At 42.3% G+C, this 144,179-nt stretch overlaps 3 protein-coding genes across 11 annotated transcripts in view; 1 reads left to right on the top strand and 2 right to left on the bottom strand.

Annotated features, from left to right (window-relative positions):
* CCRL2 (C-C motif chemokine receptor like 2) overlaps positions 1-4,219 on the top strand; it is an 8,670-nt gene extending 4,451 nt beyond the window's left edge. The window contains exons 2-4 of the mRNA XM_059664297.1: positions 1,505-1,625; positions 2,547-2,624; positions 3,132-4,219. Coding sequence (XP_059520280.1) covers positions 3,139-4,170 — 1,032 coding nt within the window. The 5' untranslated portion in view covers positions 1,505-1,625; positions 2,547-2,624; positions 3,132-3,138 and the 3' untranslated portion in view covers positions 4,171-4,219. The remainder of the gene's footprint in view (positions 1-1,504; positions 1,626-2,546; positions 2,625-3,131) is intronic.
* An 11,555-nt stretch (positions 4,220-15,774) lies between these two features.
* Positions 15,775-38,321, bottom strand: LTF (lactotransferrin). Its single transcript, XM_059664296.1, has 17 exons — positions 38,184-38,321; positions 34,924-35,087; positions 34,130-34,238; positions 33,643-33,825; positions 33,220-33,367; positions 32,209-32,264; positions 30,247-30,425; positions 29,635-29,809; positions 28,613-28,767; positions 27,154-27,244; positions 24,642-24,689; positions 23,601-23,756; positions 22,923-23,064; positions 21,146-21,213; positions 18,873-19,057; positions 17,301-17,490; positions 15,775-16,008 (listed from the first exon to the last, which is right to left on the bottom strand). Exons 1-17 carry the CDS (start codon positions 38,224-38,226, stop codon positions 15,974-15,976), a joined length of 2,127 nt encoding a protein of 708 aa, XP_059520279.1. The 5' UTR covers positions 38,227-38,321; the 3' UTR covers positions 15,775-15,973.
* Positions 38,322-51,020: 12,699 nt separating this feature from the next.
* Positions 51,021-142,009, bottom strand: GOLGA4 (golgin A4). 9 transcript variants are annotated; one of them, XM_059664243.1, is made up of 26 exons: positions 141,631-142,008; positions 133,376-133,465; positions 126,758-126,856; positions 121,757-121,822; positions 116,898-117,212; positions 113,143-113,190; positions 110,815-110,871; positions 106,343-106,441; positions 105,863-105,992; positions 104,758-104,945; positions 104,386-104,469; positions 102,221-102,368; positions 89,084-89,262; positions 87,713-87,841; positions 86,345-86,500; positions 79,421-83,661; positions 78,785-78,906; positions 78,266-78,396; positions 73,363-73,476; positions 71,085-71,105; positions 70,836-70,904; positions 67,728-67,803; positions 63,000-63,103; positions 58,061-58,147; positions 55,157-55,219; positions 51,021-51,679 (listed from the first exon to the last, which is right to left on the bottom strand). In XM_059664243.1, the coding sequence occupies exons 1-25, from the start codon at positions 141,700-141,702 to the stop codon at positions 55,190-55,192; spliced, it is 6,855 nt and encodes a 2,284-aa protein (XP_059520226.1). In that variant the 5' UTR covers positions 141,703-142,008; the 3' UTR covers positions 51,021-51,679; positions 55,157-55,189. The 9 variants fall into 9 exon arrangements, 8 of the variants coding, with proteins under 8 accessions (XP_059520226.1, XP_059520227.1, XP_059520228.1 ...); XM_059664244.1 differs by lacking the exon at positions 55,157-55,219; XM_059664245.1 differs by lacking the exon at positions 104,386-104,469.
* Between the last annotated feature and the right edge of the window lie 2,170 nt (positions 142,010-144,179).

The raw sequence follows: 144,179 nt of genomic DNA, 5'->3' as shown, positions 1-144,179 counted from the left end.
TGCAGGATGGTCTTAGGCGACCCCTGTGAAAGGGTCGTTCGACCGCCAAAGGGGCTGCGACCCACAGGTTGAGAGCCGCTGCTCTAAGCAGTAGAGGGAAGAATCTCCTCTGGGAATCCAAAACCTGTGCCTCATGCAAATGTGAGGTTCCATTCTACAATACCCTCAGCTCAGGAGACCACAAAAGCAGACCAAGAAAACTCATCTCAGGCCATTGATGCCCCTAGTGCTTCCGGCTCAAACAAATGCAAAACTGCCCCCAGAAGGGAGTGCCACACAAAGCTGATGCAGAGAAAATAATCCCCAATAAATTTGAACTCACATGGAGACTGCAAATATCCAAGGAAATGGATCACCAGGAGAGACAGTGGGTAGGCTTCACAAACCACAAATAAACCCTGACTGGTGTGATTAAATCATGATTTGATTAAAAATTTTACAAGGAATCAAGATCCTTAAAAAGGAGAGCAAAATATTATTAGCAGAACCCACTCAATGTAGACAAGGGTCTATTCCATTCTTGTGGGTTTGTCGTATTGCCCTAAGTCAGCACTTGGTCTTAGAATATGAAAAGCCCTAAAAACCCTTCTGGATATGGGAGTTTTTACTCAGTGGGTATTTTTTCCTTTTTTCCTTAGAAACGTCTCTGGAAGCTAGTTGAGACAGGAGACGGTAAGCTAGTGATGGATCTTGTACTCGTGGCTCAATGGTGTTAACCAGCTGGTCTTAGAAACACATACTCCAAGAAAGAATGGAGGGGAGGAGTGGGTTGGTTTAACCGGGGCTTCCAGGAAGGTCAGGGAACGGACCAGGGGATAAGCAGAATGCTAGGAATCAAGCCAAAACAAAATAATACTGAAAGCGAAGGCCCTGCTAATTCCAGGAAGTGAGGGTGATCCTGAATATACACAACAGTGGTTTTTCTTGGGAAACTTTCAATTTCACATAATCCCGTGACACGTTCGAGGTGCCTGCCTGCAATTTCCCTCCACTTAAACCGCATCATGTGCAGGGCGTGTACTCACTGGGTTTTTCAAGTCTCAGCGTTGGACTTGACTCTCATCCCCGGGCCTGCGATCGACCAGTGGGCATCCGGCAATAGAGTATCAAGAGCCGCCATCACCTTCTCACTCCAGGTTCTGGGGAGGTGGGGGGCAGGTGGGGGGCTGGTGTGCCTCCAAATAGCCCTGCCACAGGAGGTGGAGCCCCTGGAGGAAGGGTGGCCTCTGCTGGTCCCAGGGCCACAGCCAGCACCACTGGACAGAGCTTCCCAGGCCACAGTGACCCTCACTCATAGAGCCCATGGTGGGGGGCGGGGGGGGCGGGGGGACTGGCTGGGAAACGGTCACAGCCCCGGTTCCCACCAGCACCAGCCTTTGCTCAGGGAGGAGCAGCCTGTGTCGCCCTTTGAGTTAAATTTAATGCTGGATCACATGTTCGTCTGGGTCCTTCTTGTGTTTGTTTTTCCTTCCTTTAAATGCTTTCCTTATTTCTATTTTAACAGGCCCACGTTCTGGATCGAATGCTACCCCGAACCCCTCTGTGGCGTTAACAGGATGCCATCTGACCAGCAGCATACATGCTAACCAATCCACAAGGAGGGTCCCCCCGGAGGCCAGTCACAGGTGCAAAGACTGGAGCTGGGAGTTCAGACAGAATGCTCAGTCCTGTCAAGTTCCTCTTCCCAGTTCAGTTTTCTTCCCAACCCTCCCCGTCCTCCCTCCGCCCCAACCGCCCACCACCTTCGCCCACCGCTCCAAATTTGGGCTCTTGTCTCAGCTTCCTCTCTCTGGCCTCAAATCCTGCCTCGTCCCTGCCTTGTCTGGGGTTGAACTTGTCACCCTCACATTCTCTGCCTCCATGTCCTCACCGTGGAATGTTCCTGCGCTGGGTTCTCCCTCCAGGAGCAGGGTCAGCTCCTAACAGCTTGCCTGACCCCTCGGTTCCCATGGAGTGGGGCTGTCGGTGCTCACGGCAGCCCCACGATCCCTGCACTGACACCACACATCTGCACCCCCTTCCCAAGGGATATATCCCTGTGGCTGCCACTTCCAGGGAAATCCTCTCTTAAGACCCCATCCCTCAGCCAAAAGTGACAAGAAACACCCAGCACGGTCCCTGGGGTCCTCACTACAAGTTCTGGGAGCCCCGGGTGGATTCCAGGTGTGGGCTCTGCAGATGCTAAGGAGCCACTGCAGGTGGCCATCGGGCCCCTGGGTCTGCAAGTGCCACTGTGACACTTGGCTGCAGCTGGTCCCTGCTCAGTGACACATGTCAGACGGGCCTTCCTAACCCTCCCTCCGTATCGCCGACCAGCAGCCAAACCCAGTTCCCTTATCTGGGGCAGCCAGGAGGCCCGGGAAATCAGAGGCGGGTCCAGGGGGAGGTGGAGGACTCGACAACTTCCTGGTTTCCCCCGGAGGCTGCGACACAGCCTGGGGGGTCGGGGGGAGCGTTCACGGGGCTTTATTTCAGTTAATCCCGGAGCCCCGGGACTGGGGGGCAGAGCTATCAGGGACACACGGTGGCTTCTCTCACCCCTAAAGGTCAGGACCGCCTACTGGGCTGGAAGGAAGCCGGTGTCTCCCGTCCCAGGCCCGTCCCAGCAGCTTGGCCGGCCGGGGGTAAGTCATCTGTGTATTTCACCAGCAAGGCCATGTGGGGCGGAGGATGCTTTCGCTTTTGCAGACATTTGCTCCTGTCCTTCGAGAGCAGAACTCGGAGCTCCCAGCCTGTCACAGGAAGCTGCCGGGGGTGAGCCAGCTTCCCAGACAGGGAGGAACGAGGACCCACGCCGATCCCGCCACCCTGGCTCTGGGTTCTCTCGCGTGGGAGCTCCTCTCTCTTTCCTACATATTGCCTTCAGGCGGGCTCCTGTTTCTACCCAGAGAATGAATGAAGTTCTTAGAAGCCGTGTCCCGCTTACCTGAGTTCGCCCGGGGTGTCAGCGTCGGGTGCAGCAGCCCAGGCGGGAAGGAGGGACGGGTCAAGAAATGTCTGTTTTCACTCTCTGAGCCGCAGTCGTCCTCTGGCCCCCGGCGTGCTGCCTGGGCCCTCACCTGTTTGCTGTTTCCTCCAGGGCCGTGCAGCTGGCTGCAATAACATCATCTCTCCTTTCTCTGTGCGGGCAGCCGGGCGATGGCTAATTACACCGACGAGGATTATGACGTCCTCATCGACCCTCTGTTTGACAACGAGACTCTCATAAAAGACAGCGCCGAGCCATGCCCCCCGTACGACCCCACCGTCCTCTCGGCCCAGCTGCTGCCTCAGCTCTACACCGCCGTGTCCCTGCTGGGCCTCCTGGACAACATCTTGGCGGTGTTTATCCTGGTCAAATGCCAAAGGCTCCGACACGCGGAACACATCTACCTCCTAAACTTGGCCGTGTCTAATCTGTGTTTCTCGCTCACCTTGCCGTTCCGGGCCCACGCTGCCTCCCACGGGGGGACCCTGGGCCATCCCACGTGTACCGTTCTGGTGGCACTGTCCTCCGTGGGCCTGCACAGCGAGGTATTATTCAACGCCCTCCTGACCCTGCAGAGCTACCTGGTGTGTTTCCACGCGAGAAGCTTGTCCCCAGCGGCCAGGAGGAGGGCCTGTGGCATCCTCGCCAGTGCCCTGGCCTGGCTGGTGGCCGCTCTGCTGGCGCTGCCCGAGGTCCTGCAGTGCACGGCTCAGGGGGACAGCCGGGGGTCCAGGTGCCCCTGCAGCAGGCCTCACTTCCTGCCGGGCCAGGGGACGGGCTGGCAGCCCTTTCTGACCTTGAAGGTGAACGTGGCGGGCCTTCTGGTCCCACTGCTGGTTTTTATCGTTTGCCTTGTGCGACTGGGGAAAACGCTCAGGAAGTCTGACCTTTCCCAGCTGGTTTTCGCCATCATGGTTGTTTTCCTTCTGATGTGGGGACCCTACAATGTGGTGCTGTTCCTGTCTGCGTTCAAGGACGCCTTCTCGCTGCGGGACTGTGGGAGCCGCTACCACCTGGACAGGAGCTTCCAGGTGACAGCCATCATCGCCAGCACCCACTGCTGCGTGAACCCGCTCCTCTACGCGCTCCTCGACAAGGCGTGTCGGAGGTGCCTCTGCTCTCGCTGCTGTCCACTTCCGCCCACCGAGGACCCTGCACAAGATACGCCATGGGAAGAGCATGACCACTCCACTCAACTGTAAGCCGGCTTCCATCAAGCTGGACAAATAAACATCGCTTTTGTTTCCTGGATGCCTGGTTTTGTATATGTTTTGGCTATGGATGAACTGTGCGCTCCCCCCCCACCCCTACCCCAACCCCAATTTATATGTTGAAGCCCTAAACCTGTTATTTGGGCATAGGGGCATTGGGAGGTCATTAGGGTTAGATGAGGTTATGAGGGTGGGGCCCTCGAGATGGGATTAGTGCCCTCAGAGGAAGAGACACCAGAGAGCTTCCTCATTGTTTTACAGGTGTGTCTATGAAATCCACACAGTTGAGAAAGGGGGGAAGTGAGCATTGGATTTGTCTCAGGTGCTGAGCTAGGCTCCTTATGAGCGTAAGCTCCTTCATACCTCACTTCCCAGCCATGGTGTGGGTGGAATTAGTCTCATTTCTCTGAGGAGGAAATGGAGGCTCAGAAATATCTCTAAGATCACACAGCTACAGAGTGGCCGGGCTGGGAAACAAACCTCGGTGTCATTTGCTCCAGAGCCCGTGCCGTGTCCAGCGTGCCAAACTCCCAAATACTGGGCAAGAAAACACACGAGATGAACACGTACTTTCAAAACCAATTGGACTGAATTTCAAATGTGAAGCAACCTGTTTATACAGAAGCCATTTTTTAGACACATTTTCTTGCAAATCATTGAAAGAATGGCTAGCTGGAGGCGCTGGGTAGAGGTGAAGGGACACGTTCTGTGGGAATTCCCTAGGTTTTCTTGGCTGCTCCAGACATCGCCAACCTGTGAGCCTCCCATGTTTCTACTGCTTCTTTCTACTTTCACAATAGTACATGTATGATTCGGTTTAGAAATGTTTAGCACAGTGTAGGTTTTGTCCTTTTCAGTGAAACAAATACCTCAGGCCTCACCAGCCTGTGACTAACACATCAGAAGTGTTTGCCTGGGGAAACCCAGTGCCTGTGTTTCTGTTACGTGGCCCAAGTAGAGATGACAGAGGAAATGCAGACGCCCATGGACTACAACCTTTCACCTCCACCACTGAGGAGGGAGGAAGAGCAGGTGACACTTGGGGAGACCCCATAGGAACACAGTTTATAGCAAGCACTGGCTCTTCCACATCGTAGTGGGGGGCTATGGATGAACTTTGCCCCCCCATTTATATGTTAAAGCCCTAACCCCCAATGTGATGTTATTTGAACGTGGGGACTTTAAGAGGTCAGTAGGGTTAGATGAGTTAATGTGGGTGGGGCCCTTGAGATGGGATTTGTGCCCTCATAGGAAGAGATACCAAAAAGCTGCCATATTCTCTCTCCCCACCATGTGAGGACACAGTGAGAAGGTGGATATCTGCAAGCCAGGAAGAGTACTCTCACCAGAACCCGCCCATCCCGACATCCTGACCTTGGACTTCCCAGCCTCCAGGCCTGTGAGAGATCAATTTCTATTGTTTAAGCCCACGCAGTCCATGGTATTCTGCATGGCAGCCCAAGCAGACTGGGACAAGGTTCCTCCAGAATGAAATTAAATCGCAAATAAAAACACCATGAGATGTCAAAAGGGAGACCTTGGAACAAAGTGTCCCAGCAGATGTAAAAGAGGGTTATGATGCTGAAGAAGAGGAGAAGGAAAGGGACAGAGACAGTTCCACTAATTTAGACAAGTGGGTCTGGACTCTCCACCCACTTCTACCACATGCAGGAGAGAATTCAGAGAAAATGACATCATTTGCAGATGTTTGCAGGTGCAGCGATGAACTCAGAGAATAAAACCTGTCGGAATTTTCAGAATGAAAACATAGAGTGTACAGAGAATAAGGATGTACACTCTTACAGTGACTGAGGGTGAAATGGTTACTAAAAATCAATGCAATAGCCCACACACATAAATAGTGAGAATGTTAAAAATTCAGTGAGGTCTTCCTCCCATGTCAGACAGTTACCCTAAAGGTTAAAAGAACACATGGCCCTAGCCGGTTTAGCTCGGTGGATAGAGCGTTGGACTGCAGACCAAAGGGTCCCTGGTTCGATGCTGGTCAAGGGCACGTACCTTGGTTGCAGGCTCCTCCCTGGGCCGGGGCCAGGTCAGGGCAGGTGCAGGAGGCAACCAACCAATGTGTTTCTCTCACATTGATGTTTCTCTCTCTCTTCCACTCTCTCTAAAAATCAGTGGGAAAATATCCTCAGGTAAGGATTAACCCAAACAAATAAAAATAAAACAATAACACATGCTTCTCTACAAGCTACCGCATTAGAAAGCTAGCAACCAGTGAAAAGGGAAGGTGGCTAATGTATTCAGGATAAGCTGGCAGTGTTTCTGTTCTGACTATAAATTATTTCCTAATGCAAAAAAGTTCCTACCAGCTCCAGGTCATTCTGACTTGGGAGAATAATTGAAATCTCATGAACAACCCTCTATTCAACTCAATTCTATTTGTGGGCACAAATGGAACACATTTGAAAACAGGCAACAGGATTACTATTGTGAACAAAAAAGCAGTAACATTTGAAGTTGAAAAAAAAATAAGACTGCCCAGTTAAATTTTAATTTCCATTTCACAACAAATAATCTTGTCTTTTCCTTTTTTTTTTCCAAATGTGACGCAGGGACTGCTCACCCTTCCCTGGCCGGAGGCTCCCACCCGCAGCCTGAACTTCAGTAGAGCTTTCACCTCTACAAAGTGCCTCCTCAGACATCTCATCGGCACCACAGACCAGACTTTCAGAGAAAACCGAGGGTCATCGGCCTCATTTTAGAAAAGTGGAAACTGAGGCTTCAGTGGCACAGCTGCCGCGTCACAGTCCGGGCTTGTCACTCTCTGACATCAGTGCTCTTTCCTCTCCTGCCCCCCCCCCCGCCCCCCGTACTTCCTCACGTGTCTGCAGGGCCCCGTGAGTTCTGGGATGTCACCGCACTGGATTTTTCACAATAAGTTACAAATCCAGAGGATTGGGGGAAGGCGGGTCCGCAGCTGCCCATTTATAGACCCTGAGAAAAACAAACTTCTCCAAAGCACTGTCTCTGGCACATCTAACAGAAGAACATCTTTGATCCAAATGTTAGGCTCTGAGCCCCTTGATGTTGCCCTGGGGGTTGGCCTTTAGCTACTTCCTGGGAGGCCATGCTCAGGAGGGGCTGGGAAAGGGTGTGTGTGTCTTCCTGTGGGACTTAACAGAAGCCATCTGGCCTCCCCGAGCCTCCGACAACTGGGGTAAGGCCCGGCCCTCTCAAGGCTGCTGGCAATTGGATGGTCATTGGAGATTTACCTCGGGTCTGTCTCACGGTGGGTCCAGAGGGTCCCCGAAGCCATCCAATAGCTATGTCCCCAGTCGCAGGACAAACACACTCAGCAATGGACAGAATCCCTGCATTGATTCTCTGTGGAGTGAGGGAGCCATGGGGGGAAAGGCCAACTGGAAGCCATTGGAACTGCTCTTCCTGATAAAATGCTAAACAAACACGACCGCATGTGCAGAGGAATTCCCGCAAGGACTGGGAAGATGCAGGAGGGCACCCCATCCAAATGGCGGAGTTGGTTTGTGCAGGGCCAGATGGGTCTTGGAGAATGCCCAGGGACCACTGTGAACTTAACCAGGCGGGGACTGAGTTGCAGGGCCCTTTCAGCTGTGGTTTCATTGCTGGGCCAAATCGGCATTTCACCCCTGGACCTGGCGTGCAGTCAACTGTTTTCTTCTTCTTCTCCACCTCCCCTCCCTCCACCCTCAATCCTGTCAGTAAAGACCATCAGAAGCTGTTTGTTTCCAGATGGCAAGGCCAGTAACACACCCGCACGGGAGAGCACTCTTTGCCTCAGACCCCACCAAATGCCTGCCTGCACATGGGAGGGCTGGGCGCTCCCGGACCAGGTCAAGGCCCTTCCCAGCAGTTGCTGTAGGAGCTGCCCACATGCTGTGTCTCTGAGCTGGAGAACCAACTAGCCAGCACCTCACAGACCTGCTCGCGCCCTCTCCTCACGGTTTTTTTGTTTTTACCACAGGTACTCATAAGTCAAACATGGTGTTGTTTTCGATGGTTTTAAAGGTTATATAAATAGTCTCATTCTCATACTGCAAGTACTTCTGTTACCAGCTCCTTTTGCATGGCACCAGGCTGTAAGCAAAGTAAGTTTCTGAATGGCCAAGCGAGGAAAGCCATGTAACTAGGCTGAATTAATGGAATTATGTTTGACTGAAGCAATTTTTTAAAATGTGTCCAGAGAAGAAAAACTCATTTAGTCTGTTAAGCTTTCCACTGATGACAGTTGCTTAAAGAGCTGAGGACATTGGGAATAATACCAATAGTCAGTTTTTAAAAATGATGCAAATGATTTTGAGGGGTTTTCCTTTGGCTTTTGATGGGTCGACAGATGTTACAGCTGCTGTCAACTGAGTCAATGGTGAGTTTGAAGTGAGTGAAGAATTAGCCTCCATAAACAGTCTGCAGGAAGTAACTACAGGCAAAAATATTTTCTAAGAAAATACTAATTCAGAACAATCCAAAGTGAAGTCTGCAAAGATGTTGTTACAAGTGATCGTGGTTAAAATATGTGTTAAGCAGAACAGAGCTTAGGTGGACACATTTACAAAGCTTTTGCAAATGGAAGGTATTTATTTAAAGTCTGTGATTTTTCACTCTCAGCAAGGTGGGAGTAGAAGGATCATACCTCAACATAATAAAAGCCATATATGATAGGCCCACAGCCAACATCATACTCAACGGACAAAAACTAACACCATTTCCCCTAAGAACAGGAACAAGACAGGGATGCCCCCTCTCACCACTCCTGTTCAACATAGTACTGGAAGTGTTAGCCATTGCAATTCGGCAAGAAGAAGAAATAAAAGGCATCCAAATTGGAAAAGAGGAAGTAAAACTGTCCTTATTTGCAGACGACATGATATTATACATACAAAACCCTAGAGATTCCATCAAAAAGCTATTAGACTTAATACATGAATTTGGCAATGTAGCAGGATACAAAATTAACCCCAAGAAATCTGAGGCATTTCTATACACCAATAGTGAACTTTCAGAAAGAGAGATTATAAAAACAATCCCGTTTACCATCGCACCAAAAAAATTAAGCTACCTAGGAATAAACTTAACTAAAGAGGTAAAAGGCCTCTACTCAGAAAACTACAGGACGTTGAAAAAAGACATAGAGGAAGACATAAACAGATGGAAGAACATACCGTGTTCATGGATTGGTAGAATCAACATCATTAAAATGTCCATACTACCCAAAGCAATCTATAAATTCAACGCACTTCCCATTAAAATACCAACAGCATACTTCAGAGATCTAGAACGAACTTTCCAAAAATTCATCTGGAATAAAAAAAGACCCCGAATAGCTGCAGCAATCCTGAAAAAGAACAAAGTAGGTGGGATCTCAATACCAGATATCAAGTTGTATTACAAAGCCACTGTTCTCAAAACTGCCTGGTACTGGCACAAGAATAGGCATATAGATCAATGGAATAGAATAGACAGCCCAGAAATCGGCCCGAACCAATATGCTCAATTAATATTTGACAAAGGAGGCAAGAACATACAATGGAGCCAAGATAGTCTCTTCAATAAATGGTGTTGGGAAAATTGGACAGATATATGCAAGAAAATGAAACTAGACCACCAACTTACACCATACACAAAAATAAACTCAAAATGGATAAAGGACTTAAATGTACGACAGGAAACCATAAAAATTCTAGAAGGATTCAAAGGCAACAAAATCTCAGACATATGCCGAAGCAATTTCTTCACTGATACAGCTCCTAGGGCACTTGAAACTAAAGAAAAAATGAACAAATGGGACTACATCAAAATAAAAAGCTTCTGCACAGCAAAAGAAACCATCAACAAAACAACGAGAAAACCCACTGTGTGGGAAAACATATTTGCCAATGACATATCTGATAAGGGCCTAATCTCCAAAATTTATAGGGAACTCATACAACTTAACAAAAGGAAGATAAACAATCCAATCAAAAAATGGGCACAGGACCTAAATAGACACCTTTCAAAAGAGGACATTCAGAAAGCCAAGAGACATATGAAAACATGCTCAAAGTCACTAATCATCCGAGAGATGCAAATCAAAACAGCAATGAGGTACCATCTCACACCGGTCAGACTGGCTATCATCAACAAATCAACAAACGACAAGTGCTGGAGAGGATGTGGAGAAAAAGGAACACTTGTGCACTGCTGGTGGGAATGCAGACTGGTGCAGCCACTATGGAAGACAGTATGGAGTTTCCTCAAAAAACTGAAAATGGAACTCCCATTTGACCCTGTGATCCCACTTCTAGGAATATATCCCAAGAAACCAGAAACACCAATCAGAAAGGATATATGCACCCCTATGTTCATAGCAACACAATTCACCATAGCTAAGATCTGGAAACAGCCTAAGTGCCCATCAGTAGATGAATGGATTAGAAAACTGTGGTACATCTACACGATGGAATACTATGCTGCTCTAAAAAGGAAGGAACTCTTACCATTTGCAACGTCATGGATGGAACTGGAGAGCATTATGCTAAGTGAAATAAGCCAGTCAATAAAGGAAAAATACCACATGATCTCACTCATTCATGGACAATAGAGACCATTATAAACTTTTGAACAATAATAGATACAGAAGCAGAGCTGCCTCAAACAGATTGTCAAACTGCAGCGGGAAGGCCGGGGAGGGTTGGGGGGCAGGAGGTAGGGGGGTAAGAGATCAACTAAAGGACTTGTATGCATGCATATAAGCATAACCAATGGACATAAGACACTGGGGGATAGGGGAGACTAGGGGACTGTCTAGGGCGGGGGGATAAAATGGATACATACGTAATACCCTTTGTAATACTTTAAGCAATAAAAAAATAAATAAATAAATAAATAAATAAATAAAAATAAAATAAAGTCAAAAAAAATAAAAAAAATAAAGTCTGTGATTTTTCATTTGTGGTACTTTGTGGAAAGTATGTTAATTCATTGTGTGCATTAAACCACTAGTATCAACATGAACTTCATTGGCTCTCAAGGACTTAACCACCATCAGTTCTGTGGATTTCTTTTTCCAGAAGTAAAAATTTAATATCCTGCCCTGACTGGTTTGGCTCAGTGGATAGAGTGTTGGCCTGCGGACTGAAGGGTCCTGGGTTCGATTCCAGTCAAGGGCATGTACCTGGGTTGCGGGCACATCCCCAGTGGGGGGTGTGCAGGAGGCAGCTGGTTGATGTTTCTCCCTCATCGATGTTTCTAACTCTCTATCCCTCTCCCTTCCTCTCAGTAAAAAAATCAATAAAATATATTTTTAAAAAATTTTATATCCTGACTTACCCCACCATACAGCAGTCTGGTGACTTAGCACTAGGAAGCCATTTTATGATGATATTTAGAGGTCAAGGCCAGGATTGACATTTTTTTGAACAAGGACTGTCCTTATCTACCTTGCAGGACACTGAATGGCTCTGAAAATTAGATTTTTCTGTGAAATGGATTCTGTTTCTTAATCAACTCAACCCAGGATAACAAGGCAAAAATCGCACTTACGTGTGAAACAGATACGGCATTAAAGTGACTTGACGACTAATGCTTGAATCACAAGAAATGTCAGGCCACACTTCCGGTACAATAAAAGTTCAGAGCTCAAACTACTGGCCCGGGGTTTTGCAGAACTCAGTGCAAGGCCAATGGAGATTGCCATAACTCAGAGTCAGTCTGTGCACCTGAAGCGCATCCATCTAGTCTCCAGTTGGAAGCGGTGTGCCATCAAATGGCCTGGCAGCTCAAAGGCAAACATCGAGAGAGAAGGGTCTAATGCAAGGCAGTAAATTTCTTCCAGGTGGTAAACATGCACAATTAAAATCATATGCTTGCAGACTGATAGCAGTATTGGGCAGCACCTATCAGAAATGACATCTTCAAGAATGAAATGTGTACAATTTCACCACAGATCAGCATTAATTGATGAACATTTGCAATCTATTTTAATAATCTATTTTAATAATAAGGAATACTCATTTTGAACCCCAATTAAGCAAAATTTTACCCTCCAAAGAAGACTTTCATTTTTCTCATTAGTTGACCTGTATTACCAAAAATAAACAATTAAAAAAATTGTACCCAGATCATGAGTCTACACTAATACTTCCCATGGCAGTTCAGCCTTGCTTTCCCCATTACATATTTCCATCTCCCTTCCTTCTCTCAGTTACTCCAGGTCCCAGAAACATCAACACATTTACTCACGTTCTCAATCCTGCACACACATCAGAGGCTTCAGAATTGTTATGCCCATACCACTGGGAGTTCCCATGAGACAGGTGGAAAAGTGATGAGGACATGTACCCAAACTCGTCCTGGAGACGTGGCCTGGAGTCGGGGCATGACGTCATTGCTGGGCCAGGGAGAGTTTCTGGTGATACAAGGTAAAGCCATGGCCCAGCCGGTGCGGCTCAGTGGGTGAGTGTTGATCTATGACACATGCCTGAGTGGACGGCTTGATTCCCACTGTGGGGCGTGCGGGAGGCAGCCAATCAATGATTCTCTCATCATTGATGTTTCTATTTCTCTCTCCCTCTCCCTTCCTCTCTGAAATCAATAATATAGATATAGATATAGATATAGATATAGATATAGATATAGATATAGATATAGATATAGATATAGATATGGATATGGATATGGATATGGATATGGATATGGATATGGATATGGATATGGATATGGATATGGATATGGATATGGATATGGATATAGATATGGATATAGATTTTTTTTAAAATATAAAGCTGTGGCCTGACTGGAGGATGTCTGAGATGAACTGTGAATGACTCCCCAGGGGGGCCCTGTGGTGGAAGCTGCTGCATGGTGCTCTGTATGGGGAAGTAGCATCAATACGAGAGAAGTTGTGAAATATGCAGAAGTCATTGGGAGAGGGAAGGAGGGGTTGGGGCTACCCTGTTGCTGGTCAGTGTTGTGTCTCTGTGGTAGCCGTGCAGCTGTGCAGGTCGAACCCTGCCAACAGCATCCAGATGAGTGAGGGGCACACAGTGGCCGAAATCCAACCCACACGGCTCCCCCGGCCGCCATCCCTGGAAGGAGCTGTACATACCCCAGGAAAGGGGCACCTCCCTTGGACTTTGCCCAGGGGCCCTCTGTGGCCGGGCAGGGCTGTCCTCTGACTGCTCTCGGACCAGCCACCATGAAGGGCTTTGCAGCCGCTTCTCCTAACACCTTTCCCCTGCACCACCGCCCTGCCCCGTCCTGCCTGGGCGTCCTGTGTGGGAGTCTCAGTGGGTCGGTTTGTCTGAAGACTCTTGACCTCTATGGAAGGTCAATTCCACCTCAGGGAAGATGAGGAAGGTGGACTTCCTCTGACCAAGTCAGACGCAGAAAAGAGGAGGTGCCGCTACACCATCTGAGGCTTTCTTCTCAGTTCTGTACAGCAGGGCTAGGCCACCATCCCAGGAGGCGGAGGTGGCGAGAAGAAGGGCAGTGCGGGAGAGGCTCGTCCTGCCTGTGTTTGCTTCTGCTTGTCCATGTCCCTTGGAGCAAAGCCTGCTGGGACAAGAGTGGTCTCACCCTGAAGGTCATATTCGCTTTGCCTGGTCTTCCTCGCCGCCCCCCCCCCCCCCCAATCCCGACCCCCTGCCCCCTGGTAGTAGAGGATAGAGGAGAAAACACTGGAGCAGACCAGGAAATGACCCCATGCGGCTCTCTCCCAACTCAGTGAGGAGGAAACAGAAAGTTAAGGCTGTTTATTGGATTTTGGTTTTGTTTATTTCTGTACTTTGCAGTTAAAGCAGCACAACCAGGCTCGAGAAAATTCAACATCTTAGACAAAGGGCCTGGAGCAGAACATTGGCCCGAGAGCACTTCATTCTGGGATTCTGAGGCCTAAGGGCCAACAACCAGGAGGTCAGATTACATTCCTGAGTCTGTGGGACGTCCTCCCCACGGGGACAGTGGGGGGAGGCAGAATCTCCCCGGAACCACTCCTGGCAGAGGGAGTTGCAGGGGGAAGGCCTAGATGGTCTGGTGCATCCTATGGCCCTGCCTGGGCAGAGAAGGGAGACGGGAGCAGACTGCGTGGAATGCAGGCACGAGCTCCCCTTGAAGTCGGTAAGGAACTTGGGGTTGAAGATGCGAGAGCGCAGCCTGCACTCAGTTCAGCATGAGAAGGAAAGACTGCAGGGCCGAGGGTCTGGTGGGGGGTCAGGGGTTTGAACTGCGTGGCCTGGACAGGGAGGGCCCGAGAAAGAAGCATCTGAGTGGCTTGAGGGCTCTGCACCCGCATCTCCAACCTTCGCAGGAGCATGAACTGGACTGAGAGCTGTCACTGTGGATGTGGTGTCTAGTACCCCCCCCCCCCACCCCGGCCCCCAGGCTATGACATAGATCTCAGCAGCCTTTCAGAGCGACCCTTCTCCTGCTAAGACCAAGCCCACACGCTGGGCCCTGCAATGACTGGAAACTTTCACTGCTGCCCCGGGGAAGCTGAAGCTGAAGAAATGCGCTTTGCCCTTCTTCTCCATCTCTCCCTGCCTTACCCAAGAGTCTCCATGTCCTCTAACCTTCTCCTTTAAAATTCAAATAACAACCCCCAGCATCCATCACCTGCGCTGCCCAAGGCTCAGGGTCCTCCTTGAAATCCCATGGGCTCAGCCTCCCCTCCCCCAGGATGGCTCACGACCACCTCCCAGCTGCTGCCCCGTACTGATCACTACCTCCCTTTCCTTGCTCTCTCCGTCCGCCTCCCGCCATGCAAACGCTGCCCTGGACGCCTGTCTGAGGGTGGCTGACCTGGTGACTAACCTGAGGGAGCAGCTCCCTGGGCCCCGCTGGACCCCACGCCCCCAGTGAGGGGACTCTGACTCTGGGCATTTGTACCCAAAACCCAAACATTTGGTTCTCCCCTAATTCCCTTCTGTGGCATCAAGACAGTGTGTCAGAAACTAAACTCTGGAGAAGAAAATCATGGAGGACACACTTGCAGGACTCCCCAAAATGCAGACAAGGAGGTGAGATAGGAGGAGGCACGGAAGCCGAGGGAACAGGGTTTCAAGAAGGAGCGGGTGGGTGGCCCAGCCCGCGTGGCTCAGAGTTGATCGTTGACCTATGAACCATGAGATCACAGTTCAGTTCCCAGCAGAGCACATGCCCAGGTTTCGGGCTCGATCCCCAGTAGGGGGCGTGCAGAAAGCAGCCAATCAATGATTCTCTCTCATCATTGATGTTCCTATCTCTCTCTCCCTCTTCCTTCCTCTCTGAAATCAATAAAAATATGTTTTAAAAAAGAAAGAAGAAGGAGCGGGTGGTCAGCAGGATCAGAAACAGTGAAGCGCTCAGAGGGGAGATGGAAAGGCTCCTAGGCTGGGCTGGGGGGCAGGGGAGTCCTTTTCCGGAACCAGGCAGGAGAATGAACAGGTTAAAATAGAAGCACAGTGAGGTGACGAGAAAAGGCAGGAGCACCCCCCACCCACCCCACTGAAGACACTGAAGGCGGCCGCTCAGACCAGTGTGAAGAGGTTGGCTGGGGAAAGGTTCAGCTAGGCAGGTGTTGGGTCAGACAAAGATTTCAGCATAAAATTCTAAAAAAGATGAACGATGCTTAATAAGGAATGAAAATCAACAGCATTTCTGGTTTTATTTCTTGCGAGGATGACAGCAGGGAATTGTGCAAACAGGTGTGACTAGCACACTGCCCGGGGGAAGGGAGAAGAGGCCCCGGGGGCCTGGGGATGTAGGGGGGGGGGGGGGCGCGGGGCGGGTGCCAGCGAGGGCCGAGGCTCCCTGTGGGACTGGGCCATCTTCTTGGGTTTTACCTCCTCAGGAAGGCACAGGCTTCCAGAAGTGCTGTGGGCACAAAAAAGCAGGAGATTCAGACACTGATTTCTTTTGTAATCAAGACATCAATCAAGGAGGATACTAAAACAGAGGCTTTCTTCCGCCCTTTTCCCACCACCGTTAGTCATGCTTGCTCTGCTCACATTTCCCCACGGCCCACGGCAGCACATGGCAGCGGTGGCCTCCCAGCCTGGGCCATTCCCTGCTCTGGCCTGAGTGACATGACCCCCACCCAGCTTGTCTCTCACCGACATTGATGGTTCCCAGACTGCAGGAATGTGCATCCTCTGTGTGCAGATTGTGCAATAGAGTGCACTGCTCATTCACGCATTCACTCACACATGAGCCACCGTGCTAAGTGCCGAGGGTTCAGCCTGGACAGGCCGGCCCTGCCCTCGGGGGGTGCAGTCTATGCCACCGTGAGCTGGCTGCTCGCATGACCGGCCCTCCCACTGGGTTTCTCCGAATGTTGCCTACAAACACGGGCAGCACAGTTCAGTTCCCCGAGACCTCGGCTGAGCGAGAGCAGGGCTCTCCTCCTTGGCACCCAATTTGCAGCCGGGACTTCTGTTGTGAGGGCTGTTCTATGCTCTTTAGTAGCATCCCTGGCTTCTACCCACAGGTACCAGCAGCGCCCTCTAAGTTATGAGAATCAAAAATATCTCCAGGTATTGCCAAGTGGCCCCTCAAGGGCAAAATCTCTCGAGTTGAGAGCCACTAATACGGAGATTCTTGGTCCTACACCCCACCCGTGGACCACCGCCCCTCCCCCATCGGATGCCTCTGACTCTGGATGACCTGGGGCCACAGAATCTCAGAATCATCGTCCGGAGCCTCACAGTGCTCTGCGGTGTCTTCTTAATGTTTTTAAAGGATTGAATTGTTGTCAGTACATATTTCTGGCTAAAATGCTATTTTGAGCATTCATATTCTCTATAGTTGGTATTTGGGGTAACTGTCTAGACACCGGAATTTGCCCTTTTTCAATACATATGTGTCTATATACATACACATATACATACATACACACACATTTCATTTTACTGAATAAAATGGTCAGTTTCTAAAAACTGCATGGCCGTCACTATCAGAATGATAAAATTCAGCATATTATCTCCTGCTTTATTTTAGTCTTCATTTCTTTCACCTCGTCAATGAGATTGTAACTTGCTGAGGCATAGAGGCATTCCGTTGCCTTAACATTTTTATAACCATCTTGCCTCCAAGGGTCCTGCTTGGCCCGCCAACCTTGAACTTCCCCCATGGTGGTTTCTGGGAGATGCCACTGACAGTCCACTTACGGGAGGTGGAGCATTGCCTCAGATTCCCAACGGCCGTGACGTACTCTGCTCCCAAATATTTCTCATACGTCGTTTTGCCTTGGAGGTTGGCCAGACACTCGGTGTTGTCATTGAAAAGAAGGTTTTTGGTTTCCGACTGGAACAAGCAAAACGTGCCTGGGCAGTCACGTCCATTTCTTCCAAACTTAGCCTGTGTCAAAGGGCAGACAGCACGTGAGGAGCAGAGGACAGCAGGTGAGTATCTGCATTGGGGAGATCAAGGACACCCTTCCCGCCAGGATCAGCCCTGGGACAAACATGGACAAAAGGAGCTCAGTTCTGGACTCGTTCCCTGCCCCACGTCCTCCTGCTACCCAGGCCCCAGGTGGCAGACCCACCCAGGGCAGCTCCCAGGCCTTCGACCTCTCAGATCTCACCCCCTGCCACCTCTCCTTCCTTCCTAATCTGTGACTAAGTGACAGCTGAGGGTTTGGGGGATCTGCCCCAAATGTCGGTCCCCAGCAGCCTTCTAACTGGCCAGCTCTCCCGGAGAGGCAGTCTGCACTGGACATCATCTGCCCCCCACAGGCCATTGCCTTGGCAGGGCACTTGGCCTCCCTGGGCCACAGTTCCTCCTCCACGCCCAGACCTCCCACAGGGCTGAGCATGCTGGGGAGGCGAGGGGGACACTGAGCACCTCATCAACAGCAGACCTCTTACCAGCACCTGAGCGGGCGCCACCATGAGGGCTCCATAATGCCTCTTATTATGCCTATGGGTACCATTTCAGGGCCCCTATCTTTAAAGTGCACCTGGAGATGCGATGGGTTTTTTGTTTGTTTGTTTGTTTGTTTGTTTGTTTGTTTGTTTGTTTGTTTGTTTTTATAGAGGAAGGGAGAGGGAGAGGGAGATAGAAACATCAACAATGAGAGAGAATAATTGATTGGCTGCCTCCTGCACACCTCCCACTGGGGATCGAGCCTGCAACCTGGCCATGGGCCCCGACCTGGAATCAAACCATGACCTCCTGGTTCATAGGTCAACACTCAACCACTGAGCCACACCGGCTGAGCATGATGTTTTAATACAAAACTAGGAGTTCTAATAGAGATGGCAGACTGTAAGGAAGTGGTAGGATTTCCTTCACACCACTCTCAGAGACTGCCTCAAGGCTACCGAAGTTCTGGGTGAGCTGCTTTTGGAGATGACAAATGCAGTGGCCTTGTCTAGACATTGCTCAGTTGGCCCAGACTTGGGGAGCGTTGAGTAAGCCACTCTACCTAGTTGTGGGAGGAAGGCTCAGCCACCGTCTTTGCCTGAAGAACTAAGAAGGGACTGAGCCGGGCTGGCAGTGAGCTCAAGGCCAGGGGCAGGAGACTGGGGGCAGAAGTTAGGTCAGTCCTAGAAATCCCGGGACAGTTCTCACTGAGACTCTGGGCAGCCCCGTGGCCTGAAGCAAATACTCTCACCAGCTTCAGGCAGGGGGACTGGAGAGAAAGGCTTGGCATGGGCTGGTTGACCCAGCTCTGCAGTTGCCCCACCTGACAGAGCCCATGCAACCGAGAGAGGGCAGAGGGCCCTGGTAGTGCATACCTGCTGGTCGAGCAGCACCTGCTCCAGGTGCTCCACCTTATCTCTCCGAGATACCACAGCATGATTTGGGGCCTTGGCCAGGTAGCAGCTCTTAGCCTCAGTCACAGGCTTCCGGGTGCCGTTGAGGCACAAGAGCTCGAAGTCCTCCAGCCTCAAATCCTTAGCCCAATCCTCAGTGCCCTTTCCTGGGGAAAGAAGAAGGTGGCATCAGTCCAAGGGGCCTTCTGGGTGGGTGTCACCACCCACTGGCCTCTTGAAATGCACCCACTGGACTTGTGATGATGTGAAGGGGAGAGAAGAAAGCGTTGTCAAACACGTATTAATGCTGTGTCCATGCAATGAAATAGAAGTCAGCCATGAAAAGGAGGGAAGTACTGATACACATCAATACATGCATGAACCTTGAAAGTAGCCAGTCACAAAAGGCCACATATTATAGGATGAAATTTATGTGAAATGTCCAGAATAGGCCAATCTAGGGAGACAGAATGTGGACAGGTGCTGCCAGCTCTGAGAGAGAGGTGAGGGGAAGTGACTGCACTGGAGACCACTGAACTGTCCACTCTGAACGGGTGGGTTTATAGTATGTGAATTGTATGTCAAAAAAGCTGTTAAATGTTTTTAAATATTGTTTATTGATTTTAGAAAGGAAGGGGAGGGAGAGAGAGATAAAAACATAAATGATGAGAGAGAATCATCAATTGGCTGCCTCCTGCATGTCCCCTACTGGGAATCGAGCCTGCAACCGGGCATGTGCCCTGACTGGGAATTGAACCATGATCTGCTGGTTCATAGGTCAACACTCAGCCACCGAACCATGCCGGCCAGACAAAGCTGTTAATTTATTTATTTATTTATTTAGTTTCTAAGAAGAAAACCCTCTATCTGTGCCATATTTCCCAGTGAGTTCCAGAAAAAGAATAGCTGGTTTATGTTCAAGAACAAATTGTTTCCTCTTTCCTTTCATATTCAAATGCTCTTAGTGTAGCCTGAGAAAAGAAGGAATGTCTAAGGGTTTCTCAAATATATGGTCAGTCCCAATAAAATACAGTTGTAAAATCCTACAGAAGTTTAAAATTAAACCTGACATCTGATCCCTGGAGACCACTTAGATGAATGGTTCATAAATTCTAAATGGAATCGTATGCATGTCTGTGTGCATGCAAGTGCGGGTTCATGTTCAGGCCTCTGCTACTCTCCTGCCATCCCCCCTCAAGAAAACACTCCATCCATTCTCTTGTCTTTGTCCATTTGCTATTGGGTCATTCTAAGTTTACATGTCTGGCCTTGACCCCTCTCCCAAGCGATGTGAGGAGGAAGGAGCGGCTGTGACTGTTGTTGTCTTCGAAGGAGGAGGGCAGAAAGCTGGGGCTGTTCTTTCTCAGGGGACGAAATGGGAAGGCACCTGCTGAGCAGGAGGGGTGGGGAAGCTGAGTGGGACTGAGGAGAGGGGTGCACTCTGGAGTCTCGAATTTGGTCATTACGCTTTTCATCTAGAGATCAGGAGAGTGATTATTCAACGTCATCTGATAGACTATCCTCTGGCATCTGCATCTGCCTGTGATTTTGTCCCCATTTACTCCCAAGGAGTTTCCAGACAGTGACTCACATGGGGCTGAATGAAGGTTCCTACTTCCTTGTATGAAGGGAAGTTTCATTTGCATATGTTTGATTTTTTTTTTTTTGTAGTATCATCCACATTCAGTCTCCCATAGGCTGGGACAGGCAGATGGTGTGTTTCTGTGGCTGTCTAGAGAAAGCCAGGAGACATTAGCTACTGAGTATTGCTGGTGTGTGTGTGTGTGTGTGTGTGTGTGTGTGTGTGTGTGTGTGTGTGAGAGAGAGAGAGAGAGAGAGAGAGAGAGAGGTGGGGGGTGGTTAAAATCAATGTGACATGCCCTAACCGGTTTGGCTCAGTAGATAGAGTGTCAGCCTGCTGACTCAAGGGTCCCAGGTTCAATTCGGGTCAAGGGCGTGTACCTCGGTTGCGGGCACATCCCCAGTAGGATGTGTGCAGGAGGCAGCTGATAGATGTTTCTCTCTCATCGATGTTTCTAACTCTCTATCCCTCTCCCTTCCTCTCTGTAAAAAAAAAATCGATAAAATATATTTTAAAAAATCAATGTGACACCTATAGACATTTCCAAAGTAAAAATTTCCAAGTTAACTTAAGTCTGGAAACTTGTACATCTTCCCAGCTGCAAATATGACCAGTAGGAGGCGCTGTGATGCCAGAGACTCTGCTCCGAAGGGGAAAGGGAAACTCCGCTTACCATTCGTGTTCTCCAGGACAGTGGCATCTTTCACAAACGCAACGTCTCCCGCATTCTCCGCCAGGCACCTAACATGGTCCAGAAAAGAAACTCAGTGCCGGAGAAGAGAAACTATCAGAGTTTTCATAAATATTTGCAATATACATTTCGAAACATTGAAGTAAACATAGAAAAGATAAAGACAAAATATTTCCAGGAACTTTAGGTTTAAAATAGAAGGTTGAACACATATGTGTAGCTTCCCACCTCCTAAAGTCCCAATAAAATGATATTTATGAGATTTTTTTAAAGTTTTAAGCTGACAGGAGAGAGGAGCACAAGGAGAGAAAGAGAGAAGATAATGACAGCATTTGGACGTTAGCGAGCAGTGGGGGAGCAGTAATTGGCCCAGCAGAGCAATAAACAGCTGCAACATAAGGGGGAAGCGGGGGAGCCCAGAAAAAAAGCTGCTGTGAAGGGCGAACTCCCGAAAGGCTCGACAACTAGCAACACCATTGAAAGGGACTGAGAACAAGAGTGGAGAGAGCTGACGTAGGTGCAGGGTAGGCGCCCGCCCAGCCCGTGCAGCTCCTCCTCGCCCTGGCAGGAGACTGAAGGTTTGTTCACAGGGAGATTGAACCTGAACAACACTATGGACTAGAGAACCAAACCCAGTTGAGGGCAGAGGCCCAATGCTGAAATCATGGAATGGAGTGAAAACTATATCTTGGAAGGTTCATTCATAGCCGCTTACCTCTCCCAGGCTCCCAAGGAAAATCTGATCAACTCAAAGAAGATGTCTATGGGACCTGATACTTAGATGTCCCACAGCGAAATGACACAAACCAACTGCCCGACAGTGAGGCCCATACTCGCCAAGATGTGGCAGCTGATGCAGAGCTAACAGTCAGCTCTGGTGCTTCTCTCTTTAAATACGGACAAGCCAATAAAAAAAAAAAAAAAATACGGACAAGCAGCCAGAGGGCACTACAGATCTGGAGAAATGTCAGGAGATATGGAGACCGATGCGATCACACCCGGGGGTACAGAGACAATATAGTAAAAGCTACTTTTATATCCTCCCATCCCTGGAGAGAAGGCTACTGAATTTATACTAAAAAGTTCCAAGACCACCCTTTGACCCATGTTGCTTGCAGATGCATGATGCCACCTGCTGGTGAAATATATTATTGGAGAATGGAGAGAAGGACTGGTTCCCTCCAAACCCTAATGTACTAAGTGCCACTGAGAATCCTCACGAATGGGATTACAAAAGGTGGGTTGTGGATCATCACTGTAAATAACTAAGCGGTTATCATTCTGAAAACCTTTTTTTATTGTTGTTATTTCCCACTTAACTAGTGGAGAATAGCCCTGCAATGCTGCTTTTTCTCTTTGCCATCTCTCAGGCCAAAATCAAAGAGAAAAGTGAAATGGGAAGCATGAGGTTCTATCGTGGGGGAGAGAGTGGTGGCTGTGAAAAATGATTCTTCCCCATAAATTTGAACTGTAGATAGGACTTAAGGTCCCACGGGCTCTATCTATTTGACTTTGAGGATGAGGCCATTGAGGGCCCCTGAGGTTGACTTTGGCTCCAGGCCTCAAGGAGGAGCCCAGCAGAGCTGAGGTCAGACTGCCCAGTGCCAGCACCCACTTCCGGGGTGGTGAGTGTGGGGGGAACAGCCCATCAGCAGACCCCCAAGGTAGCCCCTGGCTCTGCTGTGACAGGCCACATGTGGCCCCTTAGAATGCAGTGCCAAGATGCTGGAGGCACAGGCCCTCTCCGGGGGGCACTCACCGGAAAGCCCCAGTGTAGCCGTAGTATCTCTCATTGCTATTGGGGGCACACTTGCTCTGGCGCGCTTCATTGCCAATACACAGTGCGCAGAGGTTGGAGTTCGGGTCGGACCCGGGAGCACAGCTCTGACTGAAGAATTCATCTGTGGGGAAGGCACATGGGAAGTCAGCTCTTCCTACCTGACTTCACACCCACGCCTTACCTAGCAGGGGATGCATCCTGGGTCAGGCTCATTCTAGTGCCTGGGACAGAGAGAACACAGCCACTGTCACAAACAGTGACGTGTCACCACCAATCCGGGGCCCACCGGAAATCAGGAAAGGCTTCGGACTGCAGGCATAGGCAGGAAATCTGCCTGGGGCTGGGGAGGAGTCTATGATGGGACCCACAGAAGGTCCCATGGCCAAGCCTTGAGCTGGGGACTGCACTGATGAACTTGGCCATGTGCAGAGAAACGGACTGAGACTCCAGTGAGTTACCTCGGAGTGGGGTGGGCAGGGCAGGTGTGCAGAGAACCATTCAACGCATCCGGACTGCGAGGCAGCCACGCGGAGAACTTGCTGACACCCATACAGGCTGTGGGCCTGCCAATCCCCACCCCCTCCTTCCCTGAGATTCCTGTGGAACCTTCCACGTCCACCCCAGGGTGGCCCGCCCTCCTCCCTCCGGACTCCTTACCAAATTTACAGGAGCCTGTCTGGTTGAAGAGCAGACCCATGGGGATGTTCCAGCCTGCAGTCCTGCCCACGGCGGTGTGGCAGGACTTCTTGCCTTTCAGAGAATTCCAGGTGAAGCCAGCATTTGATTTCTTGACAACCGCCACGGCTCGATACCCTTGGATGACAGAAGAGCAAGTCTTCATCTCCAGGGGCCTGGCAGATGGACGCTGGTGCAGCTGTCTGCACCTCAGACCGAAGCTGGTCAAGAAGCACCATCAGCAATGCTTCCTCCCCCTCCCCCGCAGGTACCGCATTGTTAGGTGGACCACAAAGGCTTACGCTGCTGTCCTTGGGGCTATGAAATGAGATAGTAAGAAAAGCTGATTCTTTCTGTGATTGCTGGGGACATCCTTGACCAGCCACACCAGCCACACCCTATAAACCAGAAACTCACCTTTAACTGTGAGCTACTAAAGCAACAAACACTGAACGTCTAGCGTGACCCCAATGGTGCATAAATCACCAACTGCACTATGCACTGGGCCAGAGCGATGGCGGCCACCAGGCTAAGTGCTGTCTGGACCGCCCGGTGCTGAGTCCTGCGCTGCCAGTCCTCCTCCTGCCAGGGTGCACCTGACAGACTCCCACTGTGGGCAGCGCACAGCTCCTCCGAAGCTGAGCCAGCACCAGCTCTGGGCGGGCAGGTGGGGCTGGTGTGCAGAGCAGGGCATTAGCACAAGGGACGGGAGCTGCCACAGCAGCAATGTCTAGGCCTGTGAGTGAGATCAGGAGACTCTCTGAGCCACTGTTCCTCATCCATAGGAGATGGAGATGGAACACCTCACCTCCCACGTGGCCAGGACGCAATGAGAGACTCTGCAAGTTCTCTGCCAAGTGCAAAGGCCAATCTAACATCCGTTGTAATTGTCTACGAATTACTTGCATCTTCACAAGAACTTTGGCTGCGTTTCTTTCTGTGAGTTTTTTACAGTACCTGCCACCTCTTCCTCCAGCAACAAGAACTTACCCTTGACCCTGAAAATAACCAATTCCAACTCACCTTCCACTGGTCTATTCACACAGTCAGAGTTACCGCTCTCTTCGGATTCTGAAAGAAGAAAGACAAGCAAAAACATCATGAAACGCTCCGATTTATTGAGAAGTCACAAACTTTTAAATCTCAACAGTGCGGACTCGAATTTGAAGACTGTCCCAGTGGCTCCAGGCAGCAGAGCTGCTCCCATGTGTTCACCACAGACACAGACTCGGACGTTCCCAAGCAGCGCTATTCACAGGCACCACCCCCTGGGAATGGCCCAGGTGGATAAATAACAGCGGTAGAGCCACACAATAGACTACATGCAAGACTGAATAGTCTACACCACGCACCACAAGGAGGAACAGCACAAGTATAACACTGAGCAAGAGATAAAACAGCATGCGCTATGCAGCTCCTTTTACATGAAGTTCAAAAATAAGCAGAACTGATCCGTGCCCTGGGAGGTCAGGAGTCGATACCCTTGCTGGAGTAAGGGGGCTGGTGACAGGAGGGCACACAGGGATTTGTGAAACCTGCTGTGTCTTGATCTGGGCACTAGCGCCAGGGGATGCACCAGTGTGAAATGCCATGGAGTTGTACCCTTATGTGCACTTTTCTGTATGCATATTATACTTTCCTGAAATATTTCCAAAAACGTTTCTAAGGCCAGTGCCAGCTCCAGCCGAAGGAGAAGGGGTAAGTGAAGAGGTCTCTATACCACAGATCATAAAAAGCAGATGCCTGCCGAAACCGGTTTGGCTCAGTGGATAGAACGTCGGCTTGCGGACTGAAAGGTCCTAGGTTCGATTGCGGTCAGGGGCATGTACCTGGGTTGCGGGCACATCCCCAGTAGGAGATGTGCAGGAGGCAGCTGATCGGTGTTTCTCTCTCATCTCTCTCATCGATGTTTCTAACTCTCTCTCTCCCTTCCTCTCTGTAAAAAATCAATAAAATATATTTAAAAAAAAAAAAAAAAAAAAAAAAGCAGATGCCTGCAAATCCACTGGTGGTAAAGCACCTAGGAAGCACCTGGCTACCAAAGCTGCTGGTGAGAGTGCGCCCTCTACTGGTGTGGTGAAGAAACTGCATCGTTACAGGCCTGGTCCCCCAGCACTGAGTGCAATTGGACGTTATCAGAAGTCTACTGAACTTCTGATTCACAAACTTCCCTTCCAGCATCTGGTGCGAGAAATTGCTCAGGACTTCAAACCAGATCTGTGTTCCCAGGGTGCAGCTGTTGGTGCTCTGCAGGAGGCATAAGGTCTACCTGGTTGGGCTTTTTGAAGACACCAACCTGTGTGCTATCCATGTGTCAAAAGACATCCATCTAGTATGCTGCATACAAGGAGGATATGCTATGGCCCTAGCCGGTTTGGCTCAGTGGATAGAGCGTCAGCCCGCGGACTAAAGGGTCCCGGGTTCAATTCCAGTCAAGGGCATGTAGCTTGGTTGCAGGTTCCCTGGCCTGGAAGGTACAGGAGACAATTGATGTGTCTTTCTCACTGATGTTTCTCTCTGTCTCTCTCTCCCTTCCACTCTCTCTAAAAGTAAATGGAAAAATATCCTTGGGTGAGGATTAACAGAACAAAATAAAACAAAAGAATATGCTATGATAAAAAAACATTTCATTCTTTAAAAAAATTTCTCTTTTTCCTGTTATTGGTAGTTCTGAATGTTACATTCTCTGCCATTCCCCCATGGGGTCAAAAGGTACCTAAGTAAAATACTGCAAGTGGAAAATAGGGGACAGAAATTAGGTATTGCAGTTTTTCTATTTTCATTTATGTGCAAATTTCTTAAATATAAAGTAGGGACATAAAGCATTAATGCATGTAAAAATGCTTCAGTAAACAAGTTTCAGCAGTTCAACTTTATAACAATATAAATAAGCCTGTTAAATTTTTCTGGACAATGCCAGCATTTGGATTTTTTTTAAGACAAGTCCATTTCTTACTGATGGCAACTAACGGAATCACGCAGTAGATCCCATCCATTCACTATACTTTCTGACTGATTGCCCTACATGCAAGTACGTGCTTTTAATGTTGCCTCTTTTCTGTGATGTTCCTGTAAGTTTGCTATTAAAATGCATTAAACTAATTTTTTTTATAGATTTCAGAGAGGAAGGGAGAGGGAGAGAGAGGGAGAAACACTAATGATGAGAGAATCATGGATCGGCTGCCTCCCGCACCCCCCTTACTGGGGATCCAGCCCAAAACCCAGGCATGTGCCCTGACCGGGAATTGAACCATGACCTCCTGGTTCATAGGTCGACACTCAACTTATACTTAGGCACCTTTTGACCCCACGGGGGAATTACTGGGCCACATTGTAATTTTTGAATTACGAAGAGGAACCTTGGCTCTGTGGAGAACACAGCCCTTGTGTTCACTCTTCCCCTGATTCTCCTGTTTGAACGTATCCATCCTTCTCAGTGCCTCCACCTGGACCCACAGAGTGGGGTGGCTCCTCCACCCCCAGCCCATGGCCCAGGGGAATAAACCAGAGAGGACACCCCCACACGCACACTTACTTTGGCTCTCTGCCAGCACAGGCACCAAACCGCATTTGCCCGCGATGTAGATGAATCCTCCGTCCAAGCTCATGGCGTCAGCTTCTCCTTTCTGCAAAGACAAGCGACTCTGCGGCATCAGGGTGAGGCCACTCGTGTCCCGCCTGGCTGGACCGCTCTCAGAGAGAACGGCTTGATGGCAGCTGTCCCAGGAAAGCAGCAGAAAGAGGCGGGAGTGTTTGAACCGAGCACCCAAAGGGCACGCCGCAAGCGCTGCTAATCCTCAGCCAGCCACCGGCCTTTCCTGCTGTCATTTCCACTGGAAAGAGCCTGCACAGGCCGCACTCGCCCTCTGTCCCCTGAACAAGCCCTCTGTGCCCTGGAGTGCCCTTGGGACACCCTCCTGCACATCCTCACTCCCTCAGGAGACAGATGGGACCAGCTGACTACACTCCAAGGGCTGCACCGAAGTTGATGGACAAATGAGCTGCAATTTCTAATTACATTGGCTCCCAGCAGGAGGAATGTGCATGGGAGCAGGGAGTCATCAGGGTCTCACGCGCCCTCTTTGGCCCAGTATTAGTTTTCTTGCGACAATATTAAAAGTAACTGGAGCCCTAACCGGTTTGGCTCAGTGAATAGAGCGTCAGCCTACGGACTCAAGGATCCCAGGTTTGATTCCAGTCAAGGGCATGTACCTTGGTTACTGGCACATCCCCAGTAGGGAGTGTGCAGGAGGCAGCTGATCAATGTTTCTCTCTCATCGATGTTTCTAACTCTCTATCCCTCTCCCTTCCTCTCTGTAAAAAATCAATATATTTTTTAAAAATTAAAAAAAAAAGTAACTGGAGATGTGTATGAAGATTTCTATTCAAGGAAAGGCATCACGGGGTTATTGTAACAACAAAATAAGGGGACAAAGAGGAATAGGGTCACAACCAAGCCACATCCCCATAAGAGATACCCTGAAGTCATGTCTTTCAGAAGTGTTTTCAAAGACTATATATTCATGTGACATGGCTGTGATATACCATTAAGTGAACAGGACGCAAGTAGCACCTGACAGGTATGAGCCGGTGCTGTGGCCAGCACAGGCATTGGGGCCCCGGAAGTCCTGGGTGGGAAAGTACCCCAACTTCAGCGGTGGTGTCTCTCTGTGTGAGTCACAGCTGGTTTCTCTTTAATTATTTTACATCACACCTTTCTATCTTTTCCAAACTACCTGCAATGATCATGCGTTGTTCTTATCATCGGAAGAGTGGCAACCCCACAAAATAGTTTTCTGACAGAAAGCTGTGCCTGTTTGCACTCTGTGTGCTGGGCTGGAGGAGACCCCCGCCCCGGGTCCCCCCTGCCTACCCTCACCATAGTGCCTCTTAGCGCCCAGTCACGTCTAAACAGATGCCCACGACCTGGGGAGTCCTCCGGAGCCCACTGCCCCACCCGCAGGCCACACAGGCTCCCGCAGTAGCAGCCTTACCAGGACCAGGGCGATGCAGTCCTCGGTGGTGGCGGCGGTGGCACAGGCCACTGTCCCATTGCTCTGGCTGCTCCACTGCTGGCACTTGCGCTGCTCCTCGGGGCCCACCGCACACCACACGACCCGTGCGCGCCGCGCCTCCACCTCCTCGGATGCTGCCCGGAGGGACACAGCATCAACAGGGGCCCCGAGCCTGGCCAAGGACACCCCACGCTGCCAACCTCCCTGGAGCCCGGGCTCCACTCTGAGCACCCTTCCTGCTTGGCCTTCCCGTGGGTGCAGCCCAATCCTACTTCCAAATGGAAGAGTCTCCGGGCATCTGCCTCGCCCCCTCCACTGTCAGCGCCCAGCCCCTTCCCAGGCAGTTCCCTCCCCACCTTGTTTCTCGGTCCCATTCCTCTCCTGGCTTCTAATCCACCCTTCACTCCTTAGTGTAACGACTTGCCTAATATCTCAGTCCCACAGGATAAAAGCTCCAGAACTCAGAGATAAGGACAGCTCCCCAGAGATGGCCTAGGGGACCCTGAACCAGCTCTGACCTCGCCTAAGGCTGGCAGTCATCTCTGGGTTCACCCACACTCCACGCCAAGCCCCCCCGTGGGGGAAGAACCACGACTGAGCGGGCCCACTGTGGTCTCCCCAGCCAGGCCCAGAGCCCAGGCACAAGGCAGTGTGCACCAGGCCTCCGGCTTCACCCCAGGGGGGCCCCGGCTCTCTTGGCCCGTGTGCAGTTTGCTCACCCCATAGGAGGCAGACTGACTTTTCTGTCAGGGCTGGGAGGCTGACGTGCACAGGGACACGTGGCAGCATTAATCACGGGCTGACACGTTCTCTCGGAGTCACTCCCACACATTGAAACGCTCACACTTGGTTGGCAGAGACACTCACACCTGCATCAAACCTACCACGGCGAGACCTCCAGTGGCTGGGACATGGGGCAATGACCGCCCCAGGGGGTGTGAGGTGCTCTCCCCAGGGACTCAGCTGTGGCTCCCCACCCGCACCAGCCAGCCCTCACTCACTTTCCTTCAGGCCCTTGAGGGCAGTGACGTAGTTGGAACCGAGGTACAGCCCAGCGTCTATCTTCGGGGGGATCCTCAAAAACCCGAGCGCATTATCTTTGAACAGCAGGTCCTTCTGCCCACGCGGGGAGCTGAAGAGCTGGAATGCCGACGATTTGCCTTTTCCAAACTTCTCCTAGTTAAGGACAACATAGAATTGCTGATGTCGCAGTAAATAAGAAAGAAACAAAACCACAACGGTGAAAAGGAGTATCTGGAACTTAGGGGTGATTCTGAGAGCGGGAAGCTTGGTTGCCCTCCTCCTGTAAGGGGCTCAGGCCATTTCTGTGACGTAGCTCAGTCACGGCTTATTCTTTAGGGTGTTGCTGGGGTCCAAGCACCTTGGGGTCCTGAGAATGTTGCATTGTCCTCCCAGCTTTGTCCCAGCCCATGAGACACTGTTAGTCAGTAATGCTGGAGGGGCTTCATAGCTGCTGCTGTCCAGAGGGCAGCCTAGGCAAGCAGCCCACTGGACACGCCTGGCCAGTGAGGCTACAGAGGGGCTTCTAGAAGGGCAGGAAGTTAGGGGAGGAAGGAACCTCTGGCATCAAATCCCAGCAGGAGTGTGGATACCTGTGCCTTGTTGAGAAGCCTCCAGATCAAGTCCTCCTTGCCATCCCCACTTCGGGCCACAACAGCATGAGAAGGAACCTGGGCCAGGGAGCACTCCTTGAAGTCATCCACTGACTTCCGAGTATTGTCTAGGCAGAGCAGCTCATACTGGTCTCTCTCAGCCTTGTCTGGCAGGTTCTCTGGGGAAAAGAGGAGAGGAGGGGGTTGGAGGACCCAGAGGAGCCTACTCCAGGCAGAATCATGAGCCCCGATTCCTCTCCCCTCATGGAATTTGAGCTGAAAGAGATATCTTACACAGTTGAAAAAATTAGGGGTTCTGAAAGAAAGACAGTGGATTTCTCTAGATTCTAGAGTCTATAACACTCAGAAAGGTAAAGACAGTGCCCAGCGAGCCTTAGGGCCCGGCCCAGTGATGCTCTGAGTGGATCATATGGGCTGTGCTGGTGCTGGTGAGCCAAGGAAGCTGAGTCAGGCATCATCTGTTTCCATGGCAACCCCACCTAGAAAAGGGTCATGTGGTGGAGACAAACCAAGGGACCAGCCAGGGGGTGCTGCCTTACCCACATCCCTAGAAAGAATAAAAATGGATGGAATGTGGTGGGCCTGTCTCTGGAGGTCCTGATAAGTGTGACGGGCCTGTGTCTGGAGGTCCTGGGTGAGTGTGAGGGGCCTGTCTCCTGAGATCCTGAGGTCATGGGTGAGTGTGACGGGCCTGTCTCCTGAGGTCCTGAGTAAGTGTAGTGTGTCTATCTCAGGAGATCTTGGAGAGAATGTCATGGGTCTGTCCCCAGTGTTTCTGGGTAGAATGTGTCATTTGTGCACACCCAGCTACTGTGCTTCAGTGTGTGCTCTCTCAGGGCACTCTCTAACAAGACAGTAAGAGGACACACATAAAGGCATGAGTCGCGGAGCTCTCTGTGGTAAAGGGAAGGACAGGATGACCCAGGCCATCACTAAGGTGATAGATAAGAAACCCTGGTGGACGGGTTCCATGGAGCATACACCAGCAGTTAGAACCACTAAACTAGGCATTTGTACAACAGCATAGAGAAATGTCTAGACAAAGTGCTAGATGGGAAACTTTGGCAGCAGCATGACTTCTAGTGCTCAGTAATGAGGGTTCTTGTGCTCAATAAAACGTCTGTGAGCTTAGAACCCAGGGACCCAAACGGGCCCTGGACATTTACAAGACCACGTACATCTGGGAGGGCACGTATCGAGCTCCTTGGCATGGAGTCTGTGAGGGGAAGAGAAAGGCAGTCGACACTGATCTAAAGAAAACTGATTGTATAAACTATGAAATTACATAAAATAAGAGCTGTGCCCTGTGGGGAACCTTAATAAGAGTGTGCCATGAGCCCAGCCAATGTGGCTCAGTGGTTGAGCGTGGACCTATGAACCAGGAGGCCACAGTAAACTCCAGGTCAGGACACATGCCCAGATTGCAGACTCAATCCCCAGTGTGGGGTATGCAGGAGGCAGCCGGTCAATGATTCTCTCCCATCATTGATGTTTCTCTTTCTCTCTCCCTCTCCCTTCCTCTCTGAAATCAATAAAAATATACATTTTTTTAAAAAACAGTGTGCCAGGAATTGAGGGATCTAATTAGCTTAGTGTTTAGAATTATCTATATATAAAAGGCTAATATGCAAAGTGTCCCCTTGGGAGTTCAATCAGGAGATGGGGAGTTCGATTGCTAGCTATGCTGTGTACTGACCCCCAGGGGGCAACGCGGAACATGGCAGGCGACCAGCAGCAGCGGGGCACTGAGGGAGCGAGGAAAGGAAGAGGCTGGGGGGGAGGGGGGGGGCGCGGGGGCCGCGCAGGAGGCAGGGAACCTGATTGCCCTGATCACAGGTCAGGCCTAGGGACCCTGCCCATGCACAAATTTCATGCACTGGGCCTCTAGTGATAAGATAAAAGAAAAGGAGGCAGCACCACAGCTCCTCTCTCTGCTCTTACCGAACAGTGTACTGTCCTTGACAAAAGCCACGTCTCCAGCCCCATCTTGCAGACACCTGTGAAATGAGAAGGCACGGGAGGGTCAGCCCGGAGCGGCTTCTTCCTCGTGTCCCTAAAACAGGGCTTTCTTCATGGGTGCTGCTCCTCGAGGGCAGGGCTCGGGGGCTGTGGGACACCCCGACTGAGAAGGCAGCAAGGGCTCCCTCCAGGTAGAATCTGAGGAGGAAGGACTCAGGTACTGGCCAGAGGCCCCCACCGTTCGCTTTAAGAACCGAGAGGGCAAAACCTTGTCTTTCTCCATAAAAGAGAAGTTTGAAGCCTGTACACCAGAGGACAAAGGCTCAGTATCCTTGGCCATGTGGTTCTTTCTCCCAAGACTGAGTGGGCAAGTGAGCCCTGGCCAGTAGAGAGGCAGGTAGGCCTCCCTCTGCAAAACTGCCTGAGTCCCAGAGGCTGGGGGGAGGGCGGGGGGGCTGTCAGTGTCAGCCTCAGCATGGGGGCAGAAAGGCACAGGGAGTCCATTGGGCAGGGCTCGCTGTCTCCAAGCTTTGGGGGGGGGGGGGGAGGATGCAGGTGGGTGGGGCCCAGGTAGGATAGACTAACATCAGCCCAGACAGCCTGCCATCCTGCCCAGCTGGGAGCCTGGGACTGGCTGCTGTCTCATGATAACACTCCTTCAGCCCGTCCGTCCGTCCGTCCGTCCGTGGGAGAGGACAGAAGTCAGCAGACGGAACCCAGGACGACAGAAGGTCAACGCCAGATTCACGGTTCTCTGGAGAGACCAGGCGGCCACTGCTGAGGACTGTTTACTCCCCGGCTGGAGTAGGGGTGAGGGGAGCACGCGCTGGGCAAAGTCAGCACCCTCCTTGTACACGGTTTCTCTGTCTGCACTGCACCTCCTCTCCGGTCCCCATGGCAGGCTGAGCTCTACCTGGGGCCACAGAAAAGGCCTCCTGGCCTGAGGACCTGTGGCACTAGGGCCACTGGGGAGGAGAAGAGAGTCTCACTCACTTGAAGGCACCGGAGTAGCCAAAGTAGGGCTCCTCGGAGGAGCAGGCACATTTGTTCTGCCCTGTCCCCGCGCACAGGCGACACAGGTTGGGGTACTGAGTCCCGTCCGCACAGGGCACACAGCTGGCCGAGAAGAAGTTGGCCGCGGCTGTGGACACAGAGAAATGGACCAGTGTGGGAGGCAGCCCTGGCCACAGCCAGCCTCCCCTCCCGTGTGCTCCTCGTGGGCAGCCCCTCCCTCCACCCCTGCGGGCCTGTCGCCTCTGTTGTGAGGTTCTGAGTTCAGACACCAGTTCCCCAGGGCAGCTGGGGCAGCGAGCCCACCAGGTTAACCTTGGAGTCACCCGTGTGGTCCCAAAGTGGCTGTGTGTGTGTAGAGACCCCTCCCTGCCTGCGATCACCCCCAGCCCCCAGCCACCTCACCTTCCTGAAGGGGCGTGGGGGGGCCTTCCCAGTTCAGGAACGGACGAAGCACACCCATGGGGATGTTCCAGCCGGCGGACCTGTTCAGGCCGGTGTGGCAGGACTTCACGCCTCCCATCTGGTTCAGCTGGAAGTTGCTGCCCTTCTTCGCTACGGCCACAGCGTAATAGTGGGTCTGGGGCTCTGCAAAGGGCCAGGGAGAATGGAATGCTCATGGCCAGGTCCCAAGGGAGAGGAGCCCCTGGTGGGAGGGGCCTGGAGCTGCAGTTTCTCCGGGTGCAGAGCTACCCAAAGCCTGTCCTGACCCCCAAGAAGCAACCGGTGTCCTCCCGCAATGGGTTACCTCTGGCCCCAAGCACCCGGGGACTCTGTGCCTTCAAGTGTGATGCTGTCCAAGGCCCACCTAGGCCACTCATCCACTCTGACTCCACAGAGCCCAGGGCCAAGGCCACGGCCACCCCAGCTCTGGGTTCCAGGGGGAACTCACTCTCTTCCGTCCCGTAGACCTCGGCTGCTACAGGCCGCAGCTTGTAGGGTTCCAGGCCGGCCTCATACACCAGCCCGCCGTCCAGGGTCACAGCATCCGCCTTGTTTGCCTGAAAGCAAAGCGGCCAGACCGGCTTCAGGAGCGAACCCGCCCTCATGCAGGCAAGTGGGTCGCAGGACGCCAGAAGGTTCTGGGGCTGGAAGGATCTTCCGAAGGGTCAGGTGGCATGAGCCCAGAGGCCCTCTTTTGGGACAAACAGGCACCAGCCCAAATGCTTTAACCCTTGAAGCTGGCACGCTGCCTCTTTCTCAGGTGCCCACCCACCTGTACAGAATGGGGCAAACGTAGGTTTACAGTTGTGAGTACATGAGACACAGAGTTTATTCTTGTGTTATTATTTATTAACTATTGGATTCTTTTCCATATGAACAACTGTAAACCTACGTTTGCAGGACCCTGCATAACTCTGGTGAGCACACCCCTCACAGTGGTTTATACATTTTAATTAAAAAAAAGAGACACAGAAACAATTTATGCTGAGATCCCAGGTTCCCCACCCACATGGTCTCTCCACTTTAGAATGTGGATCTCTGCATTCAAAATAGTGTCGTGTCCTATGAGAGAGGCCCACGCCCCACTGACAAGCGCCCAGGAAGAAAAGCAGAGGGAGGAGGGGAGAGCACAGTTTCTCATTTTATCCCATGCTTTTCCCTCCCCTCTCCTACCCTCCCCTCCCCTCTCCTACCCTTCCCTTCCATTAATTTGGTCTTACCCAGCATATGGTGCTGACTTACCGCGATGGCCTGGATACACTCCGTGTAGGAGGTTTTCCTTACGCAGGAGATGGAGGGCCCACGCACTCTTCTCAGATTCCGCTGGAATGCAAAGCATTTTGTTGTCTCGGCTGGTGAGATGGTGCACCATCGAACGCTCTTCCTAGGGGCGGCCAGACACAGGCCTGGGAGAAAGGCCAAGGAGTAAAGGTTCAGCCACTGCCCACGGAAGAGGCTGCCTTCCCCTCCGACGGGCTTTTCCAGACTCTGCCATCTCTCCCGCTCCGCCCCTTCCCTCTCCACTCTGCCTCTAAGGCAGGCCTCTCGTCTCTCTGGCCTAGTAAGCGCACAGTCCTGGCCAGAGAGAGGGCTGGTGCTCGGTGAACTCAAGGAGACCTTCGGAAGCTCTGGGTTCTTTCCTTCCTGTGACTGACGCGTTTCCCACCCTAGAAAAGTGATGATGATCCCTTGAGTCCGTGGATGGGGTTCTCCCACCTGCCTGGTCCCACCTGCACTTGTGAGGTGGACAGGCAGGGATTCCTGCTCCTCGTGCGGAAACTGGCTCTTGAGGAGGCTGAGTGGCTGGCTGCTCAGCAGTGGCCAAGTCCAGCCTAGAATCCAGGTCCCTCTAGAGCAGCGGTTCTCAACCTTTCACAGGGGTCGCCTAAGACCAACCTGCATATCAGAGACTTACATTACGATTCATAACAGTAGCAACATTACAGTTATGAAGTAGCAACGAAAATAATTTTATGGTTGGGGGTCACAACATGAGGAACTGTATTTAAAGGGCCAGAAGGTTGAGAACCACTGCTCTAGAGGGTCATGTCTATAAGCATCTCCCCAGGGGATGCCCAGGGAGCTAAGGACAAGACACCTGACTCCTTGGCAGTAGCTGCAGTAAATGGTGGACCAAATGGGTCGGGGTGCCCCCATTGAGGCTGCTTCTCCTGCCAGCCTGCCTTGGTGGCTACCATCTATGCAACTGGGGAGAAGGCTGCACCAGGTTTGCTCACAGCTTTTACAGGCCACCCAGGTCCCTGGCCGGGTAGCTCAGATAGTTAGAGCGTTGGCCCGATACATTCCCCAAAGAAATGAAAACAGATGTCTACATAAAGACTCCTGCATGGCACAATTCACCATAGCTAAGATCTGGAAACAGCCTAAGTGCCCATCAGTAGATGAATGGATTAGAAAACTGTGGTACATCTACACGATGGAATACTATGCTGCTCTAAAAAGGAAGGAACTCTTACCATTTGCAACAGCATGGATGGAACTGGAGAGCATTATGCTAAGTGAAATAAGCCAGTCAATGAAGGAAAAATAGCACATGATCTCACTCATTCATGGATAATAGAGACCATTATAAACTTTTGAACAATAATAGATACAGAGGCAGAGCTGCCTCAAACAGAATGTCAAACTGCAGCGGGAAGGCCGGGGAGGGTGGGGGTGCAGGAGGTAGGGGGGTAAGAGATCAACCAAAGGACTTGTATGCATGCATATAAGCATAACCAATGGACATAAGACACCGGGGGATAGGGGAGGCTAGGGGACTGTCTAGGGCGGGGGGAAAAAATGGACACATATGTAATACCCTTTGTAATACTTTAAGCAATAAAAAATAATAATAATAATAATAATAATAATAATAAAATTAAAAAAAGATGCATAAATTAAAAAAAAAAGACTCCTGCATGAATATTCAAAGCAGCATTATTCAGAAGAGCCAAAAAGTGAAAACAACCTGGACGTCCACATCCATAGTATGGAATTGGCAATAAAAAAGAATGACTGAGTCTGAACCGGTTTGGCTTGGTGGATAGAGCGTCTGCCTGCGGACTGAAGGGTCCCAGGTTCGATTCTGGTCAGGGGCATGTACCTTGGTTGCGGGCATATCCCCAGTAGGGAGTGTGCAGGAGGCAGCTGATCAATGTATCTCTCTCATCGATGTTTCTAACTCTCTATGCCTCTCCCCTCCTCTCTGTAAAAAATCAATAAAATATATTTAAAAACAAAAACAAAAAAGGAATAACTGATGGGCACAATATCAATGTGCCCAGTTTATGCTATGTGGAAGGTTCCAGACACAGGAGACCACCTATTGTATGATGCCACTCGTATGAACCGTCCATAAAAGGCAGGCCACAGGTCAGGGAGCAGAAGGGAGTTGGCCCTGAGCAGCTGGTCCTGGCCCGGCCCAATCCCGCCTTAGAGAAGAGAGGGATGCCTAGCACTCATGGGAAGGAGTGTGGAGAAGGGGACCAGAAGGCAGGGACAGGGGCACCGTGCTCCCTAGGTTGGGGACATAAGTTCACTGCTGCTAACTACTCCTCCCAGCAGATGTCCGAGAGGAGGCTGCATTGGGCTGGCGTGGAACTGGGGGGCTTTCCCTCTGACCACCCCCCCTCACAGCCTCAGTGCTGCCCATCACAGCCCTTTCTGCTGCTGCCTGGAGCCTCCCCTTCACTGAGGAAGCCCTGCCCCTCAGACAGGACATTACTAATGTCCATCACTGGCCTGTGCCCTCAGACACCCCAGAAATTGCTTCAGATGTTTAGGTACAGAGCTAACAATTGTTTCATCCCTTCTATGTCGTCCCTTCTAGTCTGGGCACATCTGAAGCCAGAAATCTATCTCTCTGCCCTCTGAGAAAGGTCTCCTCGGGAGGTCTGGGCCACCACCCCTGCCCCCGGATGGGGGGAGGTGCCTGCCACTGAGCAGGTGGCACCCTGCTGCTGCCCCTCACAGCTGTGTGGGAAGATGTTTGGCCCATTCTTCACATGAAGAAACTGATGCTCAGAAAGGCTCTGCCTCGCCCAAGTCAGCACAGCCCTCACAGGAGCTGGGATCTTGAGCCCCAGGTCTGCTGTGTATCTTGGGCAAGTCACTCATCCACTCTGAGTCTCATTTGCCTCCCATGTAACTGCCTGTAACAGTACCTTGGGTACCAAAGGTCCTAGTAGGACAAAATGGGACAGGGTTCAGGAAGACCACTCCCAGCAGACTTCCTGGAGGAGGCTGCACTAGGCTGGAATAGAGCTGGGAAGCTCTGCGCAGCTCTAGGCTGCCGGGGACCAGTTCAGAAGTGCTAGCTCCGGCTCCTCCCCAAGGAGCCCTGCACCCCTGGCGACTGCAGGCTCTGGGTGCCAACCCTGCAGGACGCAGGGACCAGGACACCCGCCTGGGGGTGCACAATGACGGGGGCTCCCACCTCATGGGGCACAGAGAGTAGGATGTCCACTTGATGGGGCTCGCCCCCAGGACCCTGCACTCACCAAGGGCCAGGAGGGACAGCAGGGCAGAGAAGATGAGCTTCATGCCTGGGGTCCTGAGGTGGCTCCAGCGAAGGCTCTGCCACCTGCGCCTGCTCTGCAGCCCTTTATGTAGGGCTTGCTGACATCATGGGTTTGTCCTGTGGCCCAATAGGTGCCCCCTGGCTGCCCCACCCCCTGACCAAGTTCCTGGAGACAGAGAAACCCAGGAGGGGAGGGAACAAAGGGGGCAAGGGAGAAGGAAAGATGCCTGGGCAGGGCTTGGCACCAGGAGAAGGAGGAAGCCCAGCCCACTGCCACCTGGCAAGTATGCCCAGGTGCTGCCTCCCACTGATGATTGATGACTCCCCTGGGGAGTCGCAGCCCCTGAGTTTGGTCCTCCCTCTGGTCTCAGTGCCTCCTAGAGGGTGGGACACAGAGCCGGGGTCCCAGGGTGAACATTTGTGGATCATCGTGACTGTGACGCAGACCCACCCAAGTCTTTGAGGCTCTCCAGGAAGCTTTGGGGCCTCTGCCCTGGCGGGGAGCCTGCCACAGATAGTGGGTCTGATCAGGGATCCTGCTCTCCGGGCACCGGGGGGTGGGGCCGGGGTTTGGCACTAGAATCACCAGCTGGGCTTGGGGTGACAGGTCCAGGGTCTCTCACTGTTTGGAAACACAGTATCGCAACACTAAGGATGGCTTTCATCAATAATTGCAATAAACTCTTTCAAAAATAGTGAAGAAATACAAAATTGGCTAATTCTCAGTAACGCTGAAGCACTTTTGTACCTAAGTTAGCAGCTCCACTCTACCAACCCATGATCATAGAAGAATTAAGAAATGTCACAACCCATGTCTCTATCTCTGAGTGCAAATTAGGAAAAGGATGGTTTGGGAGGTCAGAGGCTTCCAGACTCTTTTGTCTGGCACAGCATTGGCAGGAACACAGATCACCTGGGGCCACAACCAAGAGGCTGAACTCAAGGTGTGCCCTGGAGGCAGGACTGGGATTGGCAACAGGGCAGACTCTTTCTGCTGTGTCTGCAGGAGATGGCCCAGCCCCAGGCCAGGGCTGTGCTCAGCTAGACACACGCAGAACAGCCCTCTAGGCCCATCTGCAGAGGAAGCAGATGTAAGGGTAGGTATGCCCAGAAAATGAAGTTCAAACCATCTATTATTAACATTCATTCATTCGTTCATGCCAGAATTGGTGGGGGCCATGAGGGACACAGAAGAGGGGTTCATCTTTGCCATCAGGAGCACATGGCACAAGGGGACACAGGTAGACACTCCTATCAGGCCACCTGGGAAAAGCAAGGCAGGTGGGACCCAGAGGAGGAAAGACCAGCCAGTTCCCATCATGAGGGTTCCAGAAGTTTGAAGAAGAGCCTTTGACCTGGGTGCCTGAAGGAAGGAGTAGGACTTCTACAGAGAGAGTATTCAGGCAGAGGAAATAGCCAAGCAAAGGCTTGGAGCACAGACTCAGTGACCAGTGACCCATTACCTGGGCATGAGGGACAACCAAAGGTCATGCTAAGCTTTTTGGCCTAGAACTCTAGTTGGAAAGATTAACATCATCTCCTCTACTTTGAGCTCCATCTCTATCTTGGACAGCTCCTCATGCAGGTCCTACCGGTACCTAAATGCAACGCATCTAAAATAGGACTCATCCACTTCCTCCAGCCCTGCATCTTCTCTCATATTCCTACCACTTTCCACCAGACCCATCAGATGAAGAGCCTCAGGGTCATCCTCAAGTCCTCTGGCCAGCTAGCCCTGTATGTGTGATGGGCACTTGATGGTCAATATTGGTAGAACAAATGAATGAGTGAGGAGGAAGAGGGACAGGAAGTGGGCAAAGGCTCCTGCTTGCTACGTGTCAAGTTTGAAAAACAGTGAGGCCAGGACTGGCTAGGCCAGGCTTCCCAGAGCCTGTGTACAAGCAGGAGCTGGATCAGAACTTGAAGAGCTTTGAGGGAGGTAAATACAGGTTTCCAAGTGCTGAGACAGTGGTATGGTGTAAATATAGAGTACAGAGAAGGTGGCCATGCTACAAACAACCACATAATGACAGGAGCTGGTTCACAGGCAGGTGAGGAATGGTCACTCTCTTCCCCCACTCCCTCTCCAACCCTGAAATTCACCCAGTGACCCTCTATCACCTCAAGGACTGGCCCACACTAAGCCCTCCTAACTGATGGGCAGAAAGCCCTACACCCTGCCTGATATGGAGGCCTCTAGCTTCCAACCCCAGGAGGAGTTGGGAAGGAAGTGTGGGATCTGGGCAGAACCGGCTCCAGGTAGAACAAAGGAGATCTGCCACTGACCCCTGACCCCTGACCCCTATCCAGTGATCTCTATTGTTACTGATCATTCCTTTGCTGACCACCCTGAAGAGAGAGCAGAGAGTGAAAAAGAATAAGGAAGAGATGGACAGAGGGCTCCCTGCTTCCTGGCCAATGTGATAACCATGATTTCCAGAGCGAGGCCTTCACATTGGCTCCCATGCATAGAGCCAAAGGTGCTGGGCAGTCTTTGGGTGTGTCTGTGGGTAGGAGGAGTGGGTGCCACCAGGAGAGAGCTCAGCTGACGGGCAGCAGGCAGGAAAACGGTGGCTTTATTAACTAATATGCCTAGTTGCCAAATGTTGCCCCATTTACAAAGAACCCATAGAGACAAAGAGCTTCTGTCTCCTTGGACAGCTCTCTTCCTCCTCCTCCCCCTCTTCACCTACCCCCCCCTAATCATATCCCAGGTTTCCCATTTGCCAGACTTCAGTTCTCTTGGCCAGGGTAGCACTCCATGTCCCTGACAGAAATCTGATCTCCATGGGCATCTAATCACCACTGAGATGAGAATGTGCAGCAGGCATGGCCCAGGGGGCTTCCGGGACGGTGCCAACCAAAGGCACCCTGCATGGTGGAGTGTCTGGCACAGGGCCAGCCATGCAAATTTCTTCCCAGAAGGAATGAGGTCCCTGTCCAGGGAAACCCCCAGGTGGAAGCACTGGCCCTGGGCCCCTTTAGCTGCCACTCCCCTGGGGCTGCAGTCTGGCAGGGAGGGGGCCTGCTCTGCTGCCTTCCGCCTCCCTGCCTGCTCCTTATGGGGGAAGGTCAGGTGGTTTTCAATGAGAAGGAGCTTGAGCTGGGTCCTCAGAGGGGCAAGGAGCCACCCTCTTTCTCTATTTCCATGGATGAGGCTGGGACACTGACCTGGGGCATCCTGTCCACTCCTCCTTAAGTTCCTGTATGTTCACTGGCTGGTGTGGCTCAGTTGGCTGGGTATCGTCCCACACACCAAAAGGTTGCCAGTTTGATCCCCGGTAGGGGGTGTGTAGGAGGCAGCTGATTGATGTTTCACTTTCACATCAATGTTTCCCTCGCGCTCTCGCTCCCTTCCTCTCTCTGAAAATCAATTTAAAATATTTTTTTCCGTTTGTTTTTCAATAAAGAGAGTAGGTCGGTGAGGGCCTGTGCTGGGGGGCGGGAGCAGGCGGGGAGAGGTCAATGGGGGAAAGGAGACATGTGTGATACTTTCAACAATGAAGGATTTAAATTTTTTAAAAAAGAAAGAGGAGGAGCAAAGAAGGGGAGCAGGTGCCCCCTTTTCTTGATCCACCGAGCAGATCTTGATCCTGAGCAAAGTCTTTATCCAAAGAGAATTAATTTCAAGAAAAATCCATTTGGGAAGAGACTCTAAAAGTTTGGCCACCTGGTTGACCCTCTTGAACAGAGACTTGAAGTCCCTGGAGCATTTTGGTGTTTGTGGGGGATTAGGAGGAAGCTGAGGGGGTGGGGGCAATGGATCTGAATCAATAGTGCTGTTGCCCAATGTTGCCCCATTTGTAAGGGAAACTCAGCAAAGAGCTTTTCTCTGCTTGTCCTTCCTGCCCCTTCTTCATGTCTTCCTCTTCCCGCTCTGAACCCCTGATCCCCCTCATAGTCTTCTCCTCACCCCTGTCTGGCAGGGGTAGGCCCAGGCTCTCAGTCGCTGTAGGTCCATATCTTTGTGTCCTTTCCAATTGCTCCTTCTTCACTCATGACATGCAATCTGGTGCCCAAAATACTATCTTCCTTCATTCTGCCTCTTGTACCCACGTATCCCTTCTCATCCCATGGTCATGAGATGGCCCTGGACCCCTGATCACTCTCCTGCCTTTTGTCTCCCCCACTGCAGTCCATCCCTCAGGGAATCTTTCAAGACCACAGGCTAACAGTGGCCCCAAGGCACTGCTCCATGCCCCTCCTCTCTTCTCCTACACTCTGTCCTTGAGGAATTTCATCCTCCTCCCTCCTCTGGAATAAACTAAGGCTCTCCCAATGAGCCAGATCCACACATTGACCACCATTCACTGTAGACTAGTTTCTGTTTGGTTTTATTATAGACTGTGTTTATTTAGTAGAATTACTACTCAATTAGAATATTGCCTATTGAAAAAAAAAAATAAGAGAAGAAAAGAGGAGCATGAGTTCCTCCCAAGACTCTAAAACCATGACTTTGAATAAGCACCCAGCTAAGCCAAGCCAACTTATTTGAGAAATGCAGATATAAGTGTGTGTGTTGGGGAGGAGGGGGGTGGGGGGAGGAGAGAAGACCCATTGTTCTTTGGGTAAACTCCCTGTGAGAAAAGATCACTTTCTTCTTGTTCTCCCTCCCACACCTCTCCTTGTCTTCTCACCCCTGCTGTCCTGAATCACGTGGCTCTTTTGATCTGGCTACAGACAACTGACCATTATGGAACACCTAACTCAAGCTGCCCAAATAATATTTTTTCAAAAAATTTCTAAATGACTCTCATACAGAAAAGTGTAAAAACATTCATGTACAATGCAATAAGTTATCTCAAATAAAACACGCATGCAACCACCACCAGGTTAAAAAAGGAAACATTGCCAATATTCAGAAAGCCTCTGCTCAAACCAGTACCCTCTCCCATCCCCAAAATTAACTACTATCCTAATTTCTAAAGCTATAGTTTATTCTTGCCTATATTCAGACTTCATATAAAGGGAATTATACAATATGTATTCTTTGTATCTGATTTCTTTCATTCAACGTTTGTCAGATCATCTACTTTTTTCATCATCTGACTTCTATTTCACTTTCTAATAATTTATAGTATTAGAAATACAATCTATTTTTGTATATTATCCTTATATCTGGCAACCTCGTTAAATTCACTTATTAATTCTAATTATTTGGGAATTTCCACAAACAGTAATGAGAGCTTCATTACTCCCCCCACCCCCTATCATTTTGTATGGGAGAGACTCTGAGTGCAATGTTGAATAGATACGGAGACAATGGGATCCAAGTTGGAAAGCTTTCAACATTTCCCCCACTAAATATTTATAAATTAAGGCATTTCCCTTCTTTCTAGTTTTTAACATAAATGAATGTTGAATTTTAGCATCTATTGAGCTAGTCATTTGATTTTTCCCTTTTGTGATGAATTGCACTGATTTATTTCTGAATGCCAAACCAACTATGTATATATAATTAGATAGATATAGATATAGATAGATAGATATAGATATAGATATAGATATAGATATAGATATAAATATATCCCAGTCTGGTAATATTCAGTTTTTAAAAGTAAACTTTTTTTTAAAATGAAACTTACATAATATAACAAATGCACATATCGTAAGTATACAGTTTGATGGATTTTAAAAATCTGAACACCTCTCTAGAGAACAGCTCCCAATTCAAGGAACAGAATAGCACCAGCCCCCAGAAGCCCTACACAGGCCTCTTTCCAGTCACTACCTCAAGGGGTGACCACTATCCTAATGTATCACACAATGTGTTAGTTTTGAGGGTTTAAGGTTTTTTGCCACCCGACTCTCAGGTCCTTCCTCTACTGCACAACATTTCTCTCCCACCTCTAAGGTTCTCTGGGCTGCAGGGGAAGCCTTCCCAGAACCCGTGTGGCCACTTGGTCACTTCCCCGAGAGCTGAAGGTCACTGTGTTGGTGACTAAGGACAGGTGATGGGCTCTGCCTATCAGCAGGCATGGGCAGGGGCCATGGAGCATGCACATGAACTCCAACGGAGGCTACACTTTGCTCTGTACAGTCATGTCTCCTGCAGAGCCTGCCTCTGCACATTTCACAACTCCGACTTATTTGTGGTTGGTATTGACCACACCGTGGCCTCTCCGTGAGAAAAGGAGCAGGAAATGTTTAGCCTGGCTGCAGGGAGAACAATGGGCACGTTCACAAGCCTCAGAAGGGTTTGTGTGCGTTTTGCACAACATTTATTATTTTACAGATCACTCTGTTGCCGACAAATGTCAGCGCACCAAATAATTCATTGAGATTGGACCTGAGCAGTGACGTGTAAGATGTGACAATCAAACCTGTGAGAGACCGAGCTGGTTCTTGGCCATCATCCCCTGGCTGTCGGGGAAGGGACAGCTTGACGGGGAAGCAGCAGGTGCAGGCTGCCAGGGGACCGAGAGGAGGCTATGAAAGCAGAAGATGGCTCGTAGGATGAGGAACTGGTCGGCAAAGCCTGGGGACCTGGAAGATGAAGCAGAACCCAATGGCTATTTAGAAATGAAGCAAAGTGTCAAGGAAGTGAGCAATTTCCAGGATATTTAGAAATACTCTGGCTTGAGGTTGCTCCTATGAAATAATTTGACCCCCAAAATCAGACGGTCTCAGAGCTGAATGTTTCCTTTGACACCATTTTACAAGTGGGGTCTCCAAGCCCAAAGGGGGCAGGTGGCCTACTAAGATCTGCCCTGGAAGGGCTACACAGAATCAGGCTCCTTGCCAGGTTGGGAAAGGGGGTGTCGCTTCAGTTGAAACCATCCTCGGGTGGGGGCTGGCTTTAGCTCAGATGTTCTTTCGAGTCAAGCCGTCGCTTAACATCCACTCTTGCTTGCAAGGGTTCTTCGAGACCCATGGGCCACCCTCTATAAACTAACCAATGAGAATGCACCAAGTGCTACTACCTGCTCCGACTGGCTGGATCATCCCACAGATAGATTCCTGAACAGAAGAGGACGGACACAAGGAGCACCTCCCACCTGACTACCTGACCGCATTTATAGGGCGCTCAAGAGCAGGTCCAATGAGCCTATGATGTCACCAGATAGGAGAGGTAACTTTGGGGATGGGGGCAGGAAAGTGATAGACAGGGCAAAAGCGGCCCTTCAGGGAGCTGGTAACATGGCATTTTTCTTTCTTTCTTTTTTTTAAATCAGTTTCAGAGAGGAAGAAAGAGGGAGCAAGAGATAGAAACATCAGTGATGAGAGAGAATTATTGACCAGCTGCCTCCTGCATGCCCACTACTGGGGATTGAGCCCACAACCCAAGCATATACCCTGACCAGGAATTGAGCCATGACCTCCTGGTTCATAGATCAACGCTCAACCACTGAGCCATGCTAGCTGGGTGACATAGGGTTTTTCTTGACTCGGGTGGTGATTGAATGAAGGTTCATTTTGTGATGACTCCCCTAGCCCTGCAAATCTTAACCTACTTTCTGCATGTATGTTACACTCCAGTAAAAAGTTTGTTTTAAAAGGCACCGGCATGGAGGCATGCATATGATTGCAGCTCTCTGGGTAGTCTCCTCAGCAGCCCGCAACATACTGTTCTTGCTTGGGAGGTGTCAGAAATGCTCCTCTGGGGGGCCCCCCTGCAACCCGCAGAACAAAGCTTTTCTGGAAAAACAACCTCCCTCAAACACCAGCCCTTCTCAGTGGCTGAAGAGAGAAGGGAGGAGAGAGGAGGATGAGTATTTGTAAATGGACAAAAGTTTTGGTGCCCAAGCCGACAGTAGGACCCAGGAGCTGTTCTCTCCTGGCCACACCCCACCACTGCGCCTTAGAAAAGGAAGGAACTGTTGTGTCCCTGCTGGGAAGGCAGTGCCCAGAAGGAATGTTCTGCCCCAGAATGTCCTGCCAATGTCCTGCCAATGTTCCCACACTTGCACCAAGCCCTGTCACCTGAGGGCCCCAGCACATACATGGCTGCCCATCAGAATTAGCTGTGGTCGATGAAGCAGGGACATCAAAGGAGCCACAGGGGGAATAAGGAAACAAATGAAAAATGGATTTCTCAGCCAGTACTGATACTTAAGCTGTGCTATTTGTCTCATGTCACATCCCCACCCTGCCCACCCCCAGCCAGGCAGGGCAAGAGCCCGCCACCATGGGGCAGAGAGGCCAATTCTCCACACCCTGGGGTCTGCGGAGTGAGCTCAGACTGGAGCTCATGCCCTGTGGGCCCAGCCCCTGAGGCCGCTTCCTCCCTGGCCCGCCTCCAGGTCTCCCGAGCCTCTGCCAACTCCCGGAGGAGCAAGCCTTCTTCCTTTCTTTTTGTTGATTAAATTCTGGATCGGGTCAGACCTCAGTCCAGGGTCCAGCTGGAAACAAGGGGTCAGGGAAGCTGGCATCAGAAAGTTCAGGGTGCAGCCTGGCTGAACCAGAGCAAGTGGCCTAAAGGTGGTGTAAGGATTGCTGGCTGGGCTCCAGGCTTTGTTCTCCTGGGCTCTGCTGTGCTCTGGGCCCAGACCAGCCCTGAGGGCAATACTGCCCCCTGAGAGGGAAGCAGAGCTCCCTGCTAGGGAGTAACAGTGGGCAGGAACGGGGCTTCTGGGGCAAAGAAGCAAATTGTGGCGCAGGATGCCCACCCCCAGGTTCCGTGACAGCTGCTGGTGGCAATGGCGAACCGTGTGCTTGCTTAATATCAATCCTGGGGATGCTGAGGTCACAGGCCGAGGTTGGCAGAGTATGGGGCCTCCTCTAAGGGAAGAGTTGCAGGAGGTGCCTATCACCTAGAAGGCCCTCCAGCCACATGCTCGCTCCCCTGGGCCCAGCCCTCACTCTGCACAGCCCTCTCCGGCTGACTAGCTCCTCTACTTCCTACAGGTATTGGCCGTCACACCAATAGTCGCTACCTTTTGCTATGCGTAGAAACCACTGTCACTGGGGCCAAGGCCTCCAATGGAGTTGGGGTGTGTGCTGTGGCCCCTTTGGTCAAATGTGTGAGGCGGGCTCCAGTCCATGTGCTGGGCTCACATCTCCCTGAACCAAAAGCAGTTGGGTTTTTATAGTGCAGACAGGGAAGCTGAGCAAGGAAGTCATTTCATTGGCTGTAGCTGCAGCAGTTGCCTTATTTAGGAAAGACCAGTGGGCTGTTTGTGATTGGTGGCTCATGAGTTTCATTTTCTCAGTTCCACACATGAACTCTGGTTTCACTTGGCTTGGCTAGGCTACCAAGGCATTAGAGCCCCTCTGCTACTTGCCTCTTTAATTACCTCAACAGAAGCAAGACTGAAAAAAAATACATACAGTTTGATTTAATATAGTTTAAAGACAAAATTAAAATGTAGGTCCGAGTTGCATACACAGGTGGTAGTTATTACAGCAGAGTTAGCAGAGTGGTTACTTCTAGAGAAGAGGAGAGAAACTGATAGGAAGGGACACTTGGGAGGGGGGGCTTCTAGAATAATGACAATATTCTATTTTTTAATTTGGTGGTATTTGATTTATAATTATTCATTATGTGAGTATATGTGTTTTATCCACTATTCTGTTTGTATGTTGCATGAAACATTTTTGAAAAAAGAAAGTCAGGTCTAAAAAGCCAGACCTGTGAGGCAAACAGATACAGATAAATGCAAAGGGAAAGTCATTCCAGCCATGAGAGCAACCTACCTTATCCTTCACTGGTCAAGCAAGGACTGTCCTTCACTGGTCAAGCAAGGCACCAGGAAACATCAGTGACATAAAGAAAAAAAAATTAACAGAACTACCACCTCCAGAGAAAGCAGAGCTATAGGATAAAGAAGAAAATTATTTTTAACACTATAATTAGTATCTTCAGAGAGATTTAAGTTTCATTCAAAGACTATTTGGTTAAAAGGTTAATATTGAATTGATCAGCATCACAAATGTAGAACCATGATTAAGTTCAGCTTAAAAATCTCATTATTCTAATTATACTTCAAAAGAGATTTTTTATAACTTCACAAAAATCCCTTTATTATTTGAAATTGTTGCATTAATAAATATATCATATTGATTTCCTTTGTAAGTATTCATGTATTCACCTGACTCAAAAAACCTTCCAATTACTTATGCAAGTCCCTATTTACCGAAGGTTGATAAATTTAACCGATTAAACTTATAAATAACTCGTATGCTAAATATTCCAATATTGTTTATAAACAATAAATGTTCAGTTTAAGATGACAAATCTAAATAAATGCTTCAATCATAACTTTTAAAATGAATCCACTAAAAAAAAAACACCACAAAGACTCAAAGGTTGAGCTGCCCGAACCTGAGCAACCTTGGCCTCTCACCTTCCTCCCTGAACATGAGCTTCAGCGCCCACTCCAGCTTCTCCAGCACCCAACTCCCGGGCCTGGGCTCCCTGCAGTCACACAGCCACCGGCCCAGCCCCTATGGCCAGCAGCGTGGCCAACATATACACAGGCGCCAGGGACTCGGGCTCCAGGATCTCCGTGTCCCACTTCAGAGCGGCTGGGATTTCCGGGGCTTGGCTGTGGGGGGTGCCCAGGGTCTAGCAGGCATAAGGGGCATCCAGAGCAAGCATGAGACTAGGTGCTCTAACCGGTTTGGCTCAGTGGATAGAGCATCGGCCTGCGGACCCAAGGGTCCCAGGTTCGATTCCGGTGAAGGGCATGTACCTTGGTTGCGGGCACATCCCCAGTAGGAGATGTGCAGGAGGCAGCTGATCGATGTTTTTCTCTCATCGATGTTTCTAACGCTCTATCCCTCTCCCTTCCTCTCTGTAAAAAATCAATAAAATATATTTAAAAATAAAAATAATAGAAAAAAGAATGAGACTAGGCAAGGCCTGAATGACGACCTGGCCTCCTGCCTGGAGAGGGTGAGGAGCCTGGGCCCAGGCTGGTGATCAGAGACTGGAGAGTAAAATCCAGAAACACCTGGAGGAGATGAGACCCTGAATCAGAGACATTCACAGTTGTGATGGCAAACAGGTTTGATGTCATGTGTGACCTCAACCGATTGGCAGTGGCTGCAGAGTACTGAGTTGAGAAGTGTTTCCGTAAGTTGTCTGCATTGAAGGGCCTCACATGTTCACCGCCTCGTGAATTCACATGTGTGACGTTTGAACACTTTAAAGAATGTAACAACATCCACAAAACCTAACTAAAGAGGGTCTCAAATGAAGGCAGGAGGAAACTGTTATACAAGAGATGTTCCGAGTTTGGCCCAGGTTCTGACAGAAGCAGAATGCTTGCAGGTTGCCATTTCTGCCCTGGCATCTGTACTGTCACCATGAGGAGATGTTCACATGTGTGGAGTTTGAACACTTCTAAAGAATGTAACAACATCCACCAAACCTAACTAAAGGGATCCCAAATGAGGGCAGGAGGAAACTGTTATAAAAGGGGGACAGGAGGAATGCACCTGCAGCTGCACCCACCCATCCTCCATGGAAAGTATGCGTTAGGCACGGCTATTCCATTTGCCTTTGACATCTCACATTTGGGTGAAGCCCAGTTTTGAAATGTAGTGTCCTCAGCGTGTACTGGCTGGCAGTGTTCACCCATGCGTCACATCTCTGGAATGTTAGAGAAAACGATGCCAGGCAAGCTAGGACACAGCAATCTGAAATGTGTCCATGTGTTTGGCCCCAAAGGCAGTTGAGAGAAAGGCTGGTCCTGAAATGTATTTTCTAGAGTGTTGACAATGTGGACAGTAAAACCAACATGGAGTACTGAATAAAGGGACACATGACCTAAATGTTCAACAATGGAGAAAGGGGTTAAATGATGGCATATACATAGGATAAAGTATTACGCAGCAATTAAAAAGTTTAAAGGAAATTTTGATGGCCAACAATATAATAGACATATAAATGTAGGCATGTATGCGCGCGCGCGCGCACACACACACACACACACACACACACACACATTCTTCCATATAGCTATTCATTAGAAAAAAATACTCCATTATTAAATGCACCAAAGTAACACTGGTAATAGTTTTAAATCTTTTAAAAATTTTCATTGAATTTATTGGAGTGACATTGGTTAATAAAATTACATAGGTGTACAATTCTATAACACAGTGGGTAATATTTTGGTGGGGGATTCTGGAGGATTGTTTTTTAAATATATATCCTCCAAATCAACTACAATGAGCCCAAATTTCTTCCTCTTTCTCTAAAAATCAATTAAAAGTATTTTTTTTAAATGTCCCAGACAGATCTGAGACCCCAGCACTGAACACAACGTAAGGCTTTGTCCTTTTTGCTGGAAAAGTAACAGGAGAGAGTATCACCACTATTCTTAGTCATGCCTGCACTGAGGAAAATGAGCAACTCCTGTTCACTCCTGCCCCCGCTCTGTGTCTAAAATCCAGTTTGTGCACTTTCTCAGGTGTGGGCTGTGGGAAGACCCCTGGTCACCCACCCACTCAAGCCCCCCACTCTTTATCACAATACAATACACAGCAAGGCTAAGGTCCAGACTGCCTGGAAACTGAGATTCCACCCTGAGGCAGAGGTTAGATAACACCTAGAAACTGAACACGGTATTTGCTAGAATATAAAGTGTGTGAAACCCTCTGAACAGTTCCATCTTGTGGTGTCCACAAATGCCTCTCTCACTAAGTTTAAAAGAAATCAGAGGATGGCCTAGTCCAGGAAGAGAAAGCGTCTCCAGGTTGGCAGATCTCTAGCGCATACCATCCGTGGCCATGCTAATTGTGAACATAAAAAAACTTTCCAAATACTCATCTTGACAAATAGTTCATTATATTCACCCAGATAGAAAATAAGTTCTTAACTATTTTGAAGTATATTTCAACATAGAAAAAAAAAAGCATAATCAGAACATTTTATATAGTAAATAAACTTTATTTATCTGGTTTTCCGAGATGACATTGCCAAGTCACAGATTTGCATACAATAGTTATGTGTTGACTATTTACAATTTACAGTAGTATTTTTTCCTCTGAAAAATATAAGTACAAAAGCTAAGTAAACAATGAGGTACTGCAGTTTGGATTTCTCGTATGTCATAACTTAAAGAACTAGTCTTTAGTAAATATTCAACAAATCAATCTGGATAAAATAGTAAATTAAATGCTCTAATTTACCAGAAAAACCCCCACTAAGTTTCACCTCAAAATGTATTGCACAAGTCTTTTTTTAAAAATCACTCTAAAAATAAATAGAAAAGGCAAGCAATTCTTTTAAAAGAGAGACAAAAAGAATGGAAGAAAGGAACATTAAGTGAGTCCATAAATCAGGTTTAGTTATTTTAAAATTTTTAAACAACATAAAACTCTTCCCAGGAGAAAAAAGAAGAAAGAAGAAACTACCACCATTTCCCACTGATACGACCTATTTTAAAGGCTAACCGTGGGCCAATGTCAGATTTTTCAGGAAGAGCCCTGAACAACAGCTTTTCTCAAAGAGCAGCAATGTGCAGCCTTCCAACCTTGCCCAACACGATTCTCCTCATTTCTTCAAGATGAAGACCGAAGCCACGACTGGAAAAGGAAAAGAGGATAAAGAAAAACACACCTTTAAAGCCAGCCCTTTGGGAGATTAGTTGTTTCAAGTTAAAATTAAATTATCTTCTATGGCCTGGGATTGAAGTAGAAATTTTCTAAGAATTAAGTTGTACAGAAATCTTCTAAAAATCAATGACCTTGGAATGATCTGGCCTGGAGTCAGCAATCCTGACAAAGAGTGTTTGTAAGTGACACTGAAGCTCTTGCCCTTCACCACATATTGAATGCTACCAGGTCATAGATAGAGAAAGCCGAGTCACCATGCTGACTCAGTAGTCTCTCTGGGATGCAGCAATTCAGACTGCATTACAGAGGAGAGAGTTCCTCCTTTGCCCTAATGTGTGGTTTTCCTACATACTGCAGTTCTCAGGGGTGGTATGCATGGCAGCAAAGGACAAACAGCATTTTGGTGTAAAAGCTATGCCTCACCTGAAATTAACAAACTTAACTTTAAAAATGTAAGATGTTATGAGAAATAATGCCAAACCTTCCTAGTAAGTTGCCTTAAAATGCTAAAATCTCATGGATCAAATATGAGGTTTAAAAAAAGCCATAAAAATAAATTACCGAGCCCTAACTGGTTTGACTCAGTGGATAGAGCACTGGCCTGAGGACTGAAGGGTCCCAGGTTCGATTCCGGTCAAGGGCATGTGCCTTGGTTGTGGGCACATCCCCAATGAGACGTGTGCAGGAGGCGGCTGATCAATGTTTCTCTCTCATCGATGTTTCTAACTCTCTCTCCCTCCCCCTTCCTCTGTGTAAAAAAATCAATATATAAAAAAATAAACAAAATAAATAAATTACCGAATAAGATTAAGTAAATGAGACAAACTTTCATATATATTTAGTGGAAAGAGAAAGTTTTAAAGTCTTCTCAATCTGTAAATGAACAATATAATCCACTACTTATGATATACTTAAAACAGCATCATATTCTTTATAAAACTAGCTCAATGATCATGTTGGCCCTAGAAATCTAGACAAGATAAGAAAAAAAACCTTCTGACTTATATGCATGCATATAAGCATAACCAATGGATGCAAGACACTGGGGGGGGCGGGGGAGATAAGGGCATTTGCAGGAGGCCAGGGGAAGGTCAATGGAGAAAAAAGGAGACATATGTACTACTATTTATAATACTTTAAACAATAAAATAATTTAAAAAAAAAAAAAAAAAACCCTTCTGTTATATTTAAATTCCCATGTCAGTTATTATTTCAAAATCTCAGCTTGAGCTGTTGCAGGAAGAAATTCATGCATGACCCAAAATTGAATGTCAGTATCATGAAAGACAAAATGGCTGGGAGGAGTTCTCTAATTTAAAGGAGAGACTAGAAAAACATGACAATAAACGGCAATATGCAATCTCTGAATGGATCCTGGAATTTAAAAAATTATGAAAGATATTCTTTCAGAAACTGGAAAAATGTAAGTATTACTATATACTAGATAACAGTACTATGTTAATATTAAATTTCCTGAGAGTGATTATTATATTATGAGTATGTAAGAAAAGCCCTTGTTCTTAAAGATATTTGTTAAAATGTGTAGTTTATGTTTGCAAGCAACTGTCAAATGTTACAGAGGGGAACTACACATGGAGAGAAAGAGCGAGAATGAGATCAAGTGAAAAAATTTGGCAAAATGTTAATAATTGGTGAATACAGTGAGGGTATATAAGTGTTTATTGTACCATTTTGCAAATCAAACTAAAAGTTGAGATAGTCAATCAATTAATCAATCAGTAGAAATGCTACACAGTAATCACTTCCAGTGATTAATGACAGTACTTAAATGCAATAATGTAATAAGCATGATGCGATATTTATATTGTTTAAAAAGAAAAATTTGCCCTAGCAGGTTTGGCTCAGTGGGTAGAGTGTCGGCATGTGGACTAAGAGCCCAGGGTTTGATTTGATTCTGATCAAGGGCACACGCCCGGGATGAGGGCTCAATCCCCAGTGGGGGGCGTGCAGGAGACAGCCAATCAATTATTCTCTCTCATCATTGATATTTCTATCTCTCTCCCTTTCCATTCCTCTCTGAAATATATATATGTATGTGTATATATATATATGAAAATTTAAAACTTACTGAGTTTGATACGGGATTTACATGACCAAGATAATTCTAGGTAATCACTAAGGCAAGTTACTTGATATATATTAAAATCAAAATGAGCTTCAAATGTAGGCAAAAAGAATTTTTAAAGCCAAACAGTTTTTTTAAATGCTGTATATTCACATTTTAAACCTTGATACTGTTAGCTGAATACTAGCCAAATTAACAATCATAGGCTTTAATTGTAATTAAGTTTATTAATTATGATCAGGTTATTTGTGATTTGTGAAAACTCTAGCAAAGTTTGAGGTAAAAATGTTCTCTAAATTTTTAGGGGGTGCTAAATCAAGCTAATTGCATGAATAATATGTGGAGGTAATTGAAAGGGTATTTAAATAGTGAAGACAGTTAATTGCTTTGAAATATTTTAGATGCCTCCACTTCACTATAATAACATGAAATCTATATAATAAAAGCCTAAGCGACCATTACAGTGGAAAGACCAGAACAACGGGTCGCTATGATGCGCACTGACCACCAGATGCGCACCAGATGCTCAACACAGGAGCTGCCCCCTAGTGGTCAGTGCGTTCCCACAGCGGGTGCACCACTCAGCCAGTAACCGGGCTTACGGCTAGCCAGAGCAGCAGCAGTGACGGGAGCCTCTCCTGACTCCATGGCAGCACTAAGGAGCAGCAAGCTGACCGATAAGGAGCAGCAAGCAGGTGGGCAGTAAGGAGCAAGGGGTCCCGGACTGTGAGAGGGCACAGGCCGGGCTGAGGGAGCCACCCTCCCACTGTACAAATTTCATGCACCGGGCCTCTAGCTAGAAATAGCCATCTTCAATTAAAACAGGCTGCCTAAGGGTCTCTACAGGACAAATGTGTTATTTTGTTGATCCCAGGAAGTAATACAACTGCATTTATTTTTAAATCAACTTCACTAACTTTCATTACTTCAGACTAGCCTTGACTCTAAGTAAGCTTTACAATATTTTAATTTCTGGATTTGTGAAATATATCACTTCATTTTTACCTAGAAAATGATTTTTCATTTCTTTCTTACAATCTTTATTGACTTCAAAGAACATTCTTGGGAATTAAAAAAACTAAAAGGAATATAGAATGCATAAGTACTTTTTTGGATTCTTTAACAAAATTTCAAAAGAGCAATTCTGAAACTTTCAAGTAATATTTAAAGAACTAACTCATTAAAATTATATAATCTTACTGATAGAGGTGATTGTTAATCTATTAAACAGAATTAATGGAAAACACTTATATTAACCCATAGCAAAATCATATATTCATTAAACAAAAAAGCAAAAGAATTCCAGAGAAATGGTTAGTATCATGCAACACAGAAGACACAAGACATTATTCTTCACTCACCACATGCTAACTAAGCACAGACTGATGGTTTACTCAGAAGATACCACTGCGAGGTGAAGTATACTACAAAGCCAGGGAGAGAAAAAAGCTTATTGGGTTAGTTTTAAGACTTACTATAACACATGGGTTATATGTGTATATGAGCTTTAAATGATTAAACAGATTCTACTTAAATGTTTCTTAAATTTCCTCAAATCAAGGAAGTATAAGCAAAGTATAAGGAATCTGTAATACCTCCCTCCTATAACACTATGTAGCTGAGATTTTTACTTGTAACTTTAATTTTAAAATTTAAACATAATTAAAAATGTACTTCCCACTTACTCAGTGGATATAGTGTCGGTCTGTGGACTAAAGGGTCCTGGGTTCGATTCTGGTAAAGGGCACATGCCCAGGTTGCGGGCTAGATCCCTAGTGGGGGGCATGCAGGAGGCAGCTGATCAATGATTCTCTCTCATCAATGATGTTTCTCTCTTTCTCTCCCTCTCCCTTCCTCTCTGAAATCTATAAAAATATATATATTTTTTAAAACACATAAAAAAAAAAAGGGACCCAATTTCAAACATAGTTTTAATGCAGCAACTTTCTGGGGTAAATTCTATGTCCTGTTTTAAGATGGTCATAATCCAAGATTATTAACTAGCTTCCTGATTTGCTTTAAAACAGCATCAGGAAAAAACAGGTGTTGTTTATAAAATCTGAGTCTATTCTTGGATAATGTGACCAACCTTAGAAGTACCACTTTACTTATTTATTTATATTTAATGTGAAGTTAGTACAAAGCAGCAAAATCAAAAGGAAAACTAGAAAATAATATTTGCAACACACACAACACAATAAGGTTAATATCCTATTGGAAAACTTGCAAAATATATGTATATAGATGTTCCCCTGGGTCTATGCTCGTAAGTATTGAAAACTGGACACCACCAGCTAAGTGTCCATGAATAGGAAACTAGTGAATTAAATTGTAGGACATCCGCCCTGACCAGTTTGGCTCGGTGGACAGAGCATCAGCCTGTGGACTGAAGGGTCCCAGATTCGATTCCGGTCAAGGGCATGTACCTTGGTTGCGGGCATATCCCCAGTAAGGGATGTGCAGGAGGCAGCTGATTGATGTTTCTCTCTCATTGATGTTTCTAACTCTCTATCCCTCTCTCTTCCTCTCTGTAAAAAAATCAATAAAATATATTTAAAAAATAAATAAAGTGTAGGACATCCATCTATATATATAAAAGCCTAAGCGACCTTTAGGCTTGACTGGTCGACTACTCACTATGACATGCACTGACCACCAAGGGGCAGATGCTCAATGCAGAAGCTGCCCCCTGGTGGTCAGTGCACTCCCACAGCCAACCTTCCACGGCCCCTCCCTCCTCTTGGCTGGCCAGCCCTTCATCCCCCCGCATTCCCCCCCAATAGGCCTGGATCACCAGCCAGGCCAAGGAACCCCACTCATGCATAAATTCGTGCACAGGGCCTCTAGTATAATCATAAAATCAGCCATTAAAAAGAATGAGGTAAAACTATTTGTAATGAGGTGGCATAATATAAAAATAGAGTAAGTGAAAAAAGCAAGCTGCTGCCTACTCTCATTTTTATGAAATAATTAAGTGATGAAGGAGTAATTATTAACATATTAATAAAGCTTAGAAAATCTGGGACAGTCACCACACTATAAACAATGATGATCCTGGCATGGTGAAACAGCTGGGAGGCTGAAGATCATGAAGATTTCCCCTTCTGTGTAATGCTTCTGAATTGTTTACAATGTGTTTTGACAACGATAACTTATTACATAATTCTTTTAAAAATCAAGAGTCAAAACTACTTTTAATAATATAAATAAATATTTTACACATGCAGTATCTTTCACTATGCATCAATTTTATGGGTTAGAACCAGAACAAATTGCTGACCACTACAGAAAGGGAGATTTGGGATCAAGATAAACAAGAACTTTTCTAAGACACACACAGTCTGTCTAGACAAGATGGAATGGTTTGGGAGATAATTACTTATTGGTTTAGTCCTTCTTTCTGGAGATACTTAAATATAGGCTAACCCATCACTGAGGAGAAGATCTTTTCGTGCTTCAGTGAGGAGAGAATAAAAGAGAAGAGTAGTACTGAGATCATGAAACAGGGCAAAAAGAAGTTAGGCATGGAGAATTTTGCATAACTTATGAAGTGTGTGTTAGTTCCAATTTAATCACAGCTGACTTCACACAAGGATTTCTAATAATTTCGTTATCTACATTTCCCTTGTAGGACATGTCACAAGCTCAAAAATGCTTAAATTCACGCAGTCAGTTTGGTTCAGTAGTTGAGTGTTGACCTATGAACCATGAGATCATGGTTCAATTCCCAGTTTCGGGCTCGATCCTCAGTATGGAGTGTGCAGGAGGCAGCCGACTGATGATTCTCTCTCATCACTGATATTTTTTTCTCCCTCTCCCTCTCCCTTCCTCTCTCTGAAATCAATAAAAACATATTTTTAAATTCTTTCACTCAGAATTACTGTATATTTGAAAATCAACTAAAATAGAATAAATAACTGCAATCTGTAAAGCATCATTATATAATTAATAGTTATACCAGAAAAATGCCTTTTCTATCCTTCCCATAAATAGCCCTAATTCTGGAAATTCAATATAGCATATATGGGCATCAACCTCATATATCTTATTAAATAAGACAGTTCTTTCCTTGAAAACACCCATTCACATATCTGTCCTAAATTAAACTTTCTTATTGTGGATTCACTCTCATTTTTCAGGCTATAGTATAATAAAAAAAAATTTATTTCTTTTACCAACTCAAAGTCTTTGTAAATAAGACAGAATAGAATGTAAGTAGATAAGACAAAGTCATCTTCTATTAGTAACCTATTTTTAAAGCTTACCATTGGTCGAGCATCTTCTCTTTCCAAAATTTTCTGAGTCTGATCATCAGGAAACTTCAGTACAGTGGTTATAACTTTTGCCATGGTCTACAAGAAAAGCAAGAGATGATCACTAATAGATGTTAGAGCAGAAGTCTTGGCCCGTTCTGACATGTTCTGCTGGTGAGATTCTTAAGTGCTCTCAATGGAAGCCACGACCAAAGAAGTATGATGTGAAGGTATCAATCAAGGAAATAACAGCCAACACTAGAACTTCAATTTGAAAGGACTCCTCACAATGTCTGGCTGACATTATTTTAAGAAGATGCAATTACAATAGCATGAAGCTATATAAAGTTCTAATGCTCTTGGCCCTTTGTCTTATTAACATACAACTTTATTACTCATTCATTTTATGAGGCTTTTTATTTGTAGAAATCTATCTAGTAAGTGATGTATTGTCAATACATATGCTCTAAATAATCAGAATCAGATACTCCCAAGTTCAGCTTTAACTAAATCACATCATATATCTCATAAACATGGGCTACTGCATGAACATGAACATGCTTAGTAGGTATTTTAAAACATGCAGCACATCAACCTAATAGAAATACAAATTACATTTTAAATAAACACAAGATGTTTTGTTTGGTAGAAAACATGACGAATCAAACAGTACACATGGTGGCTTGCAAAACAAGATAATAAATTGTGCAGATCTAAATAAATATACCGTAAGTCAGACTGTCACCCATAAGCTCGTGGAAAATTCTCCTCAAAGGTTGAAATTCCCTATTTTGTATCAAGATGAGATGTTTTGAGGGAGACAGAGAGGAAAGAAGATACCACTTATGAAATAAGTAGGACAACAAGTTTAGACCTTACATACAGATTCAGGTGCTAGGGCTCTCCTGAGAATTCCTACAGAGAAGGGGAGGATCACCCAGAGAACTGACTCTAACATTCCTTGTTCACTGCTACACAGACTAAGTGTGTGTGGGGCGGGGGGGGGGGGGGGGGGGGAAGGAAGGGGGGGGGAAACAGGGGGAGGTTGGGAATGGAGGAGATAGACTAGATTTCACTGAGGAAAAGATGACGTAATGGAATTAACCAAAAATTTTGGAAACTCACATCATTACAAAAAAAGTATAATTATTTCCAGGAAGGAAAGAAACTAACATTTTAAAACTTCCTATTATGTGCTAAAGCCTAAGCAAGGCACTTTACATATTTCTAATACTTATTTCAACTAAGAGATCAACTAATAACACAAACCCCAACACAGCAACATTTTAGTTTCAGCCTCCTTCTTTCTTTTTATTTTGCCTCTGCCAATTTGATGATTAAAAAAAAAAAAAAAATTACTGCTTCAAACAACTTAGTTCTTGGAGAATTCCAAAGGCATTTTACAAAAATCCTCATCCTTTAAATTATATTGGTAAACTGCAGTCTAGAAACGAAGCATAAATGTGGCAGGAAATGGCAAGAGAAATATTAAGTAGTAACTATTTTAATATTCTTTTTATTAACACTCTGAAGCAATTTTAAATGTTTTCTGGTATATTAACTATGAAGGCTATTTTTAAGAAATAATAAAAATTTTAAATTCAGGAATTACAGTTACAAGAATTTCTTTAATTTCAATAGCTTATGAAGTTCAAAGTACCCAAAAGTCCATTTATATTCATTATGAAACCACATATACAAAGATACACAAGCATGTCTGTCAAAAAAATAAAAAAGCTTTCGCTACTGTGTCTTCACATTTCTAAGTATTGGGAAATGGGAAATCCACCTCTAAATTTATAAGCAATTTCCTCAGAGTTTGCAGCTGATCACCCAATAAAGGCTTCAAGCTCTTCCCTTCAAGCCAGAAAACACTACTGGAGAGGCCCACCTCTCTGCCATACCTCGGGAAAGAAGCCCAACTATCTACTCTGTACAGTATCCTCAGGCCCTGGGAGTAAAGTTCAAATGAGCCACCTGGTTTGGAAGTGGACTCTAGCCAGGTTTGCTTTAGGGAGAGACTCCAATAAAAGTTACAATGAGAAACAATTTCTATTGAAAAGGAGAACAGGTTGAATTTTAGTGTCAATAGTAGCACAAAGGATCAAACCCAAGAAAAAGAAAGTCTAACAACAGAAGAGGGAGCATACTTAACTTCATACTATAAGGAAGTGTGTCTTACATGTGGTCTTAAAAAAATCACCTGCCTCATGAAATCAGAGACACTGTGTGCAAAGGCAGATGAAGAAACAAGTGGGGTGACAGACAGATCCTACTAGACAAGAAACAACTGCAGATGAAAATCAAATTAATTGCAGAGGCCACTGCAATAAACCAGAGGATTCTCTGGTCTCCATAATCTGGTCTCCATTTCAAATTATTTATTAATGTGTAAAAATTGGAAAAATCAGCCAAAAAGATGTCTAAAACAACTTTGATCTTGTCAACCCCTACTCACAAAAATTTCCAGGGCTACCCCCCAATACCTCCAGGTAAAATCTGAAAGCAATCCAGGCCCTCCACACTGGGCAGCCTTAAGCAGATCACTGCTACCTCACAGATCCAGTGTTTTAGTTGGACCAGACTACATGTTTGCCAAAACCCACCCTCAATTTCCTGCCTTGGACATCCTGTCTAGGTTTTCCCTCCTCTCTGAGCTCATCTATCAAAATCTAAGCCACTGTTTAAAGCCCAGTAGCACACCTGCTTCTCCATGACATTTTCCTTGGCCTTCCCACACTGTGCTTATCTCATTCCGCATTACATTATGCTTCACTGAGAACAGCTCCCCTTTCCTAGGACTGACGGTCCCTGACTTATAATGATTTGACCTAAATTTTTCAACTTTATGATGGTGCAAAAGCAATATGCATAATTACATCAACACTTCATTATAAAATAGACTTTGTGTTAGATGATTTTGCCCAACTGTAGGCTAATGTAAATGCTCTGAGCATGTTGCTATGATATTCAGTAGGTTAGGTGTCTTAAATACATTTTAGACATGATATTTTTGACTTGTGACAGTTTATCAGGAAGTAACTATAAATCAAGGAGCATCTGTATATGGTAACCTCCTTAAAGTTAGGGATGTCGTCAAATTTCACCTCCCTATCCATCCTGGCGATAAACAAAGGGCTACAGGTAGTAAGTGCTGAATAAATATGCAGTAAATTAAAGTCGAAAATCTACTACCAATTTCCAACATTTACCTCTAAAATGTGAATGCAGAATGATAGACTACTCAGCACTTTTAGTGACTAGAAAAATGCCCTGTATGATGAAGATGAAGAGTAGAGAGAGTACTCCTCAACAGGGATTCCCAGCCAGGTACTAGATGGGGCAGGCCATCCCTTTCAGCTGTCTCCCAAGTCACAATCTACAACTACCTGCAAAGCCCTGAAAACACAAGCTTAGACATGGTTGAACTGGCCCTGCCCCAGAATATGCCTTATGTCTGTGCTGGGTCTTTCTTCAGGATTTAAACGCTGTAGAGATTTCATCCCACATATATTCGCAACCTCTAAAAGAAACAGGCTGGGGCCGTCAGTCTCTTCATTGCACAGGCCAAGAAAAGGTTAAACAGTTTATTTAGCCACAACACTGGGATCATAATTTTAAATTCACAAATGAACTAAAGTTGCTAAAGTTCTGAGAAGCTTTTTGTAAAAAAACATGCCTTTCCCCTTTCCCTGCAATAATAACAAGACAACATAAACTGTCTACCTCACCTCAAACACAGGCTACTATCCAATAAAGATGTAATAAGAGAAAGTTATATTTCATTAGCTTTGTTTTAATAAGGAGAAAATTGGTTTTAGCTACCCTTTGAATTAAAAAAAAAAAGTCTTAGGAAACAAAGACACTGAATCACTATGAATTAATATATACCTCCAGTGATACATTTCAGACTCACACTAGTTATTATTTTAATTTGAAACTATTTGATACAATGAAATGAGATTTCTATAGGTATCAAGGACTCAGAGGACTTCCAGCCCTGTAACTCCTAGTGTTTAGCTGAATCTACAATCCATAAATTCATAATATTCTTTTAAGAGTTTTTCTTATGCCCTTACATTTCAGGTTTTTAAATATATTTCAAATCAATCCCTAAACTGGCTTAGCAACCTATGACTCAATAAACCCCACAGACCTATAAATTAAAACACTGATTGCTTCTAAGAATAGCAAACTTACTGTTCCATTCTCGGCCAAAGTATATAGACAATGTAAAAGTTCATGTAAGTAAAAACTTGAAACAATATCAGAAAAATAAATTGCTTTAAATGGAAAATTTTGTTTGAGAAAAGACTCATAAATTTTCCTAAATGCATTCAATTCAATTCAAGATATATTTACCAAAAGTCCAATATAAGGTTATTTTAAATGCATTATAGAGGAAATAAATATGCTCAAAGACCTTACACTAAATTTAACATTCTAAAAAACAAATTAGTCAAGCATTATTACTCATATGATGTGGTAATTTTTAAATGATCAATATTCCTTATATGAAGGAATGATTTTTTTTAGTGATTAATGTAAAATATTTGTAAATATCCCTAAGCAGTCATTCTTAATTATGATCATTTCCAATACTTCCACACTATCCTTAAGTCACCCTGAAAATGAAATCTGTTATTCTAACTTTAAGATCCTAAGTCAAAAAGAAAAATAGCCACATGCTTCACAAAGTATTAAGTTAATGAAATCTTAATTTTTAGTATTTAACATCATCCAACATATTTTTTAAATTAATATCTTATAAATGTAAGAAATATAAGCAAAATCTGCCAATTAACTTCTGTAAATTAAGAGCAATAACACAAGGTACCTGTCACCCACTATTAGCATGAATGGTCTGTTAATAGTAAACATATGGAATTAATATGTATATTAAAAATGTATTTCCTTTTAAATTAAACCACATGCCAAATATGATTTATACCTTAGTCTCTCGACCCATCATATACTCAAAAAGCACTTTTCGCAAATACTCAAACTCAGTAGGTTCTCCAAAGAGTGAGACATCAGTACGGTACAAATTGCCACCTGTCAAATAAAAAACAGGTCAAATTATAAAGACAAAACCAGATAAACTTACAAAACAGACAAACTAAAAAAAAAAAAAAAAAAAACCCCCCACACACAATTGAACAAACAGATGCACATTCTTGTATTAATTATATTGTATTGCATGGTATTGTATTGTGTATACATGAAGCATTTCAATTGGTATTCTTCCCTTGTAAGATAAAACAAAAATTATTATAGCAACCTTATTTCTCACATTTTTCCTCTTCCATCTCCTCCTCCTCTTTCTTTTGGTATGAAAATTTTAAAAGACTATATAAAAATTTTTTAAACCTGAAGTATTATGTGTTGGCTTCAGATATTCTACAATGACGATTAAAATTTAAAGTTAACAATCACTTTTATTTTATTAAGAGTTTAGTATCTAAGAATAGTATTCTAGTTTTCCTAGTATTCCAAACCAAAAAGCACTAAGTTTAAATCAATTTTCAAAACTGTTTTGAAACACAGGATAAATAAAATAACTTGAGAATGCATGCAACATTAATGCCAACATTAATGATTTTCAAATATTTTGATTCAACATCTTAAAAAGACTGCCATAAAAAGTTATAGTTCATTTGTTAAGCTCTATTTCAATCTAAAAGTAAAGAATAGATATAGTTCAGATATATGAAATCATATTATGACAAACTTTAATCTGATAAATTCATAATTATGCATTATATAAAGTCTATACTTGCATCAACTTCCAGTAGTATGGCACACTAGATAGTCTGAAAGGCACTCTGCCACAAGGAACATCTAAATGCTGTATGAAAACATTCTAAGGTCATAGGAAATCCCTACAGGGATAGAGGAACACAGGAAAATAAAACCACAGAATTAATGGGAAGGCAGGTGGGAATGTGAGGATGTCTGGACAGTAAAAGCCCATGTTAAGAACTTTATCAAGAAGCCAGAGACTAGGGAAAATGTCCTTATGCTATAATATAGTAACAGTCATGCCCTTGAGAAAGAACAAAGAGATAGGAGATTACAGAGCAGCACAAGGCGCCTCAGAGGTACGGAAATGTTCCAGATGGCAGCTTCCTAGGTGTTAACTAGTCTTCCTACTTAATATTTACATCACATGGATGTGTATGTTTGGAATACTTCATTTTTTAAATTAAATTTATTGGGGTGACATTGGTTAATAGGATCATATAGGATTCAAGTGTACATTTCTATGACACAAGATCTGTATATTGCACTGTGTGCCAACCATCCAAAGTCAAACCATCTTCCATCACTATATATTAGGCCTCTCCTCTCCCCACCACCCTTTCATTTTTAAAAAGTATATATTTTTAGAACCAAGATGGCGGCATAGGTTAACGCCGGAGTTTGCTGCTTTGAACAACTACTTCAAAAGTAAAACTAAAAGACGGAAGGGACATCACCCAGAACCACAGGAACGCTGGCTGAGTGGAAGTCCTACAACTAGGAGGAAAGAGAAATGCATACGGACACTCAGAGGAGGCGCAGTGCTGAAGTCAAATTCTGAGGTGCAGAGTGCGCGGAGCAGGCTGGCGGCAGAGGGCGCGGTTGTTGTTTTCAATCGGGAGGGAGTCGCAGACTCTGAGCTCCAGATACAGGCGAGTCTTTAGGGACCCAGACTCAAACGGGAGAAGCGGGACTGTCTGGCTTCGGTCAGAGCGAGTGCAGCTTTCTCTCCCAGCTTTGCAGCAGGTGCTGGGACTCAGAGAGGCAGAGCCCCTGGGGACAGGACTGAGAGCCGCCATAACTGCTCTCTCCGGCCCACCCTGTTGATCCTGTGCGACCCGCCCTACCCAAGCCCTGCACAGAGGCATTTGCCGGATAGCCTCAGGCAAAGGCTAGATTAGCACCTCCCTAGAGGACAGAAGTTCTCTCACTGCTGACACAGCTGATTCTCATAGCCACTTGGCCTGGAGGTCAAACCCTCCCTGGGATTAGCTACAACAATCAAGGTTTAACTATAAGACTTCGAACAAAGACCACTAGGGGGTGCACCAAGGAAGCATAACAAAATGCGGAGACAAAGAAACAGGACAAAATTGTCAAAGGAAGATATAGAGTTCAGAACCACACTTTTAAGGTCTCTCAAGAACTGTTTAGAAGCCGCCGATAAACTGAATGAGATCTACAAGAAAACTAATGAGACCCTCGATGCTATATTGGGGAACCAACTAGAAATTAAGCATACACGGACTGAAATAACGAATATTATACAGACTCCCGACAGCAGACCAGAGGAGCGCAACAATCAAGTCAATGATTTGAAATGCGAGGAAGCAAAAAACACCCAACGGGAAAAGCAAAATGAAAAAAGAATCCAAAAATGCGAGGATAGTGTAAGGAGCCTCTGGGACAGCTTCAAGCGTAACAACATCAGAATTATAGGGGTGCCAGAAGATGAGAGAGACCAAGATATTGAAAACCTATTTGAAGAAATAATGACAGAAAACTTCCCCCACCTGGTGAAAGAAATGGACTTACAGGTCCAAGAAGCACGGAGAACCCCAAACAAAAGGAATCCAAAGAGGACCACACCAAGACACATCATAATTAAAATGCCAAGAGCAAAAGACAAAGAGAGAATCTTAAAAGCAGCAAGAGAAAGAAACCGAGTTACCTACAAGGGAATACCCATAAGACTGTCAGCTGATTTCTCAACAGAAACTTTGCAGGCCAGAAGGGAATGGCAAGAAATATTCAAAGTGATGAATACCAAGAACCTACAACCAAGATTACTTTATCCAGCAAAGCTATCATTCAGAATTGAAGGTCAGATAAAGAGCTTCACAGATAAGGAAAAGCTAAAGGAGTTCATCACCACCAAACCAGGATTATATGAAATGCTGAAAGGTATCCTTTAAGAAGAGGAAGAGGAAGAAAAAGGTAAAGATACAAATTATGAACAACAAATATGCATCTATCAACAAGTGAATCTAAGAATCAAGTGAATAAATAATCTGATGAACAGAATGAACTGGTGATTATAATAGAATCAGGGACATAGAAAGGGAATGGACTGACTATTCTTGGTGGGGAAAGGGGTGTGGGAGATGTGGGAAGAGACTGGACAAAAATCGTGCACCTATGGATGAGGACAGTGGGTGGGGAGTGAGGGCGGAGGTTGGGGCGGGAACTGGGAGGAGGGGAGTTATGGGGGAAAAAAAGAGGAACAAATGTAATAATCTGAACAATAAAGATTTAATTAAAAAAATTAAAAAATAAAAAATAAAAAGCATATATTTTTAGAAGACCCAATTCACTCAAACCACACTTTACCTAAGAACTAAATAATAATACACTATTTTCTCTTCAAAAAATAATGTGTTTCATCCTTCTAGATCAGTGATTTTCAACCTTTTTCATCTCATGGCATACATAAACTAATTCCTAAAATTCTGCAGCATAGAATTTTTGCCCATCTGACCCAAAAAAAAAAAAAAAAAGAGTATAATTTTGATTCATTCACACTGGACAGCTATTGTCGTGTTGGCTGTTGTCATTTTTTTAATCGACAGACTAAGGGAAAAGAGGTAAGTGCTCCTGACAAAATAGTCAGGTACTGCATGTTTTAAAAATTCTTGCAGCACATGGGCTGAAAATTGCTGTTCTAGATCAACAAAATGTAAGAGTTTACAATGTTTTTCACTTTTCAGAAAAGAACTGATTTTATTGTTTTAAACATCAAATTGCTTATTTATAGCTATTTTCCTGGAGAAGTAATTAATACTTTTCCTGCACGGTGGGTGCTCATTTTGCTCTTACTCTTCAAAGACCCAGCATGGTGAACAGATGAATGTGCATATTCAACCAGACACCTGGGTTGTTGAGAGGATTAAATGAGTTGACACACAAAACCTATCTTATAACAGTGCTTGGCACTTAGTGTTATTCCTATATGTGTTGGTTATTAAACAAACTATGTATGATCATCTTATAACTTAAACTGAGAAAAAAATTATGTATGAAATCCTTAAGTTGAAACTACCAAAGAGAAGCTTTCCTGTTTCTCTGCACTGCTGAGCATTGACTTAGCTGTAGCAACTAATCTTTGTAGCAGGAGTCTTCTCTGCAATGAGCCTTAGGAAACTTCCAAACTGGTTTTCCCTTGTTTTTAAAAAAGCATTTTAGAAAGAATCCAAAGCAAGTCGTTATTTAATTTAATTAAAAATTGTGTTGTATCTCCTTAAATCCTGATTTAAAATTTAGTAATTATATCTTTATTATAACAGTAAAAAACAGAAGCATGTAAAATATATAACTGTGTATGTCTGCATGTAGTGGATTACATAAATGTTTGCACATGTACAGAAGAGTCTGGAAAAATATACATCAATTGTCAACTAGGTCCATTTGGAGAATGGAGAATAAAGTAGGAACTTGCAGTTTTACTTATATAGTACTACACTGAATTTGAATTTTTAAACAAGTATGCATTAATTTTGTTTTAGACTGTGCTATTCTTTCCTTAAAACCAGCTGTTATTGGTGAATCACAAAAGTAAATATATTCGTTGTAAAAAATTAGATTGGCAAAGACAAAAATAAAAATCATCCATAAATATACCAACAACATGGTAACATCATATTAGAGAGATCATTCTAACCTTTGTAAGGTGTCCCCACAGTTGTTGCATATACGTTCTTTTCATATTTCTTCAAACGGTCTTCTAAATTGTGAATCTAAAAATAACAAATATTTTAATCACATCATAAAATTCACATGGAAACCATATGTAAATAAATAAATAAGTAAATAAATAAGACTGCTGTACCCACTAGATTTTTTTTAATCCCAAAAACAGAATATAGAGAGATAAAATACAAATGGTTTCTTAGATGACAGCAAAAGCACAGACAAATATATATATATATTGGACTTGAACAAAAGTAAAACTTTTGTGCCTCAAAGAACCTTATCAAGAAAGGGAAAAGACATTCTACAGAATGGGAGAAAATACTTGCAAATCATGTATCTGATAAGGGACTTATATCCAGAATATATAAAGAACACTTAAAACTCAACAACAAAAACAAATAACCCAACTAAAAAATGAGCTAAGGACTTGAATACACTTTGCTCTAAAGAAGATACACAGCAGATGATAAGATACTCAACACTATTAGAAAAATGCCAATTTTTTTGTTGTTGTTGTTAAGCTTCACCTGAAGATAATTTTTCCATTGATTTTTAGAGAGGGAGGGAGAGGGACAGAGAGAACAAGAGAGAGAAACGCCAATATGAGAGAGAGACATCGATTCGCTGCCTCCTGCAGGGGCCCTGGTGGGGGCTTAGGGATGGAACCTGCAACCCTTCAGTGCATGGGCTGACATTCTAACCAGTCACACCAGCCTGGGCAGGAAAATGCCAATTAAAACCATAATGAGATACCACTTCATACTAGGAGGGCTATAATAATAAAACTGGTTGTGAGAATGTGGAGAAATTAGAGTCCTTATACTTTATTGGTGGGAAAGTGAAATAGTTTGGTGGTTCCTCAAAAAGTTAAATCATATGATCTAGCAATTCCACTCCTGAGAATATACCCCAAAAAATTGGGAACAGGTGTTCAAATAAAAATTGTACACAATGTTCCTAGTAGCAATATTCACAACAGCCAAAAGGTAAAACCACCCAAATATCCATCAACTGATGAATGGATAAAGAAATGTGGTATATTTACACAACAGAATATTACTCAGCCATAAAAAGGAATGTAGTACTGATACATGCTACAACATGGATGAATCTTAAAAACATCACGCTAACTGAAAGAAGCCCGATAAAAAAGACCATGTATTATATGATTTTATTTATAGTAAATAGTCAGAACAGGCAAACCCATAGACCCAGAAAGCAGACTAGAGGTTGCCAGGGGCTGAGGGAGAAGGTACTGAAGAGTGACTGCTAAATGGATAAGGGGCTTCTTTTTGGGGTGATGAAATGAATGGTGTTGTGAATGAACTAAATGTCAATGAATTGTGTGCTTTTAAAAATGGTTCAAGGGCCCTGGTCAGTTTTTCTCGGTGGTTAGAGCGTCAGCCCTTGGACCGAAGGGTTGTGGATTCAATTCCCGGTCAAGGGCACGTATCTCCATCAGTTCCCCACCCCTTGTTGGGGCAAGTGCGGGAGGCAACCAATCGATGTGTCTCTCTCACATTGATGTTTGTCTCTCCCCCACCCCGCCATTCTCCCATCTCTCTCTCCCCCTCCTCCTTCCTTTCCACTCTCTAGAAGTCTATAGAAAAAATATCCTCGGGTCAGGACTTAAAAAAAAATGGTTCAAATGGTCAATTCTGTTATATGTATTTTATCACTATAAAAATAACTAATACCAAAACTGTTATGTTAGGACAGTTTGAAGATGTGAGGATGGTAAAGAAGAGACATTTAAAGCAATAAACTTGAGAATAGATGAGAAAAGTTACAGCACTAAGAACTAGAAAAAAATAAAGTAAAACTGGAACTGAGTCCTCAAATAGTGTTGTTTCATTCAACTTCTTGTTATAGCATTGATGAGGGGGAAAATTCAATTCCCAGCGGGGCCCACTGTCTGTGTGGAGTTTACATATTCTCTCCATGTCTGTGTGGGTTTTCTACGGGTACTTAGGTTTCCTCCCACATCCCAAAGATGTGCGCAGTAGGAATGTCTACATTGTCCCAGTCTGAGTGAGGATGGGTGTGGGTGTGGGTGTGTCCTGTGATGGAAGGGCATGCTGTCCAGGTTGGTTCCCACATTGGACAGGCTCCAGCCACCCACGACCGTGAACTGGAATAAGAGGGTTGGAAAAGGATTTTATTTGTTTTTATTAATCTACCTTAAATATATGTATAGCTCACATTTATTTCAATTTTCATTATTCGAAGTATTTTGGGTCTTTAGAAGTTTGGTAATATTTTTGTGATCAGAAATATGCCACAGCAACTTAACTCTGATTAAATCAGCCTATGGTAAAACTGGTTTCACTAAATGTCGTTTTGCTTAAAGTTGCACGAGAACCCATTGAAAATGTTACTGTACCTATCCTTATAAATTTAAAAATGTATATTATGAAAATTTTCAAACATATTCAATACAGAAAGCATAGTACAATTAATGCCCATATATCCATCCATCACCTAGTTCCAATAATTATCAAGATTTTTATATGTTTGATTTTTAAGAAAACTGGAATATCCTTAGAGATTTAGCCTTCAAACTTAGCCTGCTGACCTGACTCACTATTCCTCCAGTTTGGAAAAAGACCACTAAAGATCATGCACCACAGATACACATATAGTGGTGTTTCTATGTTCTGTGCATCCTTCTAGGTGTACACTCATGGTCCTATTTAACTCAAATTACTGGATAACATGTGGACAAATCATAGTAAGTCAAGATAATCTAGCTACTAGAAAAAAGTAATGAAGATTGATGTTAGGATGTTTTCCCTCTGATAAAAACAAAAATAACTTTTTCAGAACTTAAGTTATTACAAATTAAACAAACACAAATTTGTATCCGAAATGTTAAGCATTAGAAATAAGATGCAAATGTTCTTGTTTAAGTATATATAATCATGAATTTAGAGAAATATCCTCTATAAATGTAAAACAAAATTGCAAAGCCAACTATTAAATCAGTTCTTTTTTAATTAGTTAAAAGAGATCCAAGTACATGCTAACATAAATTAAGGAAGGTAGTTCAAATAAAAGGCACCAATTAGACCTGTACCTGTTCTTTGAACTCCTGCTCTTTCAACTTTGAGTCACTGATCAGACTAGTCTTCTGTGCTAGTTGTGTCTGAAAGAACAAAAAATCATATATGAAATGTGTATGGGTTTCATCACTGTCTAGACACTTTTTGTACTGCTTGGGAATTTTAAAAAATTAAAAATAGTCTCTTCATGTTTTCACTTAAAACACAGAATGCTCCTGAAAATGCACTACCTTCAGTGAAATTCAATGAAGATTTAGTCTTACCTGTAGCTCCAATATTGTTGCCTGAAAATGGAAAAGAAAAAAATTAATGTATACAATGACATTTTTTAAGAAACAATAAAATAGAGCAATATGAAATTACAAGGAAAAAAGAATTCAGTGTTATAGGCTTAAGAGAGTGGTCAGATTTTAATGAGATGACCTTATATATTTACTTTTAAACCTGATCTATTTTGCTATACAAATTATTATATTGTAAATATACACAAACATTGGTAAACACAAGAAAAAAACTGAAAGGCCACTCACAGAACTTCTAACAATGATTACTACTTGGCAGGGGAGGTGTATTATCTGACTCTTTAACAACAAGAATATATTCATGTATTTGTTTATATAATTTGTAAAAATTAAACATATGAACATCTATTTAAAGCATATAGGCCCTTTAAGGAAACGTCTAAACAACTATTTATGGGAATCCACTCTGAGCTATAATCACAAATTATTTTTTTTCATTGAACTCAATACTCATATGCAATTCAAGATATCATAGAAACAACAAAAGATGCTTGAGAAGGAAGAGGATAAAAATTTATGAAGAATAAAATAAAAAAGGGTGTTTCTTAAGAGTAGGAATAAAAATTAAGGCTATTTTATCTCCTTTCTTATGACACAAGGTAAAGGACTCAGAAAACCTGAATATTAATCTCATAATCTTTCCATATTCTATGGCATCCCACCACAAATCAAACTGTCACTATATGTACCATGAATACTTATTTTGATACCAAGGAAAAGAACATGTATTCTTCTCATAGGAAGTAATATTTTATAGTACCTGGTTTATTCACATCATGATCAAGTAGGACAAAACAAACAAACAACTAAAACAACTTAGTAGCTATTAAAGAAACAGAGAAAAGCCCATTCAGCTTGCTCAGTGCTAATAAATAAGATACAGGTACCAAATGGCTCAGAATAGCAAAGCCCTTTATCCAGGCTTCTTTCCAGTTTAGGAAGGTTATCCATGTAAATGGTGTCTGGAAAATTGTTACCTGGTAACTAACATTCTGTAATGAATTCTCTGTAACTCTCAACAATGAACACATGAACAGTGCCCACCTACTTTCTCAAGACCCTCATGACAGTGCTATGAAAAGACCACACTGGATGAGGGAGAATATTTTCGGAAGTAGAATGGTATACTTACAGGATTCTCAAACTCAAGCCCACATGCCCTATGAGTGTACACTTATTGGGGTGCACAGTGGGACAGGAAGCCACAGGGTAAATATGGCTCATCTTTCATAGATCAACCTAACTTAAAGACAGGGATTGCCCAGCCAGAGTGGCTCAGCTGGTTGACCATTGTCCGGTAAACCAAAAGGTTGCAGGTTCGATTCCTGGTCAGGGCACATGCCTGGGTTGTGGGCTCAATCTCACGGTCATGGCATGTGCATGAGACAGCGGATCAATGTTTCTCTCTTTCCTTCTCCCTTCCTCTAAGCATGTCCTCGAGAGAGGTTTAAAAAAAAAAATTGGAATTATACAATGCCTTGATACATAGTACCAGATCTCTTTGAATTCAGTCCAATATTTCAAAATAATCCTATTACATTTGTATCTGACCCAATAAGCAAAGGAGAAAAATAGAAATTGTTTTTCTTTTTGTAGAACTCACCCAAGGATATGTTTTTATTGATACTTAGAGAGAGAAACAGAAACATCAATGTGAGAAATAAACAGCAATCAGTTGCCTCCCATACATACCCCAATGGGTATGTGCCCTGACTGGAAATTGAACCTGACATCTTTTTGGTGTACCAGAAGATACTCCAAACAACAGAGATACCCAGCCAGGCAGGAATTGTTTTTCTTAGAGGTATATAACTTAAAAAAGTTCTAAGTGACTACAAAGCTATATTATAGAGTAGCATTAAAATTCACATGAATTTCTAACACAAAAATATAAACACTTAAAATTATCACACTTTCTATAGAGCATTTTAGCTATGCCTCTGGACTATGGGGTTCACTTTCCTCTGCTGCTTTTTCCATGGAACAGGCTGAGAAGTACTAATATAACCAAAATTCCTAGGCTTTAAAGTCTGGCAGGTTGAGTTTAAATTCCCAATATAACATTGTGTGAGCTTGGACATTTTATTTAACCCCCTTGAGCCTTAGTTTCACTGTCTATAAAATAAAGGCCAGGTTTTTGTTAGGATTAAAGGAGGGAGGTATGTGTGTTAGGAAGGGAGTCAAAAACTGGAAATGACATTTTCAAGAAACGTGTGACACAAAGCCCTGTTCCACTCACTTTATCATTGCCAGGGTTTTCTTCCTGCTGCAGCCTTTGCTGGCATTTCTTCTGCAGCTCCTCAAGTTGAGTCTGCAGGTCCATTACTTTTGCAGTCATTTCTTCTTCACGAGCCTTTAGAATTAAAAAATGTGTTGATAAACATTAAAAAGAACAGAGAGAGACAACACAGTACAGAGAAAACTACCTCTGTAGGAAAAAACAAAAACAAAAAACACCTAAACATTTTTTGAGTCACATCTGTGCTAAGAGAACATTTGAAATTGCAATACTGATCAAATTTAAGTAATGACAACAGGACAAATGTCTGCTAAATAAGAGTCTAAACAGGAAAAATAACCATAAATAGGTTTCTGACTTAACAGATGCTGACTTGCCAGAACCAAGTAACAGACTCAAAAACAAACAAAACCAGATAGGCCCCATGGCACAAAATAAGGCAATGAACCACCATGGGATACATGGAAAATCTAATTTTAAATACCACTTGTCATGAACTTAGACCACCTGAAAAAGAACGAACCCCTTCTCTCAACAGAAGCAAAGTAGGGAATCTCCTTTAACATCTCCCCAGAGGCACACTGTAACCTAGTCAGCATCCCTGAAATACTTGGGTTTCTGTTTTTATTCTGCCACTGCATATCCTGTGTGGATGTCTTTGTCAATGTGGCTTAGCCTTGTTTGAAAGGATCATCTCTTAGCTACTTAATCAGTTAGGCCCAGACTTTAATATGACCATTAGCTATGCCTGACATTTCCTTTGACAGTTATGGGATACCAATCTAAAGCAAGCCCACTAAGAATTACAAAATAATCCTTAATGTGTTATTTCTAACTTAAGAAACAGTTCTGTATATTTCCTTTGTAAAAGCTTTCTAGTCTTCTTGAAGGACAAAAAGAACAGTATTGCTTGCTTGGAAATAACAGGAAAAACTAGTTGGACTGAAAATTTATGCACATAAGTGGAAATTATGTTTTTGTTTTTGTGTGTGTGTGTGTTTTTAAATATATTTTATTGATTTTTTTACAGAGAGGAAGGGAAAGAGATAGAGAGTTAGAAATATCGATGAGAGAGAAACATCGATCAGCTGCCTCCTGCACATCTCCCACCGGGGTTGTGCCCGCAACCCAGGTACATGCCCCTGACCGGAATCGAACCTGGGACCTCTCAGTCCACAGGCCGATGCTCTATCCACTGAGCCAAACTGGTTTTGGCGGAAATTATGTTTTAAAGACTAGTTATTATGCCAAAACCAAATCACTAAAATACAATCACTGTCAAAAAGAAATCCAGTTTGTAGCCAATGCAGCTTTAGGAGCTACTTCCTCCTAGTGAAATTGCTCTGAGGTTGGGACTAAGCCATTAGGTAAGCTCCTTTACTGGGGCCTCTCAACCCCTCCTTTGAGAGGTCACCACCTCTCTTCCCAAATAAACTCTTCCCTGCCCTACTATGTGTCATCTCCTTCAAATTTACCCAGTGTCTAGTATGAGCCAAGCATTTGGCTAGGTCCTCAAGACTAGAGATGATAATCAAATCCCTGCCCATAAGATACTTATAGTCTAGGGGAGAGGACTGATACATTAATATATTTACACATGTATATATGCATATATGACAAAAATCAGGTTAAAAGTGAAATAATAAATTTAGATGAGCACCAAAGAAAACAGATGCAACTAATTCCATTTAAGGGGCTTGCAAAAAATACTATAAGTGAAAAGTATATTTTATGCAGGAAAGTATACATTATGCAGAAAAATCTATTTTAAAAAGCTAACCTTAGGTGGGAAAGAAAAAATAAGAATGTTTCAGTTTGCATAATGAAACACTAGAATATTGCACAAGAAACTAATGGTTATCTGTGGAGGAAGAAGGGGCACAGGACATGGAAAACTGAGAACAGGAATAGAAACAATTTTCATTATAGACCATCTCCAACTTTACTGTTTTATATTATTTTGATCTTTTTTATTTTTTTGAATGCATTCCATTCAAAAAAAATTTTCTAAGTGAAACAATTTTTAAGCTTTTTTGAAAAGTAAAAAGAGAGATGGTAACAGCTGCAATAATGCATGAAGTTTGGGAGCATGCTCTTTAGGCACACAGAAAAGCATAAGCATTGGCTTGAAATATGAACAAGCTAATGCTCAGTGTGGATGGAACACAGACTAAACTGGAGGAGGTATCACTGGAACAATGGGAAGCCAATGGAGGCATTTAGGAGGGAAGTGATATGCTCACATGTTTGTTTCAAGATAGAAAATAGTGCTGGCCGAACCGGTTTGGCTCAGTGGATAGAGCGTCGGCCTGCGGACTCAAGGGTCCCGGGTTTGATTCCGGTCGGGGGCATGTACCTTGGTTGCAGGCACGTCCCCACTGGGGGGGCATGCAGGAGGCAGCTGATCGATCTCTCTCGTCGATGTTTCTGACTTTCTGTCCCTCTCCCTTCTTCTCTGTAAAAAATCAATAAAATATATTTTAAAAAAAAAAAGAAAATAATGCTGACAGGGAGATGAATACCTTAGGGGAAAAAAGATCAGCAGCAAGATCAGGTGGGACATTAATACCGCAGACGAGACCATATGAAAGATGGCAGCCCAGATCAAGGCAGTAGCCATGGACTTAAGAGGAGAGGAACACGAAATGTAACTCAATGAAAAAAATCCATCCTAAGAGCCTGCATATGTTGAATACTGTGTTGGAGACACACAACTAAAGGGAGACAGAGGATTTCTTTACCTAGTAAGTCAGAGAACATAAGCAGATTTCATATCCTAAAGGTGTATGAAAATATACATACATGTGAGGGGCTGAGGAAGGAAGGTAGAAGGTGTGACTCAAGGATGACAAAAGTTCCTAGTTCCTTCACATGGGAGAAGGAATGCTAAGAATGCTTCTAGATAGTAAAGGCAGGAAAATGAAAATGTTTCTGTGCTCCATTTTGCTATTAACAACATCACAGAATTATTTTCATGATGGCAAAAATATAGCATTTTATAATGTCATCATTAAGACTAATCATCAATCTGGATAACAGCTTGGGGGGGGGGGCGGTGGACAGCACTACATAATACATACAAATCCCATATAAAACTCCAATTCCGGAAATTTCTAAATGGGAACAATGATAACAGAGTATGTCTCAGAATCAAAGCAATATGGTGTTGCTGAGAATTATTAATATCCTCTTCTAGTAATGTTTACATTTTTACAAAGAAATTCTTCAAGACAGAGTATGTAGTTGGGGCGTTTAGATGAGAACTACCTGTTTAATCTCAAAGTCAACCCTAGACCTCACTGTTGAAAGTCTGGGGCCACACTGTCCAACACAGTAGCTACTAGATATCTTAGAACTGTGGCCAAGGGCACCTGAAATGTGGCTAGTCCAAACTGAGGTGGGCAGTAAATGTGAAAACATATTGATATCAAAATTTAATTCATATGTAATTTTTATACTGATTACATGTTGACAAGATAACATTTTTTAAATAATTAGTTAATTAAAATATTAAAATCAAATTCATCTGCTTCTTATTTTTTTAATGTAGCTACTAAAAACGTCTAATTACATATGTGGCTCACATTTGTGGCTTGCATTATATTTCCAATGGACAGTGCTGGTCTAAGACACAGGAAAGGGCTTGGGGGAGAGTGAACCCAATTCCTTTACCACCCTCCACTTCCTGCCCACTTGCTTTGCTACTCTAAGCCCGAAGCTTGAAGGACCATTCCCTTAATTTTCTGTAGTAAAGAGCAGATTTTCAAGGATTAACCATACCAGAGGCTAACTTCTCTCCCTGCTCCCTCATCCCTCATCCCCCTACCTACACATTTGTTATGACCTAGGAAAATCTATCATCTGCTACCCCACACATTTAGAAACAGAGAAGTTCACAAAAGGGAACTCTATAGATGTGGTAAAGTTTACCCCCTGCAAAGTGCTTTATGGGAGTATAAGAAAATGTGAAATTATTCAAATCTTTTCATAATGAGATCTAAAGCTCAAAAAGTATAAAAAGGTGGCATTTATATGCATGTGTCATACCCTGGAATTCCGCCTTTTCAATTACATTTAAAATTATTAGAATCTATTCCTGACTGAGACTTCTATTGCTGCCGTAGTCAGTTGAGGCATGATTCTCTGATTTATGCATTCTTAATCATCAAATGATTCATCAAATAAGGCTTGGAGTAACTAAATAATCTGCAACCCAAAGAATAATAATGTACATTGTTTTACATTTTAAAATGTTCTGGAGTCCCTCACTAGCATTCATAGCTTATCTTCACACACAAAAATAACAATGATAATCCACCATTGGTGGAGTAAGTACATTGAAGTATTCTTCCACTAAATATAAAAAATCTGGCTGATGCATTCCATTTTCCCCCCATCTTTTTTGTCCCTTGAAACCAATAAAAAACCATGTAAATTGGGTAGAGATGAAATAAAGCTAACTGGCTCCTCTGGGAAGATCCCAGCCTAGCTAAGCAGCCAAACGAAAACATACATTTACACTTTATCCAAGCACAAGCTCTCATTGCTTAGTATAGTTCTCTCACAATTTAGCCTGACTTTGGGAGAAAGACAAATAAGAAAATAAATTCCTTCTTTAGCAACTCTATTGCTCGAATACCTGCCAACGGGGCTGTACTTCCTAGTTAGCAGAATCTGATCAGGAACTACAGTCTTGGCAGAAATCAATTAGACTCCTTAAAAATCTGCATACAGTGTAGAAACATAAATTTGGATAATATTAAACCAAGAAAACAAATAAAAAAAACCTCTACATTAAACACACACACACGCAACAGGAAATCTGACAGCCCAAGCCCAATCTTCTTTAGCACTACCATGAAATCTCTTACAGCTAAATTTCAAAATAGAGAAAATAAGGTACATCAAGGATTTCTTCATATCTTTTAGCTGTTCTTTTTAGATCATCTTCTTTGTCTGCAATTTTTTTATATAACTGATTTGTCTCTTCTTGATGATTTTCCAAAAGTTCAGCCTCCACTTCCTGGGCTTTATCTAATAAATAAAAAATGGACACACACACAAAAAAACACATTAGGTAAGAATTAATACCTATGTCCCAATTTCAGTAAGAATCCATGTTCCAAATAAAATTTTATAAAAATCAACTGATCAATGTGCCCTTCTCACAGAGCAGATGTGTCTTTACAAGGCAATTAATTTGCTAATGCTTTCAGGTTCATTTACCTGCTTCTTCTCTCAGTAAGGCAAGCCATGGCCAGGCAATGAAAGCTCCCTTTATAGAACTATCTTGGGCAAGAATAAATTTTCTCCAATTTAATTACTTAAAGCACTTAGCACAGTGTGAAAAGACTGAGCTTAAATGACAAATAATCTCTGCTGATACTGATTTGTTCTTTATTGAATTTAAAATTTTCCTTACCTATGGTTTCTTTTAGAGTGGTTTCCAGCTCCTGGTCCTTTTGTGCCAGCTGTGTATGGAACTCCCTCATCAGCTGTTTCAATGTGGAATTGTGCTTCAATTCAAGATCTTCCTGCTCCTGCCTGGATAACAAAAATAGAAAATTAATGCCATACAAAAAAATAAGCTGTAAAGAGTTACCCAGTCTTCATAACAGTGCATACAATCTGAGCTCAGTAAGACACACATGAGTGTGTGAGTCTGTGTATGCATGTGTCAGCATGTGTGTCAGTATGTGAGTGCAAGTGTGTGTATGAGTGTGCATGTGTGTCTAGACACATTAAACTTTGGAAGGATATGTAAACTATGATTACCTCTACAGAATGGTCATGGGGATTTGAAAATTTTTCTGTTCCACTTAAAATTCCTTGGATGTGTACCTAATAACCTTGACCTTACAAGAAAAATAAAGTTTTTCCCCCTAAATGGACATGGAGAAACACTGCCTCTGCCTGGAATTGTTCTTATTTCTCCTCAGTATTTAACTTATTAGATTTATTAATACTTCAGGTAGGTGAAACTTAACTGTATTAGGCACAAAACGGGGGCTTAATTAAGGACTGCCTTAAAAATATTCATGCTTTAAAAAAAACTTACTTGATTTTCTCTTCCATTTCTTGTTCATATTCTTTCCTTGTTATATCCAATTCTTGCTGATGCTCCTTCCGCAACATTCGAAGATCTTTCTTCAACTTCACAATCTCCTTGCTCAGCTTCTGCTTCTCTTGCTCTGCCGCTGCTAATTTAAACTCCAGGTCATTGTGCTCAGTCTCCATGTTACTAAGGGGTTTGGGTTGGACCACATGAGATTTGGACTTTTCTTCAGCACTTTCTTCCAAAATTTCTGTGGCTTTATTTTTTCCATCCCTCTGTTGTTGTAAAGCCTGTAGTTTTTCATATTTTGAGGTCAACGCTTCCATTTCAACTCTATGTTCTTCCTTCTCTCGTAATAAGTGGGAATCCAGCTCTTTTATCTTTTGCTCCAAAACCTGACAAGTTAGTTCCTTCTCTTGGAGGGTTTTCTGAACATTGTCAAGCACATTTTCCAAGTTTTGCTTTGCCCCTGTGTTATGTGTACCTCCTTCTTCTTCCATGTGCTGGGATACTATCAAGGAATATTTGCTTTTTCCTTCAAGTTCTTCTTGAAGATGATTAATTATAACTTGATCCTCGCGTTGCTTTGCTTCAGCATGCTCTAACTTTATTAAGAGCTCCTGGTATTTGCACTGCATTTCAGAATGAGAAGAAATGGTCTCTTTTTTGTCCTGCTCTAGCCTCTGCAATAGCTTTCCTTTTTCGATTAAATTTCTTTGTAAAACACTGATTTTTTCCTCACATGCCTTCTGCACACAGCCTTGGGAATCTGCTTCTTCTTGCTCAGTACATGCTGCCACATTTTCTGCTGATCTGGGTACAACTGGTGTTTCTGACTGTGGTGAACTTTCCACTGATTTAAGTTTTTCTTCCAATGTGTGAATTTCTTTTTCTCTTTCCTGCAATTTTGTATTTAGCTCACTCATACGGCTTTCCATATCTTTTTTATACTGCTGTTCTTTCTCTTCCATTTGAGATAATAACTGCTTCTTGATGGAAGCAATTTTTTGTTCAGCTTTCTTCTTCAGTTCTGCTAATTTTGCAGCACTCTCTAACTCAAGTCTATCTTCCAATGCTTTTAACGTCTCTTCTTTGCTTTTCACACTTGAATTCACATGTTCCAATTCTTTCTTCTTATCTTCAAGTTCAGATTTCATGAAAGCCACTTGCTTTTCAAATTTTAAGACCTTTTCTTCAGCTTCTTTGACCCTGTTGTCCTTTTCTTCTCCTAGCTCTTGAATTTGCTGAAGTTTCTGAACCATTTCATTCTGTTCAACATCCTTTTGTTGATTATAATTTTTAAGAACTTCATTTAAGGACTCAATTTCATTTGTTTTCTGAGTAATATGCTCCTCTAATTCCACAATTCTTGCTGTTTGAATTTTTAACTCAGTCTCTAAATTACACTCCTTTTTCTCCATCTTGTTATTCTTATCTTCCATTTCACCCTTTAAACATTCAAATCTTTTATTTTGTTGATCAAGGTCTTCCTTCAATAAAGTTATCTGCTCATCCTTTTCACTGGCTTCCTTTGTTTTTAACTCAATCTGCATCTGTAATTCTTTAATAGTATTTTGATACTGTGTAAATTTTGACTGTGCTTTTTTCTTCCATTCTGAGAATTTGTTAGACAAGTGATCCACCTGTTCAAGAGCAGAAATTTTCTCTTTACTCAGAGTTTCAACTTTCAAAGATAAATCTTGCACCCGATCCAGCAATTCACGCTGTTCCTCATCATGTCGCTCACTTAGTGATGAGATGGCTGCATCTTTCTCAGTTAGACTGACACTATTCTGAAGTTGAGCATTCAAATCAGTTAGTTGTTTATTAAGACTATTGATCTCAGATTTTTTTTCTTTAAGCTCTTCCTTCATCAGTGTGACAGCATTGATGTTTTCAGATAACTCTTTCTTCAACTGTGTGATACAAGACTCTTTTTCAGAGGCAGCCTGCTGCTGACTACCGCCCTCTCTCTGTAAGGCTTCTTTTTCTGTTACAAGACCTTCAATATCGGCCTTCATGCTCTTAATTTGATTTTCTTTTTCTTCTAACTGATGGGTAGCCTGTTGAAAAGAACTGTTGAGTGTATTCTGTTCTTCTGTTAGCTGTCTAAGCTGTGCTTCTAATTCAGAAACTTTGCAAGTTTTAATTCGTAGTGCCTCCTTAACTTTAGTTGTGTGTTGTTGACAATGGGAAATTCTAGATAGAACCACATTAATCTTACTATTGCTGAGGTTGATTAGTTCATTTGTTTTAGCTTGTAGTAAGGCTTCAGTTTTCTTAGCATAAATATCCAGCTGAACTGCTATTTCCTCAGACAGGTTTTTGAATTCCAAGCTTTTGTCTTCTAGGCTTTTCTTACTTCTTTCATGTAAAGATTTTAAACTCTGAAATTCTTCATTTGTGGCTTTCAATTTGTTAGTCAACTCAGACACCTTAAGTTTATCTTCTTCTGACAGTGTCTTCAGTTCAACTACATGCTCCTGAAGAGAAGTATTTTCCTTCAGAGAATGCTTCAAGTCACCTTCCAGCTTTTCAAGTTGCGCTTTCAGTTTCATTTCATTTTGTGAGAGAGAATTTGTATGAGCAGACTTCTGGTGGACTTGTTCCTGTAACTCCTTTATTACTGTATCCTGCTTACCACCTTCCTCCTTCAGCCATGCTATCTCCTTGCTCATCTCTTCCTTTTCACACCCAATTATGAGGATCTTTTGCTTCAGTTCTGCTACCTCTTGTTCTTTTTCCTGTAACTGGATTTCATGTTTTTCCTGAAGTTCTTCAGCTTGCTGATGAAGCTTCTTCTCCCAGACTGAGATCACATCATTGAGTTCTCGCCTATGCACCTCAGTAAGACTTTCTATTTGCTCCCTTTGGTTTGTTTCCAGTCTTGACACTGCATCATTGATTCCAGCTGAGTTAGCCTGTGCCATTTCCAAAATTTTGGCATTGAACTGTTTTTCTTTCTGACTGTGCTCTAGAGCAGTATTTTCAAGCTCTTTTTTATGCTTGGCTTCCTGATCCAACAATTTCTTCTTTAACGTTTCTTGCATCTCCTTTGCTTTCTGCTTAATTTTTTCCATCTTTTTTTCTTGATTTTTAAATTTGGTTTCATATTCCTCATGCAAAACACTAATACTGTCCTCCTTGGCTGATAATTTCTGTTTGAGTGTTTCAATTTCTTTGCTCTGTCCTTCTCTCATTTGTAAAATTACATTTTCTTTTTCCATCAAGATTTGCTTTGTCTGTTCCTGCTCTATGTTACAATCTTTAAGTTGGGACTCATAGAGTTGGGCTAAAGATTTTACTTTTTCCTCCATTTCACTATTCTGTTTTTCAAGTTGCTGCCTTAAATCTTGCACCTGGATTTTGTGAATGTCTAACTCAGTACAAACATCTTTCTTTTGCGTTTCAACTTCAGCTACCTGTTTTGTAAGAAGAAGTCTTTCTGCTTCCAAATTCAACAACTTCTGCTGCAACTGGGCCAACTGCTCCTCATATGCTTTTGCCTGCTCATGTGTGGTGCTCTGGTGTGACTGAAAAAGATCCAGCTTATTAGAGGCCTGCTGGAGTTCCCTTTCTGACTTTTTAATATCTGCCTCTAAACTTTCCACATGAGCCTGATGCTCTTTCAAATGCTTATCTTTTTCCTTCAGAAGAAGCCCAAGTTGATTAATTTCATCTTTCAATGCCTTCTCAGTTCTCTGGATGGACATCTCTTGCTCTTTAATAATATTGTCAACTTGTTGCTGGTGATGATTTTTCTGTTCATCCAACTTGGCCTCCAATTCCTGCTTCACTTTATCTGCTTGATTCTTTAGTATAGAAAGTTCCTCTTCTAGCTTGTCACGGGCTTTTAATACTTCTGACAGTTCAGAAGACAATGACTCCAATTCTGTTTGCTTCACATCGAGCTTTTCTAATGTCCTTTCATTCATCTCTTCTATGTGGGCCTGGAAGAGACTCTCTTTGTCTTTCAACAATGTTTCTTTTTCTTGTTCATACTTTTCTCTAAGTTTTTCCATTTCAGTCTGATGCTGTTGCCTTAAGTCTTGGAGTTTTTCAGCCCAAAGGTTATCCTGCTGATGCTGAAGGCTTTCCAATTCGGTCTTGTGTTTTTCAACCATGATTGTCATTTCTTCATTGTGCTTATTTTTTTCAGCTTCCAAATGAATAGCCAAATCTTTTGATTGAATTTTGCTTTCTTGTAAGCTTTTTTCCAAACAACTTTCTAATTCAAGAATTCTCTGTTAATAAAAACAGATGTATTTTTATTAAGTACAGTCTTGTTTATTAGTAACAATAGACATGACCTGATGTCTACACCTATTTAAAGATTAAAATTTAGATAAATAACTCTACATATCACACCAAACACTAGAAAGGACAAAGAATCTGTCCTCAATTCCTAAATGAATTACATAACAAAGAAAATATTCTATTTTGAGCACAACTCATAATTCCAGATGCTTTCTATCTACATGGATAACTATTTCAACTACCTATATTTCAAGAATATTTTGAATGGATAGTCAATAAGAAATAAATTATAAAGTAGATAACAATAACTATTGGTAGAAAGATGGGTATTTTTTCTGTGCTTTTTAAAGGCCTATAATAATATTCTATTGCTTACATAACTTAATTTTGGAAGATAAATAACGTATATGATTTTTCAACCCCAAAAATTATTATTCAGGAGATAACTTGAAAAAAGAAGAAACTTACACAAATTTTACCAAAGATTACAATTGCTTCATAAAAAATATCAATCCTGACTCTGAAGGAAAAGGAGCTAAATAAGGCAGAGCCACAGAATGTCAGAGCAGGTCTTTGGGAATTACCAAATCCAATCTCTTCATGTAACAAGAAAATTAAGGCAAAATTAATTTGCAAAGCTAGCAATTGGAAGATCTAGGCTTGAGTACCCATTCCCCTCCATCATGTCATCTTACATAAATGTTGGAAATGGGAAAATAAAGCAGTTTAGAATTACAGGTAAGTGTGACTGTTTCACTATCTAAATCAGAATAAAAAGTCTGAATAAATGACATCAGTCAATTTATTCAAAACAAGGTGTACATTTCATATACTCCTGAGGGATGGGCCCAAGGGCCTTAAAAATGTACACATTGAGACACATATACAAATATGTTTATTACTAGGGGCCCGGTGCACGAAATTTGTGCAGTGGGTGTGTGTGGCGGGGGGGGGTGTCCTTCAGCCCAGCCTGCCCCCTCTCACATACTGGGAGCCCTCAGGCGTTGACCCCCATCACCCTCCAATCGCAGGATCGGCCCCTTGCCCAGGCCTGATGCCTCTGACAGAGGCGTCAGGCCTGGGCAGGGGACCCTCATTTCCCCCCATCACTGGTTCTGCCCCCAGCCCAGGCCTGATGCCTCTGGCCCAGGCGTTAGGCCTGGGCAGGGGACCCCCAGGCCCCTCCAATTGCTGGCTCTGCCCCTTGCCCAGGCCTGATGCCTCAGCCAGAGGCGTAGACCCCCATCACCCTCCGATCGCCTGATCGGCCCCTTGCCCAGGCCTGACGCCTCCGCCAGAGGTGTTAGGCTTGGACAGGGGACTCCCATCTCCCCCCGACCACTGGCTCTGGCCCCCGCCCAGGCCTGAGGCCTCTGGCCCAGGAATCATGCCTGGGCAGGGGACCCCCATCTCCCTCTGATCGCTTGCTCCACCCCCCGCCCAAGTCTGACGCCTCTGACCCAGGCTTCAGGCCTGGGCAAGGGGACCATCATATCCCCCCAATCCCCGGCTCCGCCCCCCACCCAGGTCTGATGCCTCGGCCAGAGGAGTTGACCCTCATCACCCTCTGATCACCAATCACCGGATCGGCCCCTTGACCAGGCCTGAGGCCTCCGAGAGAGGTGTCAGGCCTGGGCAGGGGACCCCCAGCTCCCCGCGGTTGCAGGCTCTGCCCCTGCCCAGGCCTAACGCCTCTGGCCTAGGCGTCCGGCCCGGGCAGCGGGGACCTGCAGTGGCAGCGGGGGGCGCCGCGATCACGCGGGCTCCGCCCCTGCCCCTGCAGGACGCCTCTGGCTGAGGCGTCCGGCCCGGGCAGCAGGGACCCGCAGCTGCAGCGGCCCCATGATCGTGGGCTTCGCTTTAGGCCCAGGCAAGGGACCCCTAGCTCCTGGGACTGCCAGCTTCGACCGTGCCCAGCTCCCTTCGCTGGCTCCACCCCTACTTCCTGCTATCACTGGCCAGGGCAGAAAAGGCACCTGGTTCTCCGATCATGGCTGGGGCCGCCTTTGTCCTGCCCCCAGCTCTTAGCTCCCCCCTGGGTTTCCGATCACTGTCAGTGGCAGGGGGCTTCTTCCTGCTTTCCCTTTCGCCTCCCTGCATTGTGCCTACATATGCAAATTAACCGCCATCTTGTTGGCAGTTAACTGCCAATCTTAGTTGGCAGTTAATTTGCATATAGCCCTGATTAGCCAATGAAAAGGGTAGCGTCGTACGCCAATTACCATTTTTCTCTTTTATTAGTGTAGATAAGGCTATGTTTAATATGGGAAAAACTTAAATGTAAAAGTGGGGCATTGAAATAACCAAAATGTCATACAAAGAATAAATTATGTCCAGATAAAGAGGGACAGGCAGGAAGGTACCTCCAAAGTGAGGCCAATTCCTAAGGGCCAGGGTGAGTACGCAATGGAGTGGAGATGCTAGCAGAGTGTGAGTGCAAAGAATCAGCGTGAGTGGCTGACAATACTGCAGCCAGTTATAGGCAGAGTCAGGAGCACCCTGCAGCAAACACCAAACCTCTCCCATTAATAGCTATTACTATAAAAAATTAAGTGCATGTATATGCAAATCTAACTCAGTAAAACAAAGCTTCTCTACAAGTAGAGAGAGAACATAGTTCTCATATTCAACCAATTTGAGCTCTGGAACCTGAATATTATATAAACTTACAGTTCTGTAAGTCTCTGCTTCTTGCTGAATGTCCTGAAGTTTATTTTCACTCTCTGTGAGGATTGCTTTTTTCTGCAACTCTAACTCTTCCAGGGCCAGAGATTCTTGCTGTTCTTTTTCTTGGGTGATCCTCAAATGTTCTGATTGACATTTTTCCTGTGCCAAAAGCAATACCACCTTAGACCCACATAAATCTTCAGCATTCCCAAAGTACTTCTATAGCAGTGGTTCTCAACCTTCTGGCCCTTTAAATACAATTCCTCATGTTGTGACCCAACCATAAAATTATTTTCATTGCTACTTCATAACTGTAATGTTGCTACTGTTATGAATCATAATGTAAATATCTGATATACAGGATGGTCTTAGGCGACCCCTATGAAAGGGTCGTTCAACTGCCAAAGGGTTCGCGACCCACGGGTTGAGAACCGCTGTTCTATAGGCATCATACATTTCATTTGATCTGCACAGCAGCCCTGTGAGGTAGGCAGTATCATCACCTCTCTCTTCCCATGCTCTAGTCTACAGGAACAAGACACTGCCTTTTACAGTGTGGTCTGGCCAGTCTTTGCCACAATTACTATTGATATGAAAAAAATAGTACAAAAATCTTATTCCAGTAACCCCACTACATCTACTATTTTTCCACTACTTAAAATGGTGTGGAAAACACTGCTGATGTGAAAGGTCACACAATTGCCACTACCTCTTCCCTGCACTCCAGAGTTTCCTTTTTAAACTCTAGGCAGAGAAACTAGATTATAAATTTATGTAATTTGTGAGAAACAACTCTTTATAATAGAAAGCCCCACATGGAAAACCAGTCAAAATCAGTGGATTACATAAGAATACATGAATTTGCTCTAGCTGGTTTGGCTCAGTGGACAGAGCATTGGCCTGCAAACTGAAGGGTCCTGGCTTCAATTCCAGTCAAGGGCACATGCCCGGGTTGCAGGCTCAATCCCCAGTAGGGGGCACGCAGGAGGCAACCGATCAATGATTCTCTCTATAATTGATGTTTCTATCTCCCTCTCCCTTCCACTCTGAAATCAATAAAAATATATTTATTAAAAAAAGAATACATAAATTCAATCCATAAAATTCCTATAAAAGCCTACATAATTATTTTCAATAATCTGGGCTCTTTTACTGTCCCATCAATCCTGAAAAGCTTCTTCTTTGATTGACCTTATTATTTGTCAACATTCATCATTTGAAAAGCTCTGACAGTCCCTTTTCTGCCTCCATCCTATCCCTTCTTGACTCAAAGATCAATGCTGCCAGCAGTCTGGCCCTGGAAGCTAGGGGTGAGGAGATGACAACTTATAATGCTGTGAAGTTGACCTATAGCAAAAACAAAATACTTACAAGAGCTGCTTTCATTTGCTCCTGAAATTCCCTTTCTTGGGTCTGAAACTTCTTAGTCATCTCCTGCTCTTTGCTGGCCAACTCTTCTTCATGAAGCTTCTGTAGTTTAGCAATTTGTTCTGAGGATTTCTAAAAATCAGCCAGATAGTTAAAGTGAAACATCCAGAATAAAATATGTAACTCTACAATCAAATAATACTGCTACAGTTCAATTTTCAAACTACAGCTTTTTAAGAGGAAAAAACAAAAAAAAATATTTCCCACATAAATCAAGTCACCAAAGTCAAAAGTTCAAAGAAAAATGAGTAAAGTATTGCTCATTTAATATTGCTGCTGCAGTAGTCAGTCCTGTGGGGTCGATGCCTCTTTTCCACATCTTGCAGGGATTCCCTTACCAATCAGGTTTGGGAAGTACAGTAGAGGAAATAAGGATAATCACAGAGAGGACGCTCCACTATGGTCAAGCTGCCCAATCTGCACCCATCTAATTATGTCTAGCTTTCCAGGAATGCACTATTTATCAAAAACTATTGACCTTGCCCTGGCTGTTGTGGCTCAGTTGGTTGGAACATGGTCCCATACACCAAAAGGTTGTGGGTTCAATTCCTGGTTAGGGCACATACCCAGGTTGCAGGTTTGATCCCTGGTTGGGGGCAATCAATCAATGTCTCCCTCATATCCATGTTTCTTCCTCTCTCTCTCTCTCTCTCTCTCTCTCTCTCTCTCTCTCTCTCTCTCCCTCCCTCCCTCCCTCTTTCTCTCCCTCTCCCTCTCATTGAAATCAATATTTTTACAAGCTACTGACCTTGTTCTTTCTGACAGAAAGACTTAATCTTATACAAATGTCAAACCTCCCTAAATAAATATAAAATTTTGCCCTGATCGGTTTGGCTCAGTGGATAGAGCGTCAGCCTGCGGACTCAAGGGTCCCGGGTTCGATACTGGTCAAGGGCATGTACCTTGGTTGTGGGTGCATCCCCATAGGGGGTGTGCAGGAGGCAGCTAATCTATATTTCTGATTCTCTGTCCCTCTCCCATCCTCTCTGTAAAAAATCAATAAAATATATTTTTTTAAAAAAGACAAAATATAGAACAGTATATATAACATGCTATCTTTTGTATTTAAAAATTAAAGAGAAAATTTTAAAACATAAAAGAGAAATTATATGCAGAGACTACCTCTGGGAAGTATATATAAAAAGATACAAGCATTTCTCATCAAAGTGCTTTTTTCCTATATCTTGAACATCATGAAATGGTCAAGTTCTAAAATACAAAATAACTCTTCTTTATACTCAAATATTGTCAGAAAAGTATAAGACTCAAGTTTCCAAATTACTGTAGCCCATTTCAATCTAGGATTATTCTTACTTTCGTTACATCAACAACCTCCTGTTTCACCCGACTTAATTCTTGTTGAAGACTGATGCGTTCCTCCTCACTTGTTTTTTCAAGAGCTTTTATTTGTTCATCCATTTCTGCCTTCATTTTTCTCCGTGATTCTTCTGTTTTTTGGGCTGTACTCAAAGCTTTTTCAAGTTCCTCAAAAGCTATAATGAAAACAGCAGAAAACAAGTATCTCAAGAAATACTATCATCGAGCTAAAGTGTTTTAATTTAATTCAATTTAAAGAACTAAGAGCAGCAGTAGCAGGACAGGTTAAAAAAACTCATCAGTGTTTAAGCCAGGAGATACTTCTAAGTGGTTCAACAAAGCCACAAGAAATGTTCAGTCACTGAATCCAATTTGTTATTGAGTTCTGGATTAGGATGTACAATGCGTATATGAACTGAAGCTCAGAAGTCTGAAACAAATATTTAATTACTAATGGTTTCCCACTCTACCCACAATTGCCCTTAGGGATAAGAAACTCAATGTCTTATACCTACTTCTGTACTATGTAATTTTAATTGCTTTTTTTGTTTGATATGCAGTTATCTATTATCAATAATTAGTTAATATTATTTATTCACTAGGACATTTTTAATGTGAAAGTTATTCTTTGACTAATCTTACTTTTAAAAACCTGTTAACCATGTAGTAAAAGAACAGAATGTTGTTGTTTTTAACATTTACTGACTGAACCACATAATTAAACAATGTATTTTGAAATGAAACCTACTTCCTGTATAAATTTTGAGCTAGGACTGTTAACTGGAAAACTTTATCTAATTTATCGGTGTATAGAAAAGTACTACCAGCAGGGAATTCTTAGGTAAAATAAGTAAAAATCAGGGCCTACAAAAAACAAACATCTAGCCTAGAGTATTATGATCTTGAAGGAGGCCAAACAGCTCACCCAGATCAAACAAAATTAGATGTGTTGGGTGCAACAGCTGGGTAACTTGGCACCAAAAATATGTATGCATGTATGTTTATGTATATTTGTGTGTATATGTATATGTGTGTTTGTGTAGTGCATGCCCATGTGTAATGTATATGTATGTTTATGTACATGCACACACACTCTCTACTAGCATAATGATACCCTGTAAAAACCTACTGTTTTTATCATTCTACATTATTTTCTCTAGCCCTCATAGAATAGAAGACACCAGACTTCTCTTTGCCACTGAGATGGACTATAAATAAAACATCAATTATTAAGACAGGTTTTTAATCCTATCAAGAAATGTATGTCAGGGGGGATAGTTCATTGACATATATGGGGCATTTTCACTCCCAGTGGTCTAAGAAATGTGGAACTTTAACCTATGGTATCTCGGGGGGGGGGGGGGAGAACCCTTTTATTAACCACACCGTGGCTTAACGGAGAGTTGTTTAAGCACAGCAAGTTCATACCTAAAGGCAGAATCTGTTCTAAAGCATTTTCTTAATAGCAAATTGCATTAGTACAGAAAAAGGCAAGAAAGGCTGAATTCTACTAACAACTGGGAAACATAATTTACATTGCTTAACATTTAAACAAAAACTTCTCTGGACAACCATGTAACTTTGACATAAAAACAAATCTATCTGATTTATTCATTTTATATGTCCAGAGCATAAAACTAATGCTGACACTCTAATTTCAAAGAAACATTAATTAGCTGAAATTATTTTTAAAGATTCCTATACTATTTTTACTGGTATTTGTCTGCCAACAACAAGATGATAACTCTTAGATATAAATATCTTAGAAAATAAAGTATTTAAAAGACAATGTTGTCTTTGTTTAATTTAGATATTCCTTTACTATAAATTCTAGTGCTGCCCTGGCCGGTGTGGATCAGTTAGAGCGTTGTCCTGTACACTACAAGGTTGCAGGTTTGATTCCTGGTCAGGGCACGTACCTAGGTTGCAGGTTCGATCCCTTGTTGGGCATGTTTCTCTCTCACAATTGAAGTTTCTCCCTCCCTCCCCTCTCTCTCTCTTTCTGCCTTCCTCTCTTTAAAAATTAACAAACATATCCTCCCCTGAGAAATTTTTTTTTTCAAATTCTCATGTCAAACTTAAAAAAAATATCTCACTACTAACAAGAAATTTCATTTCCTAATTTCTTACAAAAATCAAGTAAAGTGATCAATTATGGGGAAGAGATTCTGTAAGGGTGCTTACTGCTTAGTTTGTGCTAATGGTTGAAATGTGGAAAAGGAAAACATGGAAAAAGGAATGATAACATTTTTAATGCTTGGATGTCATCAGCATCTTTGCATTACTGTCATTATTCAGGATGTAAAATTATAACTTAGCATTTTGAAGCACTTCTCAGAAATATCTTAAATCAGGCTCTGGAGAACCTGAAGATACTTTTTATATTCTTTCAGCAAAATAGAGTTTTAAATGAAAAACTTTTGTTAATTAAGCAAAATAAAACAAAACTGTATACAGTCAATTCCAAGTGAATTTTCCTTCTTTTTATTTTTAAAATTCCAGAATCCAGTACAGTATAAAAATAGATGTAGTGCTCTTTTTCAAACAAAAAATCCATGCCACGAAGTTTAGATATAATCTTCCAATAATGAAGTTTTCTAACCACAACCAGAAAATTTTAGAATATTCTCCTGCATTAGATTTTAATTTTAGTGTTTAATCCACTGTTCTTAAGTCATTTGATTATCCATCATAATAATTAAATTAGATCTGGTTCCACAGTTCTTTCCATCTAAATTTAATCTTCTTTCCCATCTTCTGCTACCATGTCAGAGAACCATATAATTTTACTAGAGGCCTGATGCATGAATTCATGCAAGAGTAGGCCTTCCTTCCCCAGCTGCTGGCACTGGCTTCCCTCTGTCACCTGGGACCCGGGCTTCCCTCATAGGCCCGGCTTCATCCAGAAGGTCCTCCGGAAGGAAATCAGATCTAATTAACATATTACGCTTTTGTTATTATAGATACCTAGAGATCTTTTTTTTTAAGTTTTTATTTATTTCAGAGAGAGGAAGGGAGAGAGAAAGATAGAAACACTGATCGGCTGCCTCCTGCACGCCCCCTACTGGGGATTGAGCCTGCAATCCGGGCATGTGCCCTGACTGGGAATTGAACCAGAGACCTCTTGGTGCATGGGACAACGTTCAACCACTGAGCCACACCGGCCAGGCTACCTAGAGATCTTTTAATTCAATGTCCTTATTCAAATGCAAGAACTGAGGCACCCAGTTTTTTCCTCAGATGATAAATCAACTTGAATATATAGACTTGATGATAAAACTTAAAATTGTATTTAACAAACAACTCTTACCTTGCATTATTTTTAAAAACTAAGAATGCTGACATTGATCAAGTTCAAGTGAGCAATAATATATCTTATTAAACCAGAATTTTTGGACCATGCAATTACTGATGGCTTCTAACTCAACAAAATGTAGCATGTTATACCTCAGACAGACATAAAAGAACTCAACTGCTTTCCATTCTCATCTTCCTTTACAAAAATGCTAAATACAAAAAAAGGCATTAAAATACATTGCATATATCCACACATAGGAAACGTACTTCAAACCCATTCAGGATTCTACACTGTACCACAAATGAAGCAACCTCCTTACAGGAAGTCTGTCTTCAATAATGAGTCCCATTTCAATGCTGAAGAGGATACACTGAGAGTTTACTTACTAACCAGAAACATCTCACTTTCTGATGATGCAAAAACCAGGTACAGTAAATTGGTGTCCCAAATGAAACTATGCTAGGATCTTAATGTGAGTACTAAAGAAGTATGTTCTGAACATCTACATAGTTTATCTTGCAATTACCAATGAAGGACAAGTGAGTGGGGAGAATGAAAGCATACATCAGCACAGCTGACAAGTCTCTGCCAACATGCAAGAGTGCTCGGGAAAACCACGGTCACAGCACACACCAACGGGACGCTAAGCACAAACTGCCACCGAATGTTGCAAGAACACACTGTGTTCTTCCAAAGCAAAATTCAATGTATCTCAGGCAATTTTTATTTAAAAATAAAACTTTGAAAATATTTCTAGGCAAAAATTTAACAGGCCTCCTCCAAAAGTAAAATATGGAGGCCTTTTATTGCTAGCTCCTCACTTTCCACTTTGGATAAGGTTCATTCGCATCTATGGGAACTATAAAAGGGACAAATACAAATGCTTATAGCAAGAATTAAATGAGAAATGTTGGCAACAGCTCAATAATCCAACCATTCATTCATCATATATTTTGGATGTCTGCCATATGCAAGATACTGGGTGACATAAAGAAAAATTTTCCACACACACACAAAAGTTGAAGTAGTAAGAAGGAGAGAGAAATAGAAGAATTAATCCTTAGGTAAAGGTAGGAAGAATGTGGCATTTGCTTTTGCCACTTCACCACCTTTTCCTGTCCTTATCCTTAATGCCCTTACTAACCGTATAACAAAAGCCAGAATTCTGAGATTCCAAGTAGCATTACGGGTTTGTTGCACTGTTCCAGAGGACATGTTACTATAAGAATAACAAGACCCACTTCTACTCCCACTACAGACAATAAACAAACATGCAAAAATGTGGGAAGGTTGCCAATCCCTCAATGAAATGTTGATCCTAAGAAGCTGATTGAGAACATCAAAATATGAGTAAGTAAGCTAGCACCTAAGTCTTTATCCCAGCAAAAAAAAAAAAAGCTGCAAAATGCATATGATATTAAATTAAAACACAGGTTATACTACAAAATGAATAAAATGCAAATCAACAGAAAAAGCAACCAAAAGAATTTTTATCAGAATTCCCATCTAATCATCAACACTTGTGAATAAAAGCAAATCTAGTGGCAGTTTTCAAAGTGTGATCCAAAGATCCATGGGTCCTGAGACCCTTACAAAGGGCCTGTCAGGTCCTCCCTTTCCAAATACATATCTACATGAGGGGAGATTTTCTTCATATATTTCAACCAAAACAACATATCACAACAGATTAAATGCAAAAACAGATATAAAATCCAGCTATCTTCTATTACGCTAAACAATGAGATTAGCAAAAATATAAAACAAGGCCACTCTGCACACAAAATTGTGTTTTGGAAAATACAGGTAATTTTCATAAAAGTATTTAACTAATACTATGTAATAGGCTTATAACTGTTATTTTTAAATGAACTAAACAAACATTTTTAAATTTTTAATACAATAAATATCACTACATATAACCCACATAAACAAAAGCTCTTTGTAATCCTCAGTAAATTGTAAGAGTATAGAGAGGTCCATAAGACCAAAAAATTTTGAAAACCACTCCTCTAGAGTTTAAGTGAAAATAAAGTAATACTACCACCCAGTGGCACAAACCAGACACTGCAATATTTACATATAAATTGGGGCCTTCCGATATTTAATAAATATCACATGTACCATGGAGATCTACTTTTTAAACTACTTTCCAAAATGCATAAGAAAATTCATTCTGTAGATCAATTATGCTTTGACTTTTTAAAATGTATAAATCTATCCAAAATTTCATGTACTTTATATTAACCATATAGATTTATCTATTAAAAAACCTTAAAAACATCAATCTGATCTTGGAAAATATTAGGCTAAAGCTGAGTAGATGAAGGTATGATTCTGTAGAAATGTGTTCTTCTGTTTGCTGATGTTTTCCAGAACAGTGACAGTGCCATAAACAAGTGCAGGGTAACAATGACTACCTAGATATATGGGTGCATAGCTACTACTGTAGCAATGTGTTGAGCACCTACAAATACATGACTATTAAATAAACAATCTATAATGAATAAAACTCTAATTCCATTTAAAATAATACATTTTTCCATCAGCTATTCATTTAGTGCCAAAATATGTAACTTATCTAACATGGCAGACTTAACTGTACTTTAAAGCATATTTTTTTTCTTTTTGCCTGAGAAACATGGAATTTTCTTTGTAAGGCTTATCCTAAGCACCATGATAAGAAAACAAATAGCCCTTACCCCAATCCTGTTCATACAAGGCTTGGGAAAGGCACCATGATTCACTTATTGGCATGTGTGGATGCACAAAAATAAGATGTTTTGTGAGACTTAAGACTCCAAGAAAACTCTGTTACATAAATTATCAACAACTAACAAAGCACTTAAATACACCTGTGATTTTTGTTTATTATATAAATACGCATAAATCTTATACTTTATTTAAATATATAAACTCTTTTAAAGGGTCTTTCAAACATCAAATAAATACATTCTACTGAATGTCTTTGGTGTATCAAACCTATACTATACAAATTAATAAAAAAACTTATTTCCTCCACAAACACAACATGGCAATAAAAAAGCAAAGAATGTCATAAGCTAATCTAAGTTTTTAAATGCAGCCAATCATATAAAACACACAACTTCAGCAAAGACAGGGTGCATGAGGGGAAACAGAGCTTGTTACAAAGATAGTGCACTCTGGAAACTTTCCTAATCCACGCAGAATATTTTATTCATCTTGCATACTTGTAGGCAAGGACATTTTAAAGGAGGGGGTAGGAGTTAACATTCTAACGTGAGTTCTCTTTTTATATTGGCTTTATTTAAATCACTTAAAGGTAACTAACAAAAAAGACTAAAAGTCTATAGGTAAGAATTTACCCTGAGAAAAAATTCAAATATGAAATGGGTTGTATCTCAGGATTGTTATAGTATTATTCATAATAGTGGAAATATAAAATAATCTAGACATTAATCAGTAGGGAAATGGTTAAGTAAATGATGTGCATGCATTCTGACACAGCCATTAAAATGTTAGTACTTTAGCAACGTGTAAAAGTATTCCTAATATAATATTAATATTAAATGGAGAAAAAAGGAGCATGCAAATTTGTATATACAATATGGTAAAATATTATTTACAATAATGTAAAAATAAGGACTAGAAACAAGACTAAATGGAAGTGTACTAAAACAACAGTGATATACTTTCATTTTTTTCTTTTTTCCAGTGTTTTTTGTAATATCCTGCATTAATAACTAGCCAACTACTCTCACCTCATATCCTCGTTGAAACACATACATACACACACACACACACACACACACACACACACACGACCTAGTGTGAATATTAGTAGCATTAACTTTCTATACTGGTACTGTATTGAAGAGATAATATTCTAGACAATTAGCAATAATACCTAGCACCCATAAAATACAGTATTATGCACTAAAGCTAAATCACCAGGTTTTTAAGTTTAAAAATCTGTTTACTTAAAGATATGACTATCTGTTCTTAAGTGATGTCTAGAAAGAAATATTATCAACAGTTGTAGTAAAATGATTATAACAAATGTACTTATTTGGCTTTTTTTACCAAATAAAATAAATAATTTTAACAAGACAAGAATGATATAGTATGATACTTTAAAAACATGCCTAACAATTCCACTAGAAAGTAGAATAAGTACGATAGGTTGATATAGCATCCTAAATTAGGCATGTCACCATGTTCACATAGTCTCAATATTTTATGATAAAATTATCCTTTTGAAAAATAATAAACATTCCAATTTCCTTTGTCCAACATATGGGAGGCACCACAGTTATCTAGAAAAACTAAGAAGAGCAGTGCAATAGACTGTTTTCCATTAAAAGTATGGGGAATGTAGTTGAACCAATTTTGACCTCCAGAATAAGCAAGCCAAAGAAATACATGTCAAAAATGATTAAATATATCAGAGTTAAACTTTTTACAGTTGAAAATACATTAGGAGAGTTTGTATTCTTTGGTAATTATTTTATGTAGATACTAGAGGCCCGGTGCACAAATTAATGAATGGGTGGGGTCCAGTTGGCCCGCCCGATCGGAGGGGGGGAGGGGAGCCCAGGGGCGGGACCAGTCGAAGGGAGGGGCCATGGGGGGTTGGCCAGCCAGCCCCGCCCCCTGGTTGAACTCCTAGTCAAACTCCCAGTAGAGGGACAATTTGCATATTAGCCTTTTATTATACAGGACAATTTACTTCTAAAAATCTTAACAACTGCAAGCTTTAATATTGTTAATGTTTCCTTCACATGGCCAGCTCTTATGTACCGTAGGTCCTCGGGTTACGTCAGAGATCCGTTCCTACAGCGTGACATAATGCGATTTTCGCCGTAAGTCGGAACCATCTATATAAACACCTACATCACTCACATGGAGCACATACATAGCAGTAATGACGTGAAACAGTAAAAAATATTTAAAAGAAAGATAACAATTCCTGACCTTTACTTGTGGTAAATAAATAATAAAAAACATAAAACTCATATGTACATACGTCGAAATGACGGAACTTTTTTTTTATAAATAAACTAGGGGCCCGGTGCACGAAATTCGTGCACTGGGTGTGTGGGGGGGGGGGAGGAGTGTCCCTCAGCCCAGCCTGCCCCCTCTCACATACTGGGAGCCCTCAGGCGTTGACCCCCATCACCCTCCAATCGCAGGATCGACCCCTTGCCCAGGCCTGACGCCTCTGACAGAGGTGTCAGGCTTGGACAGGGGACCCCCATCTCCCCCTGATCACTGGCTCTGGCCCCCGCCCAGGCCTGAGGCCTCTGGCCCAGGAATCATGCCTGGGCAGGGGACCCCCATCTCCCTCTGATCACTTGCTCCACCCCCCGCCCAAGTCTGACGCCTCTGACCCAGGCTTCAGGCCTGGGCAAGGGGACCATCATATCCCCCCAATCCCCGGCTCCGCCCCCCACCCAGGTCTGATGCCTCGGCCAGAGGAGTTGACCCTCATCACCCTCTGATCACCAATCACCGGATCGGCCCCTTGACCAGGCCTGAGGCCTCCGAGAGAGGTGTCAGGCCTGGGCAGGGGACCCCCAGCTCCCCGCGGTTGCAGGCTCCGCCCCTGCCCAGGCCTAATGCCTCCTGCCTAAGCGTCCGGCCCGGGCAGCTGGGACCCGCAGCTGCAGCGGCCCCGCGATCGTGGGCTTCGCTTTAGGCCCAGGCAAGGGACACCTAGCTCCCGGGACTGCCAGCTTCGACCGTGCCCAGCTCCCATCGCTGGCTCCACCCCTACTTCCTGCTACCACTGGCCAGGGCGGAAAAGGCACCTGATTCTCCGATCATGGCTGGGGGGCAGGGCAAAGGCGGCCCTAGCTCTTAGCTCCCCCTGGGTTTCCGATCACTGTCAGTGGCAGGGGGCTTCTTCCTGCTTTCCCTTTCGCCTCCCTGCATTGTGCCTACATATGCAAATTAATCGCCATCTTGTTGGCAGTTAACTGCCAATCTTAGTTGGCAGTTAACTGTCAATCTTAGTTGGCAGTTAACTGCCAATCTTAGTTGGCAGCTAATTTGCATATAGCCCTGATTAGCCAATGAAAAGGGTATCGTCGTACGCCAATTACCATTTTTCTCTTTTATTAGATAGGATGGGAGATGGCGACATAACCACAAAACGACGTACGTTGAGTCCAATGTAACCCGAGGACTGCCTGTATTTAGCCTTTGAATTTTAACTCTAAGAAAAAAACAAGTATTTAACAGAGCAATTGAATTCTCCAAGAACCAGATGATGTTCACATACTATTTATGGAAACTCTACTTCCTTTGAAAGACCTTTTCTTATGTTTAGCACTAAGTTGGGATTTTTTTTGTCAGTTGGCATATCCACTTTATATGTGAACTGTCTAAGAATCATTTTATATATGAACAGTTCAGTTCAGACTCAATTATGACCATTAGATGAAATGCAGTTGGTGTCCAAAACTAGTTCCCATAATAGACTTAAAAGGCAGTATCTTCAGTGTGAATGAGTTACAACTTCCTATCACAGCCCTCAATAATTATGACCCAAAATAAAATTTTAAGTATCTATAAAAGCACTTAAAACTGTAATCCAAAGACTTTCCAAAGGGAATGTATATTAAATAACTTTAAGTCTTAATCCTATCTTTATTAATTTTTAATATTTTGACAGTACTATTAACAGAAAAATTTCTCAATTTACAGGCTATCAATTATTTATAAAAATATAGTCTTATGTAAATCATATTTAAAGATAAAACACATCTGAATTTTGAAGAAGCAAGAGGAGGAAGACTATTATTAAAGAGGTGACTAGAATAGTTATCTGGGAAATTTTTATCCCACATGTGAATTAACTACAATCTAGTTTCTACATTTCTGAAACTGCATCCTGGGAATCAAATCCTCACCAAATTCAAAGACCTTTTTTTTAAGTTTTCAGCCTATCTCCCCCACTTCTGGAAATGCCTCTGATATTCCCCAAAAAAGTATAACTTTCCATAATTCCTATGACTTCTTGGTGCCTTTTTAATTGATTTCTCTCTGTTAAACTCATCCCTCTGGTTAAGAGCAGACTCTGGACTCAAAATGCCTGGAATCAAAACCTGACTATACACTTACTCTCTGTGCATGAATGTAGGTAAGTTATTTACCTTCTATGTTCTTGGGTTTTCTTATTTGTAAAATGAAAATAATAATAATAATAATACCTACTTCACAGGAATTGTGATGATTTACACACACAAGTAAATACAAGTGAGGCATTTATAATAGGGCCTTGCATAAAATAACTGCTAGCTATCAGTAGGAGCAGCAGCAGCAGTGCATACACAGTGGGCATATTAATCAACTGAAAATCATTCTGCCACTGGTTTTACTACTGCCAATGCCATTACTACAACTGTAAAATCTCATCTTTTAGAGAAATCAGTCTCTCCTACAGATTGAATCATAGGCTTCGACCTTAAGCTAATGACTCCTGAAAGTTGCTCCATTTTTTTATTTCAAAACTAGAGGCCTGGTGCACGAAATTTGTGCACGGCGGGGGGGGGGGTGGAGAAGGGGGTCCCCTCAGTCCAGGACATCCCTCTCACAGTCTAGGATCCCTCAGGGGATGTAGCAGTGTGCCAAGTGGCAGGCAGCCAGGGAGGAGCTCGAATCGAGGACGGTGCCATGCCGCTCGCACTTATCCCAGGCCGCTGCGCCTGCTGTTGCTGCTCAGTAGTGCTGCCGCAGAGTCGGGAGAGGCTCCTGCCGTGGCAGCTGCGCTCACCAGCTGTGAGACCGGCTTCTGGCTGAGCGGCGCTCCCCTTGTGGGAGCACACTGACCACCAGTGGGCAGCTCCTGCATTGAGTGTCTGGCCCCGGTGGTCAGTGCACATCATAACGACTGGTGGTTCCAGTAGTTCCACCTTAACAGTCGCTTAGGCTTTTATTATATAGACTAGAGGCCTGGTGCACGAAATCCATGCTCGGAGTGGGGAGGTCTCTCAGCCCAGCCTGCACCCTCTCACAATCCGGGACCGCTGGCTCCTAACTGCTCACCTGCCTGCCTGATCGCCCCTAACCCCTCTGCCTGCCTGCCAGATTGCTCCTAACCATTCTGCCTGCCTGCCTGATCACCCCTAACTGCCTCTGCCTGCCTGCCTGCCTGCCTGAAAGCCCCTAACCACTCTGCCTGCCTGCCTGATAGCCCCTAACCACCACTTCCTCAGCCCCTGCCACCACAGCTTCATCCGAAGGACATCCAGAAGGTCATTCAGCTGTGCAGTCTAATTATACTTTTATTATTAAAGATTCCTACAAGTCAATTCTATTTGAAAAGCTCATGATTGGCTCAAATTCAAAGCATTTAATAAGCAAACTCATCATTTCACCCCATTCCTCAATTTCCCCATTTAGATGTCCTATTCTGATTTCACACTATTAATTCAGTTTCCTAAGCTGAAAATTTGGAGTCATCCTAGATCCCTCCTTTTCTTCTGCCCCTCGGAGTTGATGAAATACCAAATTCTGCAGACTGCACACTTCCTCCTTCCCAGGCCACAATCCTAGTTGAGGTGGCCCAAAGCACTTAGTCCCTCAAACCTGGATTTCTACCTTTGCTTGTAAGTTTGACTTCCCTTCATTTCTTTTCTCCATAAAACACTAGCTTCCATACATTATACTTTCCTACTACTGGTTTCTTTTTGCCTATACAACAAATCTAAACTCAGCTACTCACCTTTTAAGATTTTAACACGTTAAGCGCCTAGCCTGTTTTGTCTTCCGGACAGAAAGTATAGTGTCAGTCACCGGTGACTGACTGGGCACTTAATGTGTTAATAGTTCCTTCATAATCCAACTTTGTTCCCCACTTCAGCAGCAATAGTTTTCAGTTGATTTACACACCCACTAAGGTCCCTGTGCCTGTTTATGGTCTTGTAGCCTCTGAAATGTGTGCTGCCCCACCTCACTCCTTAGGCCCATCCTATTCATTTGAAGCCCAACTCAAAACTCACATCCTCACTAACCTAAAGGCACCAGTTCATTCTGCGATCTCCACTTTCTAATGCCTCTCCCTTCTTTCCTAGCATTACTCAGTATTGTATGAGAGGGCTGGTTGGGTCAAAATACTATGCTGGTCCCTACACTTTACAACCTAGCATTTATTATATCAAAACATAATGCTATTATGTATAACACTGGATTATTCATTATTCCTTTAAAAAGCAGACTATAAAAAAAAGCAGACAAGAGCCTTGGCTGGTATTGCTCAGTGGTTAGAGTGTCAACCTGGCCAGTTTAGGAGCACATACCTGGGTTTCTGGTTCTATCCCGGCCCTCGTCAGGGCACGTGCGGAGGCAAGCAATCAATGTGTCTCTCTCACTTTAATGTTTCTCTCTCCCTCCTTCCCTTCTACTCTCTCTAAAAAAATATAAAATAAAATAAATGGAAAAAATATCTTCAGGTGAGGATGAAAAAATAAAAAGCGAACTATATCTTATATTTTGTTTACTCTAAAGCTATAAGATAGCAGTTATTTAAGGCAGTGATCAGCAAACATTTTCTATAAAGAGCAAGACAGTAAATATTTTAGGCTTTGCAGGACACATATGGTCTCTGTCACATATTCTTCTGCCTTTATCCAACTACTTAAAAATGTAAAAATCATTACCAGCTGAGAACCCTACATCAATAGGCCATAGTTTACCGTCCCCTGCCTCCTCTGAGGAACAGTCCAGTGTCTTATACAGAGTCTCTACAGTTAAGCATTTCTATCAATCTTTAATTTTTCTAAATTGGTTGGAAAAGTTGCACTTTACATGACTTTTGAGCTCTAACATAAAATGAGTAACCCCTGAGTTCTTACCAGCTCTTTCAGACTTTTCTTTCTGTTCCCGTAATTCCTCTCCCTGGGTAGTCATCTGTTTGATGCGACTGCGAAGTTGAGCAATTTCTTCTTCTTTCATCTCCAGGGTTTCATGCATCTGCCGTTTTGTCTCTGCTATTACCATTCCCTAAACAGAAGGGAAGACTCTAAAGTGTTTGCATAACAAAACTGCATCATCAATAGCATGTATCAAACTTACTTTAAAAGGCAGAAAACAAAATACTTCTTAGTAAATACAGCATTAAGAATTTTTTCATTATTTTATAAACTGAAATCTGTGTTTTTCACTATATACTACACTGTCTACTGTAATAACCTTGATTATCTGACTTATCAGTGTATTTTTTATTTACTGATATCAAAATAGTAAGCTTAATCTTTTAAGTATTAAAAACATATTTTAGTTTAAAAACTTATAATCTTTCTATGAATGTTTGCCATATTTCCCCCATCTTAGTAAACAGTTTATAATGAACAAAATACAGCCTTTTGTATTTGGCTCAGACCCTTCATGAACTATAATTATGAATCTGCGCTGTAACGTGGCGAAAGCCTCAGAGGCTCCTGAGAGTGTAAGGTCTTCTGCCACACTGGGTGGACCAAGACCGTGGTGCAGATCTACCTGTTTTTCTCTTTCCCCTTGTGAAAGTCTATGTATGCACCACTAATTCTTATTATGTCAGTGAGGCACCTCCATTCCTCCAATTTTCTAATTGCTACTGTCTTCCTACTCTCAAATAACCTACACAAGAAATGAAGGCCACCAAGTCAGTCATTCATGACTAACAAAAAAAATGGGGTGGTTTAACTTGTCCTTGAAAAGTAAGATTTTGTGACAGCTATTACCTTAAGAATAGCTTTCAGGGTTTGTAAACCCCTGCTTTAATGTATGACTCTTTCAGATGGCTAATTAAATGAACAGATAAAAACTGGGTAAGTGAGGCATTATTATATAAAATTTCAAAACAAAATCATGGCCTTCAGTTTCCCCAAAATACCACATCACAATAGAAAAAGGAAAGAGAAAAAGAGGGCAGTGAAACCTATAGATTAAAAGAAGTCTTAACAGTCATATCAATCACTTGCAATGAAAGAATTTTATTTGAATCCTGATTCATAAAAATGGAAAAATAATGTCTGAGACAAACGGTAAATCTGAAACTAACTAGATAGTTGATTGTATTAAGATTAAATTTTTTATGTGATCATGATTATGTGGTTATATTTTTATAAAACACAGAGTCCTTTACTTTAAAGATACATTAAAATACTTGTGGAAGAAATGATAAGATTTCTTGCATTGTTCCAAAGGGTTGAGGATAATGGGGGTTGGGAATGTACAAATGAGATAAGATTAGCCGTGCGATGTAAACTGTTGAAGCTGGGTGATGGGTTCATAGGAATTCATAACATTAATCTTTCTACTTTTGTGTTTTAGGTTTTTCATAATAAAAAGGCTTTTTTTTAAGTGGGCCTTCATACATTGTATAGAGTAGAACCTAGCAAAATGATACTATAGAATGAAAAGATTGCCAAGACATTTCAATACAATGGCTCTGACATGTTCTTAATTGCATGGCTACTGTAGCTATAAAGTAGCATATTAAAGAAAATGGTGGATGGTGTATAACCAACTGGGAGCTGCTTTTTAAAAAGGACCCAAGAACTTGGAACTGAAAGAGTTAAGTCAAAACTATTTGCTCATGAATGTTTCAGTTGTCATTGCTGCCATAGATACAGCTGCAGCTCTGACTCTACACTACCAATCTCTTTCTATTTATGCTTGTCTATTTTTTAGGCAATTTATCTAAAAGATTCTGTTTCCATTTTATTTGAAAGATAATACTTTTATTATCCATATTTAGCAATGCCTTAATTATAAATAACTTTTCTCTGAAACATGTTATATACTATAAACATATTTCTTTTACAAGTTATTCTAATCTATAAATCAAAATACTGAAATCCAGAAATCAGAGAATCAGCTTCACATGACACAAAACTAATGCTAACAGTTATATAAATCTAGAAATTAAAACAAAAATATTTTTCATGGAAGCAGCTGCAATAATTTTGGAAAGCAGAAGTCTGAATGCTTCCAATTGCTTCCAAAAGTGAATTCAGTATCATAAGTATTGTTTTACCTTATCTTGTTCAAGCTGTTCAATTAAGTTCTTTGCATCACGTAATTGAGTGATAAGTTTAGTCTTCTCAGCCATATGAAGCTCCTAAAAATTTTAAAAATTTTAAAAATTCATTTCCATCTCTAATAAAGCTTCTCCTCATATGAGAACTCTAAACATTTTATCTAATTTGGATACTTCTCATAGTCTAGAACAGTACACAGGATGTCTCAAAAGTATTGTAACTGACATGAAGCCCAGAGCACTTGGGTGCCCTCTCCGCGCTGTCTCCAGGGGAACGAAGAAGGCTTTGCAGGGGAGGTGCAGGCCGCGCTGGGGCCTGTGCACCTAGCTTGATGGGGCTACATTAAACAAAACGCATTTGCTCTTTACCTTAATCTTTTCTAGCTCTTGAAGTCTTTCATCTAGTTGTTCCTGCAGTGCTTCTTTTTCGCTGGTTAACAGTGTACATTGTTCCTTACGTGACTGAATTGTTTCCTTACAACGCTGCAGTAGGTTCTCTTGACGCTTAACTCTTTGCTGAAGTATTTCCAGTGAGTTAGCAGAAGCTCCATCTCCAACTAGTAACAATAAAGCAGCACAAGCAGGGGCAGTCAGTGAGGAATATAAGGGCTTCATGAGAATAGTTAATTCTGTTAGTACATAGGAGTGTCCCAACACTCTGCTATACTCTAAACCAGATCAGCAAGAGAGGGCACCCTTCCTTTGTCTTATCTCCCATCCCAAAAGGATTAATAAAGTATTCCTTCCAATGTATTCTAATCTGTCCCAGAAAAGAGTTCTGGTAAGTACACCTTTATCCATCTCCTTACATTTATGAGTGAAGTTTTCACACTTCAGGGGAATTTCAGGGCCCCTTACAAGATGGTTGCTCAGACAGACAGCTACTGTGGCTCTGGCTAAACCAAAAGTTTATCATAAATCTCTTGGAGACAAAGAGCTTGTAAATAAAAAGTAGAAATTTCATTGAATATGCACCTCAAAGAGTAGGGAGGACTATACATGGATTTTAAGAAAAAAATTAACTACTCTTTTCCAGTTAGATAGCAAATAATAGGGCAAGAACAGACACCTTTGAATGCAGAAACATGTAAGTAATATTACTTAAAAACTTATAAACAAACAATTACATATTCATTAATCTCGAGTAGAACTATCCTGTTTATATGAAAACTATTGATATCAATAAAACAGTATAAAAATTTTTTAAAAGTATAATATATTTATTTCAATTATAATGAAAATAAGGTGCTACTACTCACAGATTGTCAAGTCTTAAAACAATTACTTACTTTCTCCTGAATAATGACAACAAAGAACTAAAAAAACAACAAAAACTCTTGCATCTTCCTGGAAAAGTTAGGATCAAGAACACTTTACACGTCTATCTCGGCCCATATCTATTAGCTCATATCCTAGAGTCTCTCAACAGCCTCCTCTGGTTTTTAAATTAACGTTTTGACAAGATGAAGCTCACCTACTGCCACTACATCACTCTCTGTGTTTTCTTCAGTGACACCTTCAGCCTGTGGTTCCATTTGAGGGAGTGGTTTTGTTAAATCAATATTCATTGGGCCATTTCGTAGCCGTTGTTTCAGCAGAGAAACCTAAGAAAAATGTGCTTCATTAGAAAAAAAAATGATTCAAAAGAAAATATAGCAGTAGTACTTTCTTTACAACAGAGAGGACAGAGTAAAAGATACTTTTTGCTATACCAAGGGAAACAATTAAAATAAAAGTTTACTCCCAATGCAGTTGATTTTTTATTTGTTACTTTCAATTATATCACAGTTAGCCAAAGGATAATAAATCAACAATTATCCTTAAAATTAACTGAGGAAAAGCAAAGAGTTTTAAAAATACCCCATTTTTAAAAACATTTGGAACCTATTACATATCCCATCAAAACTCCTTTTATTTTTCTCTATCCAAAAATTTCACACTTTTAATCTCTTACCTGAGTCTGGAGAACACTGATATATTGATCTTTTTCCTCTAAAGATGCATCAAACTCCTCTTGGAGATGTTTCTTTGCTTGCTGGTCCATTTGGAGCTCCTAACACATAAAGGATTTTATAGGTAGTTTTTAGCATAAAACAAAAAATACAGACTTGAAGTTTTCAAATTTAAAAACATAATCTGGATTTGCATTCCTCTTAAGATAAGGTATCAGCAACAATAATTAAGAGATAATCAGCATTTAATACATTAGTATTTTAAAAAAACATTAATATTTATACCAGCAAATAAGTTTTGATCCTTCAAGAATATGAAGATCCAAGAATAATATTTTGTAGTTGTAATGAATGCTGAATTGAGGATAAAAAAAAATTCCTGAGAATAAAAAAAATTCCTGAAACTTCTACTCAAAATGCTGCTTTCTTTAGGTCCTTAATGAGCCTTCCTAACTGAATCCAATGATCTTTAACTCTGTGCTATAGCAGTCACCTAATGATCTCCTCAATGTACCTGCTACCTGCTTTCCATGGCTTCAGGGCTCCCGTCTGTATTCCTCTAACAATTTCCTCTCTGCCCTTCCCTGATTCCATTGGCCTCTATCCCTCTGGGCTCAGTCCTGTGGCCTCGGTGCTTTTCCCTTACACTTACTCCTCTGGCATGCTAGAAACTAACTTCTAGAACATTTTAGATATCCCATCAAAACACCTCTATTTTTCTGGGATTCCTACTTTTCTTACCTGAAGTCTTCCTCTGACTTGATCCATCCCTCACACATTTGCTAAAAAATTTTCCTCAAACAATATTTTCAAGGACTTATAAGCAACGCCCTCTTCTTACACTGTTTCAAATTTACTAATTCTCAAAACACTGAGGCACTAACTGTCCTCTGTTCCCCATCACGCCCACATTGCCCAAGATCTCTAAGTTCATTTACTGTTTTTTCACTAAAGACTCCTAGCTTGACTTTCCCTCACAGTAATAGTTTCCTAATGATGGTCTTCCAGAACATGTCCAGAATGAAGTTTTCATGAATCCATGGTGAAATAAGAAACAGAGGTCAATGTAGAGAGTTTTTCTTAGATTCAAATCTTTTATTTAAACAGCTGTACTTTATTCTAAAAATATGTCTTTCCTAACTTTTTATTTAAAAAAAACCTTTATGAAATAATGAAAACAGGAGAATCTGGTTCCTTATTCTTAATCTCCACACTTGAAGAAATAAAAGCAGCCCTATGACAATTCTCTTGTGCCCCATTTCTGGAAGGAACTGGAGATCATTTTCCAGCCCATAACCCACAAGTCTGGAAAGAACTGTCTTCCATGACTTTGCACAGGCCAATCCTTTAGTCTGGAACGTCTGTGCTACGATACCAGACTCTCTTACTCGGCATCCCTAACAACCCATAAAAATGCCTCAATTTATGCTACGGTTTTCAGATTTTGCATGTTGTTTTTTTAAAAAAACATTCTAACAACTTAACTATATCCTTAAAAAAAAAAAAAAAAGTGATACCAATACTGATTCTAAAGTCCAATCTTAAAATTCAGAATCTTACGGGGGGGGGGGGGGGGGAGATCTGCATGTTAGCCACTTAGAGATGAAAAAATATGTTCAAGATTTACTATCACAATATGACAGTTTATATATCAACCTTAATCACTCAAACTATTTTGTTAAAATGTAAGCCTATGGAAGAAAAGTAACTCAGAAATCTAAATAAACTGTATTTCCAGTTTAAGTTTAAATCAGTAATGATTTTAAAACTATTTTCCACTTAGTCTATCTGCCATTGAATAAAGTCAATAATGCTCCCTTCAGTGAAGTGCTTAAACTAACTCTGTCCAAGCCACAAGAATAAGATACTGAAGTATAATTAAACTTTTTAACAAAATTAAAAATGGCTATAATGTTACTAAATATAACAACTAATTCAATAATTCTCCTACTGCTGACCATTTTGGCATACCCTGGGATTAACATTTATATGCGTTAAGTTTTGCAAAGTCTTTTCTGATTACCTTTTAACAGAGAAATTTTGATGAGTGGAATGTATCAAATACCTTTAATTGTTTCACTATTTTTATCTCGGTCCTATGTTACCCATTATGTTCCAAGGTGATTCCAGCTGAAAAAAAAATGAACCCTCCCTCCCTGAAGTCAGCTTTGAGAAAAGCAACTGCTTATAACAAATAGCATTTGGAAGAGCCTGGAAAAAGTACATGCCATACACAGAGAGAAGGACAGAGAAAGGAGGAGACATCTAAGACAATGTCTTCATTTATTCCTCACTGAACTGGCCTTAAACTGTTTCTACCTACCTTTTCACTTCTTTATCTTATTCATTAAAAACACTTAACATGCTAGGTACTAACATAATATTTGCCTATATAGATTGGTTGTTTTGTTTTGTTTGTCCTCCAGAAAATACTAGGAGAGATGTTCATGGACTCTATTTCTATATATACTCATAACCACAAGGGGAAGAAATGAAATACTAAAAAATACTTTCTGAATACTTTAATATAGCAAAATAAAAGTATTGTACTCCATTTTGGTCTGTCTAAATCAGTAAAGTACTACAGAAAAGCATGCATGAGGATTAGGGTGTGCAGTGGAGAGGTTGGGGGAAGTAAAAGAACATAGGATAGCCTCTTTCTTTGGCAAATATTAAATACACCACAAGGGTTAATAAGGAAAGAATATATATGTAATGGCTTATGATCTAACAATATAGATAGATATGGAAAAAGATTTTTTTAAATGATGGAATAGGAATAGCATATAAAAATGTATTTAACTAATTTCAGTAATCATAATTCATGTTGGTATATTAGTATTGCTATTCCAAGACTGTTGGTTTATAACGTTAGGGTAAGACAAATGAGTAATTCTGGATGTTCTAATTTATCAGCAGATTCTTCAACAGATGAACATTAAACAAAGGGATGCAGGAATGTGTACATTTAAAGAGGCTTTAAAAATATGTCAAAAATACGCCCTAACTGGTTTGGCTCAGTGGATAGAGCGTCGGCCTGCGGACTGAAAGGTCCCAGGTTCGATTCCGGTCAAGGGCATGTATCTTGGTTGCGGGAACATCCCCAGTAGGGGGTGTGCAGGAGGCAGCTGATCAATGTTTCTCTCTCACTGATGTTTCTAACTATCTCTCTCCCTTCTTCTCTGTAAAAAAATCAATAAAATATATTAAAATATATATATATCAAAAATATGCCCTTGCCCGCCGGTTTCGCTCAGTGATTAGAGTGTTGGCCCTCAGACTGAAGGAAGGATCCCAGGTTCAATTCCAGTCAAGGGCATGTACCTCAGTTGCAGGCTCATTTCCCAGCCCCCTGTTGGGGCATGTATGGGAGGTAACCAATCAATATATCTCTCTCACATCGATGTTTCTCTCTCTCTCCCTATCTCTCCCTCTCCCTTCCACTCTCTCTAAAAATCAATGGAAAAAATATCCTCACTCATCAGGTAAAGATTAAAATAAATAAATAAACATATATATATATAGTATTTTTACCTGGGCAAGACTGTAGTGTCTGAGAGACACGTGGTGATAAAACAAAGAGACACAACAAAGTACAATAAAAGACAGGATAATAGTTACTTTTGAAGAAAGAAAGGAAGCTGTGATTGGGTTAGGAAACAGTGAGGCGTTTTTGAGGTGACTGGCAACATTCTATTTCTTGACCTTGCTGGTGATTATAACAGTGTTCACCATATACATGTAAGCTATATATATTTTTAGCACGATTTTTCTATATCTGTTTTATTTTATAATTAAAATATTTTAAAATGTTCATAAGTGATGTAGCAGAGATACAGAATGCTATTCTCCAACCAATATAAGCCATTATTGTCCATCCTTTTCAAGATAGGACAGAAGCAGAAATTAGTAAAGCATTATTTCAAATAATAAATATTTGCCTGAATTCTAATACATCACTGTAAAAATTATCCCCCAAAATTACAATGAACAAAATTTTTATTTTATTTTACCAAAAAGACTGTTGGTTAGGAAAAACAAAAAGAACCCTAAAACACCTAATTGAAGGGACACTTTATCCTTGAAAGTTGCCACTGACTATTCATGCAGGCAAATGATAGTCTATTGCTAAGACTCCTATTTCACTAATTCCACCAACAATATACAGGCTGTAACAAAATGTATACACACTTTAACAGCTGATAGCCCAATTTTGAAAATGAAATACATTTTAATAAACACTGCCTATATAATTATTCAAAGTGTGTATACATTTTGGGGGGCACCCTATATAGCTGAGGAAAACCACGCAAACAAAAACTGTAAGAATTGGCCCCTGGTTTTGTAGGTTGGGCTGGTTAGTTATTGCTATAACTACTGAAGTACATATGAAACTATCCCAGCATGTACAATAGTTCTGATGAAAACAAGAGATATAATTACTATTCTGAAAGTACTAATCACTACAACTTACCTCTCTTAATTCTGAAATTCTCCGAAGTGCTTTATCCTGGCTCTGACTTAATATACCCTATAATTAAAAATAAAAAAAATAAAGTTGGGTCAAACAACTGCATGACATAGTAATACAAAGCAAGTCAAAAAGAATTATTTTTACAATATTACAACTGTTTATCTAAAAATAACCTGAGGATGGAGAGCTGGACTGAAAATCTTAAGGTATAACCATGTTGAAAATCTGTTAAACAAAGTTAAATCATAATGCGACAGAACTGTTCTGCATTTGGCTGTGGTAGTGATTACACAAATCACATGCAAACCACAAAGTCAATTCTACTATATGTTAATTTTAAAAATAAAAAAAGTTAATTAAATCAAATTCCTAATGCAATTCAATTTATATCATTGCACCCTATACGTCAATTACCAATCTGTTTAAATGGGGTTTTTTGTAATTTAAAAACAAGACAGTCCTTTTCTACATTAAAAAAAAGAAAAGCCTGGCCAGTGTGGTTCAGCAGTTGAGTATTGACGCATGAACCAAGAGGTAACCAGTTCAATTCCCAGTCAGGGAACATGCCTGGGTTGCAGACTCGATCCCTAGTAGGGGGTGTTGCAGGAGGCAGCTAGCTGATCAATGATGTTTCTCTCTCACCGATGTTTCCATCCATCTACCCCTCTCCCTTCCCCTCTCTCTAAAAATAAATTTTAAAAACATTAAAAAAGAAAAGTCCAGGAGAAAACCACAAAGAGAACTATAGATTGCTAAATTAGTAATCATAGATTAAACTCAAGAAGCTAAAAGAGTAATAATGAAAGATGAAGTGATTCATCCTTTCCTGCAAGGGGAGAAAGGGAGAGGACAGGAGACAGGTGCTTTTCACTAAATTGAAAATTAAACCTGAAAAGTTATGGTCTGTGGAAACAAAGTAACTGTATATTCTTGCACAATATATAGTGAGGTAAAGATATGGGGTAAATTTGGAGCTTCGCTGGTCTGTGTAGATTAACAACAACAAAAAACGGAGAGATACAGGTAGGCAAATGGTTTGCTTATATGGTCAAGAAGAGTATAACTGGGTTCTATTTGTGGGGCCTGGTAAATGAATAAAACAAAAACCAAAGGCTTTCTCCCATAAAGCTATGAACACAGGTTTTATTTGATTTGGTATAACATAAAAATTTTAAATGCAGGAAAATGCAGTGCTGAGAGCGATGAAAAATTGCAGTGCGTTATTTACAAGCACCCGCTCTGCCGTCTAACTGCCAGGAAGGGATCCCAGCTCTCCTCCCTATCTCTTACAAGCTGTGCAACAATAAACAAGTCGTTATTCCTCAATTTCCTCACAGAAGAGATTTAAGGACTAAATACACCATAATGCCTGGCACCCAGTAAGAACTAAATAAATGTTAGATAGTATGAGCAGTACTGATAATAGTGTTGGCAGTACTTATAATTTTAATTCCATTGGGTCTACTGAAAGGATGTTTGTCAATTTAATAAAGAGGTTTCTAGGCATGCCAATATGGGCATGTACAGCGATGTAGGGGGAAAAAGCAAAAGTTATTGCATTTTATCTCCAACACCCTTTATATTTGGGACTATGCAACCACAATTCTCTACAGCCACTTAGTGATAGAAATACTACACCTAGAAATAAAAATCCATAGACAATTCATAGAAACACAGAATTTGGGAATAAGATGACCTTTTGAGAATGAATTTATGTAATATTAATAATACAATGAATTAAATCAGAACCACCACCACCACCACCACCCCCCCCCACCGCCACCACTTCGATAAAACTCACGTTTAAGAAAATATTCTTAAAAAACTAAAAGCCTGGCCAGTGTGGCTCAGTGGTTGAGCATCAATCTATGAACTAGGAGATCACAGTTCAATTCCCGGTCAGGGCACATGATTCCTAGTAGGGGGCATGTAGGAGGCAGCCAATCTATGTTTTTCTCTCCCCGTCTCCTTTCCTCTCACTCTAAAATCAATAAGAACATATCTAAAATAAAAATTTTAAAAGATGCAACCTGCAAACTAAGACATTAGGAAACATGTCTAAAAGAGCAAAACATGCCTTAAAACGAAACCTCTTAAGCACTTTAGGGATCAGAAACTGAAAGACACCCATCCCTACCATTTAAAATCTCTGGGATACCTCTCTTTTTCTCTTTATCAAATCTCCAGTAATAGTAAAGCAGATTACTGCTTTACTAAATGTAATAATCATATGATTATTACAAGTGAGGATAGAACTATTTTACTATGAGATTCTTTCTAATTTTAACATTATGTATGAATCAATATCATAGCCAACAAATCACTTACTTGTAGCTTTTTCTTCTCTCTCTGAACAGTCTGATAAGCTGTTACAAGCTAAAATAAAGAAAAAGTCATCAATAACATGTCATTCCTAAATAAATGCAATTAATTATTCTAAACTCCACTAAAGCATCTTGTTATGAAAGTCAAAAAAATAAATCATAAGAATTCTTTTATATAACAATTCAACCTAGTTAGATGCATATACAGCCAAACTAAATAAAATAGGAAATATAGTTCTAAAAAATAAAAGGAGAACTCAACTCTATAAAAAAAGGTATTAAATCTCCTTTTGATTTAACCTTAGACGTGTACTTCTTTAAGTATCAGGACCTAATTCATAGGTAGGAATTAGAGCCAACTCGCCTAAAGGCAGAAGACAGCTCAAACAATAATCATTGACCAGTACCATCAGCAACAGCACACCTGGGAGCTTGCTAGAAAATGAAATTCTTGGGCCACACCCCAAACTAACTGAACAGGAATTGGGGGAGGAAGAGCAGGGAAACACAGGAATGTGTGTTTTAACAAGCTCTCCAGGTGATTTTTTGCTTGACTATGTAATTGATCTCTAAAATTTCCTTTTGGTTATAGGACCTGTGACTATGGCTGTGTAAAAATCTGATGAAAAGAACTCATAACCAACAGTTGAAAACTGGTTCCTAAAGAAATGTTTAACCACGTAATCTAACTAGGATATTTACTAGTAAACATTCTAGCACAACTTGGTGAAATTATATATTGATAAATCTTTTAAACCTGTAAACCAAGCATGTCAAACTCACAACCCACAGGCTGTATGCCTCATTTATTTGGCCTGTGTTAGCCTTTGAGTTTCACATGCTTGCTGTAAACTATATAGCGCTACTCATCTGAAAGCTAAGCACATGGCCTCAATTTAGACCTTACTTTAGAAGTGCTAGTGGCCTGTGAAGAAATAGGCTGCAGCTTTAGGAGGAAGAACTCCCCTATTCTGAACCTTGCCATTTTCCTTGGAAGGCTACTCTGTGCCCCTACATGCCTCTACTGAAATCTTGAGTGAAGAGGCAGATAGCAATGGAAAGTGCATTGGCTACAGAGATTATGAACACAAAAGAACACACAAAATTCTATCTAAGACGAGGACCCTCCCTTTCTTATTACCTTAAGACCAGATAGGGTAGAAAAGGTAAAGACAAAGTCTATAGGCTCTTTTCCCTAATGAGTTGCATAACTCTGCAGTAGCACAAATATCAGAACAACAGAAAGACATAGAATCAAATAGGACTCTGTCAACTGCTACCTATGTGACAGTAAGCAAGTTACTTAATGTCTAAGATTAAGTCTCTATGAGTCTCTAACCCCTATTCTACAAATGAGAGTTAATTGATATCTACTTCACAGAGATGATGCAAAATTAAATGGCACCATAAATATCAAATGCATAGTGTCTTACACACTTAAATATTAATTTTACTGTTGCCCCAGCTTCAAACTTAAAAGCCATAACTAAGCTAGTGAAAATAACATAAATTTAGATAAAAATAAATACCATTATTAACTTTGATAGAAATAAAAAATAAATTTTAAAGGACAAAGTTGCCTGATTTCACAAGTGCCTCCTGAGATACATGGCTTTCCTGCCCTGTTTACATCTCTGGGTTCCAGCCAGCCTCTAGCTTTTAGCCTAATAATTCCTTTCTAGTTTGCCAGCATTCTATAGTTTAAAAAAAAATACTTTATATATTTCATCTAGGGGTTTTTGTTCTTTTTGGCTGCAGGTTAAAACTATCCATATTGTAGCCATAATTGGAAATAGAAGTTATGGCTAACTTTACATACTAATTTGAATATTATTATTCACTAGAGGCCCGGTGCACAAAAATTTGTGCACTCGGGGGGGAGGAGGGGGGGTCCCTCAGCCTGGCCTGTGCCCTCTAGCAGTCTGGGACCCCTCAGGAGATAACGACCTGCTGGCTTAGGCTTGCTCCCGGGTGGCAGAGGGCAGGCCCAATCCCTAGGTGCAGCCCCTGGTCGGGCTCAGAGCAGGGCTGATTGGGGAGTTGGGGCGCTGCCCCCTGTCACACTCAAGGCAGGGTCGATGGGGAGGTTGTGGAGCAACCCCCTGTCACACACAGAGCAGGGCCCATCAGGGGGTTGGGGCTCTGTACCCTGTCACGCACAGAGCAGGGCCCATCAGGGGGTTGGGGTGCTGCCCTCTATCACCCACAGAGCAGGGCGGATCAGGGGGTTGGGGCGCCGCCACTCTCACACTCAGGGCAGGGCCGAGGGGGAGGTTATGGCTCTACCCCGTCACACACAGAGCAGGGCCCTTGGGGGGGGGGGAGCTCCCCCCTATCAGGCACAGAGCAGGGTGGATGGGGAGGTTGTGGCCCCGCCCCCTGTCACACACAGAGCCGCAGGGCGATCAGGGGGTTTGGGTGCTGCCCCCTGTCATGCTGATTCCAGTGCCGGGAGGCCTCACGGCTCCGCTGATCCCGGTTCTGGGAGGCATATTACCCTTTTACTATATAGGGTAGAGGCCTGGTGCACGGGTGGGGCCGGCTGGTTTGCCCTGAAGGGTGTCCTGGATCAGGGTGGGGGTCCCCACTGGGGTGCCTGGCCAGTCTGGGTGAGGGGCTGAGGGCTGTTTTCAGGCTGGGGGTGACTGAACTCCCAAACGCTCCTTTTTTCCTTTTTTTTTTTTTTTTTTTTTTTTTTAATTCTGGGCCAGCTTTAGCTTGAGGCTTGGCTCCAGCTCTTAGGCCTCCGGCTGAAAGTAGGTTTCTGGCCTTTGCTTACAATGTTGCGAATCTGCTGGCTGAAGTTGGGTGTATTTGTTACAATGTTTCTTAAACTGCCCGCTCAGAGGCCTGCAGCCGCAGGCGGGGAACGTTGGAAACCAACGATTCTCTGTCACTGAGGCAATCAAGCCTCATGTTAGTTTCAAGCTGCCTGGCTGCCTGCCGCCATCTTGGCTGACAGTTAATTTGCATAACTTGCTGATTAGCCAATGAAAAGGGTATCGGTCGTACGCCAATTACCATGTTTCTCTTTTATTAGATAGGATTAGTTAAAATTAACTATAATGCTGATTTACAAACTGCTAAGACAAACTGTTAGGCATTGTAAAAAAATATATATAATAAGCCATAGGCAACTTGCTGTAGAAAGGTTTTCCTTAGGAAAGATCGTTTCAACTGCACAAGATGGGGAGAACTAATAAAATTCAACCTGAAGGGAAGATGCTGAAAAAAGAGATGGGCAGCACTACTTCCTCACTTAGACCAGAGAGTGTCATCCTCAGAGGGATAAAAGTTAAAAGAGTCATTTGAGGCAAAATTTAAATGTAGGTACAATGAAAGGGAAACAAATGTGTCAGAAAATCAAACTACTTAAAACATAATTGGGGTCTGTAATAATGAAAATCTGATTAGCAGAAGAGGTCATGTGGAAGCCACAGCACTTAGATGAACAAGGGAGAGGATGTGAGGAGGCAAGGTGATGAACCCTGCACTGGGTGTCCAAGCAGAAAGGCAGAGTGTGAGAACTAGAAGGCTACAGACAATAAGCTCCAAAACTTTACTAAGAGTCTTGCCACAAAAGACCTGAAACACTGAAAGTCTTTAACGAGATATTGCCAGAGAGTACCCATCATTAGTAGCCAGCCTATCTAAGGAATTGAGAGTTTTGCCAACCACAGGTATAAAAGCCACACAGTAACATGAATTAGAGAACAAAGGGAAGAAATTTTCCTTTAGGCAGAAAAGGCATGCTCCTACCTCAGAACATTTCCCTTTGTAGCTATTCAACCTTCGTTCCATTCTTCGCAACCACTGAATCAACTGTTCTTTGTTGAGGCTGTCCAAATTCCCTAGCGAATCTTCAGTCTCGCTCTCCATATCAGAGGGTGGATCAACAGTGGCAGCAGAGAGGTCCAGGTCAAGTCGATTCAGGGATTCTCTGGAAGATGTTCGTACCAAAGACTCTTTTGAAGAAGATCGGAATAGAGATTCCTTTATTGGACTTCGAAACAAAGACTCCATGGAAGACACCCGGAGCTGGAGTTTCTGTGCAAAAGTCTGTGTGTCACCTGACTGTAACCAAAAACCACAGAATATGTGGGTTAAAAATACATCTTTAGACTTCTATTATTCCCTATCACCAGCAATAACCTATTAAAAGCTCTAACATATTCAATTAAAATCCCTGACATTTAACATAATGCATTGTTTTCTGAAAAATAAGAGACACCTGGTTATTTCTGAAAAAGTGCTGGACCTGGAATCAGAGGACTGGGGTGTAGGTCCCAGGTCTGTCACCGAGCAGTGGAATGACCTTCACTAAGTCACTGCCTTTCAGTCTGCACATCTGTAAAAAAGAAGGAAGCCTTCTGTTCTCTTGTCTCAAATCTCTTACCTACAATCTGCCCCTGTCACACTGTCACCAGCCTGATGGTTGCAATAAGGGAGAGGGTGGGAAGATGGGTGAAAAAGGTGAAGGGGAATATAGTCAATATATTGTACACAACAGTTTAAGTGAACTGAACTTTTCTCAAGACTGAGACTGGTTTAATGAGATATATAACAATTTACCAACCCAACTCCAGGGAAGTTTCAGAAGAGGGAACTATGGGGATTCAGAATGAGTCACCCCAAGATGTGCCTCTGTGCCTCTGGGGTATGCCGAATGTTTTGAGCTAAAGGCAACTTTAACAGCAGCACAAGAGAAAATTCTGCCTCTCCCTTGACTACCTAGAACAGTGGTCGGCAAACCTCGGCTCGCGAGCCACATGCAGCTCTTTGGCCTCCCGAGTGTGGCTCTTCCACAAAATACCACGTGCGGGTGCACACGTACAGTGTGATTGAAACTTCGTGGCCCATGAGCAGAAGTCAGTTTTCGGCCTGGGCGAGTCTATTTTGAAGAAGTGGCGTTAGAAGAAGTGAGGGGTGTCAGTCGGTTGGGCGACGGGAGACAGACGTGGTGCAGGCGGGCCACGGGATACACAGCACAGGGGAGGTACATTGCTTTGAGGTACTGAGGTACGTTCGCTGAGGTCGACCCCTTCCAACTCTCCCATCCACACTGGTCTATCTGAAACAAGTATAGAAGACGAGTGTGGATGGGAGAGGTGGAAGGGGTCGACCTCAGCGAACTTACCTCAATCAGATTGAGGATGTTTTTAGCAAAGGCCAGCTTAGGAGTACCCTAATTAAGTTAATAACAATGTACCTACCTATATAGTTTAAGTTTAAAAAATTTGGCTCTCAAAAGAAATTTCAATCGTTGTACTGCTTATATTTGGCTCTGTTGACGAATGCGTTTGCCGACCACTGACCTAGAAGAACTTTAATTAGGGGTCTTGCCCATAAGAGATTATCAGATAACCTCTTTTGACCTATCCATAGGGCAGGACAAACTCCTGTTTACTAAGCATCTTCTCTTCTTCTCAACCTGCAATGACCCTTTGAAGCCCTCCAGAGCCGCCTACCTCATTCCTAGCTCAGGATGTCTTATAAGACCATGTTTCCTTTCTATCTCTGAACCTGATGTGAGGTCTCGGGCTCTCTCATGTACATGGATTCTCAACCATATGTATGTATTACATTTGGTCATTTTCTCTTACTAAAAATAAATTTAAAAAATAAAATAGTGCCGAAACCGGTTTGGCTCAGTGGATAGAGCGTCTGCCTGCGGACTGAAAGGTCCCAGGTTCGATTCCGGTCAAGGGCATGTACCTCGGTTGCGGGCACATCCCCAGTGGGAGGTGTGCAGGAGGCGGCTGGTCGATGTTTCTCTCTCATCGATGTTTCTAACTCTCTATCCCTCTCCCTTCCTCTCTGTAAAAAATCAATAAAATATATTTTAAAAAAAATAAAAATAAAAAAAAATAAAATAGTATTGTGGTAAGTCTGCACTGGGACAGATGTTATTAGACTTAGTGTGGTGATCACATTATAAAATATATAAATGTTGAATCACTGTATTATACACCTGAAATATATACCAACTACAAATAAATAAATAAACAGCATTCCACCTCTTAAAAACAAAAAACAAAAAGTAAATATTGAGAGACAGATAGAGGCATGTATACATAGGTAGGTTTGTGATAAAATAAGTACAGTGAAGTATCAGTGATAAAATCTAGGTGGAGGAACAAAACAAAAAAAGAAAAAAGAATCTAGGTGGAGGGTATATAGTTATTCACTTTAAAGTTCTTCCAACTCATATATATTTGAAAATTTTCATAATAAACTATTGAAAAATAAAAGGGCAGTACTCAAAAATAGCAACAAAAATTTAAAATGCAACGTTACTACTGTAATTTATTTTATATTTAAAAATTCACACATGAATTTTTAAATATAAAATAATTTTCCCAATAATTAAAAAAAATAACATATGAGAACTGCCATTTAAATCCCTGTATTTTGCTCTACTGAATTTAATCAATTCAGTTCTCATTCTGTTTTAATAGCATACAAATTCAAATGAGGCAATACATGGTAAAAAAACAGCTAGAGTGATGTTTTGTGTCCAGCAATGATAATTCCATAGTACTATCAGTAACCAGCCACTGGTCGTTGGGCAAATAATTTAAACTTTCATGCCTGATTTCTCATCTATACAATAAGTAATACTAAATCCTAGATTCCTCCTAAACTGCTAAAATACTAACACTATGATTCAATAAAACCATTTTATAGCTTCTCAGAAAAATGCTCAAATATTACCTACTGTTTTGAAAAAATGTATTTTTCTCTATTGTGTGGTGGCATGTACTAATTATTTTCAAAGATCTGAGTTTTATAAGTCTGTTTGAAGTAAAAGGTCAGCTCTCTGCATTCTCTTTTGAAGATAAATGAATCAATTTCATTAGCTGAGTATTATGAACTGCATTAAACCATTTAAAATTTAATAGTATTTAATAGAAATTTTTCTAAAATACACACTTTTCTGCCTTTTTAAATAAGGACAATGAGTAAACCATTAAAATGATGTTCATGCCACAATTATTATATTGTGTGCCAAAATTATTAATTTACACAAGATGTCCAACCCAGTTTTAAGAGGGTCATACACAGCTATGCCTTATGAACTCCTGGGCTTGCTTTTACCATCTCTTCTAGCTTGGTATAAACTCTGATTTCCTGCGGCTGTCAAGATGCCCAACCATAATAAGCATTCTACCCCTTCATCAACATACACTGTTACTAATTTGCTAACAACCAATACCCAATTTGTCAGAAATCTGTTTAAAGGTAAACAGACTCTAAGTGAAAACATCTCCTTGTTATGAGAATTAAATGAGATCATATATATAAAATGGTTAATAATGCCTGACAACAGAGTAAATACTCAGTAAATGCTATCTTTTTTTTTTTTAGGAAAATATTTGTTGTTTTTTAAGGAAGTTCAAAGCCTTTAGTGAGCCTTACTTCCTGAATATCACCCATGTTTATTATTTAACTTAATTAAAACTTAAGTCTCTCTCAAATAGTTATCTTTCATTTTATTTTTTGCATTTGTAACTATATTCAGTCTTTTTAAACTATTCTATAAGAGAAGGGAAAAAGTATTCCAAAAAATATTCTTTAATAATATTCCTCTAGGGCGGGGGGGGGGGGAAATGGACACATATGTAATACCCTTTGTAATACTTTAAGCAATAAAAAATAATAATAATAATATTCCTTAAAGATCATTGGATCTGTCCAGTACCATTTAGATTTGGTGCCTCTCAATTTTTACCCTTACCTCATGGCACCTATAGAAAATGATGTATTTGTAGAAGACTTGGGATTTTTTGGGGATGCTGCTCAAGGCCCGAGTCAACAGGCCCAGGGACTCGGATTATGGCCAGAGCCTTATCAGCCTCCCCCAAAGGATCTCAGATCACAGGTGACCTTTTCATGGAGTTTGGGAAACTGTAATTTATACATTTGCTAGACAATACTTTAGGATGTTTAGTCTACATAATTTAGTTCATAAATCATTTAGGTCATAATTTGTATACATTCATGCTCCAGGTTCACAAAATTAGAAATGTTATTTCCCTACAAAAGAGACTGCTGAAAACAGCCAGGTTAATGATAATAATCATCACTAAAGCCAAAGTAAACAAATGTTCACTTCAGACACTGCCATCATCATATTTTTCATGAATTTTTTCTTTCTTTTTTGGAAGGAGTCAAAAGAATGTCACTTAGCCCCAATCACAAATAACTTTTGAGTATCAAAGATAACCTATATTCTCTGCATTAGCACATTTAAGAGCAAACTTTAAAATAAATTTCATTTCTTTCATAAACCCCTTTCAAATTATTTAACGTAACGTCTTTCAATATGACTTTCTCTATTTTCTTTACAACTATAAAGTCGTATTTCTTTTTTCAAAACATTTTCTCTTTACCACCATTAATTTTTTAAATGAGTAATAATAGAATCTTACATGACTGGTGTATATATAAAAATCACAGTTTTTTCCAAGAAATCATCAACAAACCTAGATTTACCATACTTACTGTATCAAATGTTTGGACATCACTGTTCCAATGTAAAGTCAAATGCTACTATTATAGATTGACCAACACTCTGAAAGGACTTGCCATTTTTTTAAATAAAATGAATAACATACCTGAGGAGTCATCAGTTCACTTCCATTAATACTGTCCGGAGATTTTGTGGCTTGGTGAGATATATTCTAAAAAGAACAAAGAGATATTTTAAAGAAAAGGAAAAAAAGACTAAAATTTTAAAACTGTTAAAAACAAAGGCCAAGTACCAAGCCCTATTAGATACATTTATCAAACAAAATTAGTAATTGTTCATTTATTAGAATGTCGTCATGCAAGGCAAAACTAGTATGGTAAGTATTTTAGAAAATTCATTTTGCTGCAATATATATAACTAAATAGCAAAGATTAGTATGTAGCAAAACTTATTTCAAGCTAATCACATACCTTTCCCATTATAATGTCCCCAGTTTTTCCCCCACAACAAAATTAACATAAGGGTTTCTATTAGCTAAACTCATCCAAACAGGAATCTATCCAGAAAAAGAAAAATATCAATAGTTCCCTATAATAAAAGAATATTCAAATTAAAGATATTTGGGCTAAGCTCTGAAAATTATCTTGGTAACAAGAAATACAAATGCCTCATTCGTTCGAAGCCAATAGTATAAATAACATTGTTGTGACAATTTTCAGAAAAACGTATAATTAAAAATAATCTTATTCCACATGTGAAAGTTTTAATTTTATCCTATTCTTATGACAAATGCTCCAAATTAAGCAACATTCTGCTGATTACATCATAGTAGCATAGGTTCTATGATAATGGATGAGATTCTTTGATATTCAAAATTTTATATTGCATTCATAATACACTAAGTATCTAACTGAAATTACAGCTTTAGAAGTAGCTCATGATAAAATAATCTCAATTTTTTTAACAAAAGCATTTGACCAAATACTAGCCACTACCAGTATGTTTCAGTAACTTGGTCTTTAAATAGCACATTTCCCCTACAATTCTACAGCTGACCAAGAAAAGGTCAAATATCTGACCTTACTTATTCTAAAATACAAGTGAAGGCACTCAGCTTTGCAAAAGTGTTCTCAAATTTTTGAGCTCTCATTAGGTATTTGATATTAAGAAATTGTTAATTTTTAGGTATGATAAATGTATAGTGGGTCTATATTTTGTCTTTATCTTTTAGAAATATATACCAAAATATTTAGATACAATAGTAGTTCTGAAATTTGCTTCAAACAATCCAGTGAGGATGAGGTGGGGGTAAGCTGCATGTATGGAAAGGGTGGTAGTGGTATGGTTAGGGAAGTGGGAAGGGATCCTAATAAGATGGGCATGAGTTAACTGTTGACACTGGTAATGGATACTATAGGAGGAAAAGAATTCTTATACCACTATTGCTACTATTTCCACTTTTGTAATATGTTTAAATTTTTCCCTAATAAAAATGTAAATACCTTCTCCCTCTAATATAAAAAGTTATCAAATTTTATTAGTCAAAGACATTTTCTTAAAGTTAGACAGGAGAGAAAGGTTTGAGGAACACAGTAATTAACTTTTATCTTCCTGTTCTCTGCCATTTCAAAGAATTAAAAGTTGTATACATGGCATATATTTGTGTAACATCATAAGTAATGTTTCTAGCCCTAAATATATACTACAAACTATAAAATAAAAAAACATTTTATAGGGATCAACAAATCTCTCAGCCAATCAGTACAGTGAAAAGCAATAATTAAATTATGCAGAAAGGGCCAAAACCAGTTTGGCTCAGTGGATAGAGCGTCGGCCTGTGGACTGAAAGGTCCCAGGTTCGATTCCGGTCAAGGGCATGTACCTGGGTTGTGGGAACATCCCCAGTGGGAGATGTGCAGGAGGCAGCTGATCGATGTTTCTAACTCTCTATCTCTCTCCCCTTCCTCTCTGTAAAAAATCAATAAAATATATTAAAAATAAATAAGTAAATAAATTATGCAGAAAGGAATGAAAGAACTCCATAAGATATATAGGTTAGAAGGAATAGTGGCAAGAGAGTCCCTATTCTATTTTAAGTAAATTACTTGACACATGATTGTAATCCATACAAAAAAGCTATTCTACGATTGCTTGAAATATCACCCTATCAAACACAGCATAACATTTAAAAACCTTTCCTCCCTGTGTAATATTTCAGTTTATATGTTATACCATATACGTATCTAAATATATGCAAGACAACTAAGGGAAGTATTGGCCTACGTTCCCCTGAAATTTAAATTAGGAACCTTTAGAAGCAAAATTAGAGATTTTGTCACTACGTGTAATGCCTTCTCTATTTCTGTCCAACACATGCCCTTTTTTAATGAAGTTTCATTTAACTTGCCTGAAGGACTAACACATTCCCTACATCTGTATTTTCTTCTATTAAGCCTTAATTCCTGTGTATAGTATGTTGATATTTTTATCTTCATATAAACTTATAAAATCTTGGAGAGCAGAAAACCTTGCATTTTCGTCTTGGTCCCAGGACCTAACATCTTGAGGACTGGTAGTACAGGCTCAGTAAATGCTTGTTAAATCCTATACAATTATTTCCTTCAGTGAAAGAAGACTTCTGAAGGCCTTCTCCCACACAGAAGCCTAAAGAACTAGCTCAATACAAGTCAATACTCAAGAGTACCAATACTCTCTCCTTGGAGGCAATTCCTAGGTACAGGAAAACTCTTCTAAAGAGCATTTAATTTAAAAGCACACACAGGTTCCCTGCCACATTTATGTTCAATTGTTTTGTTCAATCTTTGTTCAATATTTATTGGTTGCTGAGCACTAAGGATACAGTAATTTTTAGAATTACAGGTAAAGATACATATTTTTCAAAAAAAAAACTAAATTAAGGAAAAATCAGCAGCTGGTGATTCCCTAATGTAATGAATTAGGCCCTCTCTAAATGTTTATTCTACTATAGGTTATGCTATAGTTTCCCTTTGTTATGTGGGGAAAAATAAGTTTTTATCTGAACAAAACTCAATTTAAATATTTAATTTTATAATTTTAATCTACTTAAATTATTTCTAATGCCTTCATTTAAAATTTTTTAGCATTTCTTTCATGATACGCTAGGACTCCATACAAATTACTTTTATATACTTACTAAAGGCCCAGTGCACAAATTCGTGCACAGGTGGGATCCCTCAGCCTGGCCAGCGATTGGGGCCAATCAGGGCCAATCGGGGACGCGAGCAGTTGGCCCGCAGGGGGAGGGGCCATGGGAGGTTGGCTGGCTGTGGGGAGGGGCTGCGGGAGGTTGGCTGTGGGAGTGCACTGACCACCAGGGGGCAACTCCTGCGTTGAGCCTCTGCCCCTAGTGGTCAGTGTATATCATAGCGACCAGTCGACTGGTCATTTGGTCGTTCAGTTGTTTGGATGCTTAGGCTTTTATATATATAGATGGAAGTGGGCCTAGGAGAAGTTCTTCTTTTTTAAAAAAAAAAAAGTCTCTATTGCAGTATCATTTTATTTTTAAACTAGAGGCCTGGTGCACAAGATTTGTGTACTGTGGGGGAGGGGTGTCCCTCAGCCCGGCCTGCTCTCTCGCAGTCCAGGAGCCCTCGGGGGATGTCCGATTGACGGCTTAGGCCTGCTCCCCTAAGCTGGCGGTCAGACATCCTTAGCACTGCCATGGAGGCAGGAGAGGCTCCCGCCACCGCCACTACACTCGCCAGCCATGAGCCCGGCTTTTAGCTGAGCAGCGCTCCCCCTGTGTGAGCGCACTACCACCAGGGCACAGCTCCTGCGTTGAGCATCTGCCCCCTGATGGGCAGTGCATGTCATAGCAACCAGTCATTCTGCCATTTGGTCGATTTGCATATTAGCCTTTTATTATATAGGATAAGTTGGTAATTTATCTTTTTTTTTTAATATATTTTATTGATTTTTCACAGAGAGGAAGGGAGAGAGATAGAGAGAGTTAGAAACATCGATGAGAGAGAAACATCAATCAGCTGCCTCTTGCACATCCCCCACCGGGAATGTGCCCGCAACCCAGGTACGTGCCCTTGACCGGAATCAAACCCGGGACCTCTCAGTCCGCACGCTGATGCTCTATCCACTGAGCCAAATCGGTTTCGGCGGTAATTTATCTTTAACTGGGATTCCTGTGTCCCTCTCAAACCAGTTTTGAAAATAGTGAGGTGTTATTTGTAACCAGAACCAAGGAGAGGCCTCTTTCCCTGAGATCCAAGCGAAGGCATCACCAGAACTCTGAGCTGCTTTCTTTTCTAAAACCAAGGTTAGAATGTACTTTAGGATTGCTAGTGGCTATATACAGACCAAGTCTTTACTGGCTGCAGGGATTAATACAGAAATGTTCCAATTTCATCACCAGCCTAATAAATTAGTTCAACCAATACTCATTCTTTAAAAAAACAAAAACAAAAAAAATCAATCCCAGTTCAATGTCCAATTTAACACTAAAAGCTACCTTACTGAGCAAATACCTCTAAATTTTAATTTGCTAAATTAAGAAATTAGATACCTGAAGAAAAAAGTCCACTTTCCCAAAATTACATACAAGATTCAAAATTATATGACTTCAGTCAGTTGAAAAATAATGAGATCATTATTTCTTTTCAGATATTTAATAATACACAGAAAACTTGTCCTCTCCCAAAATAAGATGCAATTATTTGTTACTGTAAAATCAACCTACCTACTCAATGTTATTTAATTATGGATTTATACAAAATGCATTTTTCCCCTAAAAATGTGAGTCACATTTCAAAATATTCTTGGCCTACTACCAGGGTTTTCTAACAATGCATACCTTTTTTTAGTCAATGAACAAACATTCCCTAGAAAGAAAACTTAAGAGTTTAGACCAAGTGAAGGTAATCTTCATTACATTAATGAAAAGTGTTATTTTGTTGCTGTTAAAGTGTTACCAGAAAACACACCAGCCATCAGAATTCAGCAATTTACTATGATTTTTTAAAGCAGGGTTAGCAGGGTACTGAAGATGCTTTGAGAGATGGTCAGTGACAAGCAACATGAGATTTGCTTCTAGAATTACCGAATTACTTAGCTTCCCCACAAAGGGAATGCAGAAAGCGGTGGAAGGACTCACCACACTGTCAGCCTGTGTTTTAGGCTGTTTGGAGGAATCCAAAGCAAAGATAGTATACTCAGAGAGAAAAGCAGGCTCTGCTATCATCCCGGCTAGTAGCTGTCTCATTCAGTGTAACAAGCAGATGTATAAAAATAAAACAAATGATGAAAAACAAATCATAAGGGCATGTTGCAAAGTGTTCTCACCACACAGCATGCACAACACTATAATGGCCTTGCAGCACCACTACTACCACCGTCGTTCCACCCCCAAAATAATAAGTTGCTGGGAAAGGTCAGGAATGGAAAGGAGTTGAACTATTTAGGATCTCAAAGCCCAACTTTAAACAACTTGCTTATTGGCATATAAATAATATATACAACAGGCACCACAGCACAAAACATGTCATTTGGTATAAGAGTCTATACCAGTGGTTCTCAACCTTCTGGCCCTTTAAATACAGTTCCTCATGTTGCGACCCAACCATAAAATTATTTTCGTTGCTACTCATAACTGTAATGTTGCTACTGTTATGAATCGTAGTGTAAATACCTCTATACAGGATGGTCTTAGGCAACCCCTGTGAAAGTCGTTTGACCGCCAAAGGGGTCACGACCCACAGGTTGAGAACCACTGGTCTATACCAATTGGAACAATACATGATAAAGAACAGAAGCTTTAGCATAAAACAAATACTGTGCCATTCATTTTTATACATTCAAAAACACAGCATGGAAATTTATGGGATGATAAGACACATAAAACTTTGATTTTTTTTATTTTGATTTTTTTTTTGAGAGAGTGAGAGAAACACTGATTTCTTGTTCTACTCATCCATGCATTCATTGGTTAATACTGGTTAATTCTTATATGTGCCCTGACTCTGGATCAAAACTGCAATCTTGGTATATCGGGACAATGCTCAAACCAGATGAGCTACCCAGCCAGGGCCAAGACATATAACACTTTAAGTAATCATTTATCTGTACTTATATTCAAAAAAGTTTTCTCCAAGCCTTGGCCAAGTAGGTCAGTTGGTTAGAGCATCGGCCTGCGGGAATCGGGCCAAAACCGGCAGTCCGACATCCCCCCAGGGGTCCCGAGAGGGTGCATGCCAGGCCGAGGGACCCCACCTGTGCACAAATCCATGCACCAGGCCTTTAGTGATACATATAAAATTGGTGAAATCTGAATAAGCTCTATGGATGTCAATAATTTACCAATGTCAATTTCCTTGTTTTCACAGTGTTACAAGGTGTTACCTTTGGGAGAAACTGGGTGAAGGGTACACAGGGCCTACCTAAAAAAATTTTTGTAAACTCCTGTGAATCTATGATTATTTCAAAATACATTTTAAAAAATCCTTTGAAACATTAATTTAGCAGCTAATGTGTGTTGTATTATCTATTATGTGATATATAATAAAGAACTTACATCAGAAAATAAATATCTACAGCAGAGTGGAGGGGATCAATGGGGGAAAACAGGGAAACATCTGTAATACTTTCAACAATAAAGATAAATTTTTTAAAAAATAAAATATACAAAAGGAAAAATATAAATATCTGCAAAAGCTTAAGAGCTTACACTTTTCATCTCAGTACTGTAGAGTTATGGGTACTAACTAGAGCCTTTACTAACTCTTCATCTGGTCCTATAATAGAGACCATCTAATAGATAGGGCAAACGTTTTTTAAGGCATTTTTTGTGTGTTTATGTTAACTGGTACTCCTTGGGTAGGATTCAAGAACTGACTTTATACTAAATCCTAAAATTTAGTATTAGTACTAAAATATACTATTATGCCTGTTTGGCTCTAGAGAATCATCCAATCCAAGTTTATACTCTTGATAAAGTCTACTCCCCTGGGAACGCAACAAGCTTTGAATGAATGTTATTTAAGTTAAAGGCTTATACGAATTCAATTTTTTAAGCTTCCATAATTCATTTTGAAATGAAGTCACTCTTGCCCACACAAGGAAATAATTGCAAATTTAAGAGTATATTGGAAATTTTAAGAGAAAAACACAAAAGCTAATTAATACCCAGTAGAGAAAAACATGTTGACCAAACATTTCAAAAGGTGCTGCCAAACAATTTACACTCTGGCCCCATAGAAAAGCCAAGTACATTAAAATTAGTTCCCACTGACAGCTACATCCCTCCACTTGTCCTTGTCAATTGCTTCTTATGTTCATGAAAGTCCCACCAGCATCAATTCTCAAATATTCCTCCCAATAAAATTCAATCTCAACTCCATCTCTAATTGTTCAAATTCTGATCAAATTGTCCTAAGAATTTAATTTGGCTCTTTCTCACTGAAGCCAACAGTTGAAGTTAGTGACTGAAGTTGTACGTGCCTAAACATTCATGAAGCTACCTAAACACTCATATTAGATGTGTGTTGAAAGCTTTTAATCTATTTCCCATGGCTCTTGCTCTTAGGGGGAAAAATTTTTTTTTCTTTATCTCTATCTCTGTGTGTTTTGAGTGGGATTATTTAGTATTCTTTTAGAATTCCCTACTTTTCTCTTGAACTGGGACTAATGTCAGTTTTATTTTTACTTATATTTTTACATAATTTTTCTTTCATTAGTAGCATTTCTACTTAGTTCTTTTTCACATCTACCTAGTCCAGTTTTATTTTGGCCTATTTTCCCCCCACAATTTTCTGTTCTTAAGAAAAGTATTAATTCATCTATCTTATTAAAGATACTTGTTTTAAAGTCTTTCCAAATTGCCCTATTTTTTTTAATATATTTTTATTGAATTCAAAGAGGATAGGAAGAGGGAGAGAGAGACAGAAACATCAATGATGAGAGAGAATCACTGATTGGCTGCCTCCTGCATGCCGCCAACTGGGTATCAAGTCAGCAACCCAGGTATGTGCCCTTGACTAGAATCGAACCTGGGACCCTTCAGTCCACAGGCCAACGCTCTATCCACTGAGCCAAACCAGCTAGGGCCAAATTGCTCTATTATTCTAATTTCACCTAGAGTAAATTTATATCCCAATTCCTGTTTTTATTGGCTGCCTTTTTAGCATTTGCTTTAAAATTTTCATTTACAGGCTCATTTTGAGAAAGTATTATATTTCTCCTTCCTTCTATGCTCATCCTTCCTTATTCCTCAGTCAATCTGATTCCCTAGGCCCCACTTTGGGTGTCCTAACCTATGACAATATACAGGTTATCACAGACTCAATCACTAAGCCACGATGAGGTTTGGTTCAGTTCTTGATCATGAGGCCTCCCTAGGGACAGAAGCTTCTTATAATAGGCCACAGAGAGCTCTAGGCAGCAGTCAGCAAAAGTTTTTTCAACCTCCTTTCACCAGTGCTGGGAGCCCCACTTTAGCCTCTAGCACAGTGATGGCGAACCTATGACACGCGTGTCAGAGGTGACACACGAACTCATTTTTTTGGTTGATTTTTCTTTGTTAAATGGCATTTAAATATATAAAATAAATATCAAAAATATAAGTCTTTGTTTTACTATGGTTGCAAATATCAAAAAATTTCTATATGTGACATGGCACCAGAGTTAAGTTAGGGTTTTTCAAAATGCTGACACGTCGAGCTCAAAAGGTTCACCATCACTGCTCTAGCATATAGCCCTAAATCTAACTCTGGCAGCATAGAACCCTTCCATCCTTCTTAACCAGAGTTCAAAGAGAAAATTAAGTCCTAATGCCTGTTTTAAGGCATCTGCTAGCATCCACTGTATATAATGAATTAATGTTTCTCCTATGAATTAATGTCTCCTAGTAGGGAAGGGACCCTAAAAAATTTAGTAGCTCAGGAAATATATATCTCTCTGCCTTGAAGAGGAGGTTCTGTTTCTGTCTTCCAAACATTGGTATATATATAGCTGCTAGTATCAGCATTTACTATTTTTTTAATATATTTTTATTGATTTCAGAGAGGAAGGGAGAAAGAGAGAGAGAGAGAAACATCAACGATGAGAGAGCATCATCAACTGGCTGCCTTCTGAACTCCCCTTGATGGAGCCCCCAACCCAGGCATGTGTCCTGACCAGGAATCGAATTGTGTGTGACCTCCTGGTTCACAGGTTGACACTCAACCACTGAGCCACGCCAGCTGGGCCGGATGCTATTTCTTGAGTTAGACTTATAACTCAAGAATTTGAGTACAAAATTTTTAGTATTAAAATTTAGAAATTAGAGATAAATTTTTTAAAAACTTTAAAACAAATAAAAACATAACCTATTGTAAAGAATGATCAAATATCCCTTTCAGAAAGGATTATTTTGTAAAAGATATATTCACTTAAAACATTTTAAAGCATTCTAGATAAATCCTTTTTTAAAATAGTAGTAATCAAGTTATTTTCAGGGTTTCAACTGTACTGTATGTAAATCAATAAACTACTATATTATCAACCAATATCCTGGGTATAAGAATGATACCATTAACACTGATGGTAAAAACAGTATTGGTACTGCAACTTTCATTCACATTGGTTACATCTATAAACTTAAACTAAGTTCAATACCATTAAACTTAAAATCATAAAGAAGTGCAAATTTGCAAATAATGCACAAAAAATGAGATCTCAAAGAAAACTATGCACACTTTATACTTTTTAAAAATATGTTTTTATTAATTATAGAATGAGAGGAAGGGAGTGGGATAGAGAGATAGAAACATCAATCAGCTGCCTCCTGCATGCCCCCTACTGGGATTCGAGCCTGCAACCCAGACATGTACCTTGACTGGGAATCGATCTGGTGACTTCTTGGTTCATGGGTCAATGCTCAACCACTGAACTACACTGACTGGGCCATACTTTATACTTTTATACATCTTTGTCAGATCATTTCAATATATGCACCAATATATGCACAGTATATATGTCATTAAGTTTTAATGCAAAAACTATATTATCAAGTGTTTATTTTGCTATCAACATATACTAAATAAAAGTTTTAAAATATTTGTTTTGAAGTAACCTTCAAGACAATTTGGAAATATCTTTCCAATTTTTAAATTTGCCTATGACCTAGCCATCCCATTCTTAGAAATCTATCCTACAGAATAATAGCATTATAAATGTGCATGTAAAATGCTCAGTACAGTACTACCTCTAATAACTAAGATATTCAAGAGAACAAAGTAAGCGCTATGGACTGAATGTTTGTTCCCCCAAAAATTGATAATTGAAGCCCTAATCCTCAATGTAATGGTAGAGCCTTTGGGAGGTAGGGATAGATGCAGTCAAAAATTCCTCATGATGGAAAAATGCCCTGGCCGGTTTGGCTCAGTTAATAGAGCGTCCACCTTGGGACTGAAGGTGGTCAAGGACACATGCCCAGGTTTCGGGCTCGATCCCCAGTAGGGGGCGTGCAGGAGGCACCCGATCAATGATTTTCTCGCATCACTGATGTTTTTATATCTCTCATTCTCTCCCTTCCTCTCTAAACTCAATAAAAAATAAATAAAAAAGAAAGAAAGAGACATAAGAGCTGCCCCTCTCCCAATTCTCCCACACCTCCACCTTTCCCTGGGTACATGCATCAAGGAAAGGTCATGCTAGGATATAATAATAAGATAGCTGTCTGCAAACCAGAAAGAGGGCCCTCACCACAGAATCTGCTGGCACCTTGATCTTGGACTACCCAGGGGCACGTGCAGGAGGCAACCAATCAATGTGTCTCTCTCACATCAATCTTTCTCTCTCCTCTTCCTCCCTTCCTTCTACTCTTTCTGAAAAGCAATGGAAAAAATATCCTCATGTAAGGATGGACAACAAAAACAAAACAAAAAAAACATACAATAGAAAGTACACGTAAGTGGTACTATAAAGAGAAGGAAAGAAGCAAATACCAAAAAGTCAGTAATCTTTTTGGGGGAAAGCACTGTAGCTGACACTGTCCTTTTCTAGACCTGAGGGGTAGTTACATGGGGATTTACTTTGTAATAATTCATTGATTTGTGCATTTATGATTTACCTTTTCTGTTATCTGTGTCAAACTTCACAAAATGTTAAAAGGTTGAAAAAAATCTAAGCTGAGCTATGGCGCTAGGTGCAAGTCACATGGAATGAGTAAAGTTACTTTCATAGTTTCCAATCACTAGCTTGAAACTATAGGACTCTTCCCCATATAATGCAATTGAACGAATTGTTATCAAATTATTCTAAAAACTTCAAATATTAAATTTAGAGCATATTACACTCTCTAATTAAGATTCTCAAAAGAAAAAAAAGATTCTCAAAGAAAACACACTTTACAAAAATCTAACTACTATTTGAAAAAAAGAATACCACCCGGCTGATGTGGGTCAGTGGTTGAGCACTGACCCAGGAACCAAGAGGTCACCAATTCGATTCCTGGTCAGGGCACATGCCCCAGTTGTGGGCTTAATGCCCAGTGGGGGCCATGCAGGAGGCAGCCAATCAATGACTTCCTCTCTCATCAATGTTTCTATCTCTCTATCCCTCTCCCTTCCTCTCTCTCTAAAAATCAATAAAAATATATTTTTAAAAAATAAAAAAGAATATGCCTCAGAATTAAAAATTGAACTGTCAAAATAATTTTGTTATCAACAGTAGCATTACATTTTAAATTAATCAGCTTCTTGTGAGAGGTTTATTAAAGAAGAAACTTAAGACTTACCTCTCTATTGGGTGTACCTTCATCACATTGCTCTGTAAATGAAGACGTCCTGCTCCTGGTTCCTGTTGGTGTTGAAGAATTGGAGGAAGCCTAGATTTAACAATTATTGCACAAATTAGAAAGACATTGACTGGTACACTATGTGCTGAGTAGTCATTCTCTCAATCCACGATCAAAGAACCCAGGAAAAGGAAAAGAGCAAAAACATGAAAACAGGAAAGGATAACTAACACATATCAACTAAGAAACCCAGGCTACCTACTGGGTCCTTGGTCTGACTCCGCTAGCAACTAGAATTATGATCTTAGCTAAATTAACTTTTTCAGGGATATATGTACTCATCTGTAAAATAAGGTTGTGATGGTAAAATAAGATGGTAGTATTAAAGGAAACTAAAACCAGTTGAGGAGTATATGAATACTCTCTGTATTATCTTTGCAACTTTCCTGTAAGTTAAAATTATTCCAAAACAAAAGGTTCATTTAGCCCTGGCCCATGTGGCTCAGCTGGTTGGGAGTTGTCCGGTGCACCAGGAGGTTGTCAGTTAGATCTCCAGTCAGGGCACATGCCCCATTGTGGGCTCCATCCCCGGTGCCAGTGCCGGGTCGGGGGCATACAGGAGGCAGCCCATATTTCACTCTCTCCGTCTCCCTTCCTCTCTCTCTCTTTAAAAATCAATAAAATTATTCTTTAAAAAAAGAAAAGTTCATTAAAAAAAAATTAGATTGTCAATTCCATCTTTAAAGTGCCTTCCAGGTCTAATATGCAATACTATGAAATGCACAGGTAAGCATTTCTCTGGTAAAGGTCCTTGCTTTGGGCCTACCTTACACACCACAGCTAGATACTGAGAGGCCAGTCCATTTATTTTTTTTCACTAACTAAAAATTTATTTTTTTATTTTTTTATCATTATTGTTGAAATGATTACATGCCCTCTATTTCCCCAATTGACCTCTTCTACTCTGTCACCCCACCCCAGGCCTTCATCATCCTACTGACAGTGCCCCAAGAGCCTGTATATGCATACAAGTTCTTTATCTGATCTCTTCCCACCTACCCGCCCTCCCCTGCTTTCCTTATGAGGTTCCACAGTCTGTTCTGTGCTTCAATGTCTCTGCTCAGAATGTCCACAAGAAGGTACTATTGCAACTCCAAATTAATTTCTATAATAAAAGCATAATATGCTAATTAGACCATATGTCCTTCCAGACGACCTTCCAAACGAAGCTGTACCAGCGGAGCCAAAGTAGAGGCAGCTGCCGCCGCCGTGGTGGGGGCTGAGACCTTTGCACAAATTTCGTGCATCGGGCCTCTAGTACAAAATAATACTGAATGTAAACAGTGATTGCAAGATAAAATTTTAAAATAAGTAAATTTTTTTAAAAGACAGGTGTCCAATAAATGCTGTTGGGACAAATGACCATCTATATGACGGGAGAGAGACACCAATCAGATCCTCACTATATTTTTGAGGGCTATGTGTCCTCATCTATAGAATATTAAGCTATATTAAAGCTTTAAATGATCTTTAAAGATTAAAATATAAAAGAATATATGTGAGTATATTTCTATAATCTCTGAATAGGACAAAGATTTTTATGTCAAAAGCAGAAATCAAAAGGAACAGTTTAATTGGGAGGAGTGGGAAACTATAAAAAAAAATGACAAAAATTTAATATCCTTTTTTCCCCTAAACAGCTCTTATAACTCCCTAAGTTAAAACTCAGAAAACCACTGACCCAGTCTTCTTTGCATAGAGGGCAGGTGATCTGGGCCAGGCTCCACCGAAAAACACACCCACATGAGTCATAAGTGAGTGATGTGAGGAAATAAACATTCAAAACTAAAGTTCACCAGCTGAAGAGTATGGGGACGGCTTCATGTAGTTGTACACAGGAGCTGTGCAGTGGAAGACTCAATGCTGCTGCCCAGCTGAGGCAGCTGCAACATTCTTCTTAGTGCAGTCCCCACGTACAGCTGGACACAGCAATCAGCCCAGACTTTCAGGCCATCCTGGAAATCTGTAAGCTACCAAATATTCTTTAATAAATTCCTTTCTGCTTAACTAGCTTACAACTTTTATTCCGACACACACACTTTCTAAAAGATGAACCACAACAAAATCAACAAGTGATAGATGAAATTAGCTATATGCAGAAGTTACCTTAAGAAATAAGATATCCTTTCCCAGGATAAAAACTGAAACAGTAACATCTTAACATTTTAAACAAGAAAATGTTTGGATGTGAAATGAAGCTAAAGCCTAACCAATGTCTTAAATGTCTAGAAAATGTATGACTAGAAATCAAGATTGTGCTTAGAAAATGGGAATGGAAAGCAGTCACTGGATAGTGTTTATCCAGGACTAAGACTAAAATGAAAATGTTCAGAGCACTTCAGAAATAGTTTTCACTGAAATTGAGAGAAATTCAATAAATCCTTCCTACACCCAGAGCCATAAATTTCAAATCATGCCCACTTCAAAGGCTATAGATACTTCAAAGGCTGCCACTATGAGAGGGAGGAGCTCCATTTCTATCTACTTTTAAATGGTCATATCTAATATCTCCTTTAATAAAAGGGCCACTGAGGGGGGAGACAAAAAGAGAGGAAAATAACTAGAAAATTACTACAAGACTAGAAGGAATAGCTCTTAATTTCTCTGCTGTGATTCCATCATCTCCAAGTAATCTTTGCCTTAATAATTCAGCTTTCCAATTGCCCAGGTGCCAGAAAGGGCTACTCCAGACAGTGACCTCCCAATCACTGGAAAAGTATACCACCACTGTGAGTTTTAAAAAATTGGCACTAATACCTTAACTAATAAAGAATTTTTTTAAAAAAATTGGCACTATGTCTTTTTACCATGGCCACATGTGAGCCTAATCAGTAACTGAGAGCCTCTTCAGCTCTGGATAAACTAGCAAAATCAAATGTTGGGGTTTATAAATTTGAAGACAAGGCTCTAAAATACACTAGCCTCAGAAAAGTAGTACCACCTGGCAAAGTTTGGCCTGATAACTTGTAAGTCTTCCTCTGGAGTTGCAAGAGTACAGATCACATGAAGGAATGGATGTGACTACAAAGTATAAAACATGCATGAAAAACTAACTGTACTTGAGCATTTATCCCAAGGTCCTGGATCCTTAATGGGTTATCCTCACTTCAAAATATAAAAGGATTTAGATTCGTTCAAAATAAATTTGGTCTAATTAGTTTTTATAACCATGAGAAATTTGACCACAGATTTCTAGGCTATTTGTCAAGAAGCCTGATGGTTATATACAAGCTCACAATTAATATTTTTATTGCCAACTGACTATTATTATTATTATAACTAAGGCCCCAACTTCAGTATAAGAAAAACCATTTTAGTCTGCAGTACGTAGAATTCTAAGATGATCCCAAATGGCCCTTGCCTTGTGAGTCTGATGAGATATCATTCCCCTGATTATCTGACCCTACATAGCAAAAGGGATTTTGTAGGTATATTTAAGGTTATCAATCAGTTGACTTTGAATTAATTAAAAGAAGAGTATCTTGATGGGCCCAACCTAATCACACAAACCCTTCAAGTATGAGTCCAGAATGCAAAGGCAGAGGCAGAAAGCAGAGAGATGCAATCCTGCTGTCCTGGAGAAAGCAAATGCCTATGGGAGCCAAATGGCAAGGAACTTTGGGCAGCTCTTAGCAACTGAAAGTGGTCCCCTTCAACAACCAGCAAGAAATAAGGACCTCAGTCCTACAACCACAAAGGACTAAATTCTACCACAACCATCTGAGCATGGAAGAGGACCCGAAACTCCAGATGAGAACACAGTCTGGACGACACCCTGATTTAGCCTTGTGAGATCCAGAGAACCCGGTCAGACTATGCCAGACTTCTGACATACAGAATGTGAAATAATAACTGGGTTATTAGACACTATGGTTGTAGTAATTTGTTGAGCAACATTAGAAAACTAATAGTCACCTTTAGAAATAATAAGGCTTAAATGCCTTGTCAGTATATACTATGACTTTTCATGATCCATCAAGACTCTACTCAGATGTCACCATGACTGACCCTTTCCCAAAATGCCTTCTTACTAGTATACGCTGCCACAACAGCCTGTGAACACTACCACCATGCTAGAAGTACATGTCCCTCAATCCCATGGTAGAGAAACTACATCTATCCTTCAAGGCAAATGTAACACCCAGCATAGCACCTTAGCAGGCTCTAGTAAATAACTAAGTGCTCTATAATTACAAAAGCTTCCAAATACTTATCTCTTTTGATCCTCACAACCAATCTGAAAGGTAAGTGGGGCAGATAGTATCTCATCCCCAATTCCTGACGAGAAAATAAGAAGTCAGAATGCTTATGTGGCTTGTCCAGGGTGCATACTGCAAGATCTGGGTTAGCACACAGGTCTTCTGATACCCTTATCCACTTCCCCAGTATTCTTTAGAACAGTTTCTCAATTTTTCCCCCCCTGGGACTCACAGTTAAAATTTTTAACAAATTAAAAAGAAACCACACAGACACCTCTAAAACAAAAGTTTTATAGAACCTTAATCTTTATGATATAAGATGCCATATTTTCTGACCTAATTTATTCCTTCATTAAAATAGAAAAAAGCTAATCCCAACCCACTTGAACTGCTTTTACCTTTTTTTAAAAAGGATATACCAAAAAATTTCTCCAGAAATACTAAGATTCAGCCCGGCCAGCATGGCTCTCAGTGGTTGAGCATCAACCTATGAACCAGTAGGTCACGGTTCCATTAGTTCAGGGCACATGCCTGGGTTGCAAGCAATCCCCAGCAGGGACGGTGTGCAGGAGGCAGCCAATCGATGATTCTCTCTCATCACTGATGTTTCTATCTCTCCCTCTCCCTTCCTCTCTGAAATCAATTTTTAAAAAGTGTGTTTTTTTAAGTAAAATAATAAAAATAAAAAAACTAGAAATTTTCTAAAATCAAGGAGAAAAGAGAATATTCAAAGATCTGTTTAACTAACAATGAATAAAGGTTTGGAATTAGACACAGATTAGGGAGAAATACATTCAACCCCACCTGAGGGAAAATTTTCAACCTAGACCAGTAACAAATAAATCCTCTTGAGTGGAAAAAAAGGCCTTTCACACCCTATTAAATTCTTGAGGGCATGGTGCCTTCAACACAAAATAATTTATAGCCAAAAATGAAGAAATGATAATATACAAATTCAAGAGTCTTTGCTTAAGAAAACAACAATTTGTGTAATCTGCTGCAAAAGGACTGTCATCAAAAAAGGTTTTTTGTTTTCTTTTTCAATTCATGCATGCAATAAATTCTTAACTCTAAAAACAATAATCCAGAACTACTCATCTTAAAGGGTTCTGAATAGATAAAAATCTGAGACCAGAACAGAATCCAATTTCTATCAGTAGTTGATCAGTAATGATTTCCTTTTGCAATTTGGAGATTATATATATTATCAAATGGGAATGTTTTCATCTTTTGTACACAAAATGATTTTATTTGATCCTGATGCACCATCTCATCAGAGGCAGCAATCTATGGAAACTGGAAACTCTAACATGTTAGCTTGTAACTAGCTTTTTTACTACTATTCTAAAAACAACCTCTTTTTACTACAGCATAAAACCAATTAATTTTCATGAAGAAAAACTAACATTACAAATAAGAAAAAGAATACTTATCTTACCAGCACCTTTGCGCATATCCTTCCTAAACTATTGTCACTGTTTGTATGTAAATATACTTATATACATACTTTTCCCCACAAAACTGGGATCATATGTTGTTGTTTTTTTTAATCCTCACCTGAGGATATTTTCCATTGATTTTTAAAGAGAGTTTAAAGAGAGGTAAAGACAGAGAGGAATATCATCGATTGGATGCTTCCTGCAGGAGCCCAAACCAGGGCTTGGGCTGGGAGGAGCCTGCAACCAAGGTATGTGCCCTTAATGGAAATTGAACCCAGGACTCTTTGGTCCACAGGGAGACACTCTATCCACTGAGCCAAACCAGCTAGGGCAGGGGTGGGCAAACTTTTTGACTCGAGGGCCACAATGGGTTCTTAAACTGGACGGAAGGGCCGGAACAAAAGCATGGATGGAGTGTTTGTATGAACTAATACAAATTCAAAGTAAACATCATTACATAAAAGGGTACGGTCTTTTTTTTTTTTTTTTTTTTTTAGTTTTATTCATTTCAAACGGGCCGAATCCGGCCCGTGGGCCGTAGTTTGCCCACGGCTGAGCTAGGGCCATATGTTGATCTTTAATCTGTCTCTTAAAACAAGTATCTCTGCATGTTAATACTTTTCTGTAGGCTCTCACACTAGCTGTGTGATATAGGGCAACTTACCTCTTTGGGTCTCACTCCTTCATCTATAAAAGATTATCTTCCTCATAGGTTTATGAATTAAATAAAATAATCCGTGTAGCCAAAACCGGTTTGGCTCAGTGGATAGAGCGTCAGCCTGCGGACTGAAAGGTCCCAGGTTCGATTCCGGTCAAGGGCATGTACCTGGGTTGCGGGCACATCCCCAGTAGGGAGTGTGCAGGAGGCAGCTGATCGATGTTCCTCTCTCATCGATGTTTCTAACTAGGGATGTGCCGGAGGCAGCTGATCGATGTTCCTCTCTCATCGATGTTTCAAACTTTCTATCTCTCTCCCTTCCTCTCTGTGAAAAATCAATAAAATATATTTTAAAAAAAAATAATCCGTGTAAAATAGTAAACAAAATGCTTGGCACATAGTAAGAACCCAATAAATGTAGGTATTTTTAAAGGCTGCATAATTGACTGATACAACTTTCTATTTCTATTGAACAGTTTCAGCCAATTTTTACGTATTAAAAAACTGAAATGAAAATCCATGTGGCTAAATCTTTAGCCCATCCTAAATTTTCTTGGACTAAATTTCTAGAGATGGAATCTTGGATCAATGATATTTTACACTTTCCCAAATGTAAACACCTCGTGACAGTCACTAACATGACCACTTCCCTACATTCTTCATTGTTTCTTAGGTAACTGTGTTTTGTAAAGTCAGAAAAGCCCGCAGTACATGGTACTACTTAAATTTTAGTCACCATGTACATTTTACATGAGAATGAACAAGCCGTCACTGTCCTGCTGGCCTGTTCCAATGTATTTCAAGCACTGTTTTACCCTAGACAAGCCTTAAATTTGAGAGAACATCAACTTCATAGTTCAGAACAAACTCAATGCAATACGTCGTAGTGCCTAGTTGTTTGATTTCACAGCTGTTAGCTACATAAGATAAATGTTATACGTGTATTATAAATGCCGAATTAGTCAAAACTCAGTCTTCCTTGCAAAAATTAAAATTGAGAGAGAAATCTGCTCCATCTGTTGAGCTTCAGAAAGGCTGGGGAGAAATCTTAGCAGAAGCGGCTCATCTTCACTGTGGAGACCAGGTTCCATTGGTGCTAAGGAGATGGTTCCTTTCGATTAACACGCCCCCCTTTTCCGGGAAGCTGTCACCTCAAACCGAAGCCACAGCCTTCGTGAAAAATAAACGTAACAAGACGCTGGAAGCAGCAGCAGCAGCAGCAGCAGCCAGGCGGTGGCCAGGCACCAGCCCGGCCGGCCTCCGGGTCAGCCCCTCCGCCCGCCCGGGATCCACCAAGTTATGCGAAGTGACTAACTCGTGACCGCACCGGGCGCTGGAGCCTGGCCACGCCGCCAGCTCGCTCGGGTCCCGGCGCTCCTGCAAGCAGCCTGGCCCGGAGTGGCCGGACCCCTGGCCCTCACCCCGGCCCCGGGCGGGGAATCGCACTTCCATCTCGGGTCAGGAGTCCTGCGGGATCCCGGCCCCTCGGAGAGGGGCCTTCTGCCCAGAGGTCAGCGACGGCAAAGGGGCCAGGGTTTCCCACGCCGCCCTCGCCCCTGCGACGGGTCTCGGCTGGGTGGGGGCACCTTGGAGATGGGTCCAAACTCCTGCAAGTCCAGAGCCCCTCTCGCTTATTCTCAGGCCGGGGGCGGGCATGGGGGACGGGAGGGGGGGTAACTCTAACAGAGGTCAGCGATCGGGACGGATCCGGTCACCCCTACCCACTCTCCTGAACGGAGACCCGGGTCAGGAATCATTCCCAGTCCCGGAGGGGAGCGGGGGGGGGGGGGGGGCATCCTCGGGTTAGAGGTCAAGGGTCACAGAAGAACCTCGCCTCCTGTCAGCCCGGAGCCGGTGTCGAGGGGTATGCGCGCGGGGGGAGCGAGGCAGCCATAGTACCTGAGTGGAGGCCAGCGCCTGCTGGGACTGCTGCTGCTCCTCGCTGACCTTTTGCTTCAGTTTCTTGAACATGGCGCAGCGTGGGGGGTGGTCCTGAGTGTGAATGAGACCTGAGGGGCGAGTGCCCGGGAAGACCCAGCCGCGGCAGCGACGCGGGCTTCTCTACACGCGGGACCGCGGGGGCCGGGCCTGGCCGCCTACTCCCAGGGCTCGGGGCCGGTTCGGACTCTCGTCCTGCGGGTGTTGGCGTCGCCGCCGCCGCGTGTCTTTCTTCTGGGTGCCCCTGGCTGGCCTCGGCCCCCCATGCAGCCCCGACAGCGGCGGCGGCGGCGGCGGCGACAACGGCAGCAGGTGAACTGGGTGCCCAAGGCGCCTGCGCGGCCGACGTGGAGCTCGCCCGGGGAGCGTGTACGGAGCGCCGTAGGGGACAAGCACAGGCGCGCTCGGGTGTCGCTCCGAACGCGGGAGCGTGTTCGCGGGAGAACCCGGGTTCGGTGCGGCCACCGCCAGTGCGCGTGGAGATGCGCTCCGAGCCGGGCCAGGACGCGCACCGGGTTGGGCGGAGCGGGCGCTACTTCTGTCCTTGAGCGGGGCTGGCGGGCCCGCTGCTGCGAACCACGCGTGTGAGCGTTGAGGTGGGAGAGGGGCGATCGGGGAACCAGCTGCGGGCTCTGAAGGACAGTGCACTTGTGTTCCGTATTCATGGTTAGGATTTTGTGTCTTCGGTGCCTAGTACTCCTCCTGTTCCCCAGAAAACTATATTCTGCAAACACTGAATTTCACTGTGTAAGGAAGTCTTAAACAAAAATTTAAAACCTGAGGTTCAGAGAAGTTAAGAATCTCACTGAAAGTAGCACAGCTTGGACATAGTAGAGGCAGCATTTGAACCCAGAACCTTCGCGGCTTTAGAGCCCATAGCCACCCCACCACCACACTGCCTCTGGGTCCCTTACTGCAGAGGCAGAGACTCGCATTAACATTGTTACTCTCCGCTCCCAAACGATCTACCGATTGATAGCACTGATTCTTTCTTGATTGCAAAAAAAAATATATGTATTTTATTTTCTACCTATATAATCAGAGGGTTATCCTCAAATGTGGAAGTGCTACAGCTGTGTTGTTCATATGCCAGGTTTGCCAACATTTGTATAGGATGGGACACACATACACTTGGGCTGTAGCAAGTACCAGAGATCCAGAATAGATAGAAATATTTGTATTACTACATACACTGTGTTAATGTACTTCATTAGAACACTTTAAAACATATTATGTTTTTGTATTTACTTTTGCAAAAGAACACACTATGGCATATAAATTAAAGTTATAAAACCATTGGAAACCTCCCATGAAAGAGAGATCTGCACATCAGTGCCTAAACTTAGATGATGACTCTCCCAGGAGTTTAGCCAATTTTTCAGCCTGAGGCTTTTTTTTTTTTTTTTGCCTTCTGTTAACAGGTTTATTTTTTTTATTGCTTAAAATATTACAAAGAGAAGTACATTTGTCTCCTTTTTTTCCCCCTTGACCTTCCCCTAGCCTCCCCTACCCCCAGTGTCTTGTGTCCATTGGTTATGCTTATATGCATGCATACAAGTCCTTTGGTTGATCTCTTACCACCACCCCCCAACCCTCCCCAGGCTTCCCACTGTAGTTTGACAGTCTGTTTAATGCTGCTCTGCCTCTGTATCTATTTTTGTTCATCAGTTTACAATGGTCTTTAAATAATTTTTTATATCTTTGTATATATATAATTGATTTCAGAGAGGGAGAGAGAGAGATAGAAACATCAATGATGACAGAGAATCATTTATTGGCTGCCTCCTACATGCCTCCCACTGGGGATCGAGCCCACAACCCAGGCATGTGCTCTTAACTGGAATCAAACCTGGAACCCTTCATTCCACAGGCCCACGCTCTATCCACTGAGCCAAACCAGCTAGAGGTCTATCTTTGTTTTCTATTGAATACCCCTTGTAAGCAGAAAGTAAGCAAACGAGGGGAAAGTGAGGGGCTGCATTATTATTGCTATTGCCCATGTTACGCACAAAGAAAAAGAGCAAAAAATGACTCCCAGAGTCATCTGATCCGTGGCAGAACTGGAAACCAACCTCAGGCCTTCTTACCCTTTTCCTGGCCTCCAACTGAAATATATTTAACACTCCCTTCTCTCCTGAGACACGCCCTGCTTAATTTTTTAACAGTTTTATGATTGTTTACATGACAAGCCTAGGGCTGTTTACACAGCTGATGACAACAGTTTAATGAGAAAAATCATTTGAAGGGAAAACCCAACACTGGGCTGAGAAAAAAAAAATCTAATTTCAAGAATGAGGCTTCTGGAAAACTACAGGGTTGATGAAATGGAGGAAGAAGGTGTCAAATTCCTTGCTCCTTACTAAGGACTTGATAATCAGATTCCTGAATAAACAAACATTTGAATAGAGTGTTTGTGTTGTTAAAAAATAAAACAAAACAGCACTTGCCTCATATTCAAGATGTGTGGGTGGGTTCCCCCAAAGTGGAAAGACTGGGTAGTGGAATGAATA

The sequence above is a fragment of the Myotis daubentonii genome, chromosome 14 (genome assembly GCF_963259705.1).
Source record: "Myotis daubentonii chromosome 14, mMyoDau2.1, whole genome shotgun sequence".
NCBI lineage: Eukaryota > Metazoa > Chordata > Mammalia > Chiroptera > Vespertilionidae > Myotis > Myotis daubentonii.
The sequence above is the reverse complement of the archived record's forward strand: the minus strand, read 5'-3'. Positions and strand labels throughout refer to the sequence as shown.

Excerpts from the sequence above, each read along its gene's own strand:
- GOLGA4 (XM_059664243.1), bottom strand. The coding sequence starts at position 141,702 with ATGTTCAAGAAACTGAAGCAAAAGGTCAGCGAGGAGCAGCAGCAGTCC. Across the intron at positions 126,857-133,375 it reads AAGGTACACCCAATAGAGAG|CTACTAGCCGGGATGATAGC; the intron begins GTAAGTCTTAAG and ends TGAATGAGACAG. Across the intron at positions 78,907-79,420 it reads GAAATGGAAGAGAAAATCAA|GCAGGAGCAGGAAGATCTTG; the intron begins GTAAGTTTTTTT and ends TTTGTTATCCAG.
- LTF (XM_059664296.1), bottom strand. The coding sequence starts at position 38,226 with ATGAAGCTCATCTTCTCTGCCCTGCTGTCCCTCCTGGCCCTTG. Across the intron at positions 34,239-34,923 it reads AGTGTATCCAGGCCATCGCG|GCAAACAAGGCGGATGCTGT; the intron begins GTAAGTCAGCAC and ends CTTTGCTTTCAG. Across the intron at positions 28,768-29,634 it reads CCTCAAGGGCCTGAAGGAAA|CATCCGAGGAGGTGGAGGCG; the intron begins GTGAGTGAGGGC and ends CCCTCCGGGCAG.